Source organism: Triturus cristatus, chromosome 2_1 (genome assembly GCF_964204655.1).
Source record: "Triturus cristatus chromosome 2_1, aTriCri1.1, whole genome shotgun sequence".
NCBI lineage: Eukaryota > Metazoa > Chordata > Amphibia > Caudata > Salamandridae > Triturus > Triturus cristatus.
Window position 1 is genome coordinate 820,042,245 of NC_140581.1, and position 144,179 is coordinate 820,186,423.

The 144,179-nt window shown below is 44.6% G+C and overlaps 1 protein-coding gene across 1 annotated transcript; it reads left to right on the top strand.

Moving 5' to 3' along the window:
* The first annotated feature begins 8,231 nt into the window (after nt 1-8,231).
* On the top strand, nt 8,232-120,763 carry FAM240A (family with sequence similarity 240 member A). The gene is made up of 2 exons (XM_085632847.1): nt 8,232-8,423; nt 120,617-120,763. Exon 2 carries the CDS (start codon nt 120,620-120,622, stop codon nt 120,761-120,763), a length of 144 nt encoding a protein of 47 aa, XP_085488973.1. The 5' UTR covers nt 8,232-8,423; nt 120,617-120,619.
* The last annotated feature ends 23,416 nt before the right edge of the window (nt 120,764-144,179 follow it).

Here is a 144,179-nt window from a genome sequence, read left to right on the forward strand (position 1 = left end):
GGGCCATAGTGTAGAAATGACAATACACCCTCTTCTCAGTGATCTTGTGCCAATAATTTTGAAGCCAGATAATAGTTTGGAGTCCTACATTTGTTGCCATGTAATGAGCTGGTGTGCCTTTAGGTGGTAATTCTCTCCCACCCTTGTAGTAATGCCCTCATCCCCCGAAACATATCTCGCAGAACCCTAAAACATCGCATGATTTTGCCTATTCATGAAATCTCAACTATCTAAATGCAGTTTAAATTAGGGCTCTGCCTGAGAACTTTTTGGGTCAGTGCTCCAGACTATTCTAAATTGGGTTCCAGATTCTCCCCTTTTTCTGTGCGCAAACCATCTGACTCTGCTACCAACTGAAAGGGCCTGGGCCCATTTGTTCATTTTGGCTCCAATGTCAGTCTTCCGATGGTTCTTTTTTAGCAGGATGAAAGTATCCCCTGCTTCTCCTGTGCGAAAGCACCTCCCTCCACCTTATCTTCGCCAGACCAAGCTTATTGCAAACTCCTTCATTCTGCAACTTATCTAATGGAACAATAATCTTACCCTTCACTAATAAGAGTTGTCAACCTGAAATGCAAACATGAGAACAAATAAAATTCTATGAAACTCACATGACACTCTAAGCATGTGTTTCAGAAATTAGAACATTTCAAAATATACTGTAGATTCAGGCCGACGGCTTAGGCTAAAATAATTAATTCACCATGTTATGTACCTTAATATTTTCATTAAATTATAATGTTCAATAGGAACCTTTTCTCGAACTACATTAATACGTATATTTCAACTACATTATTTGTCTAAGAACCATTAAAAAGCCTCCCATCGGTGGAACACTATGCCCTTGCCCTCCAGCTCTCTCAATTGGCGTACACGCTACCTGGGGTCTGGACCGGCCACAGTGGGTGCACATCGAACGACAGCTATCAGCAGATAAAAGCCTCTCTTCTCTATATGGGAAAGAAACAGAGAACAAGAGGGACCCATATATATATAATTATCAAAAATACAAATTTATTATAATTGATACATATTAAAAACACAGGAGCTCTGTACAATACATTGGTACAGAAAAATAATAAGTATTTACAAACCAAGACAGGTGGCAGACAAAAAATACGTCACACAGAAAAAAGGAACAACATGAAACCAAATAATGTGTCCTCTATTAATTCTCAGGCCACATGTGCGTCGATGGAATTTTCAACCGCTTTATTAATATGCGGTCATCATCAGGACAAAAAAGATCAACAGAGCATTCAAATTCTAATTCTCAGAAGCAGTCTGTGAGAAAGTGGCTCTGTATATACTGTTCCCAAATAGGTACAGTGTGTACAGAGTCCACAGTCCCCAGAGGTTTGGCAGAGGTTAAAGTTAGATATAACCTTACTCTCTAAAGTGGTAGCTTGGTCGAGCAGTAAGGCAGTATCGGAGGACAGTGTAAAGCATTTGTTGTACACACTCAGTCAGCAAATGGTCTCACACACTCAAGAACTGAACTCTAGGCCAATGGTTTATATAAAAAAAATATGGTTGTTTTATTTTAGAACCAACAATTGGTATTAAAATATACTTTCTCAGAATGAGATGCTTTAGTTATATACTTTTGCAATATGCAATTGACTTTTGTAAGTAATAGTTACAGGTTGTTGCAATAGGCAACACAATTTCAAACACAATAGTACATTGAGCTCAATGGGAGTCTTATTTATTTGCAATAGATTACTTTCAGGATTACTTTTCTAACTCCAGGACTGGATCCTAGATTCAGTCCTGGGACAGTTCTTGGAAACAAGTGAGTAAAGTCGACTTAGTTACTGTTGTGATTTTTAGGCAATATTTTGCTATTTTAAAAGTTGACACTTAGAAGAAATTTCATAGAAAACCAGTCAATGATACCTTATGGGAGAAAATTCAAGTTACAGGTATAGTATGTTCTCGTTACTTTTGTAATCGAGTACTGGGCTCCTAGGCTCAGTACTGGGACCTCTATCTAAAACAGGTAAGCAATTACGTTTTCACAGTTGGTACGATTTTTAAAGAATATTTGTAGTTTGCAAAAATCGACAGAAGAAACTTCACAGAAAAGCAGTCAATGATTTCCTATGGAATAAAATTGGGTTAATGTTAAGTACGGTTGTGAGTACTTTTCAGGGTCAGTGCTGGGCACCAAGATCCAGGACTGGGATCTCTCCTAATAGCAGGTGAGTATTTTCATTTTCGTTACTCGGTTGATTTTAGGTGAATATTTTAAGTTTTAGAAACTCCACACTTCGAAGAAATTTCAGAAGAAACCAGTCAATGTTACCCTATGGAGGAAAATTGGGTTATCGGCTTTTGGGTAAGTACTCTACTGGCAGAGTTAAGGTTCTGGGCACAGACTCAGGGGTCTCCCAGGGTCAGGTAAGTACAGTTGTTACACCCTCAGCGGCACAGGGGCAGCCGGGTGCAGAGTGAGTTGGCCCAATGTTATCCTATGGGAGGCAGGGGGGCTTTGGTTGGTGGCTGCTGACTAGCAGACCACCCGGCTGTGGGAGCTGGGCTCCTGGTCACTTGCTCAGGGCAAATGGGGAAGTAGGTAGGAGTAGAGGTTACACTGCCAGGGCCACTCGGGGGGCTGGGTGCAGGGTGCTTTTGAGCCTTTGGGCGCTCAATAGATTTCAATGGGAAAGCTCCAGGATGAACAAGGCTGCAAGCTCGGGGACGAAGATTCTTCAGGTGCCACCACCACTTCGAGAGGTAAGTTGGGTAGTTGGAGGATAGGTAGGTACCCAGGAGTTGGGCACAGGGGGCCACAGGGCGCCGGGGTGCCTTTTGATGTCGGGAAATCTTACCCTCAGTTGATCGCGGTTGGGGGGGTACCTGGTTCTGAGGCTGCAGGCTTCGTCAGGAGCGTCGAGGTGAGTCCTTGGGTGCCGGATTCGGGGTCACCGGGGGGACGTCCTCGGGGTCTTTGTTCACTCCGGCACAGGCCAGACTTGGCGGGTGCAGAGTGTGCAGGGTTCGCGGTTCCGGGCTGATGCCAGGGGTTAGAACTTGCTTTGAGCAGAGCCACTGCTCATGGGAGTCCCAGATGCTCAGAGTCACAAGGTAGCCAGATCCTCCGGGGTTTGTGAGGTTACTGGCCACAAGAGGTGCCGGGATGTAGCAGGAGCAGGTTCGAGGGTCGACAGGCCGGTAGGGCTGGGGCCAAAGCAGTTGGTGTCTTCCTCTTCTTAGCAGCTGCACGGCAGGTCTTCTTTCTTCTTGCTCTTCTTTGCTTTTTCGGAATCTGGAATCTGGAGAAGGAAGATTCAGGGTGCCTCTAAATACTAGATTATGGGGCGTTACAGGTAGGTAAAGGGCAGGGACCAATGGGTTCCTGCCCTGGGGTGGGTACACCCCCTATCCTGCCACTCTCCTGTGGGAGGGGGGCAGTAGCCTAGTCCTGATTGGGCAGGGCCTCCCATCCTCCCATCTTCAAGATGGCGAGCACCCGGAGATGTGCTTCACCTCGCCTCCCCCACCTGAGGGGTGGGGTTGGCAGGCTGGCACATCCCCTGTCCTTATTTGGGGTTTCCGGACAGTCTTCCTGCCAGAGTGGGTGTTAGAACCGGTGGGGGGCAGTTTGCTGGGTACAGCAAGTGGCCTGGAGAAGCTCACAGAGGCGGCATACCTTTGAAGCTTCCCCCTGTCCATCCTGGGGGAGGAGACCTAGCACCTCGCCCAGGATGTGCATTGTTGCAGACCCAGGAGAGCGGGGGCTCTCCACCCAGGGGTCCAGCAACATGTCTGCTGTGTGGCAGCCTAGGCAGCCTCCCAGACCAGATGTGGATTGTAGGTTAGGTTTCAGGGGGCATCTCTAAGATGCCCTCTGTAGTGCTTTGTACATTAAATCCCACACTGGCATCAGTGTTGGTTTAATGTGCTGAGACGTTTGATACCAAACTTCTCAGTCTTCAGTGTTGCAATTATGGTGCTGTGGAGTTTGTGTTTGACGAGCTCTCAGCATCATGTACTCTTAAATGGCAGCACTGCACTTACGTGCCCAGGAATGGACCTGGGTACTGTAGGGGCACAGGGCTCATGCCCCTGTGCCCACACCACTGGCATAGGGCACCCAGCTAGAGCGGTGGCTGATGTATGCCAGGGCAGTGTAGGTTGTGGGCATGGCACACAGAGATGTGTGCCATGTCGACTCTTTGTTTTGTCTTGTACCCAAACACATAGCCTGCAAGGGCATTGTGTTTGTGTTAGGGTACAGGGCCTGTAAGGGTGGCACAATAAGAGCTGCAGCCCTTAGAGGCCTTCCCTTGTCACAAGGCCCTGGGTACCTAGGGTACCATTTACCAGGGGCTGACATGTGGCCAGGGTTTGCCAATTTGGGTTTGAGGTTTTTTGAGAAGGAACATAGGCCCTGGGCACCTGATTGGCAGGAGTCCAGGGCACACTCGGTCAAAGTACATTCAGCAATTCAGCAAAAAGTGGGAGCATACCATGCAAGAAAGATGGCACTTTCTCACACAGCCTGACTTTGTTTTAAAAAAACTTTTTTCAGCGTTCAAATCAGGTTCCAAAATATGTATGTACAAACACATAGAGGTGAATGATGTCTACACCTGGTATAATTATACCACGAAAAGATTTTTTTTCTTGTACTACGTCTATGGGCAGTTATTCCCAGATCGTATCGCACGGTCAGTAATTAAATTACCAATCAAATTACGCTGCTATTTAGGTGCAGTCTCCACATCCACGCTTACAAAATCAGGAAGTTACCTGTTTCTTTCTTCTTTCTTTCGTTCACTTTAAGTTTTTTTATTACTATGTTGTCTGATTATAATGTGTAATCTTTTGTGATTGTTGTACTTTGTAAGATAATTGGTTCTTGAACCACTGTTTGGATTAAATATTGATTGCCCCTGGTTCAGGTGCTTTTGGGCCACCCCTGTGGTTGGTAACACTATATGGGAAAGAGACATGCCAGCATGACCCCCACCAACCGTACTGTGTGCCATGCACAAGGCCTGGCAGTACGCACACTGTTTGCTAGGTGCAAACCCACAGCTGTGCGAGAAAGACCCCCTATAGTGGAATGCTTGCATACACATCAATAGACAAAGTCTGTCCTGGCCCCGATGGAAAGCAGAGAGAATACACACCCTCGAACAGATCCTGCATAACGGAGATCTCAAACCGTTTGAACGGCATAGGGAGGAATTTGGTCTCCCTGCACTATAATCCTGGTGCTACATGCAACTGCAACTGCAACACTGCCTAAGGGGATGTCTGGGCCCACACCCGTGGTCCCTGCTGGCATCACCAGTGGCATCATATCTTCACATCTGGGGGAAACACAAAGGGGTGATATCAGCACTATATAACACGCTCTCATCTTATGTTTTCTCGCAAACCCTATTGGAGCTTTCTATACCAGATGGCTGGCCCGACTGTGAGCCTCCTATGAAGAGGATGAGGGGGCGGATGCCCTGGAAGCCCTGGACAGAGCTACCAGAGAGGCGTGACTGAAGTTCTGCCTTTTCAAGACACTACACAACTGGCACTGGACCCCAATAAAATTGAGTAGAGCAGGCTTACTCACACATGCAAACTGCTGGAGAAGCGCGAACACCCGCTGCGACACAACTCATATTATCTGTGAATGTCCATCGATTCAACCCTCCATTCCCCTCAACTTGCTACATACCCCCTTAGCTATCCTCCTCGACTGATGGAACGCACCTGAGTTGTCGAATCTGCAACGCCGTCTCTTCCACACAGCAATGGCTACAGACAAAATTTGCATCCTCTAACAGTGGAGGTCACCGACAACCCCGTCCCAGAAGGCTTGGCTAATCACCATGATACACACTGCCTCTCATGAACGAGTCATTTACAACTTACAAGACCAGGCAGATCCGTTTTTACAGACATGGGCACCCTTAATACGCATGGGGGACGACGGGGAAACCCTACACCCGGTGATCAAGGTCCCCCCATCTGCCTTACGTCCCCCCATTTCAATAGTCTAAAGTGTTCAGGCTAAAATAAGTTCTGCCGCCCTATACGCCGGCCTGCCCCCGAGATACAGCCAGTTCACCCACATACCCACACCCCCCCTTTTCTTTCTTTACATGCCCGTGCCCCCGTGCACTCAGATTCTCTTCTCTCTGCCCCATCGCCACTCCTCCTGTCGTCCTGTACCTCATCAAGCTAGACATGTCCTTTTCTCTATGCCTCCTGCCCCCTCCCCTTACAACCCTAACTGTAACCAACCCCCTCCTCTCACAACCCCTCCCGCCCCCACGCTACCTCCCCCAGATCCAGATCCGCAGTAAAAGGACTCCCCTTCTCTGCCCTGGTGATAGTGGAGGAGACCTTGGACACTGCCGGACAGAACTGCACATCCCTGCCCTTCTGGTGGCAATAGCTCACACTTATCCTGGCAGTGATATAGGCCTACATAAAAGATAACGAACATGACGGTCATAGCTGCTAGCCACAACTAGCCCCCTCCCCTCGGCAACTACATGCTTCATCACCCAACTTGCTCTTCCACCATATACAAACGTGGACATGTATGGCCCCCTCGCCCAGGCAGGGGCCTCTCACCCCTTATACCCCCCTCCCACCTCCCACCTCTCACAGATAACTACAATGTACCCCTCATCCATGTTCTCAATGTATATGATTATTGTACATGTCTGAAGGATGATGGCTACCCACACTGTGAGACCTTGTTATTTTCAATCTTTTCAATAAAGAATTGCAACAAAAAAAGAAAGAAGCATTAAAAATACAGTTGACATATCACTGGGTCACATCACTAATGTGGCCTATATAAGCTGTCACATTGGTTCCAAATTTCAGCACAAATTCTATGAGTCATTTATTAAGCTTTACATTGAAATGCTCTGATTTCGTAAAAACATGCTGCTGGATTCACATTTCCTCTAGCATCTAATTTCTTTAATACAATTGAATAGTATGTGAGTGCGTACTACAAGCAATTACATTGCACTCCTAACAGGTACCCCATGTAGGGTAGGAATTCGCCCTCTTTCACCTGGTAGGCTGCACCTGAAGTTGACTATGAAGTCCTTACTTCACTCTCCTACTGCACCACTGTTGATTATCTATTATCCCACACAAGGGTTTCACTGAACACCTGGTTTTAGCAAGCTAATGCCAGTGACCAGCAGCTGTGTTGCCACCGTTCCAAGAGAAATATTCCAACTTTTTGTTGCTGTCTTAAGAGTCTGCAAATGTCTTGGTGTGATACCAAAAAGGACTTTAAACAAAATTGTATGTATTCATTTGCAACATGACTCTTCTGTCTTTGTTTACTTAAAGATGTAGTCACGAGTCGTTAACGCAGCTGGAAAAGACATTTACAAGTGCTTTCTATTTATTTTTGCTGTTTGAAAAATTTACAAATATGGGTAATAATTGCATCATTAGGTGATTTTTCATTATTTTTGTACCGGCTGGGGCACAAAAATAGCAGTGGTGCCACTAGAAAACCGGTTAGGTGGCAACTAGCACCCTCACTTTGAAAATTGTTCCAATAACAGTGTGTCCAAGGTAGTAAAATACCCCTGCTCCGGCTCGTCAACTATTGAAACCACCCATCAGCCCAAAACGGTGGCAGAGGCAAGGCTCAATTCATATGATAGATGTGACAATAATGTTGCAGCCTAGTGAATGCGTGAACAGTAACACGAGTGCAGCCACAATTTAACCTTTGCAGTGCCACAGGTGCATGTATGCTATATATGTGCAAATACACTGTGCATTAATGCTGTTATTAAATCATTCCTCTTTAAGTTCCTGCTGCCGGCACACATTACTTTCACAGACTATTTCTGCCGCCATTGTCCTGTGCGGAGGAGCACTTGGCGGTGTGTCATTATCAAGCATGCACCCTGGATTAGCAGCTCCAAACAACAACATATTTCCAGCATTCACCCTGTAACCCAAGCCCCGTGTGTGATTTGACACACCATTCCGGGCCCATTCCAGCGCGGGTTCACAGAGCGGGGCCTTGGCGCTGCGTGCGAGGGGTATCAAGCCAGGTTTATGTGTAATCGAAAGAATACCTTCTGTGCGTGCCAAGTCATGGCGTCTCCGCCACCTGCTCCAACGTGGGAACGCCGCCCGCTGGGACGGCCTATCGGCGTCACCCGGACAGTATGCTGCAAAGTTCCTGGAATGAGATTGGTTTTAACCAGTTGCTAATTCCGTTCGATTGACCTGATACGATGAAGGATTTACGTTAGCTCAAGGCCGATAAAAAAGGAGCGGGAGGCGTAATGTCGGCATATCTCTGTCACCCCGTGTCGCGCCCTCACAAATCCGCAGGGCAGAGGTGTGCCAGGGGCGGCTGAACCTGGAAGAGGTCCCACGCGACTTTGGTGTCAAGGCGGGAACCGGGCAGGACCAAGGTAAGATTTGAAGGTGTACCACACAAAAGCTATGACGTTTTTGATATATTCCACCGTTTTATATATGCGTTCATAGTGATGCTTTCTTTCGCAAGGACCAAGATATTGCGGGCTCCAAGTGCACTGAAGAGCAGATAATAACAAAGTATCAATGCGATATTTTACAGGGTGTAAAAAGTAAAACACCACCAGATTACAGATAGCATAACGACATTTTTCAGGTAAATTTGGAGGAGGATGGATACCTTTGACCCTAAGTTTCAGTCTCCTGGCTTTATTTGCAAATGGAATACCTCAAGTGCTAAGGATAAATTGTCATAAATAACCCCAATGTCCACCATTTACAAAAAAAAGGGCTTTCAAAAAGTCGGAAATTTACGCAGATAAGTGTACTCCTGCGTTTGGAGGTTTCCAATTTAAAACCACTTCAAAAAGAATCCCAGGAGTGCGCTTTAGGTCTATGACACTTGTCTATGTCTAGGAATATTCCAATGTGCATACATTTACTTAGGCGGCCACTTATTCATTCAGCTAGTAATATGCATTTTCACACCTTAAATGCTCACATTCACTACCTCTGCTCCAGAATGTAACATTGCAGAAAAAAATTGTGATGTTGAATCGTGATAAAGATAATAGTAATTTACTCCAACAGCAACGTTCTTGTCAGAGAACAGCAGGGGTATTTGGGTGTAAACACACAAGTCATTTTTCTCAAAGCCCTAGAATAAGAGGAACATTAAAAACACAACTGATGGTGACAGAAAAAGTGCAGGTAACAAAAAATATTGTATATGGTTTGGAAATTTAAAGTGTAGAAATGGAAACAAAAACCTAAATCTTAATGGGACATTATTTGCAGAAAACAGTAGAAGTTGCTAAGTAGCAGGGTATTTCATACCATCACATGTTCAAAACTTTTCAGCAGAAAACAGACGTTATTGATGCGCACATAATTAACTTTTAAGATCATGAACACTTTTTACACTCTTTAGCAGTGATGGTAAAACAATAGTGAGGGGCTCATCTAATAAGTGTAGCTGAATCTTTTCATAGCCTCATTGCTGTCCCAAAATGATGCATAGAGTTATGAGGACAGTGAGTAAACTGAGGGAATAACACATGCATTCCAGATACCCATGCCAGATTAATCAAGACCCTTTGTGCATACTGGTTTAGGATCTCGATGCATTCATCTATTAACTAAATGTGAAAACATCATTGTGACAGCAAAAACCCAAGGGTGGATGGTTAAAGGAAAGACACAATTCTTGAAGAAGCCAAGTTGGGATTGCTTCGATCGACTGCTAAAATTGGTATATTAAATTTATTTCAATCGGTTTCGCAGCACAGTCCATGCCAAAAACGACCTAATACGAAGAACTCCTGGTCCATTTTTACCCGTCCACTTAGCCACTACCAGCACCAACAACAAACCTCCACTCCTCGCGATATAGCAGATCGCACTCAAGGCAGTAGCTTCATCACAAATATTCGCTCTACACATGCATATATGTAATATGTCTTGCTTAAAACTGGCATATCAATTCATTCACATAGGAATGAGTCAATCAATCAATCAATAATTACTTCATTTGATTGTATTTGACAATCATAAAGTACAATAAAACAATCACACAAAAGTAGTAAAATCAGCAAATAATGTCATTAAGTAAATACATTCCATTTCAATGTCAAGCATAAGCATAATACACTGCTATTAAAAATCTCCCCACATACCAGTAGACAGGAGAATTTTCTAAAAATTGTAAATATAGAAAGGGCAGGTCTCGCTTGTTTAAAATTCAAATGTGCAAATATAGGGCGTATATACTTTTTACGCAAATTGGCCCATTTAGGGCAAATTAGTCAAATGTGTAAAGTGTCTAGTGCAGAAGACTCATCACAAGAACATACAGGAAGATTTTGTTGCCTGTGCCATCCTACCACAAGCTGCGGAGACATATTCAGTTAAAAGTCTTATATGGTTCACTGGCATGTCCAGTGTTAGATAAAGTTCCATTCTTTCACTACTTTGACCATTGTATGATGTATGCAGCAGCGTTTACGCTGTGAGTCTTGCAGTCTAAATTCTTGAGTATGCTCTAAAAATACCTTCTTAACTTCTGCAGTGACTGGTTTAGATATATTCTCAAGTGAGTTAAATACATGCAGTAACCCCAAATTAGACAGGGTCGTTTTTATATACCTCAGCCATGGTATACAATAACTAAAGTTCAAGTTCAAACAATCTCTTACTGTTAGTCTATTAAAATCCAATTCTTTTTTAGTGCATATAGAGCACCATAGTAATATCAGGTGCAAACGTATATTGTCAGCTATGTGACTTATGCATTGGTTCATAGCAGCTGGATATGACTGTCGGCACAATGATAATTGATGACGGTAATTGTAACTGTGTAACGCAATAAAACTTGTTTTTGCAAAAAAAAATATTGTCAGCTATGTGACCTGCCCCTATCTCTTCATGAACTATTTCTGACGGGACATTCTGTGGGATGCTTAACAGTTTCCTTAGGTATTTATTTTCTGCTGTTTGTATTAATATTAATATTTAGGATGTTTAGGAACTCGGTGTATTAATCTATTAATTAATTGTGAAAACATCATTGTGACAGGAAAAATCCTAAGGGTGAATGGTTACAGGAAAGACACAATTCTTGTAAAATCCAAGTTGGGATTGCTTCGATCGACTGCTAAAATTGGTATAATAAATTTATTTCAATCGGTTTCATAGCACAGTCCATGCCAAAAACTACCTAATACGAAGAACTCCTGATCCATTTTTACCCGTCCACCTAGCCACGACCAGCAACACGCGATATAGCAGATCGCACTCAAGGCAGTAGCTTCATCACAAATATTTGTTCTACACATGCATACATGTATTATGTCTTGCTAAAAACTGATATATAAATTCATTCACATAGAAATGAGTCAGTCATGATGGAGACTAATCCATCTTTCAGAATTTCCTGGTTCACAATTGAACAAAGCCCTTTCTTATGATCAGATCAGCTAAAATCTGTACAATCATCTGCTGTAGCATCATCAATTGTTGAACAACCTCTGAAATGTCACAAAACAAAGTTTTTTTTGTTCTTTTTCCAACCCTGGATAATTTTTTGAATTTATTTTTGCTTTTCATTTTTTTATATTTGGTAAACTATTACACAATTGCTTGAAAATTCATTCATTTATGTTGTACATTGATTTTCCTGGGTGTTTAAAGCAGCACATAGGAAATATGGAGCACTGGGGAGCAGCCACTCTAATTGCGCTTTCGTTAAGGGGTCCAAGACACTTCTGGGGCCATCTTATGTAAAATTTGCACTAATACTACAAACAGAGCAAATGTGTTGTTATCATTTTTGCAACTTGTGTTATGCAGAATGGAGAACTAGAATTTTGTTCATAAGGGCTTCTCCTCTCATTGCTAAAACGAAGCAAACATATTTTGAATCCAATGCAGAAAGCAATGATGCACCCAATGCATAAACTTTTTTTGAGTGCATTTGAGTTTTAAAATGAAATCCTGGTCCAAGAATAACCTTTGTTAAACAAGCACTTGCAAAGCCAATATGCCTGGGTTTAATGTGTTAAAACATGTAGCAATATTAAAATAGATGTAGACATATAGGAGGTAGTAAATAGGGGTGATCAGAGAGGGCTATACTTGTAAAGTAGTCACTCATGCGTTTCAACGCAACCACTCGAATGGAGATAGAAGGATACCCCCAAAATTCAGTTGTCTTAGGTGACAGATGAATACTGCACAGGGCTAAGCTAAGACGTGCTTGACAAAGTCTCATCCCAACGGCTGAAAGAAGCTGCTGAATAAAGCTTATGGATGAAGGGGGGGGGCAAGTCCACTCTATGTATATTGTCAGCAATAGCTATGTTTAACAGCTGCACTATCATAAGCCAAACTAAAATTAGAGCAATAGAGTGTAGCAGAGTACCAACCAAGGAAGGCACATCCTTTACGAGTTCCCATCTAAGGCCTGATAATTGGGCCGGAGTATCCTCCCGTACCAGTGTCTAACTTAAGCAGATGTGGTAAACATTGGTGACTCTGACTCCCTGTTTAGAGATGATGTACTTTGAAGGCCGATGGGTGTCAAGAGGATAACCAACTCCCCCATCAGAGCATTCTGCTACGGCTACCTGGAGGTCTTGAGATGTGGGGCTGGCAGTGTATCCTGGATACATCTTTGGCCACAACATAAACAATGAATTGGGTCCCAGTCCCTGATCATGAACGGAGCTGTATGGTGCGTTTGATCAAGAGCTGGGCAGCAGTGATTGGTTGTGCGATGTTTTGTGCTTTCCCCTGAAGAGGTAGCCATATCAGGTTTGCAGTTCTTGGACCCATCTAGGTAGACATGGCCCTACAGGTACCACTGAGAACACAGTACTTTAGCTAAAAAGTACATGGATTATACATTGAAAGATGTGTTGCTGTGTGACCAAATCCCTGAAGTTGTCATGTTTTCTGGGGAAACCATTACAAAGAGACTAACTGTACTCGGAGGGCATGACAATATGTCATCCCCATTCAGGGAGGCCTTTGGGAGAACTTTTTCAATAATGTTTGCTTGCACTAGAACAGAGGCTCTTACTGCTTGACTGTTAGTGAAATATAATTTCTTTGGAAGTGATTGCTCTACATTGTTGGCAAAATTCTTACAATGGCTGAACTGGGCACCACAGGGTGATACATGTTCTAGAAATGGAGCTGTGGTCAATTGGAGCCAACAATTGTGAGGTAAGAAGGTAAGAAGGGAGAAAGTGAAGAGGGGCATGCTGTTTTGGAATTATGCTTGGAAGCAGTATCACTTGATGGAGGTTGGAAATTTAGAAGAACCAACTGGATGTGACTGCCAGCAAAAAGATAAAAACTACTGAAGGGAAATGAATGGCTCATGGAGATGCCACGGAGCGTAGACCACTGGTGGTGAGGCACAGCCAGCTGGCAATGGGGAAAGTTAGGTCAACGAGGTGGAAGAGATGCATCATTGAAACCCTTGGAAGATCTGCATAAAAGGGGTGGAACTACTAAAGCAGGTAGAGATTCCTTTTGAGCTGCAGGTCACATGCCCCCTAACTTCTTGTTCTGAAGACAAAGAGGAGCAGCCCTTCTTGAGAAACTTCAGCCACCTCCACTACAGTTACTAAGTATTACAGCCATGTGTACCCCTTTTCGCTCATCTTCCCTCTCCCTGCGAATGCCAACCTTTCCACTTTGGTAACCCTGTGCACTGAACTGGGCCTGCCCGTGCTTCTCTTCTGTTCTTGCTTTCACCCTGTCTTTCATCCCCTCTTGTATCATGCCTCCTGCAACGGCCCACTGGGAGGGCACAACACCTGCCTCCCTCTAGCCCCCCCTTTCATTCTAGATATTTTTCCTTTTATCTGTATGAAGTGAAATATTTGGTGTCCGTCCCTACTATCATTTTGCCCCCCCTTGTTCCTCCTCCTCTCTGGTTGTCCCTCTGCTCTCCTGTCTTCATCTTAATCTCCCCAGACAATCACAGACAGTCACAATACCTACCTGAAGCCCGAGGAACCTGGAGGCATATTTACAAGCTCCTATCGCCACAGGAACGTCACTTTTAACGATGTTCCTCTGGCGATAGGGGCTTCGCCTTATTTACAAGGTGACGGTAAGCAGCTTAACATGGCTTAACGCCGCATTGTACATAAGGTACCTGTTGGACCCGGCCTCGTGGCGTGGTCCTTAACCCCCTGGATTGTGCCCGTTCCCCGCCCCGGCCGTCACGGGCCACCCGTCTGAACTGCACCAAGGCCCTTCACCCGGAGCTGCACGTGGTCGCATACTCCTCGTGGCTCCGCCATCTTGTTGGCATCCACGTCACACCGTGCACCAGCCGGCGCGACCCCGCTCAACCCGGCCTCGACCCCAGCGAAGCCCCGATATCGAGGCACCACGAACTAGCCAGGGGGTGCCGCAGGAACCATTCATCGCCCCCGGCGGAGGACAGTATCGATGGGACCCCCAACTGTCCTCCCCTCTCGAGGTGTGATCGCCCTGCAACTCCCATGGGCCTGGCGCCTCTCCTGCTGGGCGTCTGGCCACCTCCAACCGGCCACTCCGCCCCCTCGGGCGCATAGGTCCGGACATCAAAGGGCTCCAGACCTATATCTGGGGCGACCCCACCACAGCTCGGCAGTTGTATCCCGGAGTCGAGAGCCCTGCTGATTGAATCGCGGCGGACCCTACGGAGAAGAACTCTTGTCGGAACCATCACGAGCCCTGCTGACTGCGTCGCGGCTCCTTCTTGTGAACCCTTTCTGAACCACCTGGAACATCGGAGCCCTGCTGACGCTGTCGCGGCCCAACCTCACTGAAACCTTCCTCGGAGCCCTGCTGACGACGTCGCGGCTCGAGCTGAGCAGAAACCATCTTGAGAGCCCTGCTGATTGAATCGCGGCTCTCCACGAACTGTACGCCAGAGCCCTGCTGACGCCGTCGCGGCTCGACCCATCCGAGATCCGGAGGTCCTCCAGCTTGAGGATAAGAACTGGGCCCCAGGTACCCTCGTACCGCACTCCTGCCAAAGACTGTCCCGCTACCCCTACCCTTCCAAAGAGACACTGAGACTTTTGGTGGATCCCTCGATCCCTTCGTGTAAATATTGACCTCGTATCCTTTTTATTGCTGATAAAGAATTGCTTGTCACCAGACAACCTCCTTGAGTCCTGTGTGGTGGTGTTACTGTGCTAGTACGTGATAGGAGAAGGATCTCTCAGGAGACTTCTCGGCAGCGCTCGGCTACTTCATGCAGTGAGAGGGCCCCCCCTTGGTGGTCTCACCGACTCCTCGGGGTCCGCCTTCCAACATTTGGTGGCCAGCGACGGGATCCGAGCCGAACGCAGTACGTACCAGCCAGTACCCACTAGCTACCCATCCAAACGAATAGCATCATGAGCAGCCAGGAAAACAACGTGACAATGGAGTTCCAGCCCGAACGGCTGGAAGAATATACGCACAAAGAATTAAAACAGTTCTGCAAAGACAAAGGCATTGCAACCACCAGCCTAGGTACCAAAGAAGAGATGCAGAAAGCTCTGAGGGCATGGTTGGAGGCCGGGGCAGGCCCCTCCCAGGAAGAAGGGCCCTTGCCCCTGACGGAGACCACAGCAACCGCACTGACTCCGGCAACCGGAGGAAGAAAGAGCCTAGAAACCGGCCTCTCCGAAGAAGAAATACGAGAGCGGGAAAAGGTCCGGAGCCACGAGCTAGAGCTCGCCCGACTGCGGCTGGACGGCGAACTCCAGCTGGCAGAAAAGAAACTGGCCCTCGAGCAGCTACGCCTTCAAGAAGAGATAGAAGAGAAGAGACGACACCGGGAGTTGGAGGAAAAGAAACTAACTCTTGAGCACGAGCGCAGTATCAAGGAGCTCGAGATCAAGGCCAAGAACGGAGGGACCGACACCCCCAGTACTAGAGACACTCTACCGCCTTCCGAGGCCAAGGTACATATCCCGAAAGAGGTCGTCAAGGAGTATTACAAGAATGACGACATCCAACAATGGTTTAAGGCCTACGAGGTGGCCATGACCTCCCATCGGGTGCCCCGAAAAGACTGGGGCGCAGGCCTGTGGGGGCGATTCCTGAGTGAAGGGCGGGACACGCTGCTCCAGCTACCGGAGGAGGTGATGACCTCCTACGATCACATGAAGGAGGCCCTGCTCACCCGCTACGGGCTAACAGCGGAAATGTACCGCCAGCGGTTCAGAGACTGCAAGAAAATCCCGGGTACCACATGGGTGGAATATGTGGACTTTTTCAGTCGGGCCCTAGAAGGGTGGATCAAAGGAAGCAAAGTAACCACCTACGGGCAGCTGGTCGACCTCATCGTGTGGGAACATCTTTCCAACAATTGCTTCGTGGAACTGAGACAGCACCTCCTCGACAGCAAAATGACCGACCCGCGAAAACTTGCCGTCGAGGCCGATCGATGGGTCAACTCCCGGGTCCCCCGGAGCTCAATAGGGGAGTACCAGAGGAACCCCAACGGACCCCCACGCCAGCGCGGTGGGGGGGGAGGGCCGAACAGGAACCGAGACCCTCCCGCCGGGGCCCCCAGGAGCCCCCCTCGAGGGCCACCGCAGCCACATCTCTCCCCGAGCCTAGCTCGAAGGGTGGGCCCGGCCCGACCCGGACCACGGCCACCAGTGACCTGCTATGGCTGCCAACAAACCGGACACTTTGCCAGCGATCCGGCCTGCCCTCTGAACCGAAGAAACGGGGCCGGCGGGCCCCCGCCCCGGCAGCTGATAGCCGCCGCCTTGGGGGGAGGAGAAGAGGAAGAGGAGGCCCTCGACCGAGAGAACACTGAGTGGGAGCCGGCAGCCATGTCCCTGGTCTGCCTGGGTAGCCGAGAGATGGTACCCTGCACCCCCATCCCAACCAACACCCAGAAGTACCGGCAGCAGGTCACGGTCAACGGACAACGGGCCGAAGCCCTTCGCGACACAGGCGCCAGTATCACCGCTGTCCGCTGCCACCTGGTGACCCCTGAACAGATTCTACCGAATGTGCTGTGCCCCGTACGGACGGCCGACAACAGTGAAAGCCTATGCCAGATGGTCCTGGTCCCCTTCGAGTGGGGAGGGGTGACGGGCCTGCTGAAGGTGACAGTGCACGACGACGCCCCGGTCGACTGCCTCCTGGGGAACGACTTGGAAAGTTCCCCCTGGGCTCAAGTAGAGCGACGAGAGCACCTCCGAATGTTGGGACTGGCTGATTGGGCCTGCGCCATCACCCGGTCCATGACCGCCCAGGCCCCCCGCTCATCCTCGACCTCCGGGACCGCCCAACCCGAGGGGCTCACACCCCCTCCCACCAGCAGCGAGGAGGAGGCGGACACCGACCCTGGGCCCAGCGAATCCTCCCCCGAAGAGATGGCTTCTCCGAGCGCCCTACCAGAGCTGACGCAATGGCAACACGAAGGGGGCCCCACCCGAGAGCAGTTCCAGCAAGAGCAACAGTCCTGTCCCTCTCTCGAAGGGGTCCGACAACAGGCGACCGCGCAAGCCAACGGTGACCAGACCGGCACCCACTGGATCTACTGGGCCGAGGGCCTGTTGTACAGTGAACAGAAAGTAGCAGAACTCGGGGCCAGCCGCGTGTTGGTGGTCCCCCTCCGCTTCCGGGAGTTCCTTCTCAACCTGGCCCATGATGTGCCCCTCGCCGGACACTTGGGGCAAGACAAAACGTACAGTCGTCTGGTGACCCACTTCTACTGGCCCCGGATGCGGAGAGATGTGGACAACCACTGCCGGTCCTGCCAGACCTGCCAAGCCAGCGGAAAGATGGGGGGTCGGGTCAAGGCCCCCCTCCAGCCCTTTCCTGCCGTCAGCACCCCGTTCGAACGGGTCGGAATCGATATTGTGGGACCCCTGGACCCCCAAACCGCCCTGGGCCACCGCTTCATCCTGGTCCTCGTGGACCACGCCACCAGGTACCCGGAGGCGGTCCCGCTAAGAACTATAACGGCCCCTGTGGTAGGCCGGGCCTTGATGGGGATCTTCTCCCGAGTGGGATTCCCCAGCGAAGTGGTGAGCGACCGCGGCACGAACTTTATCTCCAGGTACATGCGGTCCCTGTGGCAACAGTGCGGGGTCACATACAAGTTCACGACCCCCTATCACCCTCAGGGGAACGGACTGGTTGAGCGGTTCAACCGAACATTAAAAGGGATGATCCAGGGCCTGGAAGAACCCCTCAGGCGGAAATGGGATGTCCTGCTGCCCTGCCTCCTGTTTGCCTATCGGGAGGTCCCGCAGAAGTCCCTGGGGTTCAGCCCGTTTGAACTATTGTATGGACACCCGGTCCGCGGACCGCTCAGCCTGGTCAAGGAGGGCTGGGAGATGAAGCCCCGAGGCGCCCCTCCTGACGTCTACCGATACCTCCTGACCCTCCGAAACCAGGCCCGCAAGTTCCGAGCCATGGCCGAAGCCAACCTCGAGGCCAGCCAGGAGGACATGAAGCGGTGGTACGATCGCAACACCTCTACTGTAGAATTCGAGCCACGTCAGAAAGTATGGGTCATGGCCCCGGTCGAACCCGGCGCCCTCCAGGACAAGTGGACCGGGCCCTTCAAGGTGGTGGAGAAGAAAAGTCCCGTCACCTACCTGGTCGATCTGGAGTCCCCCCGGAACCCCCTCCGGGTCCTACATGCTAACAGGCTAAAACCCCACTTCGCCCGGACCGAACTGAGCCTGCTGCTGGCGACCGACGAGGGGGGCGAGGACGACTCCGAGCCCTTGCCCGACCTCTTGCAATCCGACATTCACGATGGATCGATCGAAGGGGTCCAACTCGCCTCGTCCCTGACCCCGTAACAGCGCAACGACTGCCAGCAATTACTGCGGGACTACGCAGCCCTCTTCTCTCTCACCCCGGGGGTGACCCACTGGTGCGTCCACGACGTCGACACCGGGGAGAGCCCCCCCATACGACACAGAGCCTACCGGGTGCCTGACCGAGTGCGGGCCTGCATCCAGGCCGAAGTAGCGAAGATGCTGGCCCTGGGGGTCATCGAGCCTTCCGACAGCCCGTGGGCCAGCCCTGTCGTCCTGGTGCCCAAGGCCGCAGCTCCCGGTCACCCCCCGGAGTTGCGATTCTGCGTGGACTACCGAGCCCTGAATGCAGTAACCAAGACAGACGCACACCCGATACCCCGGGCCGACGAACTCATCGACCGCCTAGGGGCCGCTCGCTACTTGAGCACGCTGGACCTCACCGCCGGGTACTGGCAAATCCAGCTCACCCCCGGCGCCCAAGAAAGATCCGCCTTTTCGACTCCGGATGGGCATTACCACTTTCGGGTGATGCCCTTCGGAATGAAGAACGCCCCGGCCACCTTCCAAAGACTGGTGAACAAGGTTTTGGCCGGGCTTGAGGCCTTCAGCGCGGCCTACTTAGATGACATTGCCGTGTACAGCAACCACTGGGCCGAGCACCTCCTCCACCTGAAGGCCGTCCTGGCCGCCCTCCAGCAGGCCGGGCTCACAATCAAGGCCAGCAAATGTCAAATCGGCCACGGATCCATGACCTACCTGGGCCATCAAGTGGGGAGCGGGCAGGTGGCCCCCCTCCAAGCGAAGATAGATGCCATCCAGACCTGGGAACCCCCCACTACCCAGACCGCTGTCCGGGGCTTCCTGGGCCTCACCGGATACTACCGGCGGTTTATCCGGGACTATGGGAGCATTGTTGGCCCCCTCACAGAGTTAACGTCCAAAAAGCAGCCCAAGAAGGTACACTGGACACCCCGCTGCCAAACAGCCTTCGACACCCTAAAAACAGCCATGTGTACTGCTCCGGTGCTGCAGGCCCCGGACTACCAGAAGGAGTTCGTGGTACAGACGGACGCCTCCGAGTATGGGATCGGGGCCGTCCTATCCCAAGCCGACGAAAAGGGGCTCGACCGACCAGTGGCCTTCATCAGCCGACGACTACTGCCCCGAGAGCAACGCTGGAGCACTATTGAGCGCGAGGCCTTCGCTGTGGTGTGGGCCCTCAAGAAGCTCCGGCCCTACCTCTTTGGCGCCCACTTCCGGGTCCAGACCGACCACCGGCCCTTGCAATGGTTAATGCGAATGCGGGGCGAGAACCCCAAGCTGCTGCGATGGTCCATCTCGCTACAAGGGATGGACTTTGACGTCGAACATCGGCCCGGCAATGACCACGCCAACGCCGACGGCCTGTCCCGCTTCTTCCGCCTTGACGAGGAGAATCCCCAAGGAGATGGGTGACTCTCCATGCCTTCGGCTGGGGGGGACGCCTGTTGGACCCGGCCTCGTGGCGTGGTCCTTAACCCCCTGGATTGTGCCCGTTCCCCGCCCCGGCCGTCACGGGCCACCCGTCTGAACTGCACCAAGGCCCTTCACCCGGAGCTGCACGTGGTCGCATACTCCTCGTGGCTCCGCCATCTTGTTGGCATCCACGTCACACCGTGCACCAGCCGGCGCGACCCCGCTCAACCCGGCCTCGACCCCAGCGAAGCCCCGACATCGAGGCACCACGAACTAGCCAGGTGGTGCCGCAGGAACCATTCATCGCCCCCGGCGGAGGACAGTATCGATGGGACCCCCAACTGTCCTCCCCTCTCGAGGTGTGATCGCCCTGCAACTCCCATGGGCCTGGCGCCTCTCCTGCTGGGCGTCTGGCCACCTCCACCCGGCCACTCCGCCCCCTCGGGCGCATAGGTCCGGACATCAAAGGGCTCCAGACCTATATCTGGGGCGACCCCACCACAGCTCGGCAGTTGTATCCCGGAGTCGAGAGCCCTGCTGATTGAATCGCGGCGGACCCTACGGAGAAGAACTCTTGTCGGAACCATCACGAGCCCTGCTGACTGCGTCGCGGCTCCTTCTTGTGAACCCTTTCTGAACCACCTGGAACATCGGAGCCCTGCTGACGCTGTCGCGGCCCAACCTCGCTGAAACCTTCCTCGGAGCCCTGCTGACGACGTCGCGGCTCGAGCTGAGCAGAAACCATCTTGAGAGCCCTGCTGATTGAATCGCGGCTCTCCACGAACTGTACGCCAGAGCCCTGCTGACGCCGTCGCGGCTCGACCCATCCGAGATCCGGAGATCCTCCAGCTTGAGGATAAGAACTGGGCCCCAGGTACCCTCGTACCGCACTCCTGCCAAAGACTGTCCCGCTACCCCTACCCTTCCAAAGAGACACTGAGACTTTTGGTGGATCCCTCGATCCCTTCGTGTAAATATTGACCTCGTAACCTTTTTATTGCTGATAAAGAATTGCTTGTCACCAGACAACCTCCTTGAGTCCTGTGTGGTGGTGTTACTGTGCTAGTACGTGATAGGAGAAGGATCTCTCAGGAGACTTCTCGGCAGCGCTCGGCTACTTCGTGCAGTGAGAGGGCCCCCCCCTTGGTGGTCTCACCGACTCCTCGGGGTCCGCCTTCCAACAGTACCCTTTCACGCTATACTTAGTGTGTAAGGGGTGGGCAACAAGTGTTGCGGTGGGTGTTTGACTGCAACACCCGTTGCTTTTGACGATGTCCCCTATTTACAAGGGTGACGTAAATTGGAGGTGGTGCCGAAATTAAGACCAGGGAAAACCTGGTCTTAACTTGGCGAAATGAGGAGAAATGCTTTATTTCTCCTCGTTTTTGCTGTTTCTATGTGTGCTGCATTGTGCAGTACACTCAGAAACAGCAAAACGCCATGAAGGATTGTTTATGTGCAGAAAGGTGTCCCTTCCTGCATATAAACAAGCATTACAAAAATGACTATTTGCAACTTCTATGTGTGCTGCACAATGCAGCACACATAGAAGTCTCAAATCACCATTTGTGATTGTTTATGGGCAGGAAGGGACATAAACAATCATTTCCTCAACGCAGGCACTCTTGCACTATGGTGCAAGGGTGCCTGCGTTGGCGCTAGGCTGCCTAATTCTGTGCCAGCGCTAGGGAAAACGCAGGAATATGCAGTATCTTTGTAAATACGGCTTATCTCTGCGTTTTCGGAATGGCGGAGCATGGCGTTAGCATTTTGTGATTAACGCCATGCTCCGCCATTCCCTTGTAAATATGCCCCCTGGTTTCCTCAGCAAGGTGTACAATTATTCCTACCTAATGTAATGGATGGTGGGCTCTCCAGGTAGTCCTACCTGTATTCCATCTCAAAGGAGAAAACATGGCTCCCTTTAGCAGACTACTAATTCTTTGTAGCATGTGCGCTTTTCCAATGTGACCCTGGAACCGGCGAATAGGGCCAACAACGCCTCCGTGCCTGCTGTCAGTATGCACAAATATGTCAATTTTGAATTGGCCGAGTAGCGGTCATAATGTTGGTTACTTTACTACTTTCTCATGTCATGCAGCGTACTTGAATACAAATAAATTAAGCTGTAACCTGTTTTTGCTCTCTTTTGATTTCTCCATATTTGTAAATAGCGCAGACTGATTTTGTATTATTATGCTGCTTACATAATTAGAAATGGAACAACGCGATTTTTACCACACACTCAGTCACAATTTGCACCTTTGAAATTTGGCAAAGCATATATTTGCTCGAGTACATGTCCTGTTATTTAGACTGAGAAGCAAGTGTGAAATCGCGTGGTGCAAAACTTGCTGAAAATCCGGTTGCTTTAGTCCCTGTTACACACACGATCTAACACAAAACTCATATTTTGCTTCATTTAAATGCACTGGTATAAAAGTTTACATAACATTGGTCATTCGGTAGCTCGCAAGGCCTGGTGCTGGATCACCAAGAATGCCCTGCCATCGGTTCACACCGACGTTTTAGCAGTTCTTGCTCATTTTCTCAGGTCTCTTCCCTGAATCATGTGTTGTGTGTTTTGTTATTACCTCAAGAAGAAATAAGACAGAAGAGGATTTTTTTCAGGGGTGCTGTTTGACTTTTTGCCATTATTCGTCACATGTACCACCACATCTTTTAGGGACGGCACAGGTGTATTGCCAGGGAGACTTTGGTTTGTATAGTTCCAATTCCTTAATCTTACCCCACGTCACACATTTGACAAATATTGGTTACTTCTTCAATTCCATCCAGTCTCTATTTCAGCACCAAAAACTTCTTTAGTTAAAGAACTATAGGTGCACTGACCATTCATTCTCGCCTACCGATTCCTTTTGTGCAAATTTAGAAACTGTGCCAGCCACATTTTCCGAAGCAATTCTAGAGATATACTCAGGACAATAAAAATGTGTAATTAAAATTAAGGGGCAGACTACAGCCAAGTTTCTGTCCCGTCGAGGTTTAATAGAAGTGCGGGCAATCTATTGCGACTCTTTTAGGATTTTTGAAACCGCATGCTGTGCATCTGCTGGTCACAGACAAGCGTCCATCTGCCATTTTTTTTAATACGTAGGGTTACGCGGCAATGTAGATGAAGACATGCTGTTCGAAGGTCATCTTTAAGATACCTCTACAGAAACTGCAGGGCGGGAGTTGACTGTCTCCAATAGGCTTCCATTCCTGCTGGGGATCCCGCTGCATGCTCAGCACCTGTGTAAACATGGAGGCTTCAGGGCCACTGTTCAGCTGATGCGTCACTTCCCATAATCCTCACAGTAGTGTGAACTCCTCAAATGTTTTCTCAGTTGTTACTGAATCCATCCCACTGTGTTTAATGCTTCAGAGAGATCTATAACGACCTTCACTTTCCAGGTCACTGTGTATAGGGTATCATCAAAAACATAACTTATAAAGCCTTAAAGGAGTAACTCTTGACAGATCTAACACTCTCTCCAGCCACATTGCCATCAATCAATCTTTGAAAATGCCATTAAACTGGGAGAGCGAGTAGATGCACCCCGGGACACCCTGATATTATAAGGCAAATTGGACGCCCTTGGAAATGAGTGGGCCAATGATAGTGCTTTACTTCCTGTATCTGTTGATTCACAAAACCAAATACAATGAATGTAGGTTTGACATGGAGTCTGCTCCCAGAGCAAGGGTGGACGTTTTACGCTTAGGAATGTGGCAATGCGAATAAAAGACACAGTGCGTCACGCAAGTAAATGAGTGTAACAAAATAAAATAGAGACTATAATCTATGCAAATATGCCCTTTCTTTCAATAAATCTTTAGTTCAACAAATCTTTATTCCTTGATGTCTTGTTAGTTGACTCCACTAACTTCTCAGCGAGCCACATCGATTCCTTGCTCCAGTAATTCCTGCAGTTTATCGAAGAAGGTGTGTGGGCCAGTGAGTGTGACATTAGTGGGCTATGCGGGTGAGTTATGACATAAAGAGCTCAGGGGCATATCATCAAGGGCTGAAGATATAATTATCGCCACTTTAGCATCCGTTTTTGGGCGAAAAGCAGTGATAATTATATTGCATTATTTACAAGGACACGCTAGCGCGTGTTTCCTTGATTCAGCTCCCGTTTTGTTCACGCCTCGCCTTGCATCTCTAATGAGATGTAAAGGAGGCGTGCCTGACAAAACACCATGGGAAAATATCGCTACCCCAGGTTCGTGATATCATCACCGAGGGGTAGCGATATTTTAAATCCCGTTAACTATGCCTTAACGCAGGAATTTAACGCCGGTTAAATTCCTGACTAAGGTATCGTTAAAATGGGAGGTGGATTATTGTGCTACCACAGGGTCGTATCACCAAGGCTATCTCTGTTTTGGGTGCAACATTGCTGGTTTTCCAGCGATGTTGGCCCATTTCCCTGGAATATTATCGCCCTGGAGTAACGCGTTGTTAATAACGCGTTACCAGGGCGATAAATTCCAGCGATAGACGGCGATCAATAAACAAGTGCTAAGCGCACTTTGCGTTTATTTATCGCCGTCCTAGTAAATATGCCCCTCAGTAGGGCCTGCAGGGAGAGCAAGAAATGGTCATCATAAGGATTACGCAACGACTCCCTAAGTGCACCATATGTAACTTCAGTTTGTCCTTCTGCAGGCCACTGAAAGCTATAGCTGGGGGCATGCTGTTCATGTGAGGTGAGTCAGGGCTACGGCTTCCAGATTCATTAACTTGTTAATGAAGGCACAGGGCTGGAACATGGTGTCCCCAACTGCATGGGTTCATCTGGTAACTTTAGACTTGCCAGGCTTTCACCCTTCTAGAATACCAAAGGGGTCTCGGGAAGATTAAGTTAAGACAGATAAGTGCAGGGTGATTCATTTAGGCCGCAACAATGGTCAGATCAAGTGGCAACTAAGTGGTGTGATTCATGAGAGTGCCCGCTAAGACAGACAACAAGCTGGAAATGAATTTGAAAAGCCACCATGCGACTTACAAAGCAACGTGTACATTATCATTTTAATCAGGGAACAGAAAGTCGGTCTAGTTACGGACTTTGGATATTGTATATTGATGACTCTGCTGGATTTTCAGCAGTACGTGTGAAAAATGATATTAATTAAATTGAAAATGTTCAAAGTCAAGGCACCAAATGAAATCAAGGCACGGAAGATCAGAGTTGTGAGGCGAGGTTTAAGAAGTTAATTCATGTAATCGAAACTTGGCTGCGAATCAGTGCCTTAACCTCACTCGCAGATTAACAGAGAGGACTTTGTGACATAGAACTCGTGTCAGCTGGTGTGTCATGCTGTAGCCGACTGTAAATATGTTTCTTGTAGTCACTGGCAGTGTTTCCCAAACTAACTTGGAAGAGTTTATAAAGACGCAGTGCATTGGTGGGCAATAAACTCGTGCACAGAAACTTTCATAAGGACTGAAATCGGAATTAAGGAGTAACCATAACTACTTTACAAGAAGCTTAGGTAAATTGGCAACATTTTCCTTTTTCTCCTTTTCCCCATCACTTGAGGTAAATTAGGCACATTCTGGAAAATTGAGAAAACCTAAATTTACAGCATGATTGAAAACCTAAATTAAACCTCGGTCGGAAATAAAAACCATTTATGAGGGCAAATAACCAATCCTGGTCTACAGAAAGAGGTTTTGTAGAATCCTAACTGAAAAATTGGGATCTGTGAAAAGTGGACATTTTGTCGATAGTCGATTTCCAGGTGAGGATTGGGCACAGGTTCCTAAGTGCTTGTAATTGCACTAAAGAAGTCCAGGTACTTATTATTCCAGAATGCCGGCTCGCTCCTGAGAAGTGCTGAAACTATCCCACTAAAAGTGCTGCATCTCTCTTGTGGAATATAATGGTACTCTCTTTGAAGTGAAAGCAGTCAAGTACTCAGCACTCGACCGTAATTGCCCATTTAAAGCACTAGGGTTCCCACCTGGGAAAATATATTTTTGCCACAGAGCAAGAAAAAACAAGCAGTGGCATAACCAACAGGTCTCGCTTTTGGTACCTTATAAGTATTTAGTTATGCAGCACAATATCCTTGGTGCAACATCATTAACTGTTGCATGGTTAAACACTTACTTATAAGGCCCCAAAGGCGAGACCTATTGGCTATACGTAATAGGGCGCACTTTCCCTGTTTGTGCACTGTAAAGGTGCACCATGACTCAAACAGGAAAAATGCACTGTATGTGTTATAGGGCCCCAGTTGGCTAATCCCTGTTAAATAGGCAGTTGTTTAAAGCACTCCTGCCTTCCTGGGCTGTAATCCTCTGGTGATCAGGGTCATTAACTTCAGCCAGGAATGTGTTTTGTCATTTGGAGGTGAAATGAGTGGCAAAACTGGTGCAAAGCCTATTTTGGCTGAGGCGGCACAAAGTACATTTTTATAAAGTTACTTTTCACTAAACGTATCAGACATTATTGTCACCATTAAATATGATCTTCAAAACTAAATAAAATCATATTGCTAGGATTTTCCAAAAGTAAAGATAGACATGAAGTGTTCGAATTTTAACTAAGTCTGTTCAAGGGAAATCCGACTAAACCACACAGTGAACATGTAGTCACTGTGAGGACACACTATTTCAAATATGTAGGTTGCCACGTTTTGTTTAATAAACTGATCAACCAGCCCTGTGGGATACCTAAGCACATTTTAGGTGATATATAGGGGATCCCGACGAAACGTGTTACAGCCCTGTAATGAAACAATAAAACTTATCTGGATTACTGGAACTGCAATGTCGGTGTCTGGCTTGAGGATTACATGTGCTGGAGGTGTTTGGATATATATATATATATATAAAGAGAAGGGAAAATAATATAAAAAAAATGAAAAATATATATCTCAATGTATGAAATGAATACATTATGTACTAGCACCTAGTTACAAAAGGTACATATTACATCACTCATGACATGGTCAGTGACATCACTCATGACATCACTGATGACATCATCCAGTGAATATGTGTCTTTCTGAAAAATAAATATTTTTTATATATGTATATCTAAAGGTTAATGGAAGAATAAATGGGTAAATAAGTGTCTAAATGGATGTTTTTTTTGTAAAATTAATTGTATAACTGACTTATTAACAGTATCTTAGTGAATACAGTGATGTAATATGTGACGTCATCAGCAGTGGATTGCGGTCGCGCGAGTTATAGTTAGCTGAACTAACTATAATGGGGGAATTTCAATGTTTTTTTACGAGTGAAATGTCCAGCTAACTATACCATGTGTGAAACCTATGGTTTTTCAGTGAATTTGCAAGGTTTTTTAAATGCTAATTCCTAACTATAACGTGTGTGAAACCTATGGTTTTTTAAGTGAATATATATATATATATATATATATATATATATATATTACCTACTGGCGGTCGCCAGTAGGTAGTTATAGTTAGGACCCCTTTTCCATAGGAAATCCGCAACATTCTATTTTGAATAACTTTGGCGCCGGTCGACGAATCCTCGTGAATTTCTCAAAATAGGTGGGGCGCTACGCTCCGCTCCTACCCTGAAAGTCTCGGGGGGATTCGTCAAGCGGGGGCTGAGATAAAAGGGGGGTCCCAAAACGCGTTTTTCCCATGCATTTTTCCATAGGACCTTTAGACAGGGCTACAGCCCGAACGGCTGAACAGAATTACTAGAAATTTGGCAGAGAGGTAGTCCTCAGGTCAAGGAAGTGCCTTTTGTAGGTTTGGTGTAAATCTGTTCAGTAGATTCTGAGAAAATAGCCTTTAAATCAATATATATATCTGAGCCAGCTTACGGTACGCTTACCGTAAGCTTACCGTACGCGTACGGTGGCGTGCGCGAGCGCGATTCTGATTGGCTGTTACATCTAAGTAAACATTCGAATCGGTCGAAACCAGGAAGCGGCGGCCGCCATTTTCTCTCTCGCACTCTGAGGGGGGGGGCAGTAAATAAAGGGAAAAAACATATAAAGGGGCTGTTTAGACAGCGCCCATGCACATAGCCATGTTAGTTGAGTCCTCAAAGGCCAAAAACGGTAAATTTTTATTTTTTGAAAATTTCGCCGATTACGCTTACCGTACGCGTACGGTGCGCTTACGCTAAAAATTTTAATAAAAAAAAAAAAACTCTCTGTGCATGGCATATTATTGTCATCACTTACAAATTAAATTTAACAGATTACCTATCACAAGGAAGCGCATAATATGTCCTCCATGTGCGCACGGTGCGTAACGTGGGCACGCGGTGCGCGTAGCGCACTGCGTGCCCACCTTGCGTGTACGGCACTAACTGCTTAAAGTGGGCGCGCGGTGCGCGAAGCGCACCGCGTGCTCACCGTGCGCGCACGGTGCGCGAAGCGCACCGTGCGCGCACGGAACGAACTGCGTTAAGTGGGCGTGCACGCCACGAATGGCGTAAAGTAACTTAGCATTTAAAAAACCGTACAAATTCACTGAAAAAACCATAGGTTTCACACACGTTATAGTTAGGAATTAGCATTTAAAAAACCTTGCAAATTCACTGAAAAAACCATAGGTTTCAGACATGTTATAGTTAGCGGAAATTTTACTGATAAAAAACCAATGAAATTCCCCCGTTATAGTTAGTGCAGGCAACTATAACTCACGCGACCGCAATCTTCTGCTGATGACATATGTGTCTTTATGAAAAAAAAATATTTCTAATATATGTATAGCTAAAAATTTATGGAAGAAGACATGGGCAAATAAGTGTCTAAATACAATATTAGCATCAGCAGAAGATTGCGGTCGCGTGAGTTATAGTTGCCTGCACTAACTATAACGGGGGAATTTCATTGGTTTTTTATCAGTAAAATTTCCGCTAACTATAACATGTCTGAAACCTATGGTTTTTTCAGTGAATATATATATATATAGATGCTCCTTCATGGCGTTCTGTTCCCGAACTACCAACACAGCATCACAGCATAGATTTTCTGCATCCTGGAGGTATTTGTGCAAATTTCTATTTTATTTTGTGAACACTAAATATTCTCCTGACACAAAACAATTAAAATGAAACGACCGATATGTTTCAGCTAACGTCTTCGACTATATATATATATAGCCAAAGGAACTGCAGTGCATTTAAACCCATAACCGAACCAGAGTACAGTGGTGCTCCTGCCAACCATATTTTTTTCATATATGTAGGTAGTTGAAATACACACTGCAGCTCAAGTTGATGTAATTGGTGCATTTTCTGTGTCATCTACTATGGCCTTGCAAAAATCTAAAATTAGTCAAATAGATAAATCCAATTCAGAAACATGTTTTCGGGGGGGGGGGGGAGCAAAGGCACCACACTACTGTTTAACAGCCTTAAAGTATACCGAGTCCTACAGCCATTCAAACCATCTGAGAAAATAGGGGGACCATGGCAAAATATGATGCCCTTCCTTATCAGAGGACATTTCCATATTCAGTATAAGGAATCACTAGTGCCTGTGTGCGGATATAAAGTCCTTCATTTGATAAAAGGTCTGATGTTGCGGAGCAACTTCAGTTTGAATTAGGCATTTTTGTTATTTCTTATTGGGGGGATAAAGAGTGAGAGATCTACTTAGCCTAAAACTTAGAGACCTGTTCAATTTAACAATATTGTGGAAGATGTTTAAGGCCTGAAAATTGCTTACCCATTTTGGTGGGAGAACTTGGAACTGTTAGGCTATAATAAGAGGAACTTATGTTTTGGTAGAATATGCTTATGTTTCGTTGTAGCCATTCATGTACATTCAAGGCATTTGGCAAGTGTGTCAATATTCCCAATGCTTTTAGTTTTAAGGTGTAACTGTGAATCATTTGCAAACAAGCAAGCCTTGAACCAGCTCAGCATTGTGTCTTTAAAACCTATTCTGTTACCTAAGGTTTTGAAAAGGATGTTGTGGTTTGTGGAAGGGTGCAGGAGAATTCGAATGCCGTGCTTATCCTCATCAAACATCTGTAAGGAGTCATCAATGAACTTTAGTGATTTTTGTGCTGTGGTGTAGATGCTGTAATTGGTTTTAAATTTGAAGTCCTCCAATGGAGTAGATACACATTTTTCTATTAAACTGACAATTGAGGGGAATCGTGTGATGGGCCTGTCATTTTTTGAGGTGGTTAGCATTTATTATTTTCAGTAGTGGGCCAACATTACCATCTTTAAGGGCATCAGGGAAAGTATAAAGAACCAGATATGAGTTGCTAATTTCCTCCATTATGGCTACGAAGGAATCTGTATGTTCCTTGGCAAGGGAGGGTGGTGTACGGTTTGAGGTACGGTTAGAGGAGTAAGATTGTGACTTAGTGTATGTGATGGCTAAATTGAGATCAGTTTTCTAAATCTGGCTGAACAAGGACCATGATCCAGAGGGAAATGTACTCGTCATTGTAAGGCTGGCAGATTCTGATTTGATTTCATGGTCATTTCAGTCAGGAATAGTGGGTTGGCTAGTCCTGGAATCATGACAGTGGTCACTTATGACTTTAGATGTGTTGCTGATATCTTGAGGCTTGGGTCTGAGGAACACAGATTTTTTTTAAAGTAGCTTATTGTAGCTTTATCTTACATGTTGTAAGAAAGTGAGTTTCAGGAGAGAGGAGGATTTCAGGCAACTTTTTGCAGGCATTTTTAGTTTTTCTCTGATTATTGATTTCCTTATAGTCGCAATGTGCAGTCCTTCTTGAGTTATTACACTTCTCTTTGGCTAAGGCACGTTTCCTAAATATTTCAATTATAATGATTTAATATTAAATTATTAGTTCAATGGTCTGCTGGGTGAGAGGCCTGACTAGAAGGATGGTTCAGATTATTAACCAGGTGTTTCCCCGGTGGGCCGCTAGGGTGGGGACCGGTTTTTGTTACGGGGGCCTGCAGTATCGGCCCCCTGTAACAAAATCGGCAAAACCGGCTCGAGCGAACAGCTCGGCCGCAGCCCCCCCTCCTCCCCCGGGGGCTCGGCTGGGCAGTTTGTCAGGTCCAGTTTCGGTGCCCAGTCCGGCCCTGGTGGTAAGTACCTACTAGTGTCTGGCAGAAATGGACAACAATGTGTTATGATTAGCAACCAAAATGAGTAATTGGCCTGAACAATCAACAACAATGAAACACGCTCACATAGGGAAAGTAGTGATGAAGTTTAGGAATTACTGCATAAAGAGGTTATGTAAGGCAGGGGTGATAACATTTATGTGTTCTAGATACTGAGATAGTTGATTTGGCAATATCAACAGTGAGAGCTTTGAGGTGTTTGTGAAGAGGGTATTGAACAGCATAAATGGTAGGGTTTCTTTACAGACGATGGCTTCTCCACCACCATTCTGTCCAGGATATTGTACAAAACCGTAAGAAAGAAGGCTGCTGAGTTGGTAGTGTTAGTTCTGCAGTACACGAGCACACCTTCGAATGTTGAGTAGGTTTTCAGAGCAGATCCATCTCTGCTTGGGTTTGCAAGTTCTGTGTCTGGTGGTGTTGGGAAAGGGGAGAGAATTGGAGCAACACATATACTGGTGGAGTAGATTCTGTTAGGGGCCACAGTTGGAATACTATTGGCTGGAGATTCTATGTCTGAAGTAAGACAATGGGAAGAGGTAATGCGAGGGGTGGTGTGAGCACGAGGAGCTACATTTTTGTGGGTTGTAAAACAAGCTTAGTGAAGGGTGCAGTGATGGAGGTAGTAAGCACCAAGAGACAATTCATCTGTCCAACAAAGACTTACGCCTGTGATTTATAGGCTACCTCTCGATATCTGTAATGGGTGCCTATTCTACTGAGCCACATAAAGGATTCTTTATTGTTTGCCAGCTGTTTATAAAGACCTACATTTTTCCACAAGTTTCATCACTTTCTTTGCTTACATCATAGAAGAGTTATTTTACGGCTGCCTTGAAAGGAACGCTCCAATTGCTGTGGGAATCTCTCTGCAAAAAGCTGTTGTGACCTTTTCGAACTGTGGTTTACTAAAACAATCAGCAAGTATTTGTCAAGTTTTGGCAAGCTTTGAATTGCATAAACACTCAAGTAATTCAACAGATTTGCCTCAGATCCTTGATGTTCAGTTTTCAAATGGTTTACCCTTCCTTCCAAAATAGTCCTTGACCTTCATTTGACATTCCAAGTGGCTGGAGCTATGTGTGTGTGTGTATTATTAACAACCAGCACATTGTAAACTGATTATGTCTGTATCTGGTTATCTGATGTTATTGGGCCAGGGGAAATGTGTATCTAAGGCCATACTTCCGGATGCGGCGACGCTTCCTCCTGACACTTTGTTTTTAAGGGGAAGCTGGTGGTGAAACAACACAGATGAAGAGGACATAGTGCTCAGCTTGTTTGGAGCCAAAAATGCTCACGTCAACTCTGTAGGGTCAAATGTTTCACCAACTTTTTAATAGAAACTAACGTCCATTCTGGGAAAGACAAGATGGAAACTTCCCTTGCTGCTTCTCCAGGAAAGTCAAGCAGCAGATGCCTGCATTTGTTCAAGTCAAAGCCAGCTATGTGATTGGATATGCACGCTGAACCAAATAACGCTATCATTTTATTCGGTGGCAAAAATACAAATAATGTCTGATTTTGTCAAGCTAGTTTAAAAAATGTCAGAAACGGTACATATCATTTTCCAATTCCAACATCAATAAAGAAGCAGATCAATAAATACTTGCTATGTGGATTGCACATTTCTAAAGCTATAGTTCTGAATTTACACTTGATGAAACAATGTATTCTGACATGACTAAATGACAATAGTAATCATTGCTTCATTGGATTTTGCATTACCGAGTTCAGGTAAGCCTTGTGTACAATTTATTGTCTGGCCAAATTTAAAGCAACGGTTTGTGTTAGTAGAATGTATTGGGTTGGCAAAAGAAGCTAGAATCACCAAAACCATAGCAATAATAATGAAGAAGAAGATTGTAACTTTGAGTTTTCAGGGGCTAAGAATGTTGGCTGTGCAACAGAAGCAGGCTGGATTTAGGACTCCTTCGTGATGACATGTGCAGGCTGGTGTGCTCCACAGAAGCATGCAAGGATTTCCAAGTAGCTGCCTTGTAAATCCCACAATGCTCCCGCAGACCTAAGCCTGGCTCCCATTCCTGCCATAGCCCTTGACTGCCTGAAATGGCCCTTCAGTCCCTGGTGGCAGTCTTGCTAAAGAATAACAATAGCACATTTGCACAGATAATCATCTAGAGAAAAGCTACTGGAATTCAGAACACCAAAGCCTTTGCAAAGAGCCTGCTAACTCAGCGCTAACTCATGCTGAGAACAGCAGGATGGAACATTTGTGTTTCTGGCTTAACTATAAAGGTATCTGTATACTAATATTACCTTCGTTATTGTGAATAAATAAGCAATTGTTATTGCACTCGTAGTTCCAAAAGCATGAAGATAGTGTTAGATTTACAGCAAATGGCTACTTTCTGATGACACATTTCAAGATAAATGCAAAAAGAACAATTGATGGACAGAATGCAGAACAATGTCATACATTCACCCCAGTACAGAGATCTGGGCCTAAATCCATCGTTTTTTTGCTCACCATGCCATTCCAGTTTGAATCCAGCCATATGCAAATCAGTCTTGACCCTGTGCCCAATGGGAACAGTCCAGCCCAAACTGCCATGCCAGATCCTCCCTGGACTGGAAACAAGCATCTTAGGACCGGTTTCAGGGTTTCACCCTTCATCAGCCAGGATAGCTTGGCTCCAGTGGCATGGAGAGCACGGGACCCACGTCTGGGCATACCCGTCCCACTCGGGGTGACAAACGCATAAAGAACAATTGATGGACAGAATGCAGAACAATGTCATACTTTCACCCAGTACAGAGATCTGGGCCTAAATCCGTCTGGACTATTTACATGATGCACAGGGTCAAGATTGATTTGCATATGGCTGGGTCTAAACTGGGTGGCATGGTGAGCAAAAGAGCGATGGATTTAACCTAGGTCTATTGACTGGGGGTGAATGTATGATTTAATCAGCATTCCGTCCATCATTTGTTTGCGTAGCACTTTTCACCCTAAGTGGGATGGGTATGTCCAGACGTGGGTCCCTTGCTCACTGTGCCACTGTATTCAAGCTAGCCTGGCTGATGAAGGGGAATACTCAGAAACCGGTCCCAGGATGCTTGTTTCCGGTCCAGGGAGGACCTGGCTTGGCAGCTCGGTCGGGACTGTTCCCATGAGGCACAGGGTCAAGACTGATTTGTATATGGCTGGGTCTAAACTGGGGTGGCATGGTGAGCAAAAGAACAATGGATTTAACACAGATCTCTTGACTGGGGGTGAATGTATGGTTTATTCTGCATTCCGTCCATCAATTGTTTACGTAGCACTTTTCACCCTAAGTGGGATGGGTATGCCCAGACGTGGGTCCCTTGCTCACTGTGCCACTGGATTCAAGCTAACCTAGCTGATGAAGGGTAATACCCAGAAACAGGTCCCAGGATGCTTGTTTCCGGTCCAGGGAGGACCTGGCTTGGCAGTTCGGTCTGGACTGTTCCTATGAGGCACAGGGTCAGGACTGATTTGCATATGGCTGGGTCTAAACTGGGGTAGCATGGTGAGCAAAAGAACAATGGATTTAACCCAGATCTCTTGACTGGGGGTGAATGCATGATTTATTCAGCATTCCGTCCATCATTTGTTTATGTAGCACATTTCAAGATAGGCATCATTTTTTTGTTTATTTTTTTATTGTTTACTTTTTACAAATAAAGTAACATTTCAACCAACAACCCCTCCCCCCAACAATGCATTGCCATACATTCTGTGCTTCAATACAAATAAAGGCCCAATCCATTACTGTATACATTAAATAGTTTTGAATATTGGAGCAGTGCATCACCTAGTGTTCGCATATCACTTTCCACAGCCTCACCCAGTGGTAGAACCACCCCAATATACGTGGGATGTCTATGTTCACTTTTTGAAGGAGTATGTGCTTTGGTAATTTAGGCTACCCTTTTCCCTTCCCCTTTGGGGATTATGTTATGATGTGTTGATATTCAATAATGTCCCCTGTAATGCATCGACGCCACCAGCCTGGTGAGTGGGCTCCGGCATGTCGTGCATTGGTTGGTATGAGTGAAGCAGGTCCCATATGTCCCTCTCTCTGCTATTTGGCGGGATCATGAGGTAACATGTATCTAATTGTTCATTACAATATGACAGCTCACAAAGTCATGCTTTTATTGATGGTGTGTGGTCCTTCCCCCAGGTACAAGCGGCTCTTAGCAAGAAGTAACCAAAGGGGTGTATACCTGCGCATCTAGAATCATCCCTAAGCTTTCAACCATAAAGCACGAGAGGGGTGCAATATATGCTATATAGAAACTTAAAATGTCAACGATGAAGATGGCCATTGGGAGTAAGGGCTCTCCAATTTCCGCCTCCCATGTTAGTCTGGCATTTGGCATTATTATCAGGGCCTCCGACTGCATCACAGTGTGCAGTCTGGTACCAGTTGTTTGCCAGAGTGTGCTGTAAGAAGGGTTGTCAGTGTTTTGCACTTATGAGGTTCCTGTGGAAAGTATCAATGACGGAGGCCCCCTCCCTATTTATCACCTGTGTAGTTTCTAAAAAGTATCCATTGGGGAGCGTGTCCAAGATGGCAGATGGATAGGACGTGCCTCTTCGTACCAGCCGCTCACTAAGCCCTGCCACCTGCCCTTCCCACCACACAGAAGGACCCACACATTGTTCCCATCTGCTTTTGGGCCAGCCTAACACAACAAGGCCCCGCTGGAACAAAAGAACTAATCTCCCGGAGCAGGATTTAAGGGTGAGGCAGTCAAGGTGAGAGCCGCTCGGAGAGCAGCAATATGGCAGTTATGGCGGCTGGGGCACAGTGAGCGTAGCGCCGGCCGCGGCCAGCTCTTCACAGCCTCTGTAACGTGATCCCTGATGCAGACGGCGGCATGGGTCCAGCGATACCGAACCCCCGATTTGGAGGGCCTATGGGGTGATTTCCTGTACTTGCTTGTGCATTGGGTGCCCTATGGCCCTAGGGGATGGGCCTACCGATTTGGCCTGTGCAGGAAATGGCGGTGGCTGAGGAGCCGTAGGCTTAGCAAAGCCTGCAGCTCAGGTGGACAACCAGACAGCAGCTCTGGCACTCTGAGTCTGTGTTCAGAGTATGTGCTGCCTGAAACGGGGCCACCCTTGGGACTTTTTTATTTTTGAAGCACTCTGGCTGTGATGGCAAGTCAGCAACACCCCACCAACTGCACCCTGTCCACAATGCCTCTGGGCGCTGCCCCGGGACCTCAACGACAACAGGGACACCACCCCTCCAGGGAAACACCCTTTACAACAAAGTCATTACAACGCACTACCTTTACAATGCAGTCATTACAACGCAACATCCTTTAATGCACTTTCCCTATTGTTGCACTCACTGGAGTGGGAATAGTAATTTTTACCCCTATGCTATCCAATACTTACCCCACTTCTACCCTAAAAGTAATATGCGTTGTAATGTTATGCGTTGCAATGGTATGCACTGTAATGGAATGCGTTGTAACTGTAGTTTCTAAAAATGCGTTTTGATGGCATGCGTTGTAAAATCATGTGTTGTAATGGTTGTTGCGATGTAAAAACTGCACTGCAAAGGCATGCGTTGTAAATGTTTGCGTTGTAACGTTATACATTCCCTCTCCAATGGGGACCCTGTGATGCCCACCAGCAGGGCTGGTCCTTCGAATACTCAGGACCATGAGGCGACCAGCCCGCTGCCACTAACTTAGCCCCCAAGATAGCGGTGGCTGCGGCCTTGTCAATGGGCAGGTGACTACAGGCTGGCAAGGACTGACACCTACCGACACCACTACTCGGGGCGCTGGGTAATTGTTGCTGTAGGTGAGGTTTTACCCTTAGATTGTGGTGCCGAAAGGGCCCCCAACTCTAGAGGCCCCTGACTAGAGAGCAACACCATGGACTGTGACTTCGCTGGAGCCCGCCCAGATGCCCCACCATCCCAGATAAAGCTAAAGCACTGCAACAGCTCACAAGATTGCCCTGGCTACCTGGGCCTTCCCACAAATGGGACCATGTCGAATCCGCCATTGGACATTTGCAACTCCCTGTGGGGACCCCAGGTGCAACAATAGGTTCTGACCACAGACTGAGGGAGTGAAAGAGGCACTGAAGGGGGACGCCGATTGAGCGTTGAAGGTCCAGGAGTGCTGTGAAGCCTCAGGGGCCATCCTGAGAGGCGGTTGGCATGGGCCTGTGGGGCTGGACTGCATCCCCCCTGCAGAGACTGCGATTGAATGCCATGGCGAAGCAGGGAAGAGAGCCAGGTATGCACAACGGGGACCCTGAAAGTGTTCTCATGCTGGTGAATGCTAAGGCAAAATTTGGGGACCCCTCTATACAGGTTAATTAGAGGTCAGGGAGAAGAGGGGAAAACAACTATACAATGTGAAACAACTCCCTCGTGACCTACATTTCTTTTACAAATCTGAAATTAAATTCAGCATGGGCTAAACAACAACAAAATTCAAGAAGAAAACTATGTTTGTAAATATTAACATTGTTTATTTGGTTGGTTTGTTTTATCAAATTCTTTTTACTTTCTTTTCCTTTTTTTAAGTATAAAACTATTGTTGTAGACCTATACAGACAAAATTACATCATTTTAATTGGTCTTGGAGACACTGCAATCTTTAGTCTCCCACTTTTCAGATATATGTATTAGTGAATGTAGTATGAGTGTATATGATGTTGAATGTTTGTGATGTAGGATGTATGAATTTTTACCTTTTTTTTTCTACTCAGGGGTTACTGACCTAGAATGTTTTGTATTTAAATTTGATGTAAAAATCATGTAATTTTGTCTGTATATGTCTACAACAATGGTTTTATATTAAAAAAAGGAAAAGAAAGTAAAAAGAATTTGATAAAACAAACAAGCCAAGTAAATAATGTTAATATTTACAAACATAGTTTTCTTTTTGAATTTTGTTGTTGTTTAGCCCCTGCTAAATTTAATTTCAGATTTGTAAAATAAATTTAGGTCACGAGGGAGTCATTTCAGATTCTATACTCATGCTGGTGAAGACACTGCCTGATGACACAAGGCACCTGTATACCTGCTGAGCATAGGTCTGGGGTGCTGGATTGAGGCCCTCCCCCTCTTTGCTGCATGCCCCTGAAAAAACCCTGAGACTGTGAACCTCTCCCGTCAAAAAAAGATGCCCTTGGCTGCAGACGATGAAGTCCTGTACATGAGTGAAAAAGAAACGCTCCCTCAAAGAGATTCTGACCAAGCCTGCCGGTGGCTTGTCAGGGGTGCGGCCACCACCCCAATTCCCAGAGCATTCACCAGAGGGAGAAGACAATGAGGGGCCGGTGACCGGATTGTTTCTGGAGGCCCTGTGCAGAGCCGGACTGGGAACCGAAACCGGCCCTGCCAAACTGCTCGGCCGACCGACCCCACCCCCCCGGGGCGAGGGGGAGTGCAGCCGAGCAGTTTATGTAGGCTGGTTTCGGCCGATTTTGTTACAGGGGGCAGAGAATGCCGACCCCTGACAACAAAAACAGCCCACAGGGGCCCAAAACCAGCCCTCACCCTAGCGGCTCACTGGGGAAATGCCCGGTGCCTGCTACGGCCAGTCCGGCCCTGGCCCTGTATCCTTCCCTACAAGATGTTGGCCAGAGAGTTAGGAGGAACCAGACACAAGACTTAAAGGAGGTTCACAGGACCTGGTGGAGGTGGTGGATGAGGTTCTCCACTCTCTAAGATCACAAGTCTAGCCGAGAAATCGAACAGCTCCAGTAGGAAGTTAGCAGATCAATTTGCAGGTTCATGCTGAAGACCTGGAAAACCAGTCAAGGCGGAACCATATCGGCATCATGGGAGCGCAAACTAATGCAGAGGGCGCAGACATCGGAGCATATATAAGGGCCCTTTTCATTCACATCCTGGAAACACCACTCGACAGGGAGATACAGCCTGACAGGGTGCATACGGTGGGCCCCCCCATGACTGGAGAACTGCCGCCCAGCCGACATTCTGGTATGTGTCCATGACTTTCAACGTAAAGCAGAGACCCACGTCCCTTGCAATTCAGAGGGAACACTCTGACACTCTACCAGGATCTGTCGGCTCTCACACTGCAGAAGTGACGAGACCTTCGCCCAGTGACCACCTATCTTTGGAACAAAGGCATTACTGATTCCTGGAGTCATCCATTCCGCATATCCACATAATTTTTCGCTGGGAAGGGAAGCTCCATCAACTTCGAGCCCTGACAGAGACATGCCAGGTGCTGAATAATGAAGAGTCAGCTGAAGAAAGTCAATGGGGCAGCCCCCAAGAACGGAAAGCTATGCCTTAGGTGGCAGGGGGACTCGACCTCATCCAAGGGACTGTGCGCTGACCCAGAGACCATGGCTATGGAAAGGCGATCAGTGCTGGAGACACTGTCCAGCGATTTGGACAGGCCAGAGACAACCTGAGTACCAATGAGGCTCTCAGATCACATTCAGGGTGGGGGGGATGTCAGGACAAGGGTGGGGGGACGGGGCAGCCTGGCGAGGTGCTCAAGCTACTCAAAGGGTCCCTAAACCAGAGTGTCTTATTGGACATTCCTGGCCATCCCCAGAGCCTTTCACTTTGAATAGACTATGTTTTTGTTTCTGTTAATTGTTGTGTTTCTATTGGGGAGTACTTGCACTACATGAGGGTGCACTACACACTAGATTCTTGTAAACATTGGGTTTGCCAGGGGCTGCGCAGTTTACACTGGAGAGAGGGAGGGTTCTTATCTGGGTAGCCGCTATTGCACTTTCCATTACTCCCCTCCCCACATGAAAAACTAAATGTTATCACCCTTAATGTGAAGGGGCACAACAATCCAACTAAGCGCCGAGCAATTCTATCTTATTTAGAACAGACAGGAGCAGACCTATGTCTCCTACAGGAGAACCATCTGGTCTCTGGCGAGTGGTACAGGCTTAGGTCTCGCTCCTTCATGCAACAGTTCTTCTCATTCACCACATCTTAGACAGCTGGCATGGAAATATTTGTCTCCCGCTCTTTCCGAGGTAGGGTGAGTTCTAAACTAGCAGACATCAAATGGAGGCTGTTGGCATATAACGTGAATCTGGTAGACTACACCTTTACATTGGGTTCCCTATACACCCCTAATGATTGTGAATAACGATTCCTCCGACGGGCTGTGCACAAGTAATGTCCTCCAAAGACAAAATGGTGCTACTAGGGGGAGACCTTAATCTAGTGTTCAACAACGACTTGGACCAATCGGCACTCCGCTATGACCACATGGCAGCCCTTTACCAGGAGGGAGCCAATGGTTATTGGAGATGAGATTGAGAGACCTGTGGCGAAACCAACTCCCCAAGCACAGAACCACACATTCTACTCACATGCCGACAAGACATACACCTGCCTTGACCACTTTCTAGGGACAAGGAAGCTCCTGATTCTGGTCACGGCAACAGAGATCAAGCTGGATATCTATCAGCTCTATCAGGCCACGCCTCAATGTCGCTTACCTTGGCCCTACCCCTTACATGGTGTGACCCCTGGACATGGAGAATGTGGGACACCTTACTTCATAGACCTGAGGTAATAAAGAGGGTTACCCAAGTGATAACAAACTTCCTTACCATTAATGATACAGCTGACACCTCTGTCCCTAACGTCTGGGAGACCCTAAAAGCAGTCATTTGGGGGGAACTGATCACTATATCAGCAGCAGATAACAAAAACTGCTGTGACAAGAGGCAGCATCTACACAAGCAAGTAAAACATCTAGAGTGCATACGCCAACGCACCGGAGCTCCACTGGTCTGGTGGCAGCTGGAGGCAGCACAAGCACCGCTAGCGGGACTGGACCTAGACAAGGTCAAATAAGCCCTACTTAGACACTCCTTCTATGTGTGGGGAGACAGATGCAGGTGGATACGAGCCAAAAGACATAAAGTACAACAGCAGGCAGGCGGGGTGTTCCCTGCTAGCACAGGATGGTACCGATATCATAGGGAACAGCCCCATCGCATCCACCTTCTGGGACTTTTATGAGAAACTCTACTGAGAGCAGACTCTCGCTCCAGATGGGCCAGACCTCTACTTTAATGATGCACACACTCCACAAGTGAGACGAGACCAGGCCAACAATCTGGAGCGCCTGATCCAGATAGAGGAAGCATTACCACCATAACTCACCAGAAATCCCTCAAATTGCCAGGACCGGATGGTTTTCCGGCTTTCTTTTATAAGACGCTCCTGCACCACACTCCCTCCAATTCAAACCCAGCTCTTAAACTCAATAGCAGACCTGGAAACAGTGCTGCCCCCCTCCACATAAAATACTTAATGGTTCACATCCGAGTAAATTTGCCTTCCAGCCATAAATTTACCTCTGGTTCCCGACCAGGTGGTCACCAATAGAGACTTCAGAGAACTCAAGGATCATTATACATTAACAAGTAACACTTTTAATAGTTTTGGTTATGGTGAGCTTCAGATTACATGTGGTAATAAACCCTGTCGTTTTTAGTCAAGGATGGAACAAATATATACATCAGTACTCTGTAATGCTCCATGTAGTCATTGATAACCAGTAGTCCTGATGTAAGGATACAAGTGCCTTAGATAGCAATCACGTAATTTAAACATTCAAACTAATTCAACAAAATGGAACTAAAAAAGAAATCATAAGGTCACCTAGGGGGTGTAGTAGGACTAGCTGTAGAGAGTGTCATGTCAGGAGGTCTAAAAAAATGTTAGTATTGTCTTGCTGGGGTAGGGGCTTGAGAGAAGGAGCTATTATATCCGTTGACTCTAAACTAGCTGCCTCCTGTCAAACAGAGACTCTTTATCTAGGGGGTTCAACTGTACCCTCATTCAATTGTGTGTTATTTATCATGCCTTCTGATGCTGCATTGTGTCGATTGTCCCAGGCTCCAAGCACCTCCGTCCAAAGCGCTGACAATGGGCGGCCCCTTATTCCCTGGGAACCCCCCTAATTAAAGCCTTCTCCTCTGCTCTGGCCCATGTATCAACGTCTCTTTCCCAGGCCTCAACTGTGGGGCCCATCTCGGTCCTCCATTTCAGAGCTATGTGCCTTTTTGATAAAATCAATACATGGTCCATAAATCAAGTGCCTACCTTACGGACTTTGGGAGGGGAAATAATCCCAGTAGACAGACTTCAGCCATGCAAGGGAGTGAACATGTTAGTACCCCACTTAGCATGGCAATTACAGCCACCCAAAACTCCAGAAACCCCGGGCAGTCCCATGTCCTATGTGCAAACCTGACTCTCATCCCTCCCAACTAGGAAAGGCACGTGGGTCACCTCCATACATAACCTGAAATCTATGGGGGGTCAGGTATGTCATATGTAAATAGTTAAATTGGACATATTTGAAGATAGCATTTCTAGAAATGCGTTTTGGGCTCTCTATGGTCTTATTAATTCTGCGTTTGTTAGATCTCTGCCCAGTATCAGTTTCCACCTTTCCGAGGTCCTGGCCAGTGGTTTCATACATTTCAAGTTGCGCCCTGTAGAGCTGCTTCACAAGATGTTGTGCAGATCCCAGAGTTACGAGCGCCTGTAGGACAACATGGTTATCCAGTTCCTGACCACTCCCTATACGTCCTTACCATGGCTTGAGAATTCAGAAATTGGCCGGGGGGGCAAGCCACATTAATCCATGAGATCGTTCAGTGGAAGAAATTCCCCTACTTGGAAGCAGTCACTTATCGTGATGAGACCTGCCGTTGTCCAGTCAATTCATTGTTGGCTCGTAAATGGGGAAGGAGGATCCCCATGTGGCAGTCCCACGAATGGCAAGTCTGGACTATAAAGAGGTGCTCTGAACGTGCACCATATGCAGCTCTTCCAGCATTGTAGTGCCACTTTCAGTAAAATCTCTGAGGTGGGCATGACTATCTTGGAATTATGGAGCTTCACCAGTAGGTGTCCCTGGTTATCAGTCAGTCCAAGAGGCCCCAACAGCTAAAGGCCGCTACCATCTAGCCAGAGGGCCAGATATTACAATTCACAGTCCAGAGTGCCCAGACCACCTGCCCTCGGGACTCTCCGCAAGACCGACAGGGAAATCCTATTGCGCCTTTCATCCCATCTCAATTCTCGGAGTAAGGAATCCAGGCTGTTAAACCAAGAATGTGTTAGCATGACAGGGAGATTTACAAAGTGATATAAAAGTCTGAAGAACATAATCATTTTGGATAAGGAAATGCGGGCCATCACTGGTAGCTTCAGGGAGCGCCAAAATTGTATGCAGGTCTTAAGTGAACAGCACATTGAGTGGTTGTGCCATGCCCGCCATCATGGGGAAAAGGTGGGTCTTAGACCTGTTAACCCGAAGGCCCGAGAACACTGAAAACTCATCCAATAGCATAATAGCATTGGCAACTGTTGTAATAAAGACACCTGGTCCACGTAGATATTAAGATGGTTTATTCAGGATAGATGTTACAAGTAGAGCCCCACCAGGAGCAGCCTACATGCTGCTCAGCCCATCCTCCAACAGAAACTCTCCCTTACCAACATTCCACACCCATGTCTCACACCAACATTCCACACCACAGTCACACTGGCTGTGCAGCAGGTATAACACATCTCCTTTCTTTATACAAATCACATTGGAACTCTAGAAAGAATGACATTTAAACTAACGCATGTAAAAGAATGACATGTGAACTAGTGCGTACAACAGAATGGCATTAGAACAATTGCATGCACATGACAATGTAGCAAGGACTAATGCGAATGCATGAAAATGACGGATGGAAAAATTCACGCAAATGCATGAAACTGACAGATGGAAACATTTCACGCACAAGAAATATAAAATGAAAGAAGCAAAGGAAACACAGTGAAATGTAAAGAGAATACACTCAGATCATCTCCCTTTCTAACCAAACACACACACACTACCACACCACAAAACAACAAACCGAACCCTAATACTACAAACATGCCAGCTGGCCAGGCTAACACACAAGTGGTACATAGGGGACCAACCACGGGGCGCGGTGGAGACTGTCCAAAACAAGTATGTGTGGAACACCACCCCACACGAACCATGCGACTTCTAACTGCCCTTCACCAGAACCCATAGTAAGGGTGGAAAGTTTGAAAAAACAGTCCACACGAACCAAGAAAGAACTAGACAGATCTACACCAAATCTCGTGGTAAAACAGAAACAGCAATCACTAGTAATAAAACACTCACACCGCAAAAACCTGGCTCACTCTCTGCCCTTCACCCTAACCCAATAGGCAGGGTGGAAAAACACTATAAACCCATGCACTGTGGCTTCATACTGCCACATAACACTAACAAAATCCGGCATCTCCACTGTCCTTCACCCTTACCCATAGTGAGGGTGGAAAGTGTAATAAAAAGGTAAAAATAACCTCACTCACATTTCATAAATTAAGATTCTTCTCTGCCCTTCTCTACCCTTAACCTCGGCAACAAACTCAAATAAGAAAGAACATATGAACTGCACAGCACAAAAAGAATAACTCTCCCCCCCAAAAAATTGAACACTATGGCTGCAAATTGACAAGCGCCCAAACACCATGTACACAGAATAAGCACTCTGAAAACCCCTGCAGAACTTGCAAAGAGAAAAAAACAGGGTAAAAACGAGAAAGACAATAAAGGATTGAACCTGTGACAATACGACATCATTAAAATAATTACCATGAAAGCAGGGCAAAGCAAGACATTGAAAAATAAATAGACATGGCAACACTGAGAACGAACATATGAAACACTCCGGTGAGCGACCTTTCACCCAAGACCCTTCTTGAATCCGCCAAACCACAACTAAAGTACTAATAAAAAAAAACTTTTTGCATAGTCATAGTCTTATAGTGTACTAGGACACTATCACTGAACTGCACTGTGGATCATGTTGCTTCACAAAGTTGCAGGCGGGAGACAGTAAACAAAATAAACAGTACCTTTAGTGCCTCTGGAAACAAAACAATGTAGAAAAAGAGGAATGTGACAGTGACTTCCGATGGAAATTGCATGGCACATGAACTACGGAGGTCCGGAGCTTGAGATTTGCAGGTAAAAGCAATATGGCGGCACGCAAATTGATGGAGAGCGAGGGAACTTCTGCAGCTTAACACCGTTCATGACACAGACTACCCACTAGATGTTCCCCTTGACACGGACACCGGGGACTTTGGAGACTCCACCGATTTGTTGCTCTTCACGACAAGGACAGCAGGGACACCCTATACATGTCGCTTCTCATGACAAGGACTCTGGAGACTCCTTTTCCTAGTAGCACCCACAAACACGGGCTCTGGGGACTCCTCTCACTATTCGACACTACCAGCACAGGTTGTGTGCAGGTAGCACAGCAGACACAGCACAGTGGCCCAAATACATACACAGTGCAGGAGACACGATCCAAGTTGTCATGGAGACACGGCAGGATGACCCAAACAGTGGCTGCATCAGAGCATCAAAAGGTCAAAAGAGGGATATGACTACAGCTCCACTCCACACCACAGCTTCATTACAAACAAGAGCAATAAGACACAGCAGGAACTGGCATGCCTGGGTTGGGGCCGACCAATCTTAAGGTCACTGGTGGGGCTCAGGGTTGCCAGCTTGCTGTACAAGAAATGCTTCTTCAAGTTCTTTTTCTTTAATTTCCAGTTACTTTAGCCTTCCTAGTTATGGTGCATTCAGGTAGCACACGCAGGTTCTTTACAGTAAAATCGTCGCCAAAATATGTTGTAATAAAGACGCCTGGTCCATGTAGATATTAAGATAGTTTATCCAGGATAGATGTTACAAGTAGAGCCCCACCAGGAGCAGCCTTCCTGCTGCTCAGCCCATCCTCCAACTGACTCTCTCCCTCACCAACATTCCACAGCCACCTCTCACACCAACATTCCACACCACAGTCACACTGGCTGAGCAGCAGGTATAACAGCAACACTCACGCGGCCGTCCCTCAGGTAGAGCAGCAGGTCATCTGCGTATAAAGATATATGTTCCTTGCCCTCTAAGACCACCCCGTGATTTGCCCCCGTTGTCGGAAGAGCACTGTCAAGGGCTCAATAGCCAGAGGAAACAGAAGGGGAGATGATGGGCACCCCGTCTGGTGCCCCGGCAGACACTATATGAGGCCTAGACCACCCCACCCTTCTTAACCCTTGCCGTAGGGTTGGTGTATAAAAAATGCACCCAGCGAGCCCAGGCCTCACCCAGTCCCATCCGCCTCATGGCTACATGCAGGAAATCCCACCTCAGCTAATCGAAGGCCTTCTCCAAATCAATTGACATGATCAAGGAGTCTGGCAATGAGAGATTTCCGGATGATATAGGATATGATATAATCTGCGAAGATTCCCCAAGGTGGACTTGGTTGGAATGAATCCATTATGGTCATCATGGGCAAGGATGGATGCAAACTCCGCCCGCAAGCCATCTGGACCAGGTGTTTTTCCAGCAGCCAGCTCTTCGATTGTTAGGCGAATTTCTTATACCGCCACAGGTCCTCGGGGTCCTCATGAAGGGCTGGTTCCAAAGTGTGCAGTGGCAATGGTGCCAGGAACTCCAACAGGTCCTCCATTAAAGTTGCCTCTGGGTGGCCGTAAAGGGTTTCATAACAGTTATAAAATGCAGTGTTAATGGCCGTGGGCGTATAAAGTGGCTTCCCTTCATCAGTTAAAATCTGTTTTATGGGCATTCTGCTGGACGCCTGGTGCACCAATAATGCCAAGAGCCTGCCCGATCGCCCCCCCCCCTTCATGTACCCTTGTCTGATATTCTCGCATGTCAAGGCAGCGGACTCATTCCAGTGCTGCCCTATATCTGTCCTTCGCCTCTGTGACTTGTGTCTAGACAGTGTTATCGTAAACTAACCTGTTGCCCATATCATGCAAGCTCTGTTCCAGAGTAGAAAGCTCTTCATAGCGCAGTCTTTTTATCCCAAACGACTCTCCCATACACTGACCCCTCACCACAACCTTGAAAGCATCCCATTCAATAAGGGGATCCGTAGCAGTACCCTGGTTGATTTGGAAATGCTTAGAAACAGTTGTTTGAAGGGTATCCCTAAAACAGACATCCTTGAGAAAGGACGGGCAAAAAGAGTTTGGGGCTCATTACGATATCGGTGGGTCTGACACCGACGGCTCATCGATGTCGAACCCACCAACATCTGCCCCTGCGGTCCGCTCCTCGCATTACGATGTGGCAGGCAGAGGCATCAGGTGGAGGGACCGTCCGCAGCGCTTCCGACGGGCTCAAGGAGCCCATCGGTGCATTGGAGGCAGTAATCCCTACAGTAAGGACGGTGCCTGTTTGGGAACCGTCATAGGGATTACAATGTCCCTTTCCACCTGCCCTTCCATGGCGGTTCACCCGCCATGAAAAGGCAGGTGGAAAGTGACTATCGGGGCCCCTACCAGGGCCCCTTTCTCCCCTGGCCCACTGCAAGATGCCTGCCATACTGTGCAGGGATGTTTTTAAAGTGTTTATTTTTCTTGGGGCGTGTGCAGGTCCACAGCACAAGCCGCAATAGGAAATATACACATTGCGACTGCTTTGAAGTCAGTTGCATTGTAATCTGGGCAGCAGGACCGCCAACTTCTAGTTAGGCGGTCCTGCTTTCGCTATGGCGCCGGTCGGACGAGAGTTCGACCGGCATCGTAATCAGGCCCTTGATTTCCAACAAAAGGCTACTCGTAATAAGGCTCTAATCAGACGAGTTGTTGCGCACACAGCTATATACAATCCAAATTCCAACATGACGCCTTCAAACAGGACTGGCTTTTGAGTTCACAGGAAGCTGCATTTTTGTATTTTGGCTACTACCATCTGAAGTGTAGGCCAAAAAAATTCTAACATGTTAGCTAAAAAGCCAGGGCCATCTCAAACTGTGACACATAAGGGCACTTTTCAGCTATGTATGAGACCTTTTAAACTCGAATCTCAGAAGTTACACAGCTATGTTAAGACTTCGGAATTGCAAACATAGTTGTCTGTTACAATCAAATATAGTATGATATTACATAAAGAAATATATTTTTGTAAAGTGCCTAACTGAAAAATTACTCCCAAGAAATCTGTGGTCTTGCAACTGTTACCTTTTTAAAAGTCGGTTTGTTGCTTGCAGCTAAAGGCTTGTAACGTAGCCAACACAACAAAAGCCCGGGCGTGGATTGCATCACCTTCTAGCCTGGCACTCGGTCAGTAATTTTTACATGTAATACTTGTGTACAAAACAACATTCTGTTTCACATGACATTATTATACTGACTTGTCTCCACTTCGCCACATACAAAGAAGAGGCTCGCGCAGCACTGGAAACGACGGGTGCTTTGTTGGTATGGATGTTTTTCAAAGCGCACACTTTGAGGCATGCCACTACACGTTTTGGGAGAGAGGGGGGCAGACCAGACTGAGACCAATTTGTGTGTGGAAAAAGCTGCTTTATCAAAGCAGGTGTACATTACAAATACCATACCCGGCAACTGCCTTACAAAACTAAAACCTCGCTATACATCCAACAACTGACCCCACCCCTGCCTCTACGGTCCCCTCAAATATACCCCCACCCTGCCATTAACATATTAACAACATTACAAAGTATTGCAGTTAAAAAATGCCCTACTATTAAACCAACATCCCATACCTGCCTTTCTGAAACTGTAAATAACAAAACGTCTACAACTGAACCTTAAACTACCTGCCTACCCTTTCCCTGCCCCTGTTCATAACTTCCAACGCTATCCAAAAACTGCTGCCAACCCTGGCCAACCTTTCAAACCCCACCACCCAGAAAAAAGGGGGTGGTGTTTCCCCAGAAAAAGGGGGTGGTGTTTACCACATACCCTTTTTTCTGCCCCCCTTCCTATTTACACCACTGGCTTCCTGCCTGCATGACTCTGTACATTTAGGGTCCTGGCCAAAACCTCCCTGACCTCTGGTAGATATATATCCATTCCAATCCTGGAAAGGTGTACGCCATCTCCCCTGAAGAATTTTACTGCGTCAAAGCAAATATCTTTAAGGGAAATCCTGCCAAACCCCAATCCTCTACAAAAACATGCCATTTCAGTATTCAGTTTCCATCTGGCCCCGTCCACCGCACCTGGGTTAAGCTCTCCACGCCACACTCTACGAGGAACAAATTCAGTCCATAAAACAAAACAACCTGCCCACTGTTCTTTAATCAATGCCAAATCCCTTTTCATGTTTTGCATCAAAACAATACCTTTTTCTTTACACAAGTCATTCTCCCCTAGATGTATCACTTGTATGTCCGGGCACTTGCTGCCCACCATCAAGCTATTCAAGCAAGAAACCACCTCCTTCCAGCACATACCCGCTTTTCCTTCACACCATTTTAAACAGACGTTCATTAAACCCCAAATTTTGTCCAAAATAGTTCTGAAAGGCCTGGACTTAGGCCCATTTCACAAACGAGTGCCCCACAAACCAAATTGTCATCCCTTCTGTAAGGGGGCCAGACACCAAACCTGAAACAAGAAAAATCTGCATGAATTTTTCGCATTGTTGACAACCGCGCCTGCCACCCCTTCATCCCTTCTCACGTAACACCGGTAACAATCAGATGACCAGCGCCGTAGCCACATGATGTACCCCCACTCCCAACCTCTATTATTTGCTTCCAACGCTGTTCCAATTCGGAACGAATGTGTCCCAAAACTTGAGCCGTCGACCCCAAGCTTGTTTAAGGCCTTCCTCAAAACTGTTAGTAGCTGGTATGCAGTTACTCTGCCCCCATTAGCATGCCTGAAAACTGCCCCCCGAGCCTCCCAGACAAAACATGCCAATGTGACACCCATCTAAGAGGGCAAGTTAACGTAGGGTCAGCTGCCTGTAGCAATACCCATTTACCCGATCCCCTATGATCTGTTTTAGACTTCTGCAACCATATCTGCACCCCCAAACTACGCGGGACCACATCTTGCCAATTCACTCCCCCACCTTTTTTGTCACCCAATAGCTCCAATACCCTGAAAGCACCAAAAAACATCCACACCATCAGTGTAGAAAACATACAAGTCTCAAAGTCGTCGGTACAAGTTCCTAGCAATATCTCAAGCACCCGACCCAGCAGCCGCCAAGAAAACGGCTTCCTCATATGCTTCATCCAACTATATTCTCTCATCCATCCTTCTAAAATTCTTGTTCCTAGTTCACCTGCTGATGGTGTGTAGCCCCATAGTAGCTTACCCAGAAAAGCAATCCCCGCTAGTGTCCTAGCAATTGTGAATCTGGACAATCCTTTGTCAATGAGATCCAAAATGAATTGTATGACATCCTCCACTCGTTGCCCACTTTCAGTGCGCCGCTGGGTGCCTGAAAGCAAAAACTCCTTCCAGGCTAAACTATATGCTACCCTGGTTGAATTTGCTAGTGACCCTACCACCAGTTGTAGCATCCTCTGTTGCCTACGTACCACAACTGCAGCTGCATTGGCGTCGGGGTCCTGTCGGCGTCCTTGGCTAGCCCGTGGAATCACCCCCACTGCAAATAAGACAAAGCATCCACTATGTCATTGCCCACACCCAGGACGTGTAATGCTCTAAAAGGTATGTCATGTCGCAAACAACCCAAAACAAAAACACTCAACAGTTTCAAGACCTGCTCATCCCTTGCTGACTGGCGATTCACTATCTCCACTATCGCCATGTTATCCGCTCTGAATGTAACTTTTTGGTGTGCCTGTTGTTCCCCCCAAAATGTCACTGCTACTACTAAGGGAAAAAACTCTAGAAAGGCTATGCTCCTACCCCCATCTCTTCAGTGTAACGGCCATTGTTGTGCACACCACCTCCCCTGCCAAAACAAGACAAAATCTGAGCTGCCTGCTGCATCTTAAAAATATTTGCATGTCCCACATCAAGTCTTCCTCTCTTGCAAGCGGAATCCAGTTGAAAGACTGCAAAAACACCCTCCACATTCTCAAATCCGTTTTTCACGCCCACAGAGAGCTGCACGTGTTGGTGAGGTAGCCGCTGTCCTAACAGTGCTCGCCCCAACTTCCTACAGAAAGTCCTCCCTACCCTCACTACTCTGCACGCGAAGTTGAGATGACTCAACAGGACCTGTATCTCCTTGACCTTCACTTTGTCACGTGCTAACATGTCATTCAGCTATTCCAGCATTTTCATTTTCTCGTCCTCTGGCAAGCGCGCCCACATTGCCCCTGAATCAATATTAATTCCTAAGAAAGACAGTGCTGCGCTGGGGCCCATTGTCTTTTCCGGTGACAGAGGCACTCCAAGCTCCCCCATCAGCTTTTGGAAGTTTTCCAGAGCTTCCTAGCACTCTGTGGAGCCGGGGGAGCCCACAAAGAAGAAATTGTCCAAATAATGTGTCACCAACTAGTGCCCTGTGCGCTGTGAAAACAGCCATTGCAAGAATGTACTGAAACACTCAAATAATGCGCATGACATAGAGGAGCCCATTGGTAATGCTTTTGCCACGTACCATTTCCCGTCAAAATGGATACCCAGAAGATCCTAATAATCTGGATGGACTCGAAGCAAACGGAAAGCTGATTTTATGTCGCATTTTGCCATTGGTGCAACTGCACCTGCCGTCACGACCAGTGGCATTGCCACGTCAACTGATGAATATCACACTGTGGCTTCTCTCTCGTTGATAAAGTCATTTACTGAGCTCCCTTCTGGCCATGATAAGTGCTGAATTAGCATAAATTGTCCCGGCTCCTTCTTCGGAACCCCCCCAATGGGTGAAATGATCAAGTTATCTATGGGTCAATCATCAAACGCCCAGCCATTCTTCCTTCCCTCACTTCTTTGTCCAATTTCTCCTGCACTATTTGTTTGTGTTCTTTTGCTGACTGCAAATTCTCCGCCCACCTCCTGTGTCTAGGACCCATGTACCCCAAGCAAAACCCCCATCTGAGCCCCTCCCTCAAAATTGTTGCCACCCCCCAATTCTTGTATCCCTGCAATCCTGCCTCCACCGATTCCGGTCTAACCGGAGTACGAGCCTTTTGGCCCAGACCCTTGTGTACCCCTAGCTCCCTGTGTACCTGCAAATTGTTGTTGTTGACCCCCTGCATTGGCTCCTCCCTGTTGCCAATGCTGGCTTCCTTGATGGTAACCTCCCCCTGCCCCAAAGCAGTTGACAAGCGCATCTCGACGCCCGCACTGCAAGCATTCATAGCGGAATTTACAAAACTCTCAAGAAAGCCCAAAAAGCCACACCTGCCCCTGTCTGAAACCTTCCCGCACCTCCCACCCCCCGGTGGTTCTCCCCTGAAAGGGCCAGTAACCTATCGGGGGACCACTAGTTGTAAAGATTGTTTTACCCCCTTTTGCTGCCCCCATGGTGTGTTTCCACAAATCTGTGTCTAACTCTCCCCATTTAGCTTCTGGGTCCCATGCCATGCGAGCTCTAAACTCTGCATCGTATTGTGCCCAAGCGTATCCCCCCTGTAATTTGAGCTTTCCAAATAATATCTATGTATTTAAATACACTCCGGATATTTTTCGCAATAAACAATTGCATATATCAAAAATGCTGCCTTCCAATTCTCTATTGTCAGTGGGACCCTCGGCCGCATGGTCAATTCGTATTCCTCCTCTTTTGACCCTTCTTTCTCTCGCACCTCTCTATGCAGCAGCTTAAGCATTTCCACATATTCCCCTTTCCAAATGGGCTCTTTTGTGGTTAGCATCAAGTGTGCTCCCAGTGGTTTAGTTACTCCCCTTAGGGAAGTTTTTTAATCTTCAAGTCTTTGCTCTCCGGCTTTTCTTTTTTCTCCTCAATTGAATCACCTTCCTTCGTTGTTTTACTTTTGTTTTTGTCATTATCAATTTTGCTACCCCCTGCCCTACCCACATCCTCTGTACCCACACCTATGTCTGTGACATACCTCCCGTTCCATAAGCTACCCCCCGCCCTCTTGTCCCTCCCCCCTATGCCCACCGACACCATTATGGGCTTTTCCTTCAAGCCCTTGGCCTTACCGGGCTCCAAGGAGGGTGCCTGTGTAGTTGCAGTCCACCTCGCCAGTGGACCCATGTTTAGCGATGTCTTTGTTGGCCTCCCCACAGGCCCCAAAGTCTTTCATGATATCTGAAACACACTAGTAGACACATTACTCTGTCCCCCGTCCAAGTCTTCCTCTTCATGTAACTCGCCTTCTTCAAGACTTTCCTCATCAAAATCGAACTCTTCTCCTCTTAGCTCTTGTTGCCATTCTGCACGTGTCTCTACCCTGGTGTCCCTACTGGACCTCCGTCTCCCTGCTTCTGGTGGGGCTCACTGGCCACACTATCCACTTGTTCTTGTTCTCCTTTGTCCTTGAGGACCACCGAGGCCCGCTGGGCATTGGGGCCAGCGAGGTCGTTCTAGGCCTACATATGCTGGCCACAACGGGTTCCCCTGCCGGAAACTGACGCCCCGCTCTAAGCTCCACCCTCCCTTCTCCTTGGCGCCAGCAAGCCACTCCCAGGTCTGCAAAGTCTGTCACGCTGTGTTGCTCCTCAACCTGAAAAACAAAGGTATGGTCTGGTCTGCTGGTCCCCTGTAAAAAACCCATTTGCTCTATCCTCTTATTTTTGCCTAGACATGAGACACCTTTGCCCACCCCTTTCCTACTTTAAAACCCCCCACCATCTCACTGTCACTGACACCTCCCTCTTCTTCCCCACTCCACTCCAGCATGGCAGCAGTGCACGCCGATGCATGGCCCTGCACCAGGTTTTGCCCAGGACCCCCTACACCTGACCTGAAATCAACCCCCAACCCCCTGACCCCCCTCCTGGCCCCAGTACCCCTTCTCCTCTGCCAGTGACCCTCCCCAGGCCAAATATGCATCTAATTGGCCCACCCTATATAAACCCCTCACCTCTTCATTCCATGAGGTGAATATGTCCAACCCCTCCCAGGCCTGAGTGCCCCCAGCCAGCTCCCATTCCCCAGGGATATCGTCCTCCTCTCCCTCCTCTGAGCCTCTAAGCTTGTGAACCCCCCTTTCATTTCTAACTCTCCCTCCCTACCTACAGAAAAATCCCCCCATCCTCCAGGGGCCTCCTCATTGTCTCCTTGAAATTCCCCCACCGGGGTGCCCTGCCAACAACACTACACTCTCTGCCCACCTCAAAATTAGCCTCAGCCCCCCTCTCCCTGCTTACAGGCTCCGTAGTGATAGGCACACGTGCTTCATTCTCAGCACTGCGCTGAAGCCTGCTCCCATAACACCGCCCCCCTCCCACTCCCTGCATTATTTCTAACAGAGCCTTCACTTCTCTCCCTGCAGCTCCGTAGGCCCCGGTCTCATTCGCCTTGGGCCCCAGAGCTGACAAGACCCTTTTCTTTGGTTTTCCTCCACTCAAGTCTATGGTGCCCCATGGCCTGAGTGGCACCGCCCCCAGATTCACTTTCCAGAGCCTCAGACACTGCCTGAGGCTCAAGCTGTGCAGACGCACCGGGGGCCACTCTTCTGGTATACGACCGGCCTCTAACGCTTACCGCATCAACCCTCACTTTCTTGGGGGAGGTGCACGCCGCAATTGCGGCGGCAACTCCTTCCAACACCCACCGAGGCTGACGCGATGGGCCTGACGCCACCGGCACCAACAGGTTGAGCCGCCCTGCCTCACTCAACAGCCGCATTGCCTCAAGCACACGATAATCCTCCATCAAGTATGAAACTGACTACCAAACCCACACTAGAAAAAGCTTTAACTACGCTACCACAGCTCCCAGCCACCAGGTCGCCACACCTAAAATGGTGGCTGGGAGCGCCCACTGGTGACCCTTCTAGCTGGGCTATTATTGAGCTACAACCCGGCCCACCTAGCCCCTCCCAATCTGCCCGGGGGCAGACCTCACTGCGCTCGGCTGCCCTCCAACACCCATTGCAGCAGTCGCAATATGAGCAGCACTTTAAATGCTCTCCTGCCCTGGGCTTGTGCGCTCGCTGAACCCCCACTGCAGGAAGGAACACCGTTTCTCTATGCAGTCCCCCCCACAAAACTGATACCACATGAAGAAGTTGAGCACTGGATCCGGCCCAGTGTCATCAAAATTTGGAATGAATAAAATGCACAAACGTCAATGCTCATCTTGCCACTTGCAGCCTCTAACCCCACCCTTCCATTAATCGTCATAGGGAGAGGTGGTGTCAGATAAGCCTTCTGACCCCACCTCGCACTGTGAACAGTTGTAAAAGGGTGGGATAACTCCAGTCCCTGACTGACGAGGAGCACTGGCACTGCAGGGCATCAGCCTGAAGCACCCGAGGGCAAACTTTGCACCCTTGTTGCCAGGACAGTTGAAGTTTAGCCTAGGGGCAAAGACTTTGCTGAGCTGATGACCTCACAGGCCTCAGAGCTGTGAGCATGTCAGCCAGCCAATGGTGATTGGTGAAACTCTGCCTGCTGATAGCTGCGCATGTGCAGCATCAGAAATTCCTCTGAGAGCAGTTGAGGGCAAATGCTTTCAAGTGCATCCCTTGTCGCACCTTTTATTTCAATCGCTTGATTTAAACATAAAAATAATGTGGACAATTAGAAACAAGTTTGAAGGAAAGATAACGGGACGGTGCCGCAACACCCTCAAAGATGAGCCGCCCCTGGTAAATACCGGTAAATGAACTGCATGCATTCAGCAGGCAGGAAAGCAGAAATGAAGCACATTTGTTTTGTAATTCTGAAGTGTGCTGGAAACAGATTTCAATAGGATCAAAACAAATCAAGACACCTTACTTGGTAATGCACAAATGATGAATATTCACAGGAACCCGATTTCCACACATTATCATTTGTGTGCTTTATACTTTTATCAGTAAAACTGTATGTCTGTGCAAATTTAGTGGCCATTTCAATGGAAAATGTGCTGCCTGTAAATTACAATGTGAGACCCCACAATGTTTTAGTTACATTTGAAAATGGTCCCACATTATGACCATTAAAGGTAGGTGAGTCACAAAAGTTTCTCGTTCAAAACAATTGGGCTGTGGTTCTAAAATGAGAGAAGCAATGCTTTATTGTATAATGTTGATTTACCAATCCAAATATGAAAGCAAGATTAATCGCTTGCTTCACATGAAACTTCTTGCTATACAATCTATATGTGCCTATGCTGGATTCAATTGTGACTACGAATAAGCTAGACTTGAAAACATTTGTTTACTGGTGACAATACGTGTTGGCTGTTTTTTGGACCTACTTGTTGGGAATATTCTAGTGGTGTGGGTCCATTTGAGAGTCACTGTTGCATAGTCAAATTATTGTACAGCATAACATACAGTGGGAAACACTGGCTTTATGGAGGAGTAACTCCCATCACAAAACATTTCCTGACTATGAATATAGAGAAAAATACCACCATAGCCACTAATGCATTCATGTATGGACCCTGACTGTTAAAAATACATCTCTACTTCTGTGAGGCTCAAGATGACAATAGAACAATTGAAAAGGTGTTTTCACAAACCTACATATTGAACTTTTCTTCGCTCACACTAGGTAGATACCCTGATGTGATGCTCCAATTTCTTTTTCGCTATTTCACTACAGATGGTAGCCCTTTCACCATACTTGCCGCGCATAATTCAAGCCCAATCTAGGCACTGTATGTTTTCATATAAATATATGGAGTATGGCTAAGCATATTGCAGATGCCATAAGAACAAATATCTCTTGTAAAACTCAATGGTGTAGGTAGCCATGCTCTTATTCCAAGTGTGCCCCTATCGGCCTAAGCTCTGCTAAGCTATATGATATATAAGGACCTTTGAGCTAAGGCTTTTCCATCTTCCCTTGCTGGTGCACCTAGAGCGAGAACACAACAATAGCTTCTTCTGCTTTACATGGGTCAAGATTGCCTAAAGGATAGCCCCAGGAAGCTGCAACTTTCAGGCTCGAGCTTTTAATAATAATAATGAGTTTTATAGAGTGCAATAGTTACACCCCACGGTGTGTCCCTGCACTAGGACCAGACCCTCTTCTAGAGCTGATTGCACTATACTAAGAAGAGCATTGGCTAGACAAGAGACCAGACAACCGAATCTACTCTAAGATAAACAAAACAGCCAGGTTTTAAGCCTCTTAAGCAAGATTCCTCAGATGGTTCCATCCTCAGATGGGTCGGCAGGTCATTTCACATATTTGCTGCTTGGAAACAAAAAGAGCGGGCCCCTAGCCGGGTTCTGTTAGCACGGGGTACTTCCGCTAAATTGATAGAAGTACATGGCATTAAATGAGATTCTCTTGACCATTGGGAGCCAGTGAAGCATGGCAAGACCAGCACTAGCAGATGCCCTTCTGGATAAGTTTAATACCAGCTGCGCCGCTGCATTTTGTACCCTTTGTAGTTTTTTCATGCTCCCCTTTGCCACACCAAGGTAGAGGACATAGCAGTAATCTAACTGCGCAGTCACCGGGGCATGTACTATGGTTTTCCTTGTGGCCACAGGGAGCAGGTCCAGGATCTTTCTCAGGATTTTGATGGTACCAAAATATTTCCCGGCAATACTGCTTATCTGACTGTCAAAGGACAATTTCGGGTCAAACCATACCACCAGGGTTTTAGCTTTGGGTTCAGGGTCCGTAATCTGACCAAGTACATCTGGGACACCATGCGGCAGAGGTCCAGATGGAGGGTGATTTTCCAACAATGAAGACCTCAGTTGTATTTGAATTGAGTCTTAGACAGCTATTCGACATCCACTCCGCCAGCTGAACCAGGCAGGAGTTAAATTGCTCCACAGCCTCTTCCCCTTCCTGAGCTAGCATCACAAACAGCTGCATATCATCGGTGTAAGACACAAGTTTCTCTCGATGATCTTGGCCAGGGGGCGCATGTATACATTGAATAGAGTCGGGCTCAAGATGGAGCCCTGTGGCACCCACTGGGTCAACGGCAATGTATGAGAGAGGAAGGGCTTTTGGGCTACTTGGAAAGCGTGGTGTTGCAGTAAAGAGGCTAACCACCGCAGCGCATGTCCATTGACCCCACTGTCCCCCAGCCTCTGTAAAAGCAGGCCGTGAGACATGGTGTTGACTTCCACACTAAGGCCCAACAGCACAAGTGCTGCAGGCTGTCCTCCATCCGCACAGCGTCTAAGAGCTTCTGTGGTCAGCAATAACACTGACTCCGTAGAGTGATGTGCCCGGAACCCTGACTGAGACTGATGTAACGGGATGTTAGACTAGCTAGTAAGCTGAAAATTCATGTGCTTTTCAGCTATTTTGGTGAAGAAAGGCAGACTTTGAGGTCAGATGCAGATTGACTCACAGCTGTGGCACTTGAGGCATCCATGCTGACTGTCCTCAGTAGTGTCTTTGGGACAGTTGATGTTTTAAGGCCTATCAGAGCTTCCTGCTTTTTCTTCAATTAAATCTTCCTCTCCTTGTTGGCAGAAAGCAGCTCTAATCTATTGAGTCTATGGCAGGATGCAAGATGACACATGGTTACATGCTGTGGTACAATCTTGTTACAGCTCTCTCAGGTACTTTGCAGAGATACTAGCGGGGGGGGTGACTTCACAGAAAAGGTCACTCCTGGCTCACTCTCTTGGGATTGTAAGCTGTCTCTGGATCATTTCCATGACAGGAACAAGCTGGGACTTCATCTCCTCCTGTACAGTCTCTTTTCCTGCACGATCATGTATACGCTTTCCGTTTCTCAACAAACAAAAGACAGCTAGGCTCTTTAGGCAGATCCACAGCTCTTTCAGCAGAAAGTGGTAATTTGCGGTGATGCCCCCTCAGCTATGGGAGACTGGCTCTCACGCAGACATAAGCTTTGGTTATACTACAGTCTTTCAAGTACTCTGTAGGGCAATCCATTTATTGGTCATGAAGAACTTGGAACTTGAACAAAAGAGGGTAGATTGGATCCCAAATGTATAAACATTTTCAAGACACTGGATATAGACACACTGTCTAAGGTTTTAGAGCTGTGTTTTCTTTGAAATGTCATTTCCAGGTTGCTCTCCCGAGACAACCTTTGGGGAAAGTGATGACTGTCACAGCAGGTAGCAATGAGGTTGACTCCAAGCAGGAGTATCCAAAACATGGGCACAATGAAATGCAAGTTCTCTACACTTGGCTGTGATCAGCCTTCCTTCTGTAATCAGAGACAGATGGAATGTAGCAGGCCAGGTACAACACAATTTATCCATGTCTCAGTCTGCCACTTTGTTTTCCCGCACATGTTTGTCTTGCCTTTTCCTGTCTCCTTCAATGGGGAGCATTGTCCAGTGTCTGAAGGAGAGGCCAGTAGACTGGGATCTTACTAACTTCATGCATCAACATATTTTCTTCTTCAAAACAAACACAAAACAAAAAGAAAACAAAAAAAAGACAAATAAGAAGATAATTTGTGAGAAGAACAGTTAAAAAGGATTTATGGGGAGATGAGAAAGCTAGCTCTATTCAGTTAGTCCTCGTGGGCTTGGGATACTCGGCTGAAATATCTCAAAGGTCTCTGACTTCTGAGACTGATCCCCACACTTAATCACCATCTGCTTCCACTTTGTAGTGTCTTCATCTCTGTTCTGAATTTGGGACTGACCTGGAGCTTTGTAATTTATGTTGAAATGGGATATATATTAAGTGATTCCATGACCTGCACTTTCAGCCGTTACCATGGTCCCTTGTTTGAGAGATACCCTGTTGCTGGGATTCTGCTCATGCACAGAACTATGCGCAGGAAACCAGGACCTCAGTGAATTGTGGTGTACCAAAAAACTCACCTCAGTATCTAGAAGCCCTATCCGACTAGCATCAGTGTCTCATTCGTTCTCCGTATCATATCGAAGCTACCAATGATTAGACAACCCAGAACAAGCGACTTAGAATATTCTCAGGAATGGTGGGAATCAGAAACACCTTTTCGGCTGTTATTCTCATATCAGTCCACAACGTGAGTAATCATAGACACGTTAAAGTTCAAAATGATTATTTTTAACTGCGTGCTCTAAGATGCAGTACTTTGGCTAACATAAGCAAACAAAATCCATAAAAAACAAAGGGAGAAATCATATTACAATGATAGTGGAAACAGGTCCTATAATACCTTGTGTACCACTCTCCCCTGGCTAATAAGCTAGTTTTATTATAATAATAGAAGGTCTCTAGGTTTGAATGGGGAACCCCACACCTCAAAGATCAGCTTAGGTGAATCACATCACAGGATCAGCACTGCTCTCTGTGTCTGGAAAGGTTTTCTCCAAGTGTGTCTTGCCATATTAAAGGCACCCGAGTTTCAGATATTTGCAGCTGTGTGCTTGTTGTGTCTAGAGTTTGGGCCGATCAACCTGAATTCAACAGCATACATTGTTTTTTGACCTTGACGGTTTCTGCACACAGTGTTCAGACTAAGGTCGCGGTGCACGTCTGGGGATGTGAAAAACAGACCGTTATCATGTGAAGAAAAAGCAAGCAAGCAGTTTTACTTATAATAACAGCTACCTGTAGTGTCGTGTGCAAAAGCAGCAAAGTGGCAAGATGACGTTTAACTTCTAAAACGCTTATGCTAACATAACAATGTGTGCAGGCAAAACCCTGTCTTCACTACAACCCAATGTATTTTTTTAAATTTGGGATTGATCTAGTTTTCTTATTTGTTCTTGCTGCACAGGTGCCAAATAACTTTCGCGAATGTCCACCTCTTTGCAGTACTTCCCTTGTCTATGTAGGCCTTTATCTCTTCTTTGAGTCTATGGTCTCTCAAAGACAACTCTTTTAAGTGCTTATCTGCAGTGTGTGATTCTTTTTTGCTGTTTGCGTGTGGAAACTTATCCTCATTTTCTCATGCTTCTCCTGACCAGTATGGCAGAGAAATGTATGTTTCAGCCAGACACAAGGGTGTCAGCTCATTGTCCATCTGTCCTATGTGATGTGCTGCTATATGCCCGGAGAACGTCAACAACAGCCTGCTGGATTGGTGTGTGTTCTAGCTCTGCATGCTGCATGGTTTCTTCAGGGATGGCATGATCCTCTCTATCATTCCATTTGTTTGTGGCAAAGAATTGCTCACTTCCAATGCCGAAAGTCCAAGTGTATTGTAAAGCTCTTGAATGTTAAGTCACAACAATTTAGGGGCCCTTGTCTGCCTGTGTCACTACTGCAGCATTCCATATTGCAAGCGCTTCATCTAGCAAATAGGTATAAATGTTTGCAAGATTTTTGGATAATAAATGAATGGATTTGTACTTTCCTTTCATCTATTTCTGTGAAATTTGCGATGTCTGTGCTGTGCAGATTGCGGATTCTGACCCCTGGTAAATTGGTGCCAGCAGATCATTAAGGAGTGCCCAAAACTCCGTTTAGTCTCTGACTGCCATCTTGGAATGGTATTGCTGTGACAATGTACCTCAAAATAATGCTTCCAAGTCACTTGGGTGCCATTAATTTCTCTCTGCACCGCAGAGGATTTGTCGGACCTTGAAGCCTGCACTAGAGTGATTCAACTTTAGCTTCATAGAATCCATATTAACAGACCGGAGGCCTGCTTGATTCAGTGGAAAATCTTATAGAAAAGTTCAAACAAATAGCTAATGTGTAATTATATTTGAGTCACACTTTTCAATGAAAAGGCAGTTTTGATTTGCCAATATCTTTTGATCCCATCAACGCGTTTCCCTGAAACTCAGCAGTGTACTAACTCCGGCAGCTAAGTTTTGGCATGCTAAGATTCGTGATCCTCCCACATAAAAAGAGTTAAGAGGGGAGATAAATAAATTAGTGTTTTCCAATTTTAGTTCCACGTGGAAAGTTTGCTTTCATCCACAGCCCAAATGGCTGAACGGTTTTACACCAAGCCTTCCGTGGAAGTAGAACATTACATAGAAATCATGCCTATTTTGGTTTATTGTAAATCAATTCGGTGGTTTTTTGGATATTACTGTTTTAAAAAAGATGCCAAGTGGGCTTTACAGGGTTAACACTTTTTTGTTACCCTGCCATTTAAACTAAAATAAGTGAATCATAGAAAAAACAATGAAATTCAATTAAAAAAAACATAGTTAAAAAAGTTAACTATGTTTGAAGTTTCCATGTATAAAACCATTTAACTTATGTTTAGAAATTATCTGACAAATTTATATCCATCCAAGTTTGGAAAAAAAGGTTCCAGAAGTGGCATTTGATTTTTTTAGTCCCGTAGGATTCTTTGATCTTCAATACAGAAAAAACATGAATGGAATTATACCAAACTTGACATTTAAGCAGAACTTGACGTGCCTTTGCCTGGTATGTTGTAGATCTGTTTAGTGGTTTTAGAGAAATACGCATTTCAAAGTGTTCTTTCTGGACATTAAGAGGTTACATGTTTGTGTTATGTAGACTGTTAATTTGTGGAACCACACGTGGATTCACAAATCTGTTTAGGATTCACGAATCCAGTTAAAAAACATAAAGGCACATTATTGGACAAAGGAGCTTTTACTCCATTTGTACATTACAGAGTCGCAAATCCCAAATCTGCTGCACTATGATTAGATGGCTGTCATAGAAAAGGTTTTGTGGCAGCCATCATTACCCAGCACAGTGCACAGAGCACCATGCTAGGAAAAATGAAGATAAAAAGGGAATAAATGGTCAGGGTGAGCCTACAATGACCCCCAGGGTGATGATGACTCAAAGGTACCTCTATGACATTAAAATAATATAGAATATTATTTTTATCACACAGTTTGCAAATCCTAGATCTTCCCAGGCTCCTGCATACCTTCTTAGTGTTTCAGGATTCGCAAATCTGGAATTGATGGATCTTGCCAACCTGCGGCAGGTTGGGTGCAAGGTCCTTGCTGCAGGTCAATCCCTGAAGTGGAATATGATAAAAATAAGCTGAAATTCACTGGAAAAAAGGTTAAGGTAAAGTTATGGTTAAGTTTGCTAGTTATTTAAAAAAAACAAGCATTTGCAATGCAATAGGTCTCGCATTTGGGAGTCTTTGAGCTATTGGCATTGTTAAATGACAATGCCTTTTTTTATGTGTTGGTTTTTAAAACATCAATAAAAGGCATTGTCATTTACAATGCAATAGTTTAAACTCACACAAATGCAAGATCTATTGCATTGCAAATTCTTGTTTTGAGTGGTTTTAAAGTTGCCAACGTGACCGGTTGCCCCCGCCCTTCACCATGTGCAGTTAATGATAAAAGCGGGACAAAAATATAAATATATAAATAATATGGTGCTCGGAGACACAGTGCAGAGGTTTAGAGGCTTGTTGTCAATCATGCTCTTTACAGGCCTGTTTTCAGTGAGCTTGAAATCAAAAGCCAATGGGGGCAAAATGGTGCAAGCAAAGCAGGCGCCGTTGCAGGAAAGCATGTCGTGCCTGCAAAAGGAGAAACTCATTAAGGAAAATAGTGCTCACATGCTGTAAATAACGCCTACCGTGTAACAACCGAAGTAAAAGGTCCAGTCCGCATTGAAGGTTACAAATAAAGACAAGGTGGTACTAAGGAGGGACTAACAAGCCTATTAACGAATCAGAAGCCAGTATTTGCGAAGGGCAATGACACAAGCCAATGAAAATATGGTCGGAGAGTGGGCGGAGCTTCAAATCTATACCCGAGTACCCCATGCCTCGCATCAGCGCATGCGCTGCCCAGGCTCGACCTAAAAACTCAGAAATGTATTGAAAAGCATCAGATGACATTATAGATGACATCACGGATGACATCATTGATAGCAATAGCAACATCCAGTGCTACCAATACGCTGTCATTGGGCATGCGTAGTAGGAGACAGTCACAAGGCCAGGCTATATGATGTTGGAATCCTAGTAGGATCAGGGGACCTGCCCCATTTCCTTGTTCTTGTTCCATGGGTGAGGGCTACCCTGGACTGGCCTTTCTCAACCCAGGGCTTGAAATAGCTGTTCTACCCTCCTAGCGGAACTTCTTTTGAATATGCCGGTTTCTCATATTGTAAAAGACCTTTGAACAGAATAGAGGTTACTTAAGATCTTCTGACTAGAAGTTTCACTGAGAATTGATGAGTACATGATTTTGGTAAAGACTTTCATGATTTACGTTACCATCATTATTATACAACATAAGTGTGCACATTTCGGATTGCCTTCTCTTTGCAACTAATGAAATTAATACGCTTGCATCTATTTACAGTTCAAAGATTTGGAGCACAGGAAACAATTAAGCAACCCTAGATGAAAGGCATACAGTCCGAAATGCATGCGATTTCCCCCTAATATTAACATTGTTAACAATGGAAATGGGATGTTGTGGATGCAACGTATTAAAAGAAGAAGACATGTTGAAATCCTGTGATTAATAAACAGTCATTTGAACAATAAAAATCTTTATTCACAATGAATAGTATAATGTTGGATCAGCAGAAGATTAAAGATTCTACAATACATAGCCATACGTGCTGGGGACTATATTGTCTGAAGACTTATAGCGTATTCACATTATTTTGTAGCTTCACAAAACTTTTACAGAAACCACATTTGGTCCAAATCTGTATCATTCTAGTGATAATTACACTGAATAATTTCTAACACGAATTGGAGGTCAGGCACTCATAGGATGTTAAAGGGAATGTTCTCCTAGTCGACCAGTCTGTCTTCTTAATGCCTTAAGGTACGTAGGCCACACTTCTTCTAAGGTTCCTTATTGTGTATTTTAGGTCGCACCCACCTCAGAGATTCACACAATTTTTATAAATCTCATCTTCGTCTCCATTTAAACATCTAAGACATTTTCGAAAAGCGCAAATGGTGATTTAAACTATCATGCCTCTTGCTGTATAATATAAGCATGACATTTTTATGCCTCTTGACAGATAATAAATTGGATTAAAATACATGGAAGAATAATGTTCCTCATCTAAGTCACAAAAGAATTTTATTAAAGACTTCTCCACACACGACCTAGAAAGGTGAATAAAACATCCTTCCAAATTCCGGAACTGAAGCAGTGATGGAACACGTATCTCTGAGGGGCTGTAAATGTCCCTTAAATATTGCTGCATACCAAATCAGATGAATTGTGATTTAGAGTTGAGTTTCAATGTATGTTAGAAATGAGCATTTTTCCACAGTGTAGACATAGTTTTACGTTCTTGATGATGTATTCCTGTGTCAGTTGCAGTTCCTCATTTGTCTGTACTCCCCTGAAGTTGGAGGGGGAAAAGGTATGTATCTGAGAGCAGACAAGGTTGGTCACATGAGGAAACTGATAACTGTTGCTGTATCACCTGGTATTCCAAACCAGAATTACATTCTAATGAGAGTAAAGCTTCTGGAAAACAACTTCTTCATTCAGAAACGTATGGAGCAGCAGCGACATTAATAATAAGCAGGCACCTTGGGCAACCTAACATTACTGCCAATTGATATCAAATGCATTTGATATTTTCTGTTTACAAATTGTTACCCTACAGCACGTGTGGGTTGCCGCACTGTATATTCTATGCACTTTTGTCCTCGTTACAAGTATGTGATGTGATGTCCAGTTACTACTGGCACTTGCGGATTTTGGTGCTGTAAGCATTTTACCAGGCAAAACTCAGAATAGGTCCTGATTACCACGCATGACAATTCAAAACCCCTTAGTGTTGGATTTTATATTAACTTGTGCAGTATTTACACATTGCATACAGTTACTTTACCCAAATGTCAAAGAAGCTTTTTGGGGGTTAGTCATTTACTAGCCATTGTTTCAGGGGCCCAGGTTACATGCAGGAGGAGGAGTTTTGACGCTTGTTGGAGCCCCAATGCAACACAAGCCAACAGTCCAGTCAATCAAATGGGAACATCACGCAAAAAGAGTCTTTTTTCTAAACTCATTATCAGATAAGGAGTATACACAAATAAAGAAGGACAGTACATTAGAGTACCTTTGGCTGTATGAGGTTGATGTTATCATTCTATTCTGAGGAACATTACTGCGTTCACACCTCAGTTGTGGGAATGATATAGAGGAGAGAGTTCAATAGTTAAATCATACATATTGAGCGCAAACTACTCAATTGTGAAGCCACTTTTTATGATCTTTTCAAGGTCTCCCTATCATCTAACACTATTAACACCAGGGAGAGGCTGTATGAAGACATTTCAATTACTGTCATGGAAAAGGGAGAGGTCTGTAGTCAGATGGAGAGTAAGGGCATATGCCAACTTTCAGTTGTATTTTTTCCACTGCTACACTACATTCATAGATCTCTCTGCTCTCTGAGTGCTGAGAGGATGCCGAGTCTGGTTCACCATCTGTAATCCTCCTCGGCGAGTCCTGCACTCGCTTCTGTATGTCCAAACGCAACTTCAGGAACAGTTTGTGCATGACACATAGTAAAAAAAAGGGGGAAATTGCAATAGTGACTTGGCTTCAATGCCAAAAGTATTTAAAAAAGTGATGGAGGGAATGCTTGAATTAATCTCAGCCACAGGAACCACTCAGGGCCGATCCCAGCCTATCTTTATTTTGCACACCATGTCTCCTCAGATAAGACCCAGTCATAAGCAAATCAGCCCTGACCCTGCTCCAATCAGAACAGTCCAGCCCGAACTGCTACGCTAGATCCCCCCGACTCAGAACATAAGCAACCAAAGAACAGCTCCGCCCTTATTAGAGCTCATCAGTCAGATAAAGCTTGGTTCCAGTGGCCCAGTGTACATGGGGCCCATGTCTGGCCACACCAAGAAAGATAATAGGGCCAGTACTTAGGCTTTCACACAAGAAGAAGTCAATGAAATGAAACAAGAAGGAACAGCAACCCAATATTTGAGACAACTGGGGTATTTGATGCATGATGAAATGCGCAACTACCCTGATTCAATATTATTAAGCCAATCGGATTCCGAGATGACTAAGAGTGGCATTAAAGGCCACATTATGTAAAATAAATCAAAAATGTATTGAAAAATGTCAGATTAGACATCTACAAAAAGGAGCTCAGAGATAGAAAACTCATCACTTTTTCGGATATTAGTGTTTGAAAAAGTTGCCAAGTGGGCTTAACAGGGTTAACTCTTTATTGTTTTTCTTCCATTTAAACTCGGGAAAAGGAAAATAAGTGAATCATAAAAAAGACACAACTAATTATAAATTAGATAAAGTCTACACTGATGCCGCAGTTTAGTCTAGGAAAAAACAACAAAAAGTCCACAAAACAAACTTCAGCGGACAGCAGTATTTCTAAAGAGGAAGTTAAAGGTATCTCGAATCAGCAACATTATCAAACAGAATATGGAAACACATAGTAACATAGGACAAGAAAATACAGTCAAGACGTTTCTGTTAAAAAGTCCAGCTGCTAACAACAAATTACAAACATCTGAAGGAATTGGAAAATCAGCAGGGGGAAAACAAGGAAAAAGAAAAAGACAAGGAGAAGAGAAACTTACAAAGTCAAGCAAACGTTTAGTGATGAACATCTCCAGCAGCTATCCAACTAAAAAATCAGAGGGAAATGTTAGCAAAAAGCTCACCATTTGATCCTACATACCACGAGAATCTACTTAAGACAGAAATATATGTATTTAAATTGATAAGAAACCTTCTGTTAAAATATTTTTCCAAAACAGTGGAAGAATGTAGACAAACCATTGAAGCTTCACTAAATAAAGAATTAAAACCAAAGAGTAAACTTATGTAATCCATTTCTCTTAAGGGTGTGCAGACAGAATATCGAGTTGCACAAATATCGAGTCATAAATATCGTGGTTCAGAAATATGAAAAGCAAGAAGATCGTGGTCAAGAATATCGACTTAAGGTAAGTAATATCGATTTTAAAAATATTGAAGGGCTTAATATCGTTTGCAAAAATATAGTTGTTAAAATATTGTTTTTTTAATTAATGGTAGGTATTTTAGTATGTATTTTATATGTATGTGATGTAGTTTTTTTGTATAACAATTGTTTGTATTTTTAATATATTACGTTTTTAGTAGTTGTTAATTTTTTTATTTGAATTTTGCGTTTTTAGTTCTGTATCGGGTTGTGGGTTTATAGAATAGGGTGGGAAGTAATATAATTATATACAATTAATTGATAATGTTTTATTTAATAGTATTTGTTTGATTGAGATGTTAGTGTTAAATGTGTAAAGTAATTTATTATTAATTGGTTGTTAAATAATTTTAATTAATTAATTGGTAATTAATTATGGTAATTGTGTAATTGTAGGTGTGTCTTTTGGTGTTTATAGGTGAAGAGGACGAGAGGTAATTTATTTTTAATTTATGAATTAATTATTGGTTGTTAAATAATTGGTAATTAATTATGGAAATTGTGCAATTAATTTTAGGTGGGTGTTTTCAGCTTTATAGGGGTAAAGGGTGTTAAGTAATTTGTTTAATTAATATTTATATAGGTGTTAATTAATGTTAATTATTTGATATTTAATTTGAGTAATTGTTTATTATTTTGTGTGTTGTTTTTACTTTTAAAGGGGTAAAGGGTGGGTATTAAATACATTTTAATTACTTTATTATTAGTTGTTAATAGTAATAGTTTTTAATTTAAAAAGAAGTTTTAGTTGTGTTTTATTATTTTATAGTTTAATTTAGGTGTGTGTTGTGGAAATAATAATGTTAAAGTGTGTGTAATCAAATAATGTTTATGAGTTTTTTTAATTAATAATATTTTTTAAATTGATTATTTAATTATGTTAATTATGGAAGTAAATGTAATTTAAAACGTTGAAGTGTTTTATTATTGGTGTTATTGGGTAGGAAATAAAAGAAATACATTTATGTATTAATTAATTTTTTTGTTTGTAAATATTTTCTAGTTTAAAAGACTTGTTTATTCATGTTTTATGATTTTTTTAAATTTGTTATATATATACATATATATCAGTCAAAGGCTTTATTTCGATAAAAACATATCATAAAAGCTTTACAATTAAAAAAGAGTTTAAATTCATTTAGGTTAAAAATCCAAATTTTCAATAAGGGAAGGACATATCATAAATAGATGTTAAGAACGGATTAAACAATTTCTTTAAGCCTTTTGCTTCTGATGCGCCATGCCCAAGATAGAAATTTTGATTGGGCGCAAGCATACAGAGGGCGGGAGTCAGACATTAAAATACGTAACGCCTCAATGTAGTGCCTAGTGCCTAAGGAACGGCACAATTGCTTAAGCCATCTTCTTCTTGGGTATACATACTGTGGGCATTCAAATAAAAAATGAGCCACAGACTCTTGTCTAGATATACAAAAAGGACAAAATTCAGTGGTCTGGGCAGGGGGATTCCACCGGGAAGTAAAAACATAAAGTGGGAGAGTCCCGGTCCTGAATTTAAAATAAAGAGATCTATCAAAAGGACTCTCAATTATGTCAAGATACAGTTCCCGGATCGGCTGATCCTTGAATTCCAGAAAGTCCTCCGTGAGTCTACCCAGTGTACAGTTCGTGTTTCGTTGGGTCGCAATCCAATTCCAATATAGAGACTTAAGCGTGTGAATAGTAAATTTTGTCTCTCCGCTATCCAACACTTTCCCTAATGTTGCACTCACTGGAGTGGGAATAGTCATTTTTCACCTCTCCGCTATCCAGCACTTTCCCTACTGTTGCAGTCACTGGAGTGGGAATAGTACATTTTAACCCTCCGCTATCCAACACTTCCCTGCTGTTGCACTCACTGGAGTTGGAATAGTAATTTTTACACCTCCGCTATCCAACACTTTCCCTACTGTTGCACTTACTGGAGTGCGAATAGTTAATTTTACCCCTCCGCTATCCAACATTTTCCCTACTGTTGCACTCACTGGAGTTGGAATAGTAATTTTTTCCCCTCTGCTATCCAACACTTTCCATACTTTTGCACTCACTGGAGTGGGAATAGTAATTTTTGCCACTCGCTATCCAACACTTTCCCTACTGTTGCTCTCACTGGAGTGGGAATAGTACATTTTACCCCTCCGCTATCCAGCACTTTCCCTATTGTTGCACTCACTGGCGTTGGAATAGTAATTTTTACCCCTTCGCTATCCAACACTTTCCCTACTGTTGCACTCTTTGGAGGAGGAACAGTCATTTTTATCCCTTCGCTATCCAACGCTTTCCCTACTGTTGCACTCTTTGGAGAGGGAATAGTAATTTTTGCACCTCCGCTATCCAACACTTTCCCTACTGTTGCTCTCACTGGAGTGGGAATAGTAATTTTTACCCCTCTGCTATCCAACACTTTCCCTACTGTTGCACTCACTGGAGTGGGAACAGTTTGTTTTTACCCCGATTGCTATACAACCCTTTCCCTACTGTTGCACTGATTGTAATGTGAAATGTAAGGTTAAATATTTTTTAATAGTTTCATCTTTTAATTTATTATATATTTTTGTTTTTTTATATTTTAAATCTTTAATATATATATTTTTTTGTATATTATTTTAAACGTTTAACAAAAATAATAGGTTATTAATTGTTTGAAAGTAAATATATATGTATAAATCATTATGTTTGTGTGTTTATTTTTTTATTAAGTTTATTTGTTAGATTTTATTAAAATGTATATTAAATGTATTTTATTTTATTAAAATTATATTTATTATTTAATATATGTAATATATATTATTTTATTTTATATTTATATAAAGGTCACTATTTTATACATCTATGTTTTTTACACAGATATTTAGTGAATACTTACCTGTTTAAGTATAGCAGTCAATACTCGAAGACGTGGCTTGTGCTGGCCTCAGGGGAGGCGAAACTTGACATAGCAAGGACATTGGGGGCGCAAGACCCACTGAGACTTACAAATTGGAAACAGGACCTGGAGTGGTGCAGACAGGCAGAAAGAGTAGTATACAAGAGCAGAGCATGTCCCAAAAAATGGGGAAAAAATATGGAACTCATGGGAGGAATATACGAACTAGAGGGAAGGTGGGGCAGGGGTGAGGCAACAACAGAGTAGTAAAAATGAGAAGTATTAGGTGTTAAGACTATAATTTGTGCCATGTATATGTATCTGTGTATCTCTTATACCTGAGGTTGCCAAAGTGCACCCAATTGCTGATGTTTGATTGTAGTGATGGGTCGATTATATGTTTAATACAATGATTTTCACACAAAAAATTATAGAAGTCGATATTTTTGTTGTCTATATTTTTTACTCAATATTTTTTACATCAATATTTTTTACATCGATTTTGTGTCAGTGAACCCTCATAAGACACCCAACAGTTTTGAAACTTTTGTCTGCAATACATTGAATCACCCTAATCATGCCAAGAAATATCAAAGCAATGTAACTGCCAAAGAATTGCTTCATTTGAAATTGCTAACTAACAACAATACAATAATCAAACAGTTGGCAGATAAAGGATGGGTATTGGTCATCATGGATACTACATTTTACGTGGAGAAAGTTTCAGCCCATGTAAATGACAAGGATGTGTAACTCAAGTTGGAAAGAGATTCTACTATTGAATTCTGAAACACGTTGTACATTAGCTTTAACGGGCTGCAGAGTGTAAACGGATTTCTGAGAAAAAGAAATTTCTTCCAACATCTCAACTTAGGAGACCAAAACTGTTCAGGCTACCCAAAGTACATAAAAATGTAACCAATCCACTTTTCTGCCCAAGCCCTTGGGGGAATATTTGTACACATTTTTTCAACCGAGTGCGTAAGTATGAATTCTTACATTAAGGATACAACTGATTTCTTAAACAGGGTCATCAATTTGACCTTACCAGACAAACATGATGCATGGCTGGGTACTATCGCAGTTAAAGCCCTGCAGACTTCAATACCAAGCTCAGAAGGTTTAGAAGCAGTTGTGTGGGCATTATTGCTGGCAGGTGAAATAGGTGCCAATAAAGTTTTCTTATTGGAACTGTTACACTTTGCTCTAATATCACAGTTATTTCAAAACGGGATCATTATGTTTTTCTGCAAAAAAAATGTAATTTCTATGGGCTTCACCAGGGCACCAAGTTATGGCAATATTTTATGCCAAAACTTGAGGACACGCATTAACACATTTATAGCAAATGAAAAATTGACTCAAGGACTCTATTTAATTAATGATATGTTTATCATATAGAGCAGTACTTTGAAAATGTTGGAAGAGAACATTGTCAATTTAAACTTTAACAACTACAACATAACATTCACTCTTAACATGGATAACACACAGATTTCATTTTTAGGTGTCAAGAGTTGTTGTGTGACGTTGTCCAACCAACATACAACAATGATCTGCTGAAGCTCTAAATAAATCTTCCATATTGTCAATTTACTTATCTGAAAAGAATAACACACGACCCACAACAATTTTAAGAGATCATAAGGAAATATGAGACAAGGTGGATATCCTGTCAACTTCATCTCAAAATCTATCGACAGAATTAACAGAAAGACCAGATCTGTCTTATTAAAAAATCCACTCAAGTTTCACTTTTGTTTCCAAATGATCTACCAGTAGCACAACTATCAGAAACCATATTACAAGAGATGGGAAATGTTCCAAGTTGAAAAAGATTTTGGAGACCTGTTCCAAAATCGTCCACTGTTTGCATTCCAGCATTCATAAAGCAATAAAAAAATAATCACTAACACCAGAAAGCAGAATGGTGCAGAAAGTAAAAACCCTGGTACATTTTGGTGCAACAATTGTGTACATTGCAAAAACATTATACTTGGTAACTTTATGGTTCAGCCACATAAGGGAGACAAAATAACATTAAGATATCATGCTAATTGTGACAGTAAGAATTGTATATATTCTCTCATGTGTCCCTGCGGACTGATATATGTTGGCACAACAGAACGAAAGATCAAACTCAGGATATCGGACCGCAAAGCTAACATTTGCAACAACAGAAAGTTAAATGAAGCTCTACACTTCAATGACTAGAGACATAGGGCCTCATCACAATGGCGGTGGGACCACCGCCGTCAGGTTGTCGGTGGTGGTCCCACCACCATTGGACCCTGCATGACTGCCTGCGGCATTAATATGGCGAGTGGATCGAGGGGGGGCAGAGAGATTGACCACCACGCATCCAACATGCTCAAGGAGCCCATTGGTGCATCGGAGGAACTTGAATCCCTACAACAGTGGTGGTGGCTGCTCATGCACCGCTGTAGGGATTACAATGTCCCTTTCTACCGGCCGTTTCATGGCGGTAAACCTGCCATGAAAAGGCAGGCGGAAAGGGACTTGGGGGCCTGTAGCGGGCCACCTTTCCCTCCGGCCCTCAGATATGGGCCCTGGGGAGCACCTATGGGGCCACTCTACATATCCCTGCACCATGTGGCCGGCAACACATGGTGCCAGCCACATAGTGCAGGGATATGTGCAATGTGTTAATTTTGGACTGCATCAGGTGCTGCAGCCCTCAGCATATGCCACATTACAAAATATACAAATTCCTAACCCCAATGGCAGGAACGCCGACAGCTAGTTGTGCAGTCCCGTTCCCGACAGGATGGCGGTCAGACGCTCGTCCGACCGCCATCATCATAATCAGGCCCATGATATAATTCATTTAAAGTTCAAAGTGTCGAAAGAAGCTGAACCAGAAACAGGAACAGGCACAAACAAATGATTGTTACACAGAGAAATAGTGTGGATGAAACTGTTGAACACGATACAACCCAAATGGATGAATGAAAGGCTTGAGATGTCTTCTTTTGTTACACCCCAGCCTGAATCGGACTTAGAGCCATTTACCGATGTTGATATGTCTTTCACAATTCACTACTCAGTTCGCTTTTATTTCGGTTAAAAAACAGAAAAAACATGTATACAAAATTTCATACAATAAAATACAACACAATTTCCAATATTGATCCAACACATTTACAACTTGTCGTAAACTCAGTAAAACGGATTACATAAAATGAATACAAAGAAAAATCTGTCAGGTAAAATAAGTCACATGAAATCTACACGTTAAAATTTCAACCCTTTTCCCTTACTTACCAAATTTATGGCAAAGAGATATCTACTAAGACCAAAAACTTTAAGCTGCGACGTATCTGATTTTAAAATTCTTAATACTTCCAGACATTTCCTAGTCTACATATTGCAGCGCATTGGTTTAATCCACTTCCTTTTTGGAGAGGCATAATCTGGGCAAAAAAATAACAGGCAATGGCTCTGGGCTGCTTTCCAGACCATCATTTTTCACCCACTGTGCAATTCTAGACAGTGATCAGACATACGGAAATCCGTCTTAGTTCTGCTCTAATAGGAGGAGTCGAGCCCTAACTCCCAAGAAAGGTCCCCTTCATGTGGTACCAGAAGCAGCAACAGACTGGTTTCAAAATACTTAAATGTTTTCAGTGAGCTATAAAGCATGTGCAAGATTTTCTTCAGCATTTAATGTGCATAGTGTACAATAAGTCTCCCCCTCAGCGATGGGACCAAATGACCATCTAGTCGTTTTTGATTTAATCTAAAGGATACCAAAGCGGAACTTCATATATAATAATTTTGCAAGTTGGGGTGGTACGATATCCATATATAGTTGAGAGCAAGGGAATGGTTTAACACTCAGAAAATGTGCAGTGAGCCGAACCAAGCTGGAGTTACACTGAACACTATTTAGTACATATTCCCAATAGGTTAATTTCAAAAACCTCTTCGAATTGACTTTTAATAAGTTGGGGGCATCTTAAAACCAACTCAACCCTAGTTTATTATACCAGGTCTTGATGTGGAAGAGCCAAGGGAAGGTAACATGACCTGTCTCTTACACATGTTAATTAGGATTGTTGTTTTTTATTTATTAAACTTTCTTCAAGGTGACACTGGCAGGAGGCATTTCATGTAAATACCAATTCAAGGACTAACATTTTTTTAAAATTTTTAAATATATTTTCATTTTATTTTATTTTATATTCAGGGGGTTTACTATATGCCATCAGGATTGGTTTTACTAATGCTCATCTATCATTCACACAGACATATCTAAGTTTCAGTTTGCAGGCTTATGAATTGCATTTCACACTACTAGCAAAACACTTTTCATAGACAACATTCCTATGCATTCCCCTCTGATATTGTTGTCATTCGACTCACTTGGTGGAGCCAATTGGGGTTGACCTGACTTCTTGGGTCGATTACTTGTATCATGAGAACTATGGGGCAATTAGGATTGCGGAAGGCCCGCCACCGCCAGCCTTGCGGTTGCAGGTCCTCCGCCAACCTTGTGGTGGCGGGTCCTCCGCCATCTGATTGCCAATAATTCCGCAATTCTTTGCGCCTGCCACAGGCAATCGTTAGGATTGCCTGGCGGAGCGGACAGGACCGGGAAAATGGTGGCGGTGCCTAGCAGGCACCGTCTGCCAGATTACAATTCTGGCGTCAGCAGCACCGTACGCAATGTTAAATAGTCAGGATGCGCCCGCCATACTATCGGGAACATCGTAATTGCAGTGGTAAGACCGCCGCATTAGTGGCGGGTGGTCCCAACCACCACAACGATGGTGGGTGGACTCATGTCCGCCCACCATCGTAATGAGCCCCTATGTGGCCATAAATATTTTTATTGAGCCTTTTAAGATTTGCACTCATCTTGCTTCTTTTGTTATGTACCTAATTTGGAAATATACATTTAACACACATGATTTTATACACTTAGCATGGCTGACACAAATGTTCTATGTGGTCCTCTGACGTAATCACTTTAATAAAAAGATATTTTTATTGGTATTTTATTGTTTATTATCTTACAATCCACATTTCGTGCCATTTGCAATAGTAGCACATGCAATATGACATGTTTTTTTATGAGGATGGTATAGGAGTAGAACAGCATTAAGCATATACATGTTCAGTTAATTACCCATTTTTTCCATCTTAAGCATCTTACATGTCTAACTAAGTATTGTCTTTTTTTACTCTATAAGTAAACCTCATGCTCCTGATGTAACAATAGTTTGTGTGGGGAGTACGTCACGTTGGCTGCCAATATCTTGTACCCATGTCGCTCTATGTGCTGTATACTCCTTTTTAGAAACAAAACTCAAAAACAAAGAAAGGAAAAATAATAACAACTACTTCAACCTGGGCTCAATCGATCTACAGTTTCCTGTTCTGTGCAAGGGTACGGTCGAACCATATATAACGAACTCCCGTGGCCAGGGGAGTGGGTGGGGGTTCCGGTGGGATCTCTCCCAACATCGACTATCTCAATCACATGTTTGCACCGTCTACTTGGTATAACATGTATCTGAGAGTCTGCTAAGCAGGCTCCTGACTAGTATTGGCCTCCCCTTCTGCTGCAGGCAGAGGGTCCCCGCTGTGGGAATCTGCGTCCCCTGTTTCTCTTGTGTCCCATGCCCTTAATATTTCCACCCATGGTTCAGCCAGCAGTTTGCGCCTTTTAGTAATTTTGTCCTCTCGCACCAGAGCCCATTCTTCTGCCCTAGCTCAAATCGATACATCCCTCTACCTATCAGTTATTTTGGGGCCCACATTCACTCCCCATCTGAGGGCAATTTGTTGCTTTGCCAGTAGCAAAGCTAGGTCGGCAAACCTGTGTCCTATTCGTTTCACTTTAGGCCTCGGAATAGTCGGAGCAGGCAAATCTTCGTGCCGCATTCCATTGTGCATGCCAGGACTCTCTTTATGGACTCTACGATCGTTTTCCAGTATGTCTGAAGTATTGGCATCTAGTTTTGTGTATCTGGCACATTTCTGATCCACTTTCTTGTACATGACATTTAGCCTGTGTGGTGTGAGGTATGTCATGGCAATTATATTAAACTGTATGAGTTTGAAATTAGCATTCCTCAATATCTTCTTTGGGCTCCTCAAGACTTTCTTCCATTCTGCCCCACTCAATGACCTCCCAACCAGTTCCTCCCATTTCCCCTGCATGTGGTACAGGGGCATCTCCTTCAACTCCATAATCGATGCATAGAGCCATTTCGCTAAGTGTCTCGCTGATCCCAAAGTCACCACTGCTTGGAGGGCTGTGTGCGTGGTGGGCTTGTGTGTTTCTCTACCCCATAGTACAGCCAGTGTCCCCCGGACAGCGTGGTAGATTAAGAACTGCCCTGGCAATAATTTGTGATATTCCAGGAATTCCGCTAATGGAAATAATTCTCCATCCTGGTAGCAGTCCCGGACTGCGGTCACTTCCGCCTCCTCTCATCCCTGCAACTGTGAAGGGGGGCCCATCCATGGTAATCCAGGTGTTCTGGAAGTGCCAGAGTCTCCAACCCCTTCCAGCCATTGAAGCTGTGCTGCTAGGTAGTGCGCTTCAAAGTCCAGGGCAACCCCCCCCCGCTAAAGGTTGTCTCAATATTTTTAGGGAGACCCTATTTCGCCCCCCATCCCAAACCAATTCCCTCAGTAAGGCATTCATATCTCGTAACCACTTTTTTTGGATTACCACTGGGAGGTTGACGAAGTAATGTAGAAGCCTGGGCAGCACCACCATTTCAGAGTGTGCTATTATGGCCATGACCGGGAGTTTAAGTGATCTCCAGAAGTTCACGTTTGCCCTTAGTGCTCTAATAGTGCTGCCCAGGATCCCCTCCAGCAGGTCTATTTGTTTGTGGAACACCTGAATGCCTAGGTATTTAAAGGAGCTTGGGGTCCATGTGGGTCCTACTGGGAGGTCTAGTGGTCTTGCCAGCGTGGGCCTCGCTGGGAATATGTGGGTCTTCCTGTTGTTAACTCGGAGCCCTGACAGTCCCGCAAATTCCTCCAAGACCTGCATCGCCTTCACTATTCCCCATGTTCCATGTTGTATGTATAGCAGAATATCATCTGCATGCAATGATATTATGTGCACTGTTCCATCTAGCTTTATTCCACGTTCCCTGCCTTCCTGCTTGAAGCTTTCTGCTGGCAGTTCCATCGCTAGTGCGAAAAGCAGCAGCAATAGTGGACAGCCCTGACAGGTTCCTCTATATATGGAATAGGGTGCGGACACCACTCTGCCCGTACGTACCCTAGCCATTGAGTCCGAGTACAACAAACTGACCCAGTGCAGCATTCTTCTCCCAGACCCTTTCTTTTCATTACTTGTGGCAAGAAGTCCCATTTTAGTGAATCGGAAGCCTTTTTTAAGTCTACCACCATCACCACAGCATCAGGGACCTTCGCAAGCTCTTTATTGAATAATACATGATATAGCCTTCTCAGGTTGTTAGAGGTCGACCTTGTCGGGATAAACCTGTTTTGGTCTGTGTGGACCAGTTGCTGCATTTGCGTCAGGAGTCAGGAGTCTAGTTGCTAACACGTTGCTAAGCATTTTAAAGTCATGATTCAGCATTGACAGTGGACGAACGTCCGACGTGCCCGCTGAGTCTGATTTGGATTTGGGCAGTGGGATCACCAGCGCTTCCCTAGAGGAGACTGGGAGATGGTCCGCCTGTAGGGCAGCTACATTCACCTTCTCTAGTCATGGGGCCTAAAGGTCTACATAAGTATGATAAAATTTGGCCAGGAGGCAGTCCGGCCCTGAAGTGTTCTCTCTGGCCATTTCCTTAATTGCTGCGCTGAGCTTCTGCATGGTATTTGCCATTTCCAAGCTTTTCTGTGAGGCCTGATCTAGCTCTTGCAGTCCTAGGCCCCTCCAGGTATGCCACCATCTTTTCTACCTGCACCTCGCTCGGTCTCCCATATAGATCAACATTGTATCCTCTGAATATATCATTTATAGCTTTAGGGGATAAAATCGTCTGTCCTTTGGGAGCTAAGATACTAGGTATCGTGGACCCACTGCCTTCTGGGCGAATTAGCCAGGCTAATAATTTCGCACGTTTCCTTCCTCCACGTGCTGCCTCTCTTGATATTTTCTGGCATCTAAAACTCTCAGCCGTTCCCAGGTTTCATTGTATTTGCTCTTTACATCAGAGAGACGTTTCTTGGCCTCTACTCCTGCCCCTACTTCCCTGTGAGATCTTGGTTAATCTCCCTTCTGGCCCCCACTGTTTGTCCCATGCATTTCTCCCTTACCACCAATTTATAGGTGTCCCATTCTACCAGGGTGGAACTCGCTGTTCCTTGGTTTGTGGCAAAATAAGATGATATTGCCCCAGACACCTGCTGTCTGAAGAAGTCATCCGCAAACAGGTTGGGGTCTTATAGCCATAGTGGGAAGGGGGCCCTTTCGGGGATTGGAGCAAATCTTAGAAGGAGAGGGCTGTAGTCTGATATGGATTGCCCCAGGTACGCTGCACCCGACAGTGTGGGGGCCAGCTAACTGGAGCAGAGAAACATATTTAGTCTTGTATGTAGGCCGTATAAAGGGGAGTAGAATGAGTATTCACTCTCCCGTTTGTTTTGTAACCTCCAAATATTCAGAAATTCCCACCTGGAAGTCTACTCCTGCAGGCCCCTGGCTGTCGAGGCCGCCATAGTACCCCGCAGAGGGGGTGGATCTATCCATTTCCAGATCAAATACACAATTATAATCCCCCCCAGGATAAGGTCGTTAGACGCTACTGCTGACAGTGGTTTGGAGGTTTTCAGAAGAAAGGGAATTTGATCCAGGTTCGAGGCATAGATACTTCGCAGTGTTATCTCTCTCCCCTTCAATTTGCCCTTTACTAAAATGTATCTCCCATTAGGGTCAATAATCTTATGCGTTGCGTGGAAGGGGGTGCTAGGCCTGACCCACACAAGTGCCCCTCTAGCGTAAGCTCAGACCTCCCCATCTGCGCTTGAGTCTTGCAATTTCCTCCTTCGTGAGAAGGGTTTCCTGGAGCATCACAATTTGCGCGCCCCTGCGTCCTATATAATTAAGGATAATATAGCGTTTTGAGGGTAAGCCCATGCCCTGAATGTTTCAAGTTAACAGTTTAAACTCTTCGGCTGCATTATAACTGTTAGCCATGGTCTAAGTCAGCCATCAACACCCTCCCTCCTTCCCCCCTTCCCGACACCAAACCCTCACCTTTTTTATATGCAATGGACCCCATAAGATAAAGCAAAAAACTCAACTTTACAACTCCCCATCCTTTGAGCGGACTGGCAAAAGCCAGCTGCCCAAACATCTCTTCAGATAAAACGCCGCCTTTGATTCCTTTGTTGGTTTATTCTGGTGGAAGGGGAAGTCAAGTAACTTCAAAAGGGCGTTGGGTCCATCCAGTACTGCATACTGTGCTAGGTCTGACCTGTGCCCATTGCCGGGGAGCATATCAAACCATGTCCGCAGGTCTCAGCTTCTCCTCCCATCCTGTTGTCCATGTGTTCATGATATTAAATATTTTCACTAGCTGTTCGCGGGGTGACTTTTGGTAAGTCTGAGTCATTGCCTGTGTAGCCATCTAAGCCCCATGACTGTGGCAGGTATTCTGAAGAGGTAGCCACGTGTTTGTCCGATTTTTGAGGTGACATCAGTTGCGCCACCGCCTGTAGTGTGGCTTCCCTTTCTTGTTGGGTCTGGGAGATTGTGGGCCTCTGCAGTGCTTTCGATTTCTTGGGGCGACGTTGTCTAGTTCTAGCTCTGCGTTTCTCTTCTGGGGATGCGATTGTGGCTTGGGCAGGGGTGTGCCTTTTTTGTAGACCTCCAGCCATGTCTATGTTTCTTCAGGTGAGTTACAGAAGAGCCCAGGATGATCCGGAGTTTCGCTGGGAATACCAGTGAGTACTGTAGGCCCGCTTCCCGGAGGAACTTTTTGGCCTTTATGAATGATTCTCCTTGCGCCTGCACTCTGGCTGTAAAATCTGGGAACATTAGTACTTTACTATTGCCCATAACATATGGGCCATGAGTTCGTGCTTGCTGAAGGATAGCGTCTCTGTCCCTCTAGTGTAGAGTTTTAGCAAACACCGGCCAAGGGGGCTTCCCCGGTGCAGGAGCACACCCAGGAACTGAGTGCGCCCTCTCCAAGGTGAAGAATTTAGTTAGGGAATCGGGTGACATTTCTTCGGTCAGCCGTTTTTCTAGGAATGACAACATGTCCGTGCCCTCGGGAACGCCCACGATCCTGATATTGTTGCGTCTATTTCAACCCTCTGTGTCTTCCGCCCACATTTCCAGTTCTGCCACTCTTGAGGTGAGGTCATCCAGCCATGAGGCCACCTGCATCTGTTCTTCTGGTATGAGTTCAGTGACTGAGTTTTCGACTCCTTTGACCCTGTCTGACAACTTCCGTCTGCAGCAATCCTAGTCCGACGGACAATGCCCCTATGTCTTGCTCCAATGCCGCTAGTGTGTCCGCTATCGCTGCTAGTACCTTGTATGGATGGAGGTGCAAAGATGTTTCTTTATCTTCAGGCTCTCCACTGTCTTTTTCAGTGTGTAGTGGGTAGGGTTCCCATGTGCTGGGCTGAGTATTCCCAGCTTTACTCTTTAATCGCGGCATCTTGGCTTCCTTTATCACGAATACCGCTGGGTACAAAAATTACTAGTGTTTACAGGTCCCACTGTCTCTTGGTAGATGCCTAAACCCATGGGAATCTGGCAGTTTGTTTCATTTGTATCTTCCAAGATTATTTGGGCCCCGGGTCACCGTGACTCATCAATCAGTGTGAGCATTCAATTGTGCAAGTCCCAGTTTTCACCTCCACCTTCTCTGTTCTTCCGCCCTGGCTTTACTGCACTTCCCAATGTCGGAGTCACCGCACCCTCTGTAGACCCTTCTTGTCATGTCTTATTACTGCGCCACTTCCTCAGGCGTGAGCTTGGCTCATCTTTTCTCTTCTCCAGGGTCGGTGGTCTGCTTGTGTTCTCTGCCGGGGCATGCCTATCTCCTGATCGGGCCCGGTTTTCATCAGTCTGGGCTAATTACACCTCGCAAGGGTGCCAGTATCCAACACAGGTGCAGTCGGGTGTTCACCCTTGTCATGCGCTACAGGAGGCTCCTTCCTTTTCCTCCCGGCTGTTCTGGAGCCCTCTGATTTACCCCAAGACTTTCCGGCATCCCTTTCTCACAGCGGGCCCTCTGGGAGTCGTCTGGGCTTTTGTAGGCCACTTCTTCCCTTCCCTCTCAGATCCTCTGTGCGTGTCCATCTGAGAGTGAGTCTTCCCTCCCTTCCACCCTCCTATGACTCTGCGATCCTACCAAAGGGCCTCGCTCTCCAGGTCCTCACCTTCCAGTTTCTCACTTACAAGTTGCTGCAGCCCAGCGCCACTTCGGGTTGATTCGGACGCGGACCCGTGGGAGCCGTCTTCCTACTACTGCAAGTCCAGTATCTTGGGGCCTGCTGCTCGCCTTCTGTGCACGTCGCGTTTCCTCCAAGCCTTCCGGCGCCGAGGGCTTCCGCCCTTGATTTTTCACTGCCGATGTGCAGTGAATTCTTTTCTGCCTTGCAAGTTGTCGCAGCCCAGCGCCACACCAATTTGGTTCAGGCGTGGCCCCGTGGGAGCCGCCTTCCCCCTACTGCGAGTCCGGCATCTTAGGGCCTGCGGCTCGGCTCCTGCGCACTTTGCATTTCCACTGAGCCCTCCTGCGCCGTGGGCTCCCTTCCTCGATTCTTCCACTGCTGATGTGCAGTGAATACATTTCTGCCTCATCAGTGGGCTTCAGTGTCTCCCTGGAGTGGAGAATTGCAGGATATTTACGTGACCAGGACGGAGACTTGCTGTTAAGCGACCTCCATGTTGGTGCTCCCAGCCACGCCCCCCTCTCTGACGTAATCACTTAGGGGCCGATTCCGATCCGGGTCAGAAGGGCACCGAACGCTATCCGACCGGAAAAACTACGAGCCGTACACGTGTTTTCTGCCCGACTCGTACAGCTGCAGAAGCGAGCAAGTACAATGCGAGCTACGTGAAATTCACCGACTGAGTCGTTTCTGGGTCCGAACCGCTCCGTACGTCTCGGCCGTAAGCTAACCATGGCGTGCAATGGATGCGATTCACGACCGAGCCAGTACGATGCAAGCGTCAGACAGCCTGTGTGAGCCGGAGTGTCCGGCTCGCAAAATGTCCAGGTGGTTGCCTTTGGGGGTCCGCATCGGACCCCCTGTCACCCACAGCCCTACGACTCAGACACAGCGGGAGACCCAAGGGTCCCCCAACACAGGCATGTACGGTGCGGATGGCACCGACGCGTACTCACTGTAGGGGGCTTACTTGTCCGCTACGTACCCATTCAGTCAGTGGGAGCCCATGTACGCGTCGTGCGACCGGCTCCCATTGACTTCTATGGGAGTCCGACCAAACCGAGTCAAACGGCATACGGCTGCATCGTACTCGCTCGGTCGGACTGCAGGACTCCGGCTCGGTCAGAAAACACTCCGGATCCGGCTCGGTTGGAGTGCTTTCCGACCTGGATCGGAATCGGCACCTTAGTGTGAAAACTATGTATACAGGATTAACATGGCCCTGCTACATATGTCATTGTTAAGCAGTGGAGTTCTACAGAGTTATATGACTTCTAGAAAAACATGCAACCATTCACAACTGCAGCTAGGTGAGGAAAGGTCATTTATTTGATTGTGGACACACATGGGTCATCTGCACTGGGGACACACTTCCATTCGCACAACATACTGCAATAATTTATCAACGCACATATAATGGCTTTACAAGAGTTACATTCAGTTCACAGTGGTTATGCATGAGTCAGGACATAATAATTTTTACATAGTTCTGGCTCCTACACAGTGAACGAGCATTGCACGTGTTTTACTTTAATGGTTATTAGTGGGCACAGTACTGCTACACATTCAAACTCAATCAATCAATCAATCAATCAAAGACATTTATAGAGCGCACTACTCACCCGTAGGGTCTCAAGGCGCTAAGGGGGGGGGTGCCGTTACTGCTCGAACAGCCAGGTCTTGAGCTTCTTCCTGAAGGAGAGGTGGTCTTGGGTCAGGCGCAGGTCGGCCGGGAGGGAGTTCCAGGTCTTGGCGGCCAGGTAGGAGAAGGACCTTCCTCCTGTTGTCGCTCTATGGATGCGTGGGACGGCGGCGAGGGCGTGGCTGGCTGATCGGAGGTGGCGTTTGGGAGCGTAGAAGTTGATTCCGTTGTTGAGGTAGCTCGGGCCTTGATCGTGTAGGGCTTTGTGTGCGTGGGTGAGGAGCCGGAAGGTGATTCTTTTGTTGACGGGGAGCCAGTGCAGGTCTCTCAGGTGTCCGGAGATGTGGCTGTTTTGTGGGATGTCGAGGATGAGTCTGGCTGAGGTGTTCTGGATCCGCTGGAGTCTCTTCTGGAGCTTGGCGGTGGTTCCGGCGTAGAGGGCGTTGCCGTAGTCCAGTCGGCTGGTGACGAGGGCCTGGGTGACGGTCTTCCTGGTCTCTGTGGGAATCCACCAGAAGATCTTCCGAAGCATGCGCAGGATGTTGAAGCAAGACGAGGAGACGGCGTTGACTTGCCTGGTCATGGAGAGGGAGGAGTCCAGGATGAAGCCCAGGTTGCGTGCGTGGCTCGTCGGTTTGGGTGCGGTGCCCAGGGCGGGGGGCCACCAGGTGTCGTCCCAGGCGGAGGGCGAGGAGCCCAGGATGAGGACCTCCGTCTTGTCTGAATTCAGCTTCAGGCGGCTGGTCGTCATCCACTCGGCTACCTCTTTCATCCCTTCGGGCAGGTTGGCTCTGGCGGTGGCGGGGTCGTTGGTCAGGGAGAGGATCAGCTGGGTGTCGTCGGGGTAGGAGATAATGTTGAGGTTGTGTTGGCGTGCGATGGCCGCGAGGGGGCTCATGTAGACGTTGAAGAGGGTAGGGCTCAGCGAGGATCCTTGAGGGACGCCGCAGATGACTTCGGTGGCCTCTGACTTGTACGGAGGTAGGCGGACTCTCTGCGTTCTTCCGTCGAGGAAGGAGACGATCCATTCCAATGCCTTCTCCTGGATTCCGACGTTGCTGAGGCGCTGCACTAGGGTGTGGTGGCAGACCGTGTCGAAAGCCGCGGAGAGGTCTAGGAGGATGAGGGCAGCTGTTTCTCCGTTGTCCATCAGGGCTCGGATGTCGTCGGTGGCGGTGATGAGTGCGGTCTCGGTGCTGTGGTTGGCTCGGAAGCCGGACTGTGAGGGGTCGAGGGATCCGTTCGTCTCGAGGAAGGCGGGCAGCTGTTTGTTGACGGTCTTCTCGATGACTTTGGCTGGAAACGGGAGTAGCGAGATGGGGCGGTAATTCTTGAGTTCGGTGGGGTCTGCTGTAGGTTTCTTGAGTAGAGCGCTGAGTTCGGCGTGCTTCCAGCTCTCGGGGAAGGTGGCGGTGTCGAAGGAGGTGTTGATAATGTCCCGCAGGTAGGGTGCGATGACAGCGTCGGCTTTGTTGAAGACGTGGTGAGGGCAGGGGTCGGTCGGAGATCCGGAGTGGACGGAGTTCATCATGCGTACGGTGTCTTCGGTGCTGATCGGAGTCCAGGCTCGGAGGGTAGTGGTGGGCGGTGTTGTTGTGGTTGGTGGCGTGCGTCGGTTGGATGCTGAAGCTGTTGTGTATGTCCGCGATCTTGTTGTGGAAGTAGGAGGCGAGGGAGTTGCAGAGGTCTTGCGATGGGGTGATGTCGTTGTTTCCGGCGTTGGGGTTGGAGAGCTCTTTCACGATGTTGAAGAGTTCCTTGCAGTTGTGTGCGTTGTTGTCCAGTCGGTTTTTGAAGGCCGTTTTCTTGGCTGCGCGGATCAGTTGGTGGTGCTTCCGGGTGGCGAGCTTGAGGGTGGTCATGTTGTCCGGTGTGGGTTCCTTTCTCCAGACTTTCTCGAGGGCTCGGCAGTTCTTCTTGGAGCTCTTGAGTTCGTCGGTAAACCATGGGGCTTTCTTGCTGCCGGGTCTGCTGGGCGGGGTCCTCAGAGGGGCGAGTTCGTCTGCGCAGTTGCTGATCCACTTCGTGAGGTTGTCGGCGGCCTGGCTGGGGTTCGCTGAGCTGGCAGGAGGGTGCTGGCTCAGGGAGGCGGCGAGCTGGTCGGCGGTGATCTTGTTCCAACTTCTACGGGCAACCTGTTGCTGGTGGTGGTGGATCGTCGCTCTTTCGAAGGTGAAGTGGATACAGCTGTGGTCCGTCCAGTGGAGTTCTGTGGCGTGGCTGAAGGCGATGTCTTTGCTGGATGAGAAGACGGCGTCGAGTGTGTGTCCGGCGAGGTGTGTGGGGGTGCTCACCAGTTGCTGGAGTCCAAGGTTGGCGAGGTTGTCCAGCAGGGTGCTGGTGTTGCGGTCGTTGTTATTCTCCAGGTGGAAGTTGAGGTTCCCCAGGAGGATGTAGTCAGCGGAGGGGAGGGCGTGCGGGCTGATGAGCTCGGCGATGTCCTCGCTGAATTGAGTGCGTGGTCCCGGGGGTCGGTAGATCAGGGTGCCTCTGAGGGTGGTCTTCGGGTCGGTGTGGATCTGGAAATGCAGGTGTTCGGCGGTGGTTAGGGTGTTGTCGGTGCTGGTCGTGATACGGATGGTGTTCCTGTGGACGATGGCGATGCCTCCTCCAGTCTGGTTGTCGCGGTCCCTCCGGGTGATCTTGTAGCCCTCTGGGATGGCGATGTCGGGCGCTGAAGAGGCGTTCATCCAGGTCACTGACATTGAATCATGCATCTTCCTAGTTTGAAGGAGTGGAATAAAAACCAGTTGCTATGTGGTGGGAGGATCTTGCAGGATTATGGCCACAGTACTCTTTTTCAACATAACTGACAATATTATGTGTAATTCCCACAATACACTTATCAGTGTCATCTGTCAATAACTGTAGCGAGGCAATGTATTTTCAAACTTATTTAATATTGATGTGTGAATTTAATCTGTTTACAGTGTAATTAGAGGTGCTGCAACACACAGTGGGTAATCCGTTGTTTACTCAGACTGCATACATAGATGTTCTGGACAGTTTCAGTCTTATAACCACATCTGGATTGTTTTTTTTGTGGTATCCATATTATGAAAGAAGCTTGCATTCATAGATCCATGTCTACATTTTGTATCTGGGGTAGATTATGCCATTTCTGGTTCACATGATTGTTTCTTATTTTAAGTATTAATATATGTCACATAGTGATTACGTTTTGTTTGTATCTTTTCAGTGAAACTTTTCACAGGACATTGTCCCCCAGATAAAGGACCAACCTGTCCGAAATGCATTGGGTTGGTCATGAATGTTTTTTTGTTGATTTAACATGTTGATTAAATAATATAATTATACAAAACAAGCTTGTCAAAAAGAATTATGATTGAGTCTCTAAGTAATGACAATTAAGGCTGTATTTTGAGAAATAGAGACAGTTCAAAAAATTATTAAACATCAATTCATGAAGAACTTCTGATGAATTTGGAGTAAATTTGTTAGCTGTCGTTAAGCAATTACACAAGTGTGCCCATGGGACTTGTCCCATGCCTGGCAGTGGCAAGTGATCACACCTTACCTCATCTCACCACAAACTCATTGCTGAGACCTAAACTATTTTTGACTGTCATAGTAAAAACATTACACTTGGAGCAGCGCAAACAAGCACAATATTCTGGTAGGATCTTGGCTTACTTAACTCATGATACAGCTGCTAAGTATAAAGTTTAAGACATTTTGGATGAGTCCGTGCAGCTATGCTTTTACATTTTACAAGTAACTCTACACTAAAGACATTAACATATAATCTGAATAAAGCTCAGATTATCTTATGCATTTTAATTCAGGGGCCTTTAATCAACATACAAATAAATACATTTATCTAACCCATCTTTCAGTTTGAGTTAAAGGAAGTGATTTGTAATTCTACTAATAAGAAGGTGTCTGGAGTTCATGATATCCCCTTTGAATTCTAAAAATTACCCTCCAAAAATTGGCCAGCCACTGGTCAGCATCATTCAAAATGTTTTCTGTAGTGCTCAAATCCCAACTTCGTTGATACTATCGCAGTGTTTAGCAAGTAAGGTAAGGATACTCAGTACTCTTCATATTACTGACTAATTTCTGATTTCAATTCAAATAGCCAGATATATGCAAAATTCCAACTAAATTATTATCCTCATTCAAAACCTTAGAAATCAGAGCACTAACAGAGCAATAAACCACAGAGCACACTAATCTCGCTTGTACTTTAATTGATCTAGCATTCAGGTACACAAATCTTTGGCCAATGCCTACCCAGATATTAAGGTGGCTTTTGATAGAGTAAATTGGGGTTTCATATTGACTATGTTGGAAATCTTTGGATTCACCTCACTTCATATAAAGGTTATTAGAGGTATTTATGAAACGCCCACTGCTGCAATTTCAGTTGACAGACTCAAGGTTGGCAAGGGTGTCCACTGTTCCTTGCTCTTTTTGCTCTGTACTCCAAACCTTTGAGAGGTCAAATAGAGACTGTTCCTTTTAGAGACGATAATGACCCATATAAGATCATGCTCTTTGCTGATGATAATGTGATTACAACACCCAAGCCACTACAAACTATCCCAGCCATTATGTGTTTAACCAAAGACTTTGGGCTATACAGAGGATCTAAATTAAATATCACAGAATCTCAGATGAATGCAAACAGTTGAAAGGAGGAAATTGGCTGAGGGGGTGGAAGCCCTACTCATACAAAAGTCACAATCCTTGTCAGGGTGAACCACAAAATACACTAACTTAACCTATGCTTACCCCTCTGGTAGGCTGGTAAAAAACCAGTCAGGCTTAACATAGAGGCAATGCGTAAAGTATCTATGCAGCACACAAACATTAAAAAGTGAAAAAGCAAAACACAAGAAAAATCCCAAACCAATTTAGAATATTGACTAAGTTTTAATACATAAAAGGATCCAGAACAACAAAAATCTAATCTGTAGAACTAGAGATATTGAATTTTTTACATTTTTAGTAAAAATAGTGCTAAAAGCATAAAGTGCCAATTGTGGTTATCTGGTCGCACCAGACCGGGACAAAGTCACAAATTCAGGCCGACCACCATGAAGTGTGGGTCAGATACAGAGATCAGGTTAATCCCACTGAAAGTTATACCTTATGTCCTTGATGTGATTCTGATCACGAGCTGCGTGGTGCTCTGATGTGAGGAACTGCGTCAAGGTGTTTTACACTGCATCAGTTCTGATCAAGAGCTGCAAGGGCTGAAATGCGGGGTTCTGCATCGAGGTGCATTGCGCTGTGTTGTGTCAATGAGGAGCTACAACGGCTGTGATGTGAGGTCCTGTGTCGAGTTGCTTTGTGGTGTGTCGGAGCTTTGAGGCGTTGCAATGCAAGGTCCTGCATCGTTTTGCATCTCGCTGCTTCGGATTTGATGGAACCTACAGTCAGACAGGGAGGAGTACACTCTGATGCAAGCCAAGGGTCCAAGATCTAGAAAGGGTACACCACTTGGGGATCTGGACTTATTCTAGGAAGAGGCCAGCAGCAGTGCTCAGGCAGGTCCAGTTGAAGGTCCAGGCAGGACAAGTGCAGCAGGTCAGCTGGGCAGTTGCTGAGGGACTTCAAAAGCTTATTTTGTCCCTGTAGCTCACATAGGATGTTAGACATGGGATTCCTGGTTGGATGAGGTATGCACCCAGGACAGGCATGATCTACCACTCTAGTCAGGGTAAGCTAAGCACACACTAAAAGATAACCTGTGCTAACCCTCTGGTAGCTTGGCACAGAGCAGTCAGGCTTATCTAAAGAGGAAAAGTGTAAAGTATTTGTGTAACATGCACACACATGCACAGTAACAATGAATACATCACCAAAAGACTCCACACATGTTTACAAAAATAGAAAAAAATTATCTGAGTAAAACATGACTAAAATGACAAAAACCCAATCAGTAGAAGTCAAAATATGATTTTTTAAAGAATAAATCAAAAATAGTGCTCAGAAGTCACATGCGGTCAAAAGATTTCTTAAAGTTGCAAGGGACCGTTGCAAATCCAAAGTTCAGGCCAACTGCATGGTAGGCAGGCCAGCTAAAGGACCCAACCAGGGCCCACTGAGAAAGTACTTTGGATGGAGCAAAACGTCGAAACTGAGGGCTTGATGCATCGGTCTTTTCCATGTAGTTGGGTCGCTGCGTCGTTGTCGAGCTTTGCTGAAGTGAAGTCAATGAGTAGTCATCGAGCTGCACAGAGCGTCATTGTTGAGCCGTGCAGGCTGTGGAGCCGCTGTCATTGGGCAGCCTCTGCGTTGGCGTCTATGGGCAATGCAACAGAATTTCTCCCGCAGTCGATGCATTGCATCGGTTTTTAATGAAAACTGTTGCAGAACCCACTTCTGAAGCCCAGAGCTTGGAGGAAGCTACTCAGGCAAGGGTAGGACTCACGGAATGCAGAGTCCAGCAGCACCAGCAGATTTGTAGGAAGTCTTTTGTGTCTCTGAGGCATAGTCCTTCCAGGAGCGTCAGGGAGCAGCAGGAAGCAGGGCAACAAGCAGAAAAGCAGTCTTTCCAGAAAACCAATCCAGTTGAGTCCTTTAGCCAGCACAGCAGTCCGCTTGACAGAGGGTCACTTCAAGATCCAGAAGTTTCTGCTTTTAGGGGTCAGAGACCCAGTACTTGTACCCAAATGTGCCTTTAATGTAGGGAGTGACTTCAAAGGAACACTCTGAAGAGCACAGGGATCCCCTGCAACCCCCTCTCTGCCTGTCTAACCCTGGGGGTAAATCAGTGCTTTGAATGTGGACAGGATACTACCTATTGAAGTGTAAGTGTAAGCCCCTCCGATTACACCCTGCCCAGGAAGACCGATCAGAATGCAGATGAGTCTGACCTTCCTGTATTTGTGGCTGTCTATAGGGAACGCACAAAGTGCAGCTGCCAGCCAACCCAGATGTGTCTTAAAATCTGACTTCACTTGGAAGGGGTTTAAATTACAATTCATTTGAATGTAAACAGTATATCTGCACCAAATCAATATTTATCACTTATTGAATGTGATTAGATTAACTCAGTGTTAGTCAATGAAAGAAACAGGTCTTACAACAGTAAAAAATGACTGTAGGAGTCTTTCACTGCCAGGACATGTACACTGTTGTGTTTCGATTTAGATGTCCGTACATAGGTTTTCCTAAATCATGTCCTTATATAGGCACAATTTGCATTGCCCTTATTTAGGCATAGAATCCCAGTCCTTATTTAGGCATTAGCCAAGCTATCCAAATACAGGCATGGTCACCTACATCCGTCCATCCCCACGTCACAACGAGTTCTTAGAAATCAGACCCTTAAGCCATTGGGACTTTCCCTAGCTAGGATTATTGATTTCTCCAAGAACTCATCTATTATGCATGAACCGCTATTCCTTAAGGGTTCATTCATGACGTCTTCCTCTGCCCCACTTTACGTCAATGTTAACATTCCTAAGCACCTTCCAGGTATAAATATACCTTCCATTACCATGGCAAACCACGGCTAGGCTGCACAGCTCGATACGGCTCGCCACGGCAAGTTCGGAAGAATTCGAGTCCTCGCCTGATGCACTGACTAGACGCTGTCATCCATTCTCGCAGAGAATCCAGCTTCCAGTGTTCTGACTCCCTTCGTGGGGTGTTAGAGTTTGACACCCGGAAAGAGATTCCCACCTCTCTCATTCTAAGGTATGGAGCTGACTAGAACCTAGAGGGACTCTTGGCATATGCAAAACTATAGCTTACCATACTATAGAATACGGCACCTACTTCTTACCCTGTACTACACTTAGGTTAGGTACACTGAGGTAGAACTATTTAGAAGCATAAAACGAGTATCCAATTTTTAGCCAATGTTATTTATGAATGTGTATATAAATATATGTCATAGCTAGAAGACAATGCTGTTGCCGTATTATTTCTTCTTACTGCTTATGCTGTACGTATTTTATCTCGCATACTGTCTTGCGATTGTAACAGCTCATATCTCTTACACGAGAAACAAGACTGTTTAATAAATCCTTTTATTGAAACGCCCATCTATCTATTTCTGTGTAACTCTGAAGAAACTAAGCATGCACGATTGACTGAGTGAAACTGTTATCTGTTGTTTCCATGATTCTGAGACGTGTTCCGATTTTAAGGGAAACAAAGTTGTCATGTTTATGCGGTTGCCAGAAACTACTCCCTTCTTGTTTATTCAAGGAGATTCTATTGGCCTCCGAGTTGGCTGGCACACAAAGTAATTAAGTTTAATGTACTCGATAGAGGCATAGTGACCCCAGTCCTATGCCACAACTATAGTGTATATTATTCCAATGCGCAGAGCCTATAAGGGAAATAGGAATTACACTACAACATGCCCTACTATTTATATACAATGCATCCCGCCCTTATGAGCCTTTGGAGCCTACCTTAGAGGTGACTTATAAGTATTAAAAAGGAAGGTTTGAAACTGCACTACGGCCTGCAGTGGCAGGCCAGAGGCATGTTTTGAAAGGCTACTTCAGTGGGTGGCACTTTGAGTGGTGCAGGGCCACTAGTATAATTTAATTTACAGGCCCTGGGTACATGTAGTACCATCTGCTAGGGAATTACAAATACATTTAATGTGTCAATTATGTCTAGCTCAATTTTACCTGGTTTTAGCCGAATAGCACACGCACTTTAGCACTGGGTCCTAAAGCCAACAAAAAGAAATTAATCGAAACAGGAGGGGTGAAGGCAAAATGTATGGGGTAATACCACATCAAGGATCAGTTCTAACAAAACTTTTACCCACGAAGCCAGTTGTTTTGGACTTAGATTGCACCTTAGCCCTAGTCAGATTGTTGATGTTGATTTTGAGACTCTTTTGCCAAAAGCTACTAATTGCATCAAGACCTTGCATAACTTACCACTATCTACACTATCTATCTAGAGCTTTTCACAATGAGTGTTTTTCCAAACTTTCTGTATCTCTTTCATGCTTTTCTTTTGTTCATCTCACTGTCAAACTTGAAAAAGTTATATTCTATTATTAGCTGATTTATTTGAGAGAAGATACAAATAACAAAAGTCTATCAGTGGCTGGGGCTCCAACCTAAACAAGGGGTCTCAGGCTCCCATATTTTTGTTTACATGACTGGATGTCAATCAGCCATTTATTAGAATGGTTTAGGAATAATGCGCCAGGACACAAAACATCAATATTTATCAATATAATTCTTTTAACGGATGAAACTAATGGCATTTAATTTTCAAATTCAACCACTCACACACCTTTAAAAATAATTTTACTAGTAGTAACTTACCTTTATGAATACCAAAAAGTAGTAAACTTTGACTTAAGTAGTAAACTTAGCCTTAAATCTAAGTTTACAACTTTTTGTTATTCACAAAGGTAAGTTACTACTAGTAACTTTACTACTAGTAATTGTACCTATAGTAACTTTACTAGTAGTAACTTTACTAATAGTAAAGCTACTAGTAGTAACTTGCGTTTGTGAATACCAAAAAAGTAGTAAACTTAGGTCTAAGTTTACCTTTGTGAATCGGGCCCTTAGATTTCAGGTCTAAACTTGGACTTCAGGTCTTTACCTTTGTGAATCAGCCCTATGGGAGCTTCATGGTATTCATCTTATCGAAAAATTATGCACTACAAGCAATTTTAGTAGCTTTAAGAGCCTCCAGGTAGAATTTCCATTCCCAAATATACCGTTTTTTAAAAATATCCTCATATCTGATCGTGTGTCAAGATAATTACTGAACATTAACATATGCAGTGCAATGGTACTCTCTAGATCTATGGTTATTAACCTGTGGTACGGTGACCCCTGGAGGTCTATGACACCTTCTCAGAGGGTCCACGGCTGCTGAGAAAATTAAGTGGTACTAACGGATTAATAAAGTGTATATAAATAAAGAAGTAATATGTGCAATTGAAAATTCAAACGTTTTGTACATGTGAAGGAATTTGAAATTGGAGGCTGAAAATTAAGTTAGTTTCCTCAGATTGATATGTGGGAGCAGTGCAAGTACAGAATATAGTATGGACATTTAATAAGCTCAATTAAAGTTAGAAATGCTCCAACCTTAAAATTAAAATTTAGATTTTTTTATATTTATGAATTAAATAAAATATTTCATCATTTGTTTTATTTGTTTGATGTATGCTTGTTTCTGCATTTTGTGTGTATTGTTTTGCAACCATCACAAATGCTTAAGCCGGGGTCCCAGGCTTCCACTTATGACTCAGTGGGTGTCTCCGGATTCCATTAATGATCCCGTGGGGGACACTGGGTTCCAGTAATGATTAATCATGTGCTCATCAGAAGTCAAAAGGTTAAGAGCTACTGTTCTAGATGTATTTCTTGAAGACAAGTTTAGGGATAATGTTATTTACTTTTTCGAGAGCATGCTCACGATGACCTAGCAGTCCTAGCTAGGAAATGTTCAAATGATTTAGATTAACAGACTTCCTAACTGCATGTGATACTGGCTATTTTAAGACTTCACTAGAACAATATACAGACTTTATTACACAATGACTAAACAGCAGCAGATTGGAATATTTACGATTAATCAATATCTATCATGCTCTCATAATGCTGCAGACTTGATTCTTTTGTTTCACAGCTGTAAATCTCTCAGAGATTATTGGAACTTTATATTTCCTAAATTAGGTGGAATAGCTAATAAACATATGGGGGTATTAATATACCACAATGCCTTTAGTTTAGGCTTATCCCCAGTGTAAATTTCTTCTTGGGGTTAATTCTTTTTTGGATTTGCAGATACAAACATGTTCCAGCACAGGGATAGAAGGACCTTATTCTCCCTGAGGGAGATCAACGGTGGTGGGATTTCCTGCATTTTTAGCATTTGAAACTGAAAAAACAAGTGGGAAATGTAAGAAATTGGGTTACTTGTTGAGGGGGTTGAAACCCTACTCAATCAGCAACCACAATCATTGGCAGGGTGAAGTCACAAGCAAACCCCAAATTAACCTTTGTCCAACCCTCTGGCAACTTGGCACAGAGCAGTCAGGCTTAACTCAGAGACAATGTATAAACTATTTATGCAGTAAGTCAAACAGTAATCTAGTAAAACACAACAAAAGAAAAATCCCAATTTTTAATAAATAATTTAAGACCAAAATGCAAAGATCCAAGATATAAAAGTAGGAATGGAGATATACATTTTTAAACATGTAAGTGAAGTGAAAATTGTGCCAAACAGCACAAAGTGCCAGCTGTGGTTATCGGGTTGCGCCAGACTGGGACACAGTCACAAGTGCAGGCTGATGGAGGCAGGGTGTAAGCTGGTTAAAGGGACCAAATCAGGCCTGCTGAACAAAGTACCTTAAATACTGGTTGCGGAGTTCAGCATCGAGGATATGCTGCTTAGCAGAGGGGATGAGAGGTCCTTCTGTGGAGATGCATCGTGCACTTGCGGTTCCTGGAAGCTGTGAGACTGCGAAGCAAGGTCCTTCATTGTCGTCGAGGATACTGTCAAGGATTTGTCGCGTAGCATCAGTTTAGAGGAGGCTGCAATGCAAGGTCCCGCATCTAAGATGCGTCACACAGCGGTTCCAAATTAGGGTTTTGTAGGATGATGTGACATGCTGTAGTTCTGAGCTTTTGGAGGTGAGGCATCACACTGCATTGCTCTGCTGGGACCACAACTAGGTTGGCAGATACCTTCAGTCCCTCTTTCAAGGATCCATGACTGTGGTGGTACCACTTGGTGGAGCAGGTCTCACAGCTGACAGAGTCGTGTGGCTGGGTACAAGGTAGTTGAAGCTTGTTCTGTCTCTGAGGCTGTGGTCAGAAGGCCAGCCAACTAGCCTTTGGAGTCACGCTGGTGGTCCTGAGGTCAAGATGCAGGTTCAGACCTCACTCAGTCAGGATGACAGCAGAATAGCATGGCAGCACAGCAGGGCAGCAGAGTGGCAGTCCTTCTTGCAGTAAATCAGCACAACAGTCCATCTTCTAAGTCTTCCAGAGATCAAGATGTGTACTGAGAAGTTAGGTCTGGTGCCCTCTTTGAAGTAGGAGATGGTTCTAGAGGCTTCCACTCATCTAAGGTCTCAGGCATCCCCTTCCACCCTGCTCTCACCCCAGCCTGTCTGGAGACATGAAAGACTAGTGACAAACACTTTGTGAGCGTGTTCAGGCAGAGCCTTTGTGATGTGCAAGTGTGGTAGGTGGCAGCTCCTCCCTCTCATCAAGACAAAGATGGCCAATCCTGCCCACACCTATGGTCCTATTTTTCGCTGTCTGGCAGCATTACACTTAAACCAACTGCCAGCTGCACCTCGTAATTTGACCCGGTAAACAGACTGCAGTCACTAAATGGCTGGGACAAGAAAATGGCAAATTTCTTAAACTTGCATTTTCAGAATTGTGAATTAAAATCCAACATAACCATTAAAGACAGTTTTAAATTACAATTTTTAAGACATCAAACTCGAGCTGTCTACCTACTCCCAGTTGAAACTTATCAATTATTAAATGTAATAAGGAATCCCAATGTTATCATATGGAAGAGGTAGGCCTAAAAAGAAAGGTTTAGGACTGGCAAAAGGTTCATTTTGCCAGGTCAAAATGGTAATTTAAAACTACACAAACATGCTGCACTAGCAGACCTGAGATGGTGTGATGTAATGGCCAGACCTGCTGACTTTGGAGTAGGGGATTCAGGTTCAAGTCTTGGCATTGGCACAACATGTGATTCCAGGCAAATTATTTAATCTCCCCATGCCTAGGAAGAGCGCCTAGAGACCCTCACTGGTGATTAGCCACACTCTACAAATCCAATGTTTTGAGGGAGATTCTTCCATGTCTTGGGTGTGGTGTAGGAGAATGAGAAACCTCCAGTTGTGCTTTTGCAGAGGCGGGGAGTGTGTGTGAGTGTGAGATGAGGCAGGGTATTGGTGTCTGATGGGATGTTGAAAGTGTATGCGGCTGTTCAGGTATTCTGGTATTGTGTTGTGTAGGGCTGGATGTGTACGTGAAAAGTTTGAATAACTGAACTTGTAAATGGGGAGCCGTGAAGCTTCCTGAGGGGTGGTGTGATGTGGATGCAGCCTGGGAGGTCCAGTATGAGTCTTGAGGAGGTGTTCTGGATAGTCTGAAGCTGTGCAGCAGTTGTTAAATATTACAGGGTAGAGAGTGTTGCTGTAGTCCAGTCCGCTGGTGATGAATGCTTGTATGATGGTTTTGTCTGGTGTGCTGAGGCAACCATTTGAGGATCTTTCAAAGCATGCCTAGAATGTGGAAGCAGGAGGTACACACTACGTTGACTTGAGCTGTCATGTTTAGCTTGTCTCTAGGACAATCCCTAGATTTCTTGCATGGTCTGTGGGTGTGGGTGTTGGTCCTAGCTCTAACGGCCACCAGGTTGAGTCCCATGGTAAGGTCTTGTTGATGAAGACCAGTACTTTGTTCTTGTCAGAGTTGAGCCGCACTTCTTTAATCAAGCACCATGTGCCTAAATGCCACACTACATCAGTAGAGCTTCATGTTTCTATTTATAAATTATTAATTACATTTCTATAGTCTTTGCAAAGCTGTAGAAATGCAGGTTAGAGAGAAAATTGGAATAGCATCTATCTGTTGACAAGTTCTTTTGAATTGTTATCCATTTTTTAGGATCTTAACTAAACTGGATTAAAGGAGTAACACAGAATTGACAGATGATTGTTTCTCCCTTAAATTAATTGTAAGCAATACGTAATCTTTGCTCCTACAAACAGGGAAATATAATATGAATCTCTATTTACAGCTTTAGCAAAGTGATGCACTAAACACCTCACAGACATTTTTAACTGAAAGTGCTTTTCTATTAGTTAACATTTGCAGTTTTGAATATGATTGGTGTAGTAGTCATTTATTTGAATAATTTTTTAGTAAATTCTTGTTTGGTAAAGGCTCATTTATGTTTCATATACAGTGTAAAAATCTATTCTACTATTTCTTGATATAAATACAAATGTGGTTTGTTATGCCCTAATATTTTATTTTTACGTGATTATTCTATATTTCTAGTGACAATATATATGTTATCAATTTTTTGTTGTTTCGTTTTTCTTTTCAAAGTTGATATTTTTGATATCTATACTTTTGTAGTTAGTTTTATGAGCTGGTATTTCAGAAACAAACCCCAACTCTAGGAGTTGTCTGAAAAGCAAAAACAATTTGCCTGATGGAGTGGGCATTTCCATGTTGAGGGCATTTCTACTTTTGTACTTTTTGTGACAGTTAAAAGGAAAAATGAGCAAGTGAAAGTCCTCTCTAAATAGGCTTGTTCTCACAATTATGAAGCATGTTTGGTGCTACGGCAGATGGAATTCCAACTAAAGGTTTACCATTGGAAACTAATTAGTGCCAAGAGAAACCTTACTGTGCCAAACAGAGAACTTCCAAGCTAGCAAAAAAGTCAAACAACAATAGTTATAGTTAACTAAATTAAAACACTTAATTAAAAAAAAAAATATATTTCTTAATTTAAATATATAGCTTTTTCTTTCTGTTATTCCCATTTTCAAAGCGCTACTGAAAAACATGTCAAGAAGGGATAAGGAAAAGTACATCTGTAAATTATGGTTTCAAAGCTAAAAGAAGAACAAAAGTAACAAGAAGTAACTTTTGTTCTGCACCAAACTATCTTTTCAACCTCAAGCAAAGCGATAGTCATGAAGTGTTTTAATCTGATTAAATCCCTCAAAAAATGTTTTCACTTCCTTCCATCACTGCCAGGAAAACCTTAGTATTTGCCCTCATTGCGTCGAGACTCGACTACTGCAACAGCCTATATGCGGGCTGCTGAAAACAGCTAATTTAGAAACTTCAGATGGTCCAACACGCAGCAGCCAGAGTGGTGCTACAGCTCCCTAAATTGAGCTCTGTCCCAGCGGCATTAGGAAAACTCCATTGGCTACCTACACATAAAAGAATCTTGTTCAAGACCCTGTTGCTAGTCTTTAGAGCATTCGAGGCTACAGGCTCTAAATACCTCACAGCCGGATTCAGTCTTCACAAGGCCCTGAGAACGAGGTGGAAAATCTTTTATGGTGATAGGCACTAAAGCTTGGAACCAACTGCCAACTTACATCCATTTTATAGATCCTGAAGACTCTTTTTTTTAAAAGGCCCTGAAGACTTGGCTTATCCAAGCCACCAATGCACTCCGTCACGCCCTCATTTAAATTGATCCATTCAGGCATATGACAAGGTTTCACAGTGCTGCTTAGCAGAGCGCCAGGATGCTCATTTACAGTGCACCTTATAAAGACCCCATTCATTAATTTAACCTGGTATTTAAATGTAAAACAGTACAATACTTTAAGTCTACCTTAACCTATAAAAAGATCTGTGCCAAAAAATCCATAAGCCTAGAAGACACATCCAGTCCTCAACCGCTTCTCTCTGTGTCTCCTCAGTGTTCTATGCAGGAACCTTCATATGTCATCACAGAACATTTAGCTTCTCACCTGCCACTACTGGATGATCGCATACATAATACATATACATACACCTAAACCTATACCACAGAGTCCAAGAATACATTTTCGAAATTGTTTTTTATCAAACCGCAATGTTTAGAAAAGTTTAATGTAAAATGCATTAATATCAGAGTAAAACGGTACATATTTGTGTATCATCTTAAAATCCATACCGTTTTACTCTGATGTTAATGCATTTTACATTAAACCTTTCTATACACAATAGGTAAAATATGTAGCTCTACAACTTATAGTATGACGGCTGAATTAAAAAGAGTTTAATAACACTATTTTTATTTGTAGGTTACTGATAAACAATTTTAATGACTCTAGCAAGTAGTGTTCAAGATTGGATTCATTATGAATTTATGAAGTATCCATTTGGATACTAATAATTTGTTAAGACAAATAATATTGACTATATAAGCTTTTAACATTTATCTGTATTGGCTATAATCATTTGATCTGTAAGGTTTATGTTGATTGTTTACTAAATTTGACATTTATCTCAAATTCTAATAAGTAAGTGATATTCATTTATCCTTTTAACATTTTGACAATGATCTGAGGAGAACTGGTAAATAGAAATTCATTATTGTTTTGATGTTCTGGGCCACAATTTGCATTATGATTTCTAGCAACTTTTGTACATGTTAGGATTACATATTGGATGAACTAAGAAAATAAAGATGACTGATGAATACACATGTCCACTATACTGTAGAGGAAGGATGCCTAAGAGAACCACAAATCAACTTTATATTTGGGAATCAACTTTTTATGAATTAATTTGTACATGGTGCATGTCTTTCTTTTAATTGGGGCCCCACCTTGGTATGGTTTGTGGTCCAAAAATGTCTTGATTCATTGTGAATCAATATACTAAGTCAGTATTATGTTTTTGGCAAGGCATATTTTTTATATGATGAATAAGATTTTAATGTTTGTTTGTTTTGTTTTGCATGTTTTTATCAGCCCTGAAGTAGTCCCTATTTCTCTGAGGTGAAATGCTTTGGCTGTGCTCGCTATTCACACTATGACTGTGTCTTTATATTGCAAGAAAGAAATAAAGAATAATATTTTTGACTTCAAACAAGTATGCTTGTATTTGTGGTTATGAACAACTGTATTGGCACCTATATGTAATTCTAAACCTGTTTTGAGACAAATTGAGCATTGTTTTGTGTATAAAACAGCCAAGTCACATTTGAAATCAAAAACTACCAGCCCCAGTCTTCGTCACTACATAAGAAGTCACTAAACATTATGATATATTAATTGACAATGGAGACAAAATCTCCCTTTTCTTATTTATTGTGACGATATTAGGGATGACTATTTACACAAATCAGGGTGCAGACTCCAAGCCAGATTCCACATTAAGAGTTGAATGTGTGGTAGAAGGAGAAAAGAGCAAGCAATGCTTCATATATCAGTTGGAAGGCCCATCTATTGCTATACTCATTTATTGGCATTTTCCAAAAGTATGATATTTATCATGACTTAAAAAATAAACAAGCCGTCGCACAATCCTTTAAGCTCTACATCTCTAAAGAAGTAGGCATACACAAGAAATGCTAGCCAACAAAGCACAGCATTTTCAACATTTATAAGAGTTGGATTTTCTTGAATCCATAGCCTACCACCTAATGTAATTTAATTTCCAAGTTCAGTCATACAACTGTCAAACAATGCGAGAAAACACAATAAAACTATTACATTCTAACCTGAAAACATACAACCAAACTCACCAAAATATGTGTCAGGGAATGAGTTTATTAATTCCATGGTTAGCTTGAATGGGATTTTACCAATCCAGAGCTTTAATACTGTGCCTGGAGTGGTAAAAGGCTTTTCTAATTTTTCAGTGCAGCATGGAAGGTACTAGCTAATCCTACACTTAAATACTTTGATGCAAATATGGAATAAATACTTCGACAATTTTCAACCTCACCATGGATGGCATTATGTTAATCCTATGCTTAAAACTCTGTCAGAAAAACAGACAGTTAAGGCGAGCAGATTTGGAGTGTAGATTATGTTGCAGAGTTCTCCATATAACACAGCTGCTCTCCAATTAAAACTTGGGAACTACCCAGGGTCCCCAACTTCCTTTTTTCCAAAATATATGGAGCACTCTAAGCCTGAAAAAACATTCCTCTGACTTACACTCCATGGTGTCTGGGTAAAACTATGTCTCTCTGATAAGCTTTAATGAGAGCGAAACACGTATCAGGAATTGCTTTTGTTCATATCAGGTTGGCTTGGATGGTAGTTCCAATCCAAAGCTGTAATACTACATTTGGCACTAGCTAATCTTATGCTTAAAGAAATTGCAAAAGAATTTGTAAATTTTCCTGCTAGACATGGATGGCACTCCTATGCTTAAACACTCTACTAGAAAAACTGACTTTGATGTGAGTAGTTTGGAGTGTGGGTTATTGTGTAGCATGTCAACAACCGGCAATGATGTGTGCTGTAGACGGGCAGGCCATACTTGGAGTAATATCTGTTGCCATCAACAGAACACCATCAGCAATAGCAACTCAATCTAAATTGTGAACACTGCTGTCTACAGTGTAGGCCAGAGAGAGCGGTCAGTAAGGGCCCACAGCTACGTAAGGTGGAATTCAGCTACACAGTTTGTCGTACGCGAAGCAACAAAAAACATTTCTGGCGCTTGTAATAATACATATTCATGGTGTAGACAGAGCGCACTGGAGCAATGTCTTTTCCTACAGAACTGCGTTATCTACAAGACCAACTCGATCCGAATTGTGAACACTGCTATCTGCAGTGTTAATTGTAAACAGTACTCACACAGACATTCATGAATACTTTCTCTCACTTCCTCTTAACAAAAGACAACAGCATAAATTGCAGACAAATCTGCAATAAATAAAACAAAACAATTCAAATATCATTTCTGCTGTCTACAGTGTTCCTTTGCACTTGCAAATTAAGTGTGGTCATTGTACTAAACCTATAAGTCATTTCAAAAAATGTCTTCAAAGAAGTATATTAAAAACATAATATGTATATTCCAATAGACGTTGTAGTTACTTGACTACTGGATTCTATAATTAAACAATCAGCACTCGATCTGAATTGTGAAAACTTCTGTCTGCATTGTAGGCCAGACTCACTATTCATTAACACCTGACAGCCATGTACCGTTCAATTCGAAAGCATGGACTTGCTTGCAGCAGATCAGAAATAATATCAAACTTCAACTTCTGACATCCTCAATCATACAATCAAGACCCCATTTCACTGTTCGGACCTGCTGTACCACAGTGTGCTCCACCGACTAGTGTCAACCAAGCACAATAATAATGTGCAACAGTTAGCTACGGAAACACCGAGTCTGATGCACCTCAATGGAGGGAGTTCTATGAAAACCAAGCAACAAGTAATATCGGACATCTTCCATTGTGGAATCAAGACACCGTTCCACTCTTGAGACCTACAGTTGCTTGCACCTGGTCGAAGGGAGTACCTTCATCTCCACTCTCAGATGAAGTTCCAACATCCTCCATTGTCAGATCAAGACACCGTTCCACTGTTGGGACCTAGAGTTTGATGTACCTCATCGGAGGGGGTACCACAAATCATCACAAACTAACTTCTGACATCCTCAATCATAGAATCAAGACCCCGTTCCACTGTTCGGACTTGCTGTACCGTGGTGTACTCCACCAACTACAGTCAACCAAGGCCATTAATCATGTGCAGCAGTTAACTACGGAAGCACAAAGTCTGATGCACCTCAACAGAAGGACCTCTGAAAATTCACCTGCACATTATATCGGACATCGTCCATTGTGGAATCGAGACACCGTTTCACTGTTGTGACCTAGAGTTGGTTGCACCTGGTCAAAAGGAGTACCTTCATCTCCACTCTCAGATGCAGTTCTAACATCATCCATTGTGGGATCAAGACACCGTTCCACTGTTGGTACCTAGAGTTTGATGCATCTCATCAAAGGGGGTACACAGAAATCATCAAAAACTTTAACTTCTGACATCCTCAATCATAGAATCAAGACCCCGTTTCACTGTTCGGACCTGCTATACCATGGTCTAGTCCAGCGACAGCAGTCAACCAAGCCCAATAATCATGTGCAGCAGTTAACTACAGAATGACAAAGTGTGATGCACCTCAACAGAGACAGTTCTGTGAAAACCCAGCAAAAGGTTATATCGGACATCTTCCATTCTAGGATCAAGACACCATTCCAATTTTGGGACCTAGAGTTGGTTGCACCTGGTGGAACAGAGTACCTTCATCTCCACTCTGAGATGCAGTTCTAACATCCTCCATTGTGGGATCAAAAGACCGTTCCACTGTTGGAACCTACAGTTCGTTGAACCTGATCAGAGGGGTTACACAAAAATCATCACACACTTCAACTTCTCACATTCTTAATCAAAGAATCAAGACCCCGTTTCACTGTTCGGACCTGCTGTACCACGGTGTACTCCACTGACTGGTGTCAACGAAGCACAATAATCATGTGCAACAGTTAACTACGGAAGCACAGTGTCTGATGCACCTCAACGGAGGAAGTTCCATGAAAACCAAGCAACAAGTAATATTGGACATCTTCCATTCTGGGATCAAGACACCGTTCCACTATTAGGACCTAGAGCTGGTTGCACCTGGTCGAAGGTGGTACACATAAATAAACACAGACTTTAACTTCTGACATCCTCAGTAATAGAATCGAGACCCTATTCAAACCTGCTGTACCGCGGTGTACTCCAGTGACTACACTCAACCAACCCCAATAATCCTCTACAGCAGTTAGCGACGGAAGCACAGAGTCTGATGCACCTCAACAGAGTGAGTTCTGCGAAAAACAAGCAGCAGGTAATATCGGACATCATCCATGGTGGAATCAAGACACCATTCCACTGTTGGGACCTAGAGTTAGTTGCACCTGGTCGAAGGGAGTACCTTCATCTCCACTCTCAGATGCAGTTGTAACATCGTCCATTGTGGGATCAAGACGCCATTCCACTGATGGGACCTAGAGTTGATTGCACCTGGTCAGAGGGGGTACACTGAAATTATCACAGACTTTAACTTCTGACATCCTCAATCATAGAATCAAGACCCCGTTTCACTGTTGGGACCTGCTGTACCGCATTGCAATTTCAACTTCATGCATAGCAATGGCTGCTTCATTTTCCAGTATTGCTCGTCTAAGAAGATCATGACTAAATGGACCACTAGTTTCACCATCTTGAGAACTTTCATTACTAATTTCAGCTGTAATAGTCTTTTTCTGTTCAACTTCATCATTCAACATTTTTAAATATATAGCAAAAATTGTACATGCAACTCTACTTTTACATGTATTACAAGAATCTTCGTAACAGTCAAAGTCTCCAAATAATTCACTTTCACTACAACATGGCTTAAACAGTTGCAGAAGTGCTAAATAGTAAAATTCTCCCTTATCTAAACTTTCACAACTAACTTTCTTGTGGTTTATGAGATTACTCTTTGCATGTTTTACTAAAAAACCATGACATCCAACGATTGCATATTTTCCTTCTTTTACATTCTCTTTAACATTTCAAGCTGTAATGTTGAAGTACTTCATACAGACATAGGTGTTCCAGATGTTGACTCCTTTTCGGTTAGTACGTGTCCAACATATTAGTTTTAAGATTGTCTGTACTGTCTGCTTCATTTACTGCTAATTCTTCAATTTCTTCAAATCATTTCAAGACTCCATTTTGTTTGCAGGCAAGACCTAAACTTACCCAAATGATTCCTTGTGACTTTGAATTTAAACTTGAAGAGCACAATCAGTCTGAACATCCATACAATCCAATTTCTCGGTGGGAAAGCATTTTCAAAGTAAAGCTGTACAATTATTTACTATGGCTTTTATCTTGTGTAATTTCTTCCCGCAGTTCTTTCATTTCTTTTTTTTCTGATTTTGTTATGTACAATGTAACGTAACATGCAACAGCAATTGAGTTATCTGCAACATACTGAATGTCCATGTTCGCATTCCATATTTTTAAAATGACTGGATTGTAATCATTGATATACTTTGACACTTCTCTTATTTTTAACTCGTAGTTATTCTTTTGAGATTTCTAAGTTATTGTGTGCCTTACAGAAGAAAAAAAAATTTACTCTTCATTTACAAATGACTGGACAGGAGAAACCAAACCGACATCTGGTGTAAACTTTTCCTTTAAAGTTGTAATTTCTTCTGCAATACTTTCAACAATTGTGACTTTGGAAACTTGCTATCTCAAGCTTCTGTCTCCTTCTTCTCTTGGTATCTCACATGTCACATACTATTTAATGAAAGACAATACTGTTTCATCAGAATCATTTCCAAATTTAGGTTCATCCTTGATCATAGTAGTATATGTATACGAGGTGCACCTCTTGCTTGATAATCCTTTCTCTAAAAGAAATTGGTAACCTCTCCAAGAGCTGTATTCTTTTTATTGCAGATAAAAGACATTATAGGTTGAAACCTTTCATTACAATATCTGCACACATATACAGGATCCAATGAACACAGTTCACCACGAGTCTTTATTTCAACATTTTTTATATTGGAATTCGCTTCTCTTAGAAGGTCAAGCAAATCTTCCCATGCATACTCTGCACAGTTAAGTGAGACAAACCATGTTCTTGTACCTACGTTCCGTAACATACACTTGAGTTTTTCATGACGATAATACCAATACTCATTTGTTCCACGTTGACATGCCATCAAATTGATTAAGTGTCCTTCTAAATTTTCATCTCTTTCTTGAAGTTTCTCCACAAATTCTTTCGCACAAAGAACTTATTGATGAACTTTAGTTTTAAGTATGTGGTTCACTGCATATGACAAAGAAGACAGATCACTTTCAAACAAAAAGGTGAAATATGTATAAAATGCACTGTCGAAATCTAGGACCTTCAGAATATAATCTGAAATTTCAAGTGGTCAAATAGAGAAAGTGGACAAGTCAAGGACTGAAGATATTTATGAACATTACACAATACGTCCTTTGCATTCAAAAGAAGTAATAGGAAGCAGCATTGAGTTATTTGAAATGAAAAAAGCACAGGGAACTCCAATAAGTGTATGGGAGAAAACCTTGGAAGGTCATTATTTTCCACAGCTGTTTCCTACAGGAGAAGGTGGACGGTATAATGATCCACCTGTACCGATTGCAGCTTCAGAATATCGATCAACAAGATTCATCTTCTAAACTTATTACCTGTTCACCCACATTTACAGTTTTGTAATAAATATTGTTCTCTATAAGATATAAGGTAGCCTTTTCAACTTTATTAACAACCTCAAAATCTTTCCATATTTTCTGACTTTTTGTTACTACAACATTTACTAGAATGACTACTGTCTAATTTTCCTCTTTCACTCCAGCAATAGTTTCAATATTTTTCTTAATATCCAAAGGTAAGTACACCACTCTTCCTTCAAACCTCTTTGCAAGTCTTTTGGTGACAGTTTACATGTTTTTGGCTCCATCCGAATTATAGTTTGAAAATAATTAACACATTGAATTAGAACAGACTCATATGTATTCAATTCTGCCAGTTCCTCCAGAATAGCTACTAATTCTAAGTTATTGTGTACTGCTCTAAAAGGCATTTTGTTCTCTTCTAATTTGTTATAACAATATTTCCATATATGTTGATCACTACCTAACTCAAATTGACCTTCCACCAACAAGTAAATTGTAAATTCTACCCACTTACCATTGTTCTCCTTTTCACTTTTCAAATACAAATCAATATTCCTACTTTGACTTTTATAATCAGTACGTCAACAACAAACACAAACATAGTCTCGTATTTCACACCACACTACATTAAACTTTCCAATTACTTTGCATTTTAATATCATCACACTTTTTTTGAACAACTAATAAAGAAGCATATAAAAGACTTGTACTCAGTTCACTTAAAAATAATGTAGAACTTTTTACATGGTACACTTTCCTTACAAACTTCTGCATTTCTGAATGACATACTGCTAACATCCTCAACTGATAAAAAACACTTTTACAAACTTTTCTTCAAAGACAAGCCAGAGAATGCCCATACTTCTCAGTATATTTTCTTACGTGACATAGATCTAGTCCTTGTAACAACTTAACGTTCTGTTTAATACTTTCTCTTCATAATCACAATGAATAGCTTCTGTTTTAAATTGAAAGCACTATCCACTATACTTTCAATACACTGTTTCTCTTTCAATTCAAAAACATTCCTTTTATATTTGAAGCATTCTTTCATTGAATTCTGAATCACTCTAGATCGAAAAAGTCTCTGACGATTTTCATGAAACTCCTTTTGTCTCCGAGTAACAGATACTATTTCTTTATCATCCTTCCTTTTCCTGGTATTTTAAATTGAACTCTGCTTCACCTTACTTGAAAAATTCCAATTTTTCCTCTTGTGTGATCCTTTTTTCATCTTGTACTTATACTAGAACAAAGTTTTTCTGTGCTACTCCCATTTTTTCCAAATACAAACGTTTGCCTTTTGCACAAATATATATTTTTCTTCTCTTTTCTTTTTTTTTTTTTACTTCTTCTTGACATTTCCAAATTTTAATCCAAACGAAATAATTTTCTGGAAAAAAAATAGATTCAATCATTTTTCACATTTGTTCACTATGTTAAAATTATAACATACAATTACAAAACATCCACTAACGACTTCCACACCCAGTGCTGTAACGTGATTGAACATGACAGAGCAGCACTAACATGACAAGTAGTGCCATAGAACATACAGCAAGTATTTATTTAATTATTTACAAACACCTTTACAATTTATATGTAACTGCACTACCTCATACTTTTCACATCTCCGCTGCACCCCACCACCCAACACCACTCTTTCTGCAACCCACCACAGACAACTTTATAGATGCTATTTTTAAACATTTTTAATCTATGTACTTAAGATGATATTATCAACCAAAAAGCACACACAAAAATTACCATTATTAGCCTACAATTTTATCTACAACTTTCCCAACATAACACTGACCCCCCGGTTTTATGTGCGGGAGGGGGTGTCTGTGGGTGTCTGAGCAACAGCACTTTATTTTAGGTGGCGTCTAAACAGGTCTTTATGGGGGTCTACTTTCGGGCCTCGCAAACCTCATCCCTTTTTTTTTTCTTTATTGCACTGCAGTGAGACTGTGAGAGCATGCACATTACTCACTACTTAGTAGTGCAGACATCATGCCAGGTGACTCGCTTTGTAGGAGAAGGGAAATCCTTCAAAAAGACACTTTTTCTCTCAGAATTTACCTTCTCTTTTTGCAACGCAGGAGCAACATCATCGTGGGGTAATTAGCAAACACACCACCAGGCCCATTGCCCCGGACTCTCTCAAACAGCTTCCCGAGTGCACACACACAGCCGCACCCGAGTACTTCACAGGTTTTCAAAAGATCATTTTTTCATAAAGAAGACTCTGTTCTTTTTCACCCCTTTTTACAGCCCCTACATTCCCACTCGGCCTATTGATGAAAAATTAGGCTCCCCTGAAATTTTGCTCTGGTTGCGGCTCTTCAAACGACCACAAGCAAGCAACTCCAGCAAGAACCTGCTCTGACCTTACACATTCTCTTGTTTTAGGGCTACGAAAATACACGAAAACACACACTTTGCCTGCCTCACTTAGTTCGCACACCCCCTCTTTAATATGTACATAAAAGCTTTCCACTTACTTTTATATTCCTATACTGTACTTCACATGGAAATATAGAAATCAAGGTTCTCACCACCCCAAATTACCTCTCTGGTATACTTTCTCAAATGTAAGAAATACAGGTATTCAGTATCTGTCAGTCACGGCCACTTTTAAACAGTGTACCTATTTACAACTCGACAAAACGTTATGTTTCTAAATTAACGTCTTACACTTAAAAGCTCCTTTACCTTTCTTTCGCTATATGTACCTTTCTTTAAAACACCACCAGAGTAGGATGGTGAAGTATGCTCCACAAAGAGCAACTCAAAGCTTTGTTATTCTTTTTAAAATAATCTGCCTGTCGATGCTTTTCGCAAACCTTTTTGACCCCTAACGGGCTGGATGGATGAGTATAATACGTCCTATTTAGGATCGGTGGCGGACGATGCCTTAAAATAAGAACGTATAGTTGAATAAAAGGCAAGTGGATGCATGGCCAGATGCATCAATGCATATATACATAGATGGATGTATCAATGTATGAATGGAAGGATACATGAATACAGGGACCAGTACTTACAATAGACTGGTGGACTGATAGATGCTTAGGATTGGATATGGGACAGATGTATCTATTGATATATAGGCGTATGGCTGCATGAATGACACAGTGCTTACAATAGGCGAGTGCGCTCATAGATGCTTAAGGTAAGTGCAGGAACAGATGTATGTATGTATATAAGTAGGAATGTATGCATCAATTAAAAGATGGTTGGATGGCGCAGTGCTTAGGGTAGATGAATGCTGGGCTTTAATTGGACCGGGTCTGAGGACCAGCACTTATTTTCAAGGAGCCTCCAAAAGGGTCTCTATCAGGCTCTATTTTCAGCCCTCGCAAACATAAGTCAATTATATTTTCGGCCCTCGCATTTTATTTTTGTATTGCACTGCAGTGAGAGCATGAACATCGATGTACGCATGCTTATTTTGCTCACTACTGAGAACTGGAGACATCACGCTACATTACCCACATTGTAGAAGGAAGGGAAATCCTAAAGCACACAATGACACTTATCTTGATTTAGACCCCAGCCCAACTTGCATAGCCCACACCCCTTTAAGAGCTTTGCCCCCCTTTTTAGAGCACCCCCACTTTCTAAAACGCTCATAAACAAAGCATATTAAATCATGCAAATTTGCGAGTAATACATATACCATGCCATAGGGCACTTTATAAGTGCTCCCAGTGGTACTACATCACCTTTATTAGCTCGACATCTGCACGTTACTATATTCTGTGTTTTAATCAGAAACATACCCATCTCCCCGACACCCACAACCACCCACGCCCTTCCTTAACCGTACAAAATCCCCCCAAAAAAAACACCATTCCTAGTAGCGCCACTATACCCATACACAGGCTTAATTTTAACAGGTGTGTGCCGGAACACTTATCAACAAAAAGTATTCAAACATGCAAATTTGCGGGAAAAACAGAAACAATACCATAGCACGGTTAATAAATGGGCCCAGTGAAACTACATTACCTTTACTAACAACACATGCCCACGTTACAAATGTCCGTCTTATAATCAGCAACATACGCACATCCCCCACCCCCACCCATACCATGCTAAACCTTACAAAATCAAACAACGAGCCCCTGCACTCCCGTTACCGCCACTATAGCCGTAGATAGACTTAATGTCAACAGGTGTCTGCCGGAACGCTCATCAGCAAAAGCTATTAAAACTTACAATTTTGCAACTCAAACATACACCATACCATAAGACGGTTTATAAATAGTCACAGTACCACTACACCACCATAACACCCACCCTTGCTTAACTTTACACAATAAAAGAAAGAGCCCAAGCAAACGTAGAAGCGCCACTATATATATATATATATATATATATATACCATGCCATAGGGCGCTTTATAAGTGCTCCCAGTGGTACTACATCACCTTTAGTAGCTCCACATCTCCACGTTACTATATTCTGTATTTCAAACAGCAACATAACTACCTCCCCCACACCCACCCCCGCCCTTGGTCAGCAGTACGAAATCAAACAGAAACCCCCCCCATTCCTAGTAGCGCCAGTATACCCATACACAGGCTTAATTTTAACATGTGTCTACCGGAACACTTATCAGCAAAAACTATTCAAACATGCAAATTGGCGGGTAAAACATAAACCATCCCATAGCACTGTTTATAAATGGGCCCAGTGAAACTACATTACCTTTAGTAACTACACATGCCCACGTAACAAATATCCGTCTTATAATCAGCAACATACGCACCTCCAACACCCCCACCCATCCCTTGCTTAACCTTACGAAATCAAACAACGAGCCCCAGCATTCCAGTTACCGCCACTATAGCCATACATAGACTTAATGTCAACAGGTGTCTGCCGGAATGCTCATCAGCAAAAGCTATTAAAACCTGCAATTTTGCAACTCACACATACACCATACCATAAGACGGTTTATAAATAGTCACAGTACCACTATACCACCTCAACACCTGCCCTTGCTTAACTTTATGCAATAAAAGAAAAAGCCCCACAAACATAGAAGCGCACTATAGCCATACAGAGGCTTAATTTCAACAGATGTCTCCCGAAAAGCTCATCAGCAAAACGTATTAAAACAAGCAAATTTGTGGGTAAAACATATACCATGCCATATGGCACTTTATAAGTGCTCCCAGTGGTACTACATCACCTTTAGTACCTCCACATCTCTACGTTAATATATTCTGTGTTTCAAACAGCAACATAACTACCTCCCCCACCCCCACCCCGTGTATAACAGTACGAAATCAAACAAAAACCCCCCCATTCCTAGTAGTGCCACTATACCCATATACAACGTTAATTTTAACCAGTGTCTGTCGGAAAACTTATCAGCAAAAAGTATTCAAACATGCAGATTGGTGGGTAAAACATAAGCCATCCCATAGCACGGTTTATAAATGGGCCCAGTCGAACTACACCACCTTTACTAGCTATACATCTATATGTTACGAAAGTCGCTTAAACACTCTGTAGAGTGTATAGTAGGGCATGGGGAGAGTAAACAAAGTTCTAATTCCCAAACTTTTGATATACAGTCCCTTTACTGTATCTTTATTGAAGATATTAAATGGAATGAATAAATTGACGAGTGTCTCAAAAGGGATAGTGAAGCTCACCATCAGTAAAACACGAACCACTTTAACACCTACATATAGTATTACTTATAATCACATGTAGTTCTCTAATGTCAACAAAGCCATTCAGAAAATATACCGCACATTTACATTTTTTTTATCTCACACATTTATAAAACATCTCTTCTAAAGAAGTACTCCCCAACTACTTCTATTCCATAAGAACAGACAATAATTAATACTTTTACTACCATATATTTTAGTATATCTACCTTTTTATTATTTACTAGTCAGAAACTACAAAAACTATTAACTATACCCAAATGCAAACCAGAAACCATATTCTTACTATATCTCAACTTAGGATCGCATGATTCCAACTATGCGTACATATAAAAGGAACGTATCACTTTTCCTATCTCCATCTCCTCTCCATGTAATCTCCAAACACTGTTCCACGGCCCCACTGTACAGCAACCTACCCTGACTTACATTCAAACCTACCTCTCAGTGTCAGAAATAAGACCACAACCTGCCCACATAACATTTCTGCATTTCGTTTTATCGCTTTTAACTTAATAACACATACGTCTCCTACCACCACCACCCCACCCCACTATTTCCACAAAAAGTATCAGTTGCAAACGTGCGACATTTTCTTTATCTCCCCAAATACATTACAAACTCAAATTAAAGCTGTACCTCATTTTCAAAACAATGCACTCCTATAAAGATGACAAACTACACTTCTTCTCTGTGAAAAATTCCTAAACATATATAAAATACTTATATAACAACAGCTCAAATTTTATGCATATTTCATAACCAATCTCAAACACAACACTTTACTAACACTATATTACTTTGAAATAAAAAATACTTTCAAAATTAAAAACATTACCTCAAATACTTAATCAATACTATAAAACACATAACACACCTTGTTTATTTCTAACTCACCTTTGTAGTTGTTATCCAGATTTCAAATGACACACGCATACAATTCTATCTTTCTCACATAGTACATGTAAAGCTACGACTTCATCAAGAATGAAACCAGGAATGGCACAATTTCTCTTTCACTCCAAACATAAATACATGTAAACAACAAATCCGAATACTTCATTCCTTCAACGACATTCCAAAACTTACCTCCATTGGTTAATTTTGAATTTTCCTTCCGAAAAGCTACTTATTCTTCTGCGCCACATACAGGTCACAAGTTCAACCTATTTTATCACCACACTTTCTGGAACCTTCTATGATACCTGCAGGTTAAAAGTTCATCATTTATTTTTTACCCTAACTATATACTTTTGCAACATTTTCTCGAACATTTAACAGCACGTGCACATTAAAAGTTCACAATAGGGGTCAGTATTCATCAGCTTTATTCCCAACTCTAGCAGCCCCTCACCTTACGCCCCCAGCGCCATCAGATCACTTTCCACTTTCCAAATACCAAATTCATTTCATACACACAAATTTACCTTCGCACTCCCTATATAACACCCCCTAAGCACCATACACAAGTTACAATGTTCGAAACAAAAGTTCCTCCAAGTAGCTATAACTACATGCTGACACTACTTGCACAGATGTGGCACAGCGGCCAGAGCACATGACTTCACAGCATATGACACACAGTTTGGGCTCACGCTTTCATCCCCGAGTCCGGCAGCAGCTCAGCTTAGCAGCATGAGACTCTACACAGTACCTCACATATTTTCCGTACCCCAGAGCTTTCAGACCAGTACGAGTCAGTAGTTCATCCTAGTAGTTATAAACACATGCTGGCACCACTTCCACAGCTGTACTGCAGCGGCCACGGCACATGACTTCACAGCATAAGACACACAGTGTGGGCTCACGCTTTAATCCTCGAGTCGTGCAGCAGCTCACCTTAGAAACATCACACACTAGCCAATACCTCACTTAATTTTCATAGCCTAGAACTTTCACACCGGTAGGTATGATTAGTTCACTTCGCACCCCCTCTATAGCACACCCTAAACATCCCACAAAGGTTACAGTGCTCCTACCCTCTTCTTTTCCACATTTTTTGCCCTTTTTCCCCCTTACTCGCTTCAACGGAATCACAAAATGGCAGCCAACACTTCCTAATTGCAAACGCTCGCAGCGCTCGCAGCCAATCAGCAGCAAGCTCGTGTTCGTAACGCCTCAGCCAATTAGATGGCAGAATTCCCAAATATCGATATCTGTAAATTTCGATATTTCTCAAAAACTACAGAACGGATTTACACCAAATAAACAAAAGCGTGCTTTCTAGGCCAAGACGCTTCACCCGCCCAAATTTGGGGTAATTCCATTCACCCGTTCGACCTGTAGCCTTGTCTAAAGTTTCCTATGGAAATTAACAAGTGATGGTTCAGCACAAATTAGTGGTTGTGTCATGTAAAATGCATTTGAGGTTCAGCATAAATTTTCATTCCATTCCATTCACAATTATATATTATTATTTAATACATACGAAGAGAGTTTCTTTGTTCAGTCATTCTTTATTTATTTTCTTATAAATGTCCCCAGCAAATGATAGAGACAGTAGCCAATGCGTTTCGTCCAACAAGGACTTCTTCAGGGCTCTGACTTATAAACGTGCATCAGCAGTTCCTTAGTGTGTACTGGCTTAGAACGGTCCAAGCTTTGTCATTTCATTCAGTACAAGAAGTCTATATTTTTCACATTTCAAGGGCAACTTTTGGTGAGGATCCAAATAATACAGGTGTCCCAAATTCCCAGCGTAATAAATGCCAGGAAATTCCCATCCAGTTTCTACGTCGTTTTTCCTTCTCTGACGTAAATAATTTTACTGGCACTGGCACTCCCACTTAAACTTAATAGATTACAGGCAATATTTGTTACCGGACATGGCTGATGCTAGGGATGATTTAAAACAGACTCCCTTCTTTAGGGTTAAGCACACACTGCCCACCGAAATACTCGGGTTCTAAATCGAAGCCGCCCCTCATTCAATCAACTTATCCAAACTACAAGTCAGCAACGCGGGCCCAGCTTGAAGTGCTACGACCTTGCTCGAATAAGGGGCACCTTCGTTTTAGACCCGAGGATTTCGGCATTTGTCGCGAGAAATGCGCATGCGTGGGCGCGCATGCATGCGCAGTTTTCTCAAAGAACTACTCAGATGGTGAGGAAGAGGAGGAAGGCAGCCCAGGGACGCCGCATGCCAGGTAAGAGGTTTTAAGTTAATTTTAAGTCATGGAAATTATTTGTTAATATAGGGGGGGTGGAGGCGGGGTATGGCCAACTCCGCTGCGGAGTGTGCGGAGATTTGCCTTCTCTGCGTTCTCCACGGAACGCGGAGGAGGCAAATCTCCGCACACTCCGCAGGCAGAGCGGAGGTCTCCGCCCGGGGTTAGTTTTTATATGATTTAAAAAAACAAGGATTAAAGTGGTATGCCTAGGTGTCAAATTGAGATAAGAACTAACTTTTAAAAAACAAAAACATTTAGGCCCAGATCTCTGTACTGGGGTAAATGTATGACATTGTTCTGCATTCTGTCCATCAACTGTTGTTTTTGCATTAAAAAACAAAAACATACACTGTAATTCACCAGTTATATTTTGGTCTGTAACTTTACCACGGTGTCCAAATGAGCAAGTAGAGAGCTAACAGTCTGTATTAATGGCAGAAATTAGGCAAACTTGAAAGTCATCTTGATGGAATCATAGCTATAAAACTGAAAGCATTTCCTACAGAGGATATTGCATTAAATGAAGGAATGAGGGAGCTTGATGGTCGCCTGAGAAAAAGAACACCAATGCAGCTCAAATATCACCTATTTGTAGACCAAATGTCGCCCAATGATAGAAGTGTGCAAACTGTGCAACACATATTCAAGTAAATAATTGGATAAAAAAACATAATCATAGAAACTTGTTTAAAAGCCCTTCGCAATTACTTGGGAATTCAGAAAAGGCATCCTCTTTCAGCTTTCTAGAGGACTAACCTAAATATTTATGAGAGAAAAAAAACTCATTTTGTTAATTTCCAAAGGAAATGCTTTATGTTTTACAGTTTTGATTCCATCAAGATGACTTCAGGTGTGCCACACTTTTCTTAGAAATACAGAATGTTAACACTTTAGTTGTTCAGTAGATCCCTTCATGGAGCACGGGTACGGAGGTCAGGGGGTAGTGAGCAGAGACAGTAAACTGCCCATGTTGGGCAGGTGGTTGAGGTGCTGACAGCAAAACAACCATGCAGGGCAAGTGGGAGGGGTAGTGGCAGAACAGCATACCATTAGAGGGCATGGGAGAAGTAAGTAGGTGCAGGAAGGTGACCATGCGTTACAGGCAATAGAGGCTGTGGCAGCACAATGAACCATAGAGCGCAGGAGGGAGAGGCAGAGGCAGCACAATGGACCATGGAGGGCCGGCAGGACAGGGTAGGACCACAAACACAATGGACCATGGAAGGCATGAGGGACGGGGTTGGGGCTCGGCCTGAGACAATGTAGAGCAGGAGAGAAGTGGCAGGGGCAGCAAGCTGACCAAGTATGTAGGAAGCAGGAATAGTGGCAGCACAACAAATCGTGGAGGGGATGAGGGAGAGCACAGAAGAATGCACGTGGTCAACAGAGGGTGAGGTACTGGGCTAGCAAGCTGACCATGCAGGGTAGGTGGCTGAAGCATTGGCAGCACAATGGCTGATGGAGAGCAGGTGAGAGGGGGAGGGGGCAAGGGCATGCACACAGGCAATCAAGGGCAGGATGAAGTAGGCAAGGGCAGCAATCTGACCACAGATAGCAGGCAGAAGATGCAGTGACTGCACAACAGGCCATGGAGGGCAGGAGAGAGGGAGTGAGGGCACATAAACGGACCATGGAGGGCAGGAGGGATTTGAGATGGCACAGATTTGGACAATGGAGGGCAGGGGAGGAGATCTGGGGCAAAAAGCTGGCAATGCAGTGAAGGCTGAGGGATTCAATGGCAACACAACAGACAATGCAGGGGAAACAGAAGGGGAAGTGGCAGCTCAGCAGACCCTAGAGAGCAAGAGGGAGGGGCAATGGCAGCACAACAGACCATGAAGGATGGGAGGGAGGGACACACACTGGGACAAGGGTGGGCATGGAGCGGGGACAGCAGCAGCAAAGAACGGACAACAGTGAGGAGGTGTGCAGGGGCAGCAAGCTGATCATGGGAGGGCAGGAGGCTGGGGCCGGTGCATACAGATGGAGAACAGAGGACAAACAAGAAGGAAGCAGGGACATGGGCAGCAGGCTGACCACGGAGGGCAGGCTGTGGTGGGTTGGCCACCAGCAGTGGGTGGGCCTGTGAAAATCCACAGGTGCGAATGGCCAGTGGAGGTATTACAATATGATCTTCCCTTAAATAATAATCCCAGAACTTCACTGAAAAAAAGCAAAGGGTAAATAGTAGGTATGGTATTGTGATCTGCTCTAGCATTAAAAACTCTACAAATTCACTGAAAAAACAAAGGTTAAAGTGATGTTATAGGTAGGTGTGGTAATAAGATATTACTTTACATTAAGAATCCCAAGAAACTCATTAAAAAGCAAAGGTAGAGGACCTAGTAGTTCGGTGTTGAACAATGTTAATTAGAAAGTCATTATTTAACCCCTATGGGTATGTACTACAAAAAATTGGAGACATATCGATATTGCAGAAGAGCATCTTAATCATTAATTACCACCAGTTTATATTGCCACTACTATCATGCAATATCTTTATCATGTCCTAACCGTGCAATGCTTTAAGGTGAACCATAAACCAACTACGCCAGCACAATGTAAATATTACAACCAAACGGACGTTAAAGAATAAGCAAAATATTAAACTAAGCACACATACAACAGCACAAGTAACAAAACAAGATTAATTTAGTCAGAGTGTAAGTGTTCGAAATGGGATTTCTGGTTGGCTGAGAAATGCACTCAGGCCAGGCAGGAACCACCACTTTAATGAGGGTAAGATAGATGCAAAATAAAATACCTGTGCTCACCCTCACTTGAGAGGTCAGTCTTATCTACAAAGGCAATGTGTAAAGTATTTATGCTACACACACAGTAACACACCAAAATAAACTCGACACAGGTTAAAAATATATATTAAATTGTTAGGAAAAAACAAGAACAAAACGAAAAAAATCCAATAAGTAAAACTGGAGTTAGGAATTTTTAAAGAATAAATCAAAAACAGTGCCTATTCTATTCTATTCTATTCTATTCTATTCTATTCTAGGGAATTTCTAGAGTGCATGGCTACCCAGACGAGCCTCTCAGCACTAACTAGCTTCAGGTACTTCTCAAAAGAATTGATTTAATCAAACAGGACTGTTTTTAACAGTTTCCTAAATTTTGAGCCAGATTCAGCTTTCCTTACGTGCTGTGGGGGTGTGTTCCAGACTTAGGGGTCAGGAAGTCAAAGGAACTGCCTCCATTCTGAGATCTCTTTATTCAGAGTACTGCAACAGCTTCTGGTGAGTGCAGCATGCTTGATGAACCATAGGGTGCAAGAAGACTCTGAACTAGCTTCAGACCCTTTTTGTACATTGCTCGGTAAGCTAAGCATAGAGCTTTAAAATGTAAGTCAATAGCACTAGGTCACGATAGACCAGGGTAAATTGAAATGTTCAGGCGGACCGCGATGGAGCACATGTCAGATATAGTTTGAAACAGATCCCACTGACGTTTTACCTTCTCAAGCTGAGCAAAGTGCCTTGTTTGCGGGTGAGACGGTCGCCGTGAGCGAGTGTTGCTAGGGATGATCCTGCGGGCGCGAAGGGTCAGCCGTGTGTTGCGAACGGCAGATGGGGCCTCGCTGTCAAAGGCGGGGATGCGTGCTGTGTGAGGACACAATGCTGCTGCAGCACGCGCTGATTCTGCGTGCAAGCGGCAGAGTCTCAGTGTGAACAGGCGGTAACGAAGAGCCCAAAAGCTTAATTTCAGGGACCCAGGAGCTGTAGGTGATAAAAGCAGCTGCAGAACCCACTTCTGAGGTCCAGAACTTGGTGGGGGTATCTCAGGCAAGGATAGGACTCACAGAAAACAGAGTCCAGCAGCACCCGCAGAATTGGAGGAAGTCATTTGTGTCCCTGACTCTTCAGAAAACAGGAGGCAAGTCAGCAAGCCCAGGGAGATCACTTGGAATGACGGCAAAGTCCATCTCTCCTACCAGCAGAGTCAGAGAGCAGCAGGCAGCAGGACAACAAGCAGAAAAGCAATCCTTCCAGTAAAGCAGTCCAGCGGAGTTCTTTTGAGACGCTCAACAGCCCTTCTGAAAGAGGTTCAGTTCAAGATCAAGAAGTGTTTGATTTGTGGAGGCCTTTGATGTAGGTGGTGACTTCAAAAGATCTCTCTGAAGCGCACAAGGATTCCTTTCAGCCCAGTCCTGTTTGCCAGGCTAATCTTGGGGGGGTAAATCAGTGCTTTGAGTGAGAACAGGACACATCCTACTAAGATGTAAGCCCTTCCTGCCTAGGAAGACTCATCAGAATGCAGACGAGGGCTCAGAATGCAGATGAGCCTCACCTTCCTGTGTTTGTGGCTGTCTAGAGGGTATGCACAAAGCATAGCTGTCACCCAACCCAGACATGTATTGGAAACAGGCTGTCAGGCCCAAAGAACGGTAAGTACAGAGAAGTGTCCACTTTCTAAAAGTGGCATTTCCAAACCAATAAGGTTCAATCTAAATTCACCAGTAAGGATAATCTATCATTACCATTCCAAACATATAGAAAAATGTAAAAGCTACTCCTCTCAAATCAGGAATTACAGCTTAAAAGTATATTAAGGAATTCCCAATGGTGACCCGAGAGGAACCCAGTAGTGAAAACAGAAATAGGCTGTTTCTCACTACCAGGACATGCAAAACATTACAGTACATGTCCTACCTTTTACTTACATGGCACCCTGTCCTTAGGGTTACTTATATGTAATAAAAGGGGAGTTTAAGGCTGCACACAGAGACACTGCAGTTGAAGGCCTGAGATAAGTTTGAAAGGCTACTTCTGTGGGTGGCACAATCAGTGCTGCATCCCACTAGAAGCATTTGAAGTAAAGGCCCTGAGTATATGGTATACCAGTTTACAAGGGACTTGCCAGTACAACAAATATGACAATCAGGTGTACATCAATGTCACCATGTTTAGGGGAGAAGCACATGCACTTTAGCACTGGTTAGCAGTGGGAAAGTGCTCAGAGTCCTAATGCTAACTAAAAAAGAAGTCAGCAAAAATGAAGGAGGCAGAAGGCAAAATGTTTTTCAACTGCATGAAATCTGAATTCTGTTTAATCACAGTAAAGTTTTCTGCACCTCAATGACAATTGTAATAGATTTACATTGTTCCTATTTCAGAAAATGAACAATCAGTACATACGCCTTGAGGTGCTGGCCACGGAAACCAGTGAATTGAAAAGAATTTGGGAGGAGAAAATTGAAAAAGAAACTGAATATGTACAAAATGAAATAAAAAGGCTTCAACGAAGTGCTCTGCAGAGGTAAGCAAGTTCATGTAGTTTAATTTGCAGTGTGCAAGATGCACTTATATAAGGAACCCGATTTCTCAGTTGCCTGGCCCTCATTCCGATGTATGCAAGAACACCGCATTGGTAGTTTCACATAACAAAATACCAATACCAAGAGATCAGTAATTGTCGAATAGTTTATTACCGCAATATTATATGAAATTCCCTTTGGAATAGGGAACTACTGTGAAAATTGGGTTTCTCTACGGATTCGCTCAAGCGTTCTGGGAACAAATTACACCAGGTTCTACCAAGTGAATATGACATTTGAAAATCCTGAGGGTGTGATAACACTGCATGCAGAATTACCACACATATTTATCAACCATTCAGCTTTAATCAAATAATTTAACTGCAGCTTTTTCTGGAACTGAGTAAGAAGTGATTTGTGAAAAGTGTTAGCTAATCCAGTGATATATAATAATAATAATAATAATAATATTGTTTAAAAACCCATACATAACTCTTTTTGGAAGAACACTCTGGTTGAAAAATCTAAGGCCTTTACAGCTGACACTCTCTTGAAGGAAATTTGACATGAAAAGTATGGCCATCTTAAGAGTAAGTTTCTAAGCCAGAATGCCCAGTCTTTAGTAATATCCAACATGCTACATATAATGCACATGGTCTTTTCAAAGTAATTCTTTTCATGAGGCTGAACACTGAAGTATTCCCACCTATAGATACATCATCTTAGAAAATATACAGTTGCTGACTAATAATCATTAGTTCTGTGTGATATGCTCTCCTGGGAATATGCGAAGTTACCACACAGTAATTTACCACGTGGTAACTTACAGCACGGTTTTGATAACGCACTGTACATTTACACCTTGTTGTTTTTCCACATTACACATTACCAAGCAAAACCACTGGTTGTAGATACTCATGTTCCATGTGTGTGTATGTGTATAAATATATGTATATATGTACATTTATATATATTTTTTTCACTTCAAAAAAACAAAGGTTACAGGGATATTATAGTTAGGCTCAGATTTCACTCGTACAAAACCAGTGAAATACAGCAGTTATTGTTACCTGAGCTAACTAAAACTTACACCCCACAATGCACTGCTTATAGCCTCATATATTACATCATTCATGACATGACATGGTCAGTGGCATCACTGATGATATCACTGATGACATCTCAAATGACATAATTGTTGACATCATCAAGTGAGTGTAAGTATTTTTTAAGAGTTTATGATTGTTAAACATATATACTAAGCTACTACAAAGGTTACATTAATATACTAGGTTTAACACTAAAGAGTGATACTACTTCTAACATATGTTATGTGAGTGGCTGTGTAACTGTGTGTCTATCTGTGTATGAGTGGGTGTCTGAGTGGCTGTATGGTTGTGTGAGTGGATGTATGGGTATATAAGTGGGTGTGTGACTAGTTGTGAGGGTGAGTGAGTGGATATAAGAGTAGCTTCATTGGTGAGTGAGTGGGTGTGTCAGTAGCTGGATGAGTGAGTGAGTGAGTGAGTGAGTGAGTGAGTGAGTGAGTGAGTGAGTGAGTGAGTGAGTGAGTGAGTGAGTGAGTGGCTATGTGAGTGGCTGTATGGTTGGGTGAGTGGATGTGTGAGTGACTATGGGTGAGTGAGTATGTGTCTGAATGGCTGTATGAGTTAGTGAATGGGTATATAAATGGCTGTATGGGTGAGTGAGTGAGTGGCTGTTTGAGTGGGTGTTTGGTTAAGTGAGTTTGTATGTGAGTGGCTGTACTGAAGAGTGAGAAACTGTGGGAATGGCTGTATGGGTGAGTGTGCTAAGCGGTCTCCCTCCCCATGCCAATTTTGGCCCGAGGGACTCCATCCCCCAGTGCCTGGCCACAAATCAATTGGGTGCTGCCCCATCCACATACAGATTTTGGCACTAGGGACCCCATCCCCCAGGGACCAGCCACATCGCCCTGGGTGCAGCTCCCTGCATACGAGAGCTATACTTTCATCTTGTTCCTTGCCTGCATGTCTGCAGGCAGGGTGAGAGATGAAAACTCCACTTTCAGCAAGAGGGAGCAGTTTAACAGTTCCCACTTGCTGGAAGCAGAGTGTTTGCTCGGAGGGAGCTGTCAGCTCCTGCCGAGCAAAAGCAAAGAGGTATGTCCCAGGGGTGTGAACCCCAGCACATTGTAGGAGCCAGCACTGAAGGTGGTGGTCCCCAGGGTCATAATTGGCTCCAGGAGGGGGGCTAAACTGCCCCCCTCCTTTCTTGTGCATGGGCCAGCCACAAGGAGGTGATGGTCTCCGGGGCAGTATATGGCCCGGGAGGGGGCTGTGTAGCCCCGCCTTCATTTAAAAAAAGTACTCGGTCCTGGGGAGGTGGTGGTCCCCGGGCCCAGGGGTCCATGTGGATCCATTCTTTAATATTTATTGTAGCCCCGGGGAGGTAATGGTCCCTGGGGTTCAGGGGATTGTGCAGGGACCCCTATTCATTTTGTTTAATAGCCCCGGGAGGTGGTGGTCCCAAGGGGTGTCTGGGAGGCCCCCCTGCATTAAGATTGCCATGAGCTCCGGGGAGGTGGGGTCACTTGGTTATAAATAAGCCCTAGGAGGGTGCCCCATGAGCCACCCTCCTCATTCATTAATGTAAGCATGCCTCTGAGACCCCAGGACCACGTCTATGGGGTTAGGGTATTCGCATCCTGCCCCTTTTTTTGTGCATTTTTGGGGGTCTTGGCTGAAGGCGAGTCCTAAGATGGCTGCCAACACTTCATGCTTGAAGTATTGGCATCCATTCAGAGCTCTGCAGATTTCTGCACCAGCTCGTCATTATTCGTGAATGCTTTGTGATCGTAGATATACAAATTTGGAATTCCTTAAACTTCTCGCAAACTACTGAACAGATTTACATTAAATAACTGAAAGCATATTCTGTGAATCAAAAGCTCTCTGCCAAATTCGGTGTAATTCTGCCCAGCAGTTCGGGCTAAAGTTGTGTAAAAATTCCCTATTGGAATTAACATGGGAAACACACTTTTTTTGACCCCCTCTTTTTCCAGGCCATCGCTTGATGGATCGCCCCGAAACTTTCCATGCAGAGCAAGAACCAACTTGAGAGAGAGAGAGACAGAGATACGTAAATGTACATATATATATATATATATATGTGTATATACATATATATATATATATATATATATATTACTCACGCGACCGCAATCCTCTGCTGATGACGTCAGATATTACATCACTGATGACATATGTGTCTTTCTGAAAAAAAAATATTTGTAATATATGTATAGCTAAAAATTAATGTAAGAAGACATGGGTAAATAAGTGTCTAAATACAGTGATGTAATATCTGACGTCATCAGCAGAGGATTGCGGTCGCGTGAGTTATAGTTGCCTGCACTAACTATAACGGGGGAATTTCAATGGTTTTTCACGAGTGAAATGTCCAGCTAACTATAACATGTGTGAAACCTATGGTTTTTTAAGTGAATTTGCAAGGTTTTTTAAATGCTAATTCCTAACTATTACGTGTGTGAAACCTATGGTTTTTTCAGTGAATATATATATATATATATATATATCATTATTCTTTTAGTAAAGACCGACGCGTTTCAGCAAGTTGCCTTCCACTGGGTGTATAAGTGAGCACCCAGTATAAGTTAAAACAATAGCCTTCCAGGCTTAGAGTACCACATAAATTATGCAAAAAAGGAAGTAGGGAACTCTGTGTAGTTCCCAAGTTTTAGGTGGAGAGCAGTTCCTTTATATGAAGTGCTCTACAACACTAGCGACTCTCCAAAACTGCTCACCTAAACATCTGTTTTCTAACAGAGTTTTTAAGCATAGGATAAGTGTAGTGGCATCCACACCGAGCTCAGAGCAGTCAGGCTTAACTCAGTAAAATGTGTAAAGTATCTGTGCAACACTTCAAACAGTAAAACAGTGAAAACACAACACAAAAAGATCCCACACCAGGTTAGAAAAATAAAGCTTAATTTAATAAATAAAAAAGATCAAAATGACATTAAGTCAATCAGTAGAACCGAAGTTATCAATTTAAAAAACATTAAACTATAAAATAGCGACTAAAAGCAGAAAGCACCAACCACAGCTATCTGGTTGTGCTGGACCGAGTCAAAGTCAAAAGATCAGGCCAACCGCAATGGAGTGCAGGTTGATATAGTACTAGATTAGTCCGCCGAAGGTTTACCTTCTGAAGTTTTGTGTCAAGAGTCCAGTTCGCTGAAGGATTACCTTCTGAAGTTTTGTGCAAAGAGTCCACTTCGCTTTGGAGAGGGTCACGAGGAGCAAGGAGAGAGTCATGGGTGGTAGTTGGCGTGGTGCGGAGATCAGGCTGGGCGGGCTGGAGCTTTACATTGGTGGTCCTTCACGGGGGATCAATGCTTGCTGTGTGAAGAAACTGGCTGGCAGTAGCTTGCTCTGAATTTTGATGAGAGCTTCAAGTTTCTGGTGCGAATGGGCCTGTTTGCGGTCACAAAGAGCCCAAAACTTGATCTCAAGTTAGGAACTCACTAAAGACGGGTCCAGGTGCTGTTGGGGAGTCTTTTATGTCCCTGAGGCTCAGATAATGAGGCCATCAATTTTGCCCCTGGAGTCAGCCTGGGGTCCTAGGTGGAGAAGCTCAAAACAGTGGCTTTGAAGTGAATTTTCTGCCTCCCCATTTATGCAATATATTCAAATTATTCACACTTTAAATTAACATTAAGTATTAGTGCTGTATAAATTTTTTTTATTCTACTTTTCAGTAAATATATAACATTTATGATCATTACTATTTAACATAAAAGCGTTCTTTAAAACAAATCTTTATTTTGTTTTTTAGTTTGCGTATAACAAAAACCATTAATGGTGCAAGCTCACACCCAAACAAATATACACTAAGGGAGGAGGCCAGTAAACACAGGAAATGCTCCACACAGTGGCCGCGCATGGCAACACTACAATGTTTCAGTAGGATAAGAGACAATGACTTGTAGACGATAACACAGGTCACAATAAGATCAGGTAGATCTACCACATCGGCAGGGAACTGTAAATGTTGTAGACTTGTAAAGCGCACAGCTACCCCAGCAACGGGGTGTCCCGGCGCTGTAGACCGCTGGGGAACCCGTCCTGGCTATCCCTGCGAGATGGTCCCTTTCTGGGTATCTCCAAGGTGAAACCAGGCATCCCCGGCGTCTGTGGGGGGCCGTTGTAGAGATGAGGCAAGCTTAATGCCCAGAGTTGCCGAGGGTGTTCCTGGTTAGGGTAGGTACTGAGGTGAGAATTATCGAGTCCGTTTTGACCCTGGTCCACGACCCTGCCGCGTCGGGAATTGAACCCTGGTCCCTGGCCGATTCTCTGCTTACGGGTCTGCCGCCTCTAACTAGTGAGCCACACCTCTCCACCTCTCATGAACAGTCTACCTGAATGGCTGGGCAGCTCCAGATCGTGTGGACAAAAGTACCCGATGTCACCTCACAACGTAGACAGTGCGAAAGACCAGTCGTTGATAGCCACCATATGGGATGCCCAGTATTAGGTCCTAACGTCTGGTAGAGAAATCCCACTGTTACACAGGTTACTGAGCACTATCCTAGGATGACCACCATCCCACAATAAATCCCTCCGATTTCCCTCAATCTCGGTGAACATCACCTCTGGAACCCGGTAGTGTGTATTTTGTAGGGCATAGAGCAATTTGGGGAGCGCTAGCATTTTAAAGACAGCTACCCTCCCCATCCGAATAAGGAGCAGTGTGTGCCACCTCACTGCCTTCTCTCGAAATTTGGACACCACACGGCCCAGGTTTCTGGACAGACACGTCTCCCAGTGGGGAGCCGCAAATACACCCAGGTATTGAAATCCAGCAATCCCTACCTGGAGCATCCGGGGGAGAGTGGTCAGATTCAGAGGCCCAATGGGGTGACAAAGCACCGATTTACTCCAGTTACTGTGGCAACCAAAATATGCCCCATAGGCCGGGTCTGGTGGCTCAGTGTACTAATGCGTCTACTGCAGGGGCCTGTGTTCGACCTCATGGTCACAGGTTCAAATCCTGGCAGATTTACTCAGCCTTTCATCCATCTGAGGTCGATAAAATGAGTACCATTGAGTTGGGTAACAACAAATATCTGTTATTCAGTGCCAAGATACCCATAGGTGTGAACGTGCGCTTTACAAATGCACATGTTATGTTGTGTTGTGTTATATGAACCAAACACCTAAAAGTTAGCTGGAATCATGTTACTTCGGTGACATAAAGCAGTATGTTGTCTACATATAGAGAGACTTCCTCTTCGTCCATGTCCCCATTGGAGATACGAAACCCTTGAATAACAGGGCAGAAACGAATCAGGGCACCCAATGGCTCAATAATGAGGGCCAAAAGCAATGGGGACAAGGTGTAACCTTGCCGGGTGCCCCACCCAATCCGAAGGTCGAGGAGAGCACCCCTTTTACCCTCACCACTGCAGTAGGGGCCTGGTAGAGCAAATTAAGCCATTGCCTGTATTTGGGACCAAAACCCTTCTTCCGCAATGTCTGGTGAAGATAGGGCCAATGAATTGCGTCAAACGCCTGTTTGCCATCCAATGCTAGGAAGACATGGGGTTATTTTCTGTGATTTGCCTCTGACTTCAAGCGGATGGGTTACTCTGTCTCAACGGTGATGGATTTCTCATCCGCCAAAATATAAATCCTATAGGATATAATAGCATTTATATTTCGGTGGATAGGATATTACGTCACCATTCGGACTAAGTAACCTGTCCGCCGAGATCTAAATCAGGCTCTAAGTCTGGTGGACCTACCAGTCATGAAGCCAGACTGTTCTCTGTATATTGTGGAAATGTGGATTTTCCTGATCAGTTATGTCCCCTATCTTGGACCCCAACGGTTCTATATGCATGTTACAAGTACATGTATGTTCCCTCCAGTTCCAGTTTCGAAGACGCAAACATATGTGTGTCTACCGTCGACATGTTCTCTGTCAGATCCGCCATCAATGGGCTGGATATTCGATTCCTAAGCATGAAAGGCCACCGACTTTATATGGCTAAGTTACTCCATTTTTACAGTTCAGGCAAGTAGGCCCGATTCTGTCCTCAAAGCCTTTCCCTGCTCTCTGTCTCTGACAGCTTCAGCTTGAGCTCGCATCTGTATCCATGAACTTTGTCCTACTCCCTGTGCAGCTAACGGTGCCTGCCTCGGCCAGTTTTCGCCTGCCTGCCAAGAAGCTGTATTTCACCTTCGAATTATCTATTTTGCTCTTCAGCCGATGCATTCCTGTCTAGTGATTTAGGTAAACATTTTCTTTAGCTCACAAGCAAAGGACTCAGCCTTTCCGTCCTCCTGCAAGTGATTCATAGCCCTGCTGCCATGGAAAGCTTTCTGCCTCTCGCTTCTCATATAGACACTTAGGCGTTTGTGCACGCACACAGTCAGTATAGACTAGATTCTGTCCGAGAGTCCTTCCTTGTGGATAACATAGTTCTTTAAACATAGGATGTTAGATATGATTTGGGATTAGGTTGACTTGACCCCTCAGACTTCTCGTCTCCACATGTAGAGCTAAATGTCGAGTCCCTTCACCCCCTAGTTGCACGTCAATTACACGTCATGCTGCTGCGCGCGCATCTATGCCAAGTATTATCTTATAGATCCACCTATGTCTGATAATCCTAACCAATCATGTTTCTTTTATTCCTTATTACGCCTAGTTTCGATTACGTACCTGTCATGTCACTTTTCTTATCAAATGTTACGCCTTCTACATTCGTTTCATTGTAATGTACTTATTATAAAAATGCATGTCTGTCAATAAAGTATTGTACTTCACTTCCTGAACCCTCGCGGTGACGGAACCTGAAGGCCGCGACTCGAGTCGGCCATTTTGAATGGAATAAAGCCCATTTAGAAACTCTTATACCACGGATTCTGCCTCTTGTTATTTTGAGCTATTTTACTTTATTTTAAGATCCCGTATGAAATTCAGTCCGGTAAAGAAGATTTTATTTACCACATAATGGCGCCCGAACAGGGACACTTTCTCATCTCACGCGCCGGCGGTGCGTTGCAGGCCCGGTCTCCTGCCACAGCTGGACGGACCATAAACGCGTACCAGCAGGATTTCCTGTAAGCTCCCTCCGGTCAAGCGGGGGCGACTGAGGCTGCGATCAACCCAGACGAGGCGGTGAGAAGTGCGAAGTGTCCCGACCAGAGCCTAGCTGAGAGAGCAAGATCCGAGGTATACAGAGGTCCACCAGGTTTCTCGAAATCCCGATGTCCAGAGGGTCCGCTGTCCGCAGTCATCGAGTCCTGTCCATTCTCTGAGGCCTTCCGTTTCAAGGAGCTACTCGGTGAGTACCATCGCCGGGGAGGCGTGTTGACGCGCACATAGGTTGTGCCGGTCAAGACGGATTTGGGTACACAAATCCGGTCTGCACTGTTTAGCAGTGTATATGTACTGTTTAGCAGTATATCAAGTATTCCGAAGTATTCAGTTATTGTCAAGAATTCAGCGTGGTGATTAGTTAGGCAGACTGTCATCATTGTCGGTCGTTGTTAAAATGTTTAATGTTTAATGTTTAAAGTGTTCAAATATTGTGGTATGAATGAGTGTTCATTGTTCACTGTTCATTATTGTGTTTTTCGTATTAAGTGAGTTCAAGAGTAAGTATCAGATCAGTTGTCAATATGCCGCTCTTCTCGAAGTTAAGACAGATTACTACCAGAAAAGGGGTGCTTGAAGAAGCAGTTCCTATTCCTCCTAGGGACACTCCAGGGCATTTTATGTACCATAAGCATGGCTTAGATGCCATATTGTTTCTTGATCTATGGGTAGATTATACCAAGGGATTGCCGGAAAGTCAAAGGTGGCCCGTAGCGGGAACCTGGGATGCAGAATGCATCATGAAAGTGGAGGAAGAGTTATGGAAAAGAAAGGTCAGACAATCACAGAAAGACGCTGTTGAGTTATGGCGTAAGGAATCTCATAGACGAACAGAAAAAGCACGTAGGCAAGAAGAGAGGAGTAAAGAAAGTTCAAATAAAGTTCAAGAAAATCTATTAATTAAGGAAGGTATCCGAGTGAAATCAGAACAAGTAAATAGACAAAGAAATGCTCTTATGAATGGTATGTATCCCCTTCTAGCCGAAGGACTACCTAAGGCTGCTCCAGAGATGCCAAAAGACTTGCCACCCCCATTATTTCCAATTAAGGTACATCCAAAAGGGCATCCCAGAACCGCAGAAGATGTTTTTCTTTCCTCATATCTAGACGACGCAGCTCCCGAGTATGCTAACGCCACACCACATAGACCGTCTGGCGGAGGGGTTCAACGTCAGGATCAGGTATCTGTCCCCGTGCAACAGCAAGTCCCGATACAAGCTTCGGCAAGCACATCTGTTTCCGCATCTGTCTCCGCAGTCGATCCTACAGGGGTATCGACACCCATAGTTGCTGTGTCACGTTCAACGAATCCATTCACACCCGACGCCCCAGATGGGGCCACGGGAGGTGCTAGCAGTACCTTTACACCACCCAGAATAAATAAACTTGTTTTTCAAGAGTCAGCGCATTCACGTACACCTAAATTCGTAAGTGAACGTACGCTTAAGGAACTCCTTGTAAATTGTAGATATGACCCAGTGGTTGGTAAAGAGGACGAAATGGTCCTGGCATCATTACGTATCAGGCGAGCCGCAGAGTATTTAGCAAGGTTACCAGGAATGACTACGCATCTAGATAACATATATCATTTTGTTCAAACAGGACGAGATCCAGGATGTATTAACAGAGCTATGGAATTCCAGAAAGTAGAGATACAGGGGGAACTGTTACGTTTCCTCATAAACTGTGTGATCAGAAATCAAGACCGCCCGGGGGTAGACCCGAATGCAATGCTTATTCTTACAAGATGGAGTCAGAATATATCAGAAGGGAGACACGATAAGCAAAATTGTATAATAGCCATGTGCCGAAAAATCCGTAAAGAAATAGAGCGTATTCATGAAGAAAGATTGGGAACAGACGAGTTTGAGCAAGATGAAGTGTCCGAATCAGGGAATTCCGCAAGACAGTCAGAGACCATAGCCTATGTAGGCAGAGGAGGATCCTGTGATAATGCTAGATGTTTTTCTGATCCCATACACTCAGTATGCCCAAATAATAGCAGAACGTATCCGACGCCTGTAATGAATCTGAAGTCTCCAGAACATTTGTTTCAAGCCGCAGATAAAATACTACGAGAACGAAGAGGTTACCACCTCCTCGATTCCATGGATGAGCAAGAATTAGCCAGATCAGCCGTTCACTGGATTGACAGTCCTGAAAAATACGGTGATGAGACCGTAGCACACACGTTTTTTAATCTCAGTACAGATGAACAACGTTTAGCTGGAATATATATGATTCAGCAACTCCTCATATTATATAAGAGCCAACATGCTGACCCTGGTCCTTTACCTGATATATTAACGGAACTACTCACGAACAGATGGAGAGGTTCTAGTAACAAGCTAATTAAAGAGATATTAGTGTCACGTAAGCAGTATGTCCTTTTTGTAAGTCCGGATCCTCTCTCGCTGCCCCGCAGAGAAAGAGCGCCGTACTATATGGATAGACAAAATCCCCTACGAGAAGTGCACCCAATAAAAGGCGAAGACAATGAGTTTCACCGTGTATTTGTTTACACACCCATATCAAAAATGGAATTATTAGAAATGAAAAAAGTAGTACCTAGTCATGACAAAGACCCAGCGGGTTTCCACCGAGAAATTAAAGACATGTTACTGATGGGAGAGTATACCTTTCCTGATATTATGACGATATTAAAGGTGCTTTTGCCTGCTGGCATTTATGAAAAACTGAAAGAAAAAGAGTGGGAAGTGGGTGACCAAAAGATAGACTGGACAGCATTAGCAGAGGAAGAAAGGGGCCGAACTGCAGGTTCAGGGCTCGGGGATAAAGTTAAACTGTTACCAGGTTTACTAGTACAGGTACTGCCACGTTTATTAACTACAAAAAAGGAAGATTGGGGTGCAATCACAGCCTGCAAACAAAAGCAAGATGAAGACACAAGCGATTATTATGCTCGATTTGAAAAATGTTTTGGTATAAATAGTGGTATAAAAGCAAGTAGTGACTCATATCCACATTTATTTGTGACAAAATTAGTGGAAAATGCATTGCCTCCAGTAAAGAATAGAATATTGAAATTCGAGAGTACCTGGCAAAGTAACACTCCGTCGCAAATGCTACAAATGTTACAGTATCATCACAATAGAATTAGGGATGAACAAGAACACGAGCATAGACGCATGAAGGATACAAAAATGAAAATGCTAGTTTCTCAGACAGTACCAGCAGATGGTCACAAAAAGGGTGTGACACATTCTGGTGATTCTGCAGTTCCTGTAAAAGGAACCTGCAATTACTGTAAACAACTGGGCCATTATGTACACGACTGTCCAGTCCTGAAACGTAATATAGCTACAGGTATTGCAAAGGAGAGACCACGATTAGTTAGACAAGATCAGAATGAACAAGGAACTATGCAGCATGGACAGTCCATGCCAGTTCAGCAACAGTCCATGCCAGCCTCACAGCAACCCATACAGTTTGTGCCAGCTGCACCACCGTTGCCTGCTACTGCCACACAAACCACGACACGACAAATGTATCAGACTGCACAGTATGAATACCCTGAGTATCAGCGTTACGCATGAACCAGCCTAGAGAGGGAAGTTGACTTACCGCTTATCGAGATTCCTGTAGATCAAGAAGGACCTTATGTACATAGTGAATTATTAGGTCAGGATAGAAAATTCTTACTCGATACAGGGGCAAGTCGAACAACTATAAAACGTAGTGAAGTTCCAGGGGCACCCCTCTCAGGCTCTCAAAATGTTTCCCTTGGTTTTTCAGGAAAACCTATTGTTAATGAAGTATCACAGCCTCTACCACTTACGATAGGACCTTTGACACGAACTACAGATTTATTGCTTACTAAATCATGCCCAGAAAATCTGTTAGGAATTAAAACTCTGAAAGCACTAGGAGCCATAATATGTTGTTCTCCGGAAGGAGTAAGGTTGTTTTTACGTGATTTTAAAGGTCACTATGTGTCTAGAGACATGGATCCCCGACTACAGACTTTACCAGTACATCTATGGGCACAAGGCCCTGCGGATGTTGGCTGCATGAACATTACACCCTATCGAGTCACACTGAAAGCAGGAGTGGTACTACCACGAATGCGACAATACAAGTTACCGCATGATGCTGTAGTGGCTTTGCTGAAAATCATTGATGAGCTGATTGCCCAGGGAGTAGTTGTAGAAACAGACTCCAATGTATGTAATTCACCGATAATTCCGATTCTTAAACGAACTGATCCTACTGCCCCACCAGTGTACCGATTGGTTATTGATTTGCGTGAACTAAACAAGTGCATTGTACCACAATTCCCTGTGGTCCCTGATATATCATCATTGTTGACAGCAATTGATTCCGAAGCAACATTCTTTACTGTAATTGATCTCAAGAATGCCTTTTTCAGCGTCCCAATAGATCCGGAAAGCCAATATTTGTTCGGATTCAGTTTAAATGGGCGCAGCTTTAAATTCTCACGCGCTCCCCAAGGATTCACAGAAAGCCCCAGCATCTACAGCCAAGCACTGAAACGAGAACTTGACAGTATCCACATGCCAGTCAATACAGCACTGCTTCAATATGTCGATGATCTGCTGATCACCGCGAGAAGCGAGCCAGAATGTGAAAAAGCTTCTCTGACAGTTTTACATTTTCTAGCCGACAAGGGGCACAAGGTGTCTCCTTCTAAGCTGCAATTCTGTGTCCAGCGAGTTATTTATCTTGGTCACTCGCTGTCCAAGGAGGGAAGGCAGCTTACACCAGATCGCATCCAGTTAATTGCTAACATGTCAATACCCCAGACACAAAAGGAGGTGCGGGCTTTCATAGGCCTCACTTCATATTGTAGGCAGTGGATCCCTCAGTACGCATTTCTAGCAAAACCACTCATTCAGTTAACCACACAGGAGGCAGCCACATCGACTGTTCTCCCTTGGACTCAGGAGCATACACAAGCTTTTGAAAACCTAAAGGAAGCTTTATGTCAAGCACCTGTTTTAGCAACACCATGTTATAGCAAACATTTTACACTCTTTGTTACAGAACGCGAAGGTACTGCCTTGTCAGTACTCACTCAGGATCAAGCAGGATCACGCAAGCCATGTGCTTATTTTTCCAGTACATTAGATCCCGTAGCTCAGGCTTTGCCTGCATGCCTGAAATCAGTGGCAGCGACAGCTTTAGCAATCAGACAAAGCGATGCCATAGTATTAGGACACCCATTGACAGTACAAGTACCACATGCAGTAGAGGTTCTTGTGAACCGAACACAAACACAACACTTGACCATAGCAAGACTTACCGGTTATGAACTGACATTGTTTCAACCACACATAGAGATCCGACGGTGTAATACATTGAATCCTGCTACACTATTACCTGTAATTGGAACAGACCCACTAGCTCATGATTGTGTTGAAATCATTGAAATAAAGACGAAACCTAGACAAGACTTGACAGACGTTCCATTGTTAGATCCAGACCTGACGTTGTATGTAGACGGATCGTGCATGAGAACAAGTACAGGAGATTTAGTGGCCGCGTATGCAGTCACAACAGACACTGAAGTTATTGAGACAAATTGTATAGATACTTTGTCAGCCCAAGCAGCAGAACTTATTGCTCTAACACAAGCCTGTATTCAAGCCACAAATAAGAAAGTTAATATATACACTGACTCACGTTATGCATTCGGAGTTGTACACGACTTCGGCGTGCTGTGGCGAGAGAGAGGTTATTTAACTTCCCATGGTGCCCACATTCAGCACGGACCCCTCATTCATGCTTTGTTAGATGCAATACATCTACCCACTGCTATATCGATTATGAAATGTAAAGCACACACGAAGGTTACTGATACCATTTCTCAAGGCAATGATTTAGCTGACAGAACAGCTAAACAGACTGCTCAGAATCGCACATTAGACATGACAAAGCCAATAGTTCAGACACCAACACAGTGTATGACAATTAAGGATCCCGCACTTGACGTAATTGACATACAGACACATGCCACAGCAGAAGAAATAAAGAAGTGGACTGAACTAGGAGGGATCCAGACAGATCAAGGATGGATGACGAAGGAGAAATCTGTATGGTTTCTCCCTGATTCCATGGTTCAAGCCATTATAGCTACAGTTCACAGTCCAGCACATTTAGGAGAGAAGGCTATGCTAGACAGCATTCAGCACATTTGGTTCAACAAACATTTACGAGCAGCAGCTAAACAAAAAGTTCGTACCTGTATGATATGTTGTCAGTTTAATCCAGGAAAGAGTGTTCCCGTAGAGCAGGGTGGATTTCAGCCTCCTGACCATCCTTTTGAAGTCCTCCAGATGGATTATATTCAGATGGAACGTTGTCGAGGATTCAAATATGTTCTCGTAGTTGTCTGCGCTCTCTCCCGTTGGACAGAGGCGTATCCCGTATCAGATTACACTGCCCCGACTACTGCCAAGCAGCTAGTTCGAGAATTCTTCCCACGGTACGGTTTACCACGTGTTGTATATTCAGATAACGGCCAGCCTTTCGCATCCGAATTAATGAAACATGTCTCACTTTTGTTGGGATATCAGTGGAAATTCCACTGTGTCCGACACCCCGAGGCAGCAGGTCTCGTGGAACGACATAATCAACTTTTAAAAATCAGACTGTCTAAAATATGTCAGGAAAAAGGTGTGGACTGGATAGTAGCCTTACCAGTTGCGCTATTTTACATGAGGATGGTAGCACACTCTCGAACAGGGCTATCCCCTTATGAGGTGATCTTTGGTAGACCACCGAATATGTGGGGGACGCCTATACCCCGTAAAATAACTGATGTTGACTGTAATATGCTGACAGATTACCTGGCTTCCTTGATGTCTGCACTACAATCTTGTCGTTCACAGGTAGTCGCAGCTTTTCCCGACAACACCGAGGTGAAACCTCATGACGTAATTCCCGGCGATTATGTTCTCGTCAGGAATTTCGATCGGAAAACCCAACTGGAGCCAAGGTGGAGGCTTCCTAAGTTGGTCCTGCTGACGACCAGAACAGCTGTGAAGATCGAAGGGAGAAAGGGCTGGGTGCATTCCAGCCATATAAAGAAATTTCATGGACTTCCTCCTGACACAAACAGTACTCCCCGTGTGTCTTCCCCCATTGACTCAAAGCTACCTTTGGCTGAAGCCAGTAGCACCGAACTCTATAAGCAGAAACTCAGGTCCAGATCCAAACTGTCGGACGATTTGATTGTTTAAGTCCTCTCCAAGGTGAAGCGGTTGAATCTGTCCCGACATGTATCCCTTAGGTCTGAATGATGTAGAGTCCAGAATCATAATGAAACGACATGCTTATTGTAAATTACTGCGTAGCCACTGTATTGTGACTTTATTAATTTTGTTTTTCTTGAGTTTTTAATAGTTACTGCAAGTATATTGTTGCATATGTATTATCCTGTTTCTAAACGTGCTTTCAATATAACTGATGAACATTCTTTTAGTGAATTACCCCCACATGAGTTGTCCTATAGACTTGCGCTGCGCACCAACACCTTCATTAGTATGTTACATCATTCCCATCAGACTAGTAATGCCACCAATTGTTGGGTGTGTGGCCGACTCCCTCCCTATCAGAATAACAAAGGAGTTCTGCCTTTCTTTCCACATCCGTTCACACACAATGGCTCCTGTGGAGCATGGTTTAGTTTATTAAATTCCATAGACCCAGACACAGCAGTTTATCAACAACATTGGATATGGGGAAATCTGAATCTAGTTTTATTCAAAGTCTGTCACCCTAATAAGGAGGGTCACCCCAGTAGAACAGGAACTGATTTAGAAAATGAAGTGTATAAATTAGGTAATTTTACGCCTAATCTTATGATTTTGAATGTCAAATCCGAAGTTGAACTAATTCTGCCCACTATGTCAGTATTTCCAGCTAAGGGTGAATTATGTGTAAGAAAAGTTGGTTCCATACACATGGGCCATAGCCAATGCGTTACTACAGTAGAATATAGTGATCAAGGTAAATCTTCATTTAGAGCTTCTCGCCATTCTTACTTTATATGTGGTCAGACTGCATATATGCGTCTGCCTCTAGATTGGGATGGTACCTGTTACATGGCATTCCTTTTGCCACCTGTTTTCCTAGCTCCCCCTGATTATTATCGAAATGTTCATTTAGTACACAATAGAGAGCGAAGAGATCTCCCAGTTGTCGATTATACTGAGACGGCATGGGACAAGTATGTAGATTTCAATAAAGGTATCTTTCCCTATATAGGTACAATATCAAATAGTAAGCTGATACGCAGACTCACCAAGACTCTTGAAGCTGTAGTAAACGAGACTATAGCCGCCCTAGGCAATCTGACAGAGGAACAATCAGTGATGAGAATTGTTGTTCTCCAGAATCGTCTTGTCCTTGACGTCATCCTGGCCGATAGGGGCGGAGCTTGCAGGGTCATCGGATCCAGCTGCTGCATATTCATACCAGAAAATTCGCCATCTGTATATAAAGCTATAACACGCCTTCATAAGATTGTAAGCCAGATACACGAGAATCCAGGCACTTGGACGTGGTCCGGGTGGTTTTGGAGTGTGATATCGGCCTGGGGATGGAGAGTTCTATCCTTCCTAGGTATTGGCCTTCTTATGCTCTTCAGTTGTTGTTTATGCCTGCAATGTGGACCAGCGATTTGTGGTCTGTGTGCCACATCATGCATTCCATATCACAGTTCTCGTTCAAAACACCGGAAGAAGAAGGAAGAAGAAATGATGCTCCATGAGCAAATCGATGGAATGATGAAGATTGATATCTCTTAAAGGGCAAGTAGGGGACAAGGAGGGAATGTGGAAATGTGGATTTTCCTGATCAGTTATGTCCCCTATCTTGGACCCCAACGGTTCTATATGCATGTTACAAGTACATGTATGTTCCCTCCAGTTCCAGTTTCGAAGACGCAAACATATGTGTGTCTACCGTCGACATGTTCTCTGTCAGATCCGCCATCAATGGGCTGGATATTCGATTCCTAAGCATGAAAGGCCACCGACTTTATATGGCTAAGTTACTCCATTTTTACAGTTCAGGCAAGTAGGCCCGATTCTGTCCTCAAAGCCTTTCCCTGCTCTCTGTCTCTGACAGCTTCAGCTTGAGCTCGCATCTGTATCCATGAACTTTGTCCTACTCCCTGTGCAGCTAACGGTGCCTGCCTCGGCCAGTTTTCGCCTGCCTGCCAAGAAGCTGTATTTCACCTTCGAATTATCTATTTTGCTCTTCAGCCGATGCATTCCTGTCTAGTGATTTAGGTAAACATTTTCTTTAGCTCACAAGCAAAGGACTCAGCCTTTCCGTCCTCCTGCAAGTGATTCATAGCCCTGCTGCCATGGAAAGCTTTCTGCCTCTCGCTTCTCATATAGACACTTAGGCGTTTGTGCACGCACACAGTCAGTATAGACTAGATTCTGTCCGAGAGTCCTTCCTTGTGGATAACATAGTTCTTTAAACATAGGATGTTAGATATGATTTGGGATTAGGTTGACTTGACCCCTCAGACTTCTCGTCTCCACATGTAGAGCTAAATGTCAAGTCCCTTCACCCCCTAGTTGCACGTCAATTACACGTCATGCTGCTGCGCGCGCATCTATGCCAAGTATTATCTTATAGATCCACCTATGTCTGATAATCCTAACCAATCATGTTTCTTTTATTCCTTATTACGCCTAGTTTCGATTACGTACCTGTCATGTCACTTTTCTTATCAAATGTTACGCCTTCTACATTCGTTTCATTGTAATGTACTTATTATAAAAATGCATGTCTGTCAATAAAGTATTGTACTTCACTTCCTGAACCCTCGCGGTGACGGAACCTGAAGGCCGCGACTCGAGTCGGCCATTTTGAATGGAATAAAGCCCATTTAGAAACTCTTATACCACGGATTCTGCCTCTTGTTATTTTGAGCTATTTTACTTTATTTTAAGATCCCGTATGAAATTCAGTCCGGTAAAGAAGATTTTATTTACCACAATATAAGCGGGACTATCACCATCAAGAGTCTGGAGGCCTGAATCGTGGCAAAGACCTTCATTTCAATATTTAACATGGAGATAGGACAGTAGGTCTCCGATTTGCCCTTCTTGTACATCACGACAATAGTTGCACATTGTAAGTCCAAGGGCAGCTTGCCCCTGTCTCTGGCCTTTCTGAAGAGGTCTAATAGATATGGACTCAATACTAGTCCACAGTAGTGCTTGAATAATTCAGCCGGGAGGCCGTTAGACCCCAGAGTCTTCCAGGTTCTCAATTTCCCAATAGCCGCCTGAACCTTCCCTCATGGAGGCCCTTCAACTTTGTTTAATAAATGTTTCTACTTTTCCTTATACTTTACCAAGGACCTATGTGGTATCCTGCTACTCAGCCAGAATGAATGCGTGAGAGAATGTTGGTATGTGGAATGTTGGAGTGCCTGTGTCAGTTGGTGTATGGGCTGAGCAGCAGGGAGACTGCTCCTGGTGGGGCTCTTTTCCATGTAACCTGCTAATCAATAAACCTACATGAAAACTTCTTGGATTTCGACTACCTTCGTTATACTTCAACCTGTAGAGATATATATTGAATATGTGACTTATTTCACCCTTTCTCCTCTAACCTTCTGGAGGCACCAGCCCCCACAAGCATTAGTTTGACATGTGACTGACTGCCCCACACTTGCTAGTCTCATTAGCCACATGTCCCTAAAACTATGGCATCTGTGTCATCTGTCTGGAGGCATCTTGCCCATACTCTATCCCAGACAGTCAAACATTTTAAAAGTATTAGCAAGGCACCTTACTGGCCTGACCTTCAACCTGGTGGCCTTTCAGAGAATTCAGCCTGCCAACTGATCAGCCTCACTCTATACTGAAGAGCATTTCAGATGCTTCAACAGCACATGGGACAGACCCTTCCTCATTCATACCTGCCTATCAGAGATTAAACTGACTGGTCCTACTTCATGTCTGTCATATTTATGCATGTAGCTGTGGCTGCTCCAGACCCACTAACATTTGAGTGAAGGGCACAAAAGTGCCCCAACTTACATATCTGTTATCCCTCCTTATGCTCTAGCGTATGCTAATGATAGCTGTTCTGTGGAAGAACGAAATAACAGGATGTTTGTACATTGCATATATATATTCAGCTATTGCTGCAAAAAGCAATGCTTTTTTTTAGGATCCATCATTTTTAGGTCTCGCCTAGGCACTGCTCTAGGAGGGCCTTTAGCCATCGGTCTGCTCCTTTTCAAGCACACTCGTGCTTGTGCTGGCATCCACCTTGCGGTAGCGAGCAGCGGTGCGCGTTCTAATTGAAAACATATGGCTTTGCCGCCGCCGCTCCCGCAAGGCGTAGGCCAGCACAAGCACGAGTGTGCTTTAAAACAGCTGCTGCTTGTTTGCGTTCCAGCATTAGTCATTCACAGTGATTAAACAATGCGCAGGCCGCGCTTTTTTTTTCATTCCGCCCAGCACTCTCTTTCTCTTTCGCTCCCACTCTCTCTTTCGCTTTCTCTCTTTATTGTCGCAGGTCGCATGTGGCACAGAGACAGCAATTCGTCTTACAATGTTCTTTGTAATGACAATTAACAATAGCCTCAATATAAGGCAGACACTACTGAGTTATAAAATATTACATTACAAGTTTTCCCTTGTGCACGTCTCTCTCTCCAAAGTGTCCCATCACATTCCATTTTACTGCATTGCATTATGTTTGCACGTCACTTTCCTTCTACCGGCTGCGGGGCCTAAAATGCTTGAATAACTCAAGTAGTGGCATTACTTTATCTGCTATGATTTCAAAATAACAATCAACATTTGCTTCCATTTATAGAGGAAAGATACCATACAGCCAACCACAGAGAAATTAGGGCTCGTCCACGTCCACCACCACCACCACGTCCACCACCACCACCACATCCACCACCACCATGTCCACCACCATGTCCACCACCAACACGTCTACCACCACCACGTCCACCACCACCACCACATCCACCACCACGTCCACCGCCACCACGTCCACCGCCAACACCACCACCATGTCCACAACCACCACCACATCCACCACCACCACCACATCCACCACCACGTCCACCACATCCACCACGCTCACCACCACTATGTCCACCACCACCATGTCCACCACCATGGCCACCACCACGTCCACCACCACCACCCCCATGTCCACCACCACGTCCACCACCACCACGTCCACCACCACCATGTCCACCGCCACATCCACGACCACCACCACATCCACCACCATGTCCACCACCACCACGTCCACCACCACCACCACATCCACCACCACCATGTCCACCACCACCACCACCACTTCCACCACCATGTCCACCACCACGTCCACCACCATGTCCACCACGTCCACTACCACATCCACCACCACATCCACCACCACCACCATGCCCACCACCACATCCACCACCATCACGTCCACCACATCCGTCACCACCACGTCCACCACCACTATATCCTCCACCACCACCACGTCCACCACCACGTCCGCCACGATCATGTCCACCACCACATCCACCACCACCACATCCACCACCACCATGTCCACCACATCCACCACATCCCTCACCACTACCACGTCCACCACCACCATGTCCACCACCACCACATCCACCACCACCACCACGTCCACCCCGTCCACCAACACCACCAGGTCCACCACCACCACATCCAACAGGTCCACCACGTCCACCACCACATCCACCACCACCATGTCCACCACCACATCCACCACCACCATGTCCACCACCACCACAACCACCACCACATCCACTACCACCATCACGTCCACCACCACCACGTCCACCACCACGTCCACCACCACCAACACGTCCACCACCACGTCCACCACCACATCCACCACCACATCCACTACCACCACGTCCACCACCACATCCACATCCACCACCACCACCACGTCCACCACCACCACAACATCCACCATCACCACCACATCCGCCACCGCCACCATGTCCACCACTACCCCCACCACCACGTCCACCACCATGTCCACCACCATGTCCATCACCACATTCACCACCACCACCATGTCCACCACCACCACGTCCACCACCACCGCATCCACCTCCATGTCCACCACCACATCCACCACCACATCTACCATCACATCCACCACCACCATGTCCACCACCACCACATCAACCACCACCATGTCCACCACCATGGCCACCACCACGTCCACCACCACCACCCCCATGTCCACCACCACGTCCACCACCACCACGTCCACCACCACCATGTCCACCACCACATCCACCACCACCACCACATCCACCACCATGTCCACCACCACCTTGTCCACCACCACCACCACATCCACCACCACCATGTCCACCACCACCACCACCACGTCCACCACCATGTCCACCACCATGTCCACCACCATGTCCACCACGTCCACTACCACATCCACCACCACATCCACCACCACCACCATGCCCACCACCACATCCACCACCATCACGTCCACCACATCCGTCACCACCACGTCCACCACCACTATGTCCTCCACCACCACCACATCCACCACCACGTCCGCCACGACCATGTCCACCACCACGTCCACCACCACCACGTCCACCACCACCATGTCCACCACATCCATCACCACTACCACGTCCACCACCACCACGTCCACCACCACGTCCACCACCACCACCACGTCCACCACCACCACATCCACCAACACCACCAGGTCCACCACCACCACATCCAACAGGTCCACCACGTCCACCACCATCACATCCACCACCACCATGTCCACCACCACATCCACCACCACCACGTCCACCACCACCACCACAACCACCACCACATCCACTACCACCATCACGTCCACCACCACCAACACGTCCACCACCACATCCACCACCACATCCACCACCACATCCACTACCACCACGTCCACCACCACCACGTCCACCACCACATCCACATCCACCACCACCACCACGTCCACCACCACCACAACATCCACCATCACCACCACATCCGCCACCGCCACCATGTCCACCACTACCCCCACCACCACGTCCACCACCATGTCCACCACCATGTCCACCACCACATTCACCACCACCACCATGTCCACCACCACCACGTCCACCACCACCGCATCTACCACCATGTCCACCACCACATCCACCACCACCACCACATCTACCATCACATCCACCACCACCATGTCCACCACCACCACATCAACCACCACCACCACCACGTCCACCACCACGTCCACCAGCACCACCACCCTCAACAGGTAAAGTGTCACTGGAGGGCTGGGGTAATAGGAGTGTCAAGCCCGGCTGTACATGGGACATTTAAGGATGCATTGGGTGCGAGAAAACAGGAATAGGGGCTAGAAGTATTAGACCAGACCCAAGATACATTTTGAAGAGACGCAATGTCACAGGGGCTCCTGTAAAGCACTCGCAGCATCTCTACCTCACAATGGCATATCTGCATGAGCCACTCACTCAAAACATAGGTCCCAAAGGCGAGACCTATTGGCTATGCCAATGCTTGTTAATTAAATTATGCATTCCTTTTAACTGTCCTTGTGTAGGGGTGGAAGGTATATGGCAAATGCCTCACTTCACGGTGTAACATTAATTCATGTAAGACTGCCTGAAAATTTTCCCTCAAAATCATGGGGCTCAGAGAAGCACAGATATTGCAGTATAGGCTGCACATACTTGTTTTCAAGCCTCAGTTTTACAAAAAGTCTGATGCCGTTATCATTGAGCACAAAAGCGTGCAAATGAATGGCTATTAAGATATATTTATTATTAGCTGTGGATAATTGGTATTAATGTTAAATGTGGATTGAAATTTCGATTTCTCTATGTTTACAACATAACTTACCCAGATTCAATATTAGTCGAAGATGTTCTTCCAGCTTTGTCTTGCCATGTGAGCTAATCAAAATATTTTTTTAAATAATCAATCATACTCTTTGTGCTACTTTAGTCTTTGAAATGTAATAAAACAGCAAGTACTGATGCACAAAATAAACTAGTAAATGAATTCCGTCAAACTTGAAACACTGGCAAATCATGAGATTTTTTACATCCTTGAAACGGATTACAGGGTGCTACTTTTCATCATCTACTTTTATTATCAGAGAAATGTCTGTTACAATGCAGCTTTTGTACACTTTTCTATTGCCTGTTTGTGAACTATCTTAAATTTCC

What these genes read in the sequence shown, in the direction of transcription:
- FAM240A (XM_085632847.1), top strand. Translation starts at nt 120,620, where the DNA reads ATGAACAATCAGTACATACGCCTTGAGGTGCTGGCCACGGAAACCAGT.